This window comes from Molossus molossus, unplaced genomic scaffold (assembly GCF_014108415.1).
Source record: "Molossus molossus isolate mMolMol1 unplaced genomic scaffold, mMolMol1.p scaffold_m16_p_5, whole genome shotgun sequence".
Classification (NCBI taxonomy): domain Eukaryota; kingdom Metazoa; phylum Chordata; class Mammalia; order Chiroptera; family Molossidae; genus Molossus; species Molossus molossus.
In genome coordinates this window covers 256371-378266 of record NW_023425388.1, presented here as the reverse complement: position 1 = coordinate 378266, position 121896 = coordinate 256371, and the positions used below count along the sequence as shown (strand labels likewise).

The following is a 121896-nucleotide window of genomic DNA, read 5'->3' as shown; positions in this document are numbered from 1 at the left end:
GTTCCGCTGGCTCCCTGCTCTCAGGGAGTATCGGGCAGATCCACTGGAGTCACGGCCGTCGCGTACACTCAATGACATTAAGTTATAAGGTTTAACTCTCTTTCTTCAAGGTGTTATGAAAAAAAGAAACTAGAGATGCTGACTAGATATTTGCAGGAAGATGACAACAGCTATGGGGCTCCCTGGGAGCCAGGGCCCTGCCTTGAATTTCCGGCCTCTTACTAGACAAATTGACAAAGTCTTCTTTAGCTCCTGGATGTAAGTTCTACTGTGTGACTGAAACATGTGCATTTACATACACCACCTTGTAAGTGTAAAGTTGCAGAAGTTTCTCCCACTGTTGTCTAAGTTCCTCCTTCTGGGCGTGTACCGAGAAGTCATTGAAAGGGTGTGTACAGGGCATCAGGGCTACACTCCTCCTCTTTCAGGGAACTCCTGCCGGTGCCCCGGGAGCAAGGGTCGCTGTTTCGGAGGATAAACTGTACCACATCTACGCCCTCAGCATTAAAGACGTTACACTTGCAGTAACTGAGCCAGGCCACCACCGAGCCTTCACTGAACTGGTCTGAAGCCTCCAGTTCTGAAGGAGGGAGAACAGGTCAACCACTCACCTGCCGCTGATGAACAGGGAGCTGTCCACACGGAGGTGCTGAGAGCCAGATGGTTGGGACACCAAGACTCCCCGTAGGTAGAGCTCACACACTTATCAGACCTCAGGATGATGAGCCTACAACAGAAAATAAGACCAAATCTACAAGTAATATACAAAGAGAGATAACATAAAAATGAATGAGATCAGATCTATAAGTAACATATGAACAATACAGATAACATAAGAAGGAGATTTGATCCACACAACACTTAGAGCTTCTCGTAGTTCTAAAACTATGTGATATATTACATTTCATTAGTGTTTTAATAGACTTAATTGCCCTGCGATTCCTTTACTTATTGCTGTTTTCTCTTTCTTCTTAAATAAAGGCATTAGAGAAAAAATGACTCAACAGAATACTTCTCATTGGTGGTTGGCAACAGACTTTATTATTCGTTCTGTTAGGAGCCACCACCTGGTGTTAGAACTTCGAGAGCAGCTTGAGCTGACTGATTCCTGGGTTTACATTTAAAACAGATGATTGAGTGACTGGTTGATGCGTAGATGGATGAATATATGGAAACATGTATTTTTGAAACATAAACTATTAATTTATGTTTATGGTTATTAAGTGACCTTCAAATAGAGTGACATACATTATTTCACCTATTTCTTCATAGATATGAGCTCCCTTTAAAATAGCGTCCTGCACTTTAAAGGGACTTTAGCCATTATCCAGAGCACAGGGGCTGGTCTACATGGTTATAACCTTGTCTTTGCTGTTTGATCTCCAGGAAAATATTTAACCTTTTTATGTCTCTGTTTCTCACCTGTGAAATGAGAAGAACAGTCCCTACTGCATAAGGGTCCTGTGAAGAGTAGATGAGTTCATTGTTGTCCAGCAGGTAGAGCAATACCTGGGACACAGCCAGTGCTTGGTAAAGGCTGGTTTCTATCACCATCATTATCATCAACATTACCATCACCATCACCACCACCATCACCACCATCACCACCATCACCACCATCACCACCATCACCACCATCACCAACACCATCACCACCATCACCAACACCATCACCACCACTACCACCATCACTATCACCACCATCATCACCACCATCACCATCATCATCATCATTTTACAGATGAAGACAGCAATGTCCAGGTAGGTAACATGATTTGTCCAAATCATTAAGCACAAGGAGAACCTGAGTCACTTGGCTCCTAGCCCTGTCTTGTTCCCCTGCATGCTGCCTGTCCTGTTCCAGCTGTATTGTTCTATACTATACTTTCTTCTGCATAAACTCCTTATCAGGCATATAATGTAAGAAGGAAAGAAAGCAGAGGGGATTCTAGAGGTCAAGGAAGGCCGTACAGGCCCAGGTGGCTGACGGAACCAGTCGTCAGAGCCTCTACTGAAGACGCCTGCACCCAGTGTCTCTCTCACCTCCAGCCCCAAACTCCTGATGACAAACAGCTTTCATTACCAAATGAAACTAACTCACTAGTAATATTGTTGTAGTTATAAAAACCATGCACTGACACATTTATATGACTCATACCAAAATGTTACTTTTAATAAGACCATAAGGAAAAATATGCTAGTACATAAAAATAACATTCACATAATGAATAGGAGCGTACGAGGATTAGGCACGGAGCAAGGTTGTTGAAGTGTGGATGAAAAGGAATGAATTGGACGTCAGGTACCAAAATCAAGCTTCACTTTTCTCACTATTTTCCAGGGAACCGAGAGGACGCCACCTGGGACGGGACGGCTGGGATGGGACAGAACTCCGCCACCAGTCCCGCCACGCGCAAACACGGACACACATGCGCAAACACGGACACACGCGCAAACACAGACACACGCGAGGCAAGACCTGCTCCTCCCACGGAACACAAGTGCCACTCCACATCCACTCTAGCGGGGTCCGTCACCATGAAGGACGTGACCGCCAAGGGGAACCCCCAAAAGGTGATGGCGTCACATCTCCTGATGTTCAGGGGCAATGTTATAGATATGTTTTATAATTCAGATTTCACATAGCACAAGAAGAAAGGGAAGGGACCGCCTACACTGTTTCTGTATTCCACAGGAACAAGGCTTTGCTTCTGCCCGAAGTACCTGAAACGTAACTCCTCTTTGTCCCAGACGTCTGAAGCATGAGGCTCCTGGACCATAACAGCCTCATGAAAACCCACACAGTTGCGCTCAGATGGCTTTATTCCCGTGCACTGTTTGCAAACCACACTGACGCGTTTTATCAGGAGTCACACGGGCTCAAGGAGCCGTGGTGAAAGCCAGTGTAACATAAAACCTCACTCTGTAAGCGCCTGGCTCCCGGCGGGCATCCCCAGGACCTGAACCGCCTTGTGCCACGTGGGAAGCTCGTGGCCCCCGAGGAGGGGCGTGGCCACCGTCACTCCGTGTCGGTCACAGCAAAGCTTGCTCTCGGCTTGAACAGCGTCATCTGCCACTTCTCTGCCGCTGTGCAGAACGCTCTGATCAACGGGGGCCACGTGTTCACGAGGAGGACTGCGGTGGTCATGTTGACAGTATCGTCTCTGTTGCTGACCTCGTCTGCCTGAGAACCAGAGCTCTGGGTTGCTATGGAGACTCGCCGCCACTGGGAACGTCCACCTACCCAACTGCCTCATGGAAATACTGCTGTCTACTTTGTCCCACGTAGTCACACACACAAACGGGGTGTCTCAGGGCGTTTGGGCAGCTATAACAGGATACCACAGACTGGTAGTTTCTCAACGAAAGAAATTAATTCCTCACAGTGCTGGAGGCCGGGAGTCTGAGATCTGGGTGCCCGCGTGGCCGGCGGGAGCCACTGTCCAGGCTGCAGACTTTCACTGTGTCCTCACGTGGCAGAGGACGGGACTTCTCCTGGTCCCCACCAATGGGAGGACTCGTCCTGCTCATGAGACTCCACCTCGCGGCTCAAGCACCTCCCACAGGCCCCACTGCTTAACACCACCACTGTGGGGGTCGGATTCCAACATAGGAATTTTGAGAAAACACACCCAGACCGGTAGCGAGGCCCGTCGCAAGCACAGGATGGCGAGGTGCTCTGCTGCAATGCACCCCTTCTTTCCTGCCTTCCTCGCAGCCCGCGGAGCACTGCTGCCCCGATGACAGGCCTTTTCTCCCGGGAGGAACGACCCTGCAGACTGACCAAGCACCATCGCGTCCGTCCACTGATCACAGGTATCAGCCTATGTGTGAGGAGCCGCAGCTGAAACACGGACCAGGGTGAACCCAGGGAAGTGTGACCTCGGCCCGAGAGCACAGAGCTGGGCACACAGCAGGTCGTCCCTGAGCGGGACTGCTTAGCTAACTGATGTTTTCATGTACCCAGAGGCGTCCGAGTCCTAAAAGGGCACCAAATAGCACATTCCTACTGTAGAATTGAAGGTATCATGGGAGACAGTCAGAGGTACTTTCGTGCCCATCAAATTGGATCATGTAGCGACCCTTAACCTTGACTAAATGCAAATTTGACCTTCAGGGGGTCTATATGAATCATCTAATTTAAAAAATGTTGGGCTTCAATGAGGCGGGTTCTGGGGTGCGGTCCAGGATTTAGCATTGGTCTGGGTGGGGGTGCAGCGTGGAAACATCTCACTTTCTCATCTGTGGGACCTCGACAGGGATGGAGAGTGGGCGACGCCCACTTTGCCGCTGATCACGGCTCATCAGGAAGACAAACCTACTAGTGGGCCGACGGCAGCCAGATTCCTTTACAAGTCTTAGCTTCCCTAACCTTCCTCAACGGAAGGAAACAGCACTGAGGTTAAAAATGTAAAGAATAAAAAAGATTAACAAACAAGAAAAAATAGGGTCTTTGGCGGAAGTGGCCTTTTACAAAGATGTTCAGAAAGAGCATAAATGTGTGTCACACACACACACGTGCATGTTTCCATAAACAGCAGATGCATTAGCCTTTGGAAACTATTGACTCGAGTGAAAGTCAGTACATATTGATCATCACAGCAAATCAACAATTCTTAATAATTTACCAGGACGCAGGATTGAATGTCTCTAATGTCTGTGACATCGAGTAAAACCACGACGCTCTTCCGGGAATCCCCGAGAGAGGGTATGACACCCCCACAAACACTAGGGACCAGGCTGGAACCCTCCCCCCCAGTGAAGCACCCCCTTTCCCAGAACGGCCGACTCTGAAACACGAGCAGAGACCCCCGAGAAGAGAGCCCTCGTCAGGAAACCATCCAGCGTTGCAGACCCAGTGGGCACCGCGTCTGCAACAGCAGCCCCTCCTGATGATGCAAGGCCGCCCACTGAGACCCTCACCCTGCTTTGTGTTGAGTGTACCTTCGTCTCCTCCACGTTCCCCACTCGGATCCCGAAAGTCCTGGGGGCAGGGAACTCAGGCGCCTTGCCACCTTCACCCCGATCCAAAGAGCCTGGCTGACGAACTTAGAAGCAGTTCCAGCTCATTCCACGTCCTGTTTACAATCACCTTCATTTTTCCCCCTTGTGAAGTGGACATAAAAACGCGGCCAGCAGGCTATAGCGCGAACACACGTGAAGCCAGGCCAACGCGGCCAGTCCGTGCGGCCACTCGGGGCAAGTCTGCAGCAGAGCTGTGCTGGGCTGTGCGGCTGTGAGGTGTGAACACCTGATGACCACGCAGAACGCCTCTCGGTGGTGGTGACACATCAAGCTCTGGAGACGGGAGGAGGGCAAAGCAGCCGGCGGAGGGAGCAGAACACAGGCTTCCCTGCAGAGTGAATTTCTAGTGATGAATTTCTCTAGGAAATCACCAAACTGCCTTTAGCTGAAGCCGCAGAAAAGAGCCCTCCTTCTGCACGGCCCACACAGGGGAGCGACGCACGAATGTGGGGTCCAGAGAAAGACGGCTGGTCACGCTCCCCCGGAGAGAGCAGAGGTGGGAGCTGTTCTGCGCAGACATGGCCACCACATGAGACAGGACGTGTGAGAAAAGGGGTGCGACGCCCATGCAGCTACAAGATTAAAGACACCACATTCGATGACCCTGCGCGCCCCGGTCACCACTGAAATGGTTCTCGAAGCAAACGCTGCTGACGGCTGAACTCTCACATGTACTACAGTGTGCTTTTCAGAGACCGTGCCCACAACTGTTATAATTGAGCCTTACACACACACACACACACACACACACACATACACACACACATACAAACACTTACACACACATACAAACACTTACACGCACACATACACACATACACTTACACACACATACACACAAACACACACATACAAACACACACACACACATACACACACACATACAAACACACACACATACAAACACTTACACACACATACACTTACACACACATACACACAAACACACACATACAAACACACACACATACACACACATACAAACACACACACATACACAAACACACACACACACAGAGCACCTTTTAAATGGCCTAGAAAGACATCAGTATCCCTTCTTAACAAACAAGAAAACCTACACGTAGAAACATGCACCTAGTCCCAGATCACACAATTACAAGGGCAGAGCTCAATTTGGGGCCATGTCTTCTCATCCCAAACCCAAGCACCTCTTTAGATGTCAGCAGAAGCTTTTATAGAACAAAAACAAAGTGGAGAGTGTGTTTTAGTGGAGGTTCTCCGGAGGAACAGAAGCAACGGGGACTGTATTTATATCAATGAGAAAGAGACTGTAAATCGGCAGGGCAACTCGGTGGGCTCGAAACTCAGGCTGAATCCGTAAGGTGCAGCCTTAAGGCAGCCTTTCATCTTATTCCAGAAACGCAGTCTTTGCTCTCAAGATCTCAACTGGTTGGGTGAGGCCCCCCACGCTATGGAGGGGCACTTGCTTTCATTAAAGTCCGTTGATTGCAAATGTCAATCACATCTCAGAAGTACCTACACGCAACATGACTGAATGGCGGGCACACAGCCCAGCCCAGTGTGACCCAGAAAGTAACCATCCACCACTTTCAGAAGAAAAAGGAAAACCGTTTCTTCAGTTAGATTCTAATGTCTCCATTTGCACATCACCTAGAACCATATGGCGAAGGAACGAGCTAATCAGATAAAATGGCTCCTGTCAACGCCGACCTCTAACATCCTGTCTTCAAGCCCACGTCACCCTTCCGTGTGACTTCGAACACACTTCACGGTGCGTTTTCTGTCCCTGGGAGCTTTCGGGAAACTGGAGAAGGCACTGCTCTGACCCCAGATGGGGGAGCACCCCTACCTGAGCCGGTTCCCGCTGAACCCACCTAACAGGGTGTTTTTGCACGTGGATGGTGGACACCTTCCTGAGCACCTCGAGGGGCCGTGCTAGGAGGGGGACTGGTGTCCTGCCTGGTGCTTTTCTTTTATATCTTTTTCTCTTGTTGATTTTTAGAAAGGGAGGAAGGGAGAGAGAAAGAAAAAGAGAAACACTGATGTGAGAGAGAAACATCGATCAGCTGCCTCCTGCACGCCCCCCACTGGGGATCAAGCCTGCAACCCGGGCATGAGCCCTGACCGGGAATTGAACCCGAAACCTTTTGGTGCAGGGGATGACACCCAAACAACTGAGCCACAGCACCAGAGGAATCAATTTCTCAGGCTGGGGCCACACTGCGTGTTAACAAGCATCCTAGACAATGTGTCTGTGTAATCGAGTATGAGAACCAAAGCATTGAGTGCAAGTAAGACCCAGGCACCAACACGGGACCTCTGCCCCGTACACTCGGGAACAGCAAGCGGAGATAAGAGAAGAAATAAAAACAAACTTCCTAGCTTGGCAAAAATAAACACATCAGCTCCTATCTCATTCTCACAAACGGATGCCCCCTGCCCAGTAAAAGTGGCAAAAAAACACATAAAAGACAGAAAACGAACGCACCAATAACAACTAAGGAAGTGGAAGCTGTAATTGATAAACTCCCAGCAAACTAAAGCCCAGGCCCGGATGGCTTCACGTGGAGTTTTGCCAAATATTCAAAGAAGAACTAACACCCATTCTCCTCGATCTATTTCAAAACGTTCAGGAGGAAGGAAGACTTCTAAGCTCTTTTTATGAGGCCAGCATAATTCTAATTCCAAAACCCGATAAAGACACAATAAAGAAAGAAAACTACAGGCCAATATTCCTGATAAACATAGATGCCAAAATCCTCAACAAAACATTAGCAAATCAGATCAGCAATATATTAAAAAAATTATTCACTATGACCAAGTTCATCCCAAGGATGCAAGGTTGGTACAATATTCGCAAATCAATAAATGTGATACACCACATAAACAAAATGAAAGATTAAAACCATATGATCATATCAATAGATACTGAAAAAGCATTTGACAAAATCCAGCATCCATTTCTGATAAAAGCGCTCAGCAATCTAGGAATAGAGGGATCATATCTTGACATAATAAAGGCCATATATGGAAGACCTACAGCCAACATCATACTCAATGGGTAAAAACTAAAAGCATTTCCCTTTATAACAGGAATAAGACAGGGATGCCCATTTTCGTCACTCTTATTTAACATAGTACTGGAAGTCTTAACCACAGTAATCAGACAAGAAGAAGAAATAAAAGGGATCTAAACTGTAAAGGAGGAAGTGAAACTATCATTATTCGCAAATGACATGATATTATACATAGAAAACCCTAAAGACTCCATAAAAAAAATCTACTGGATTTAATAAATGAATTTGGCAAAGTAGCAGAATACAAAATTAACATCCAGAAATTGATGGCACTCTTATACACCAATAATGAACACTCAGAAAGAGAAACAAACAAACAAATCCCATTTACTGTAGCAACAACGACAAAAATAAAATACCTAGGAATAAACTTAACCAAAGAAGTAAAGGACCTGTTCACAGAAAACTATAGGACATTGAACAAAGAAATAGAGGAAGATATAAAAAAGTGGAAGCACATACCTTGTTCATGGGTCAGAAAAATCAACATCATTGAAATGTCCATACTACCCAAAGCAATCTATAGATTCAACAAAATCCCTATTAAAGTACCAAGGGCATATTTCACAGATCCAGAAAAAAATACTCAAAAAGTTTATATGGAACCAAAAAAGACCCTGAATAGCCACAGCAATCATGAAAAAAAAGAACAAAGTTGGAGGGATCACAATACCGGATATCAGCTTATACTACAAAGCCCTTATAATCAAAACAGCCTGGTACTGGCACAAGAACAGGCATATAGATCATTGGAACAGAACAGAGAACGCAGAAATGGACCCAAGACATTATGCATAATTAATATTCAACAAAGGAGGTAAGAGCATACAAAGAAGAAAAACAACCTCTTCAATAAATGGTGTCGGAAAAATTGGACAGCTAGCCCTGGCCGGTTTGGCTCAGCTGTTAGAGCGTCGTCCTGCGGTCCAGAGAGACCCGGGTTCGGTTCCCGCTAAGGGCACATATGTCGGTTGCAGTTTGTCCCCAGCCCTGGTCGGTCGTGCGGGTGGCAGCCACTTGATGTGTCCCTTTCACATCGATGTTTCTCTCTCTCTCTCTGTTCCTCTCTCTCCCTCCCACTCTACCTAAACAAAAAATGGAAAAATGTCCTCAGGTGAGGATAAAAAAATTAAAAAAAAATTGGACAGCTACATGAAAGAAAATGAAACTAGAAAGGCAACTTACACCATATACAAGATTAACTCAAAATAGATAAAAGACTTAAATGTAACTCATGGAACCATAAAAATCCTAAAAATATAGGCAGAAAAATCTTAGACATCATACATAGAGGAATTTTCACTGATACAACGCCTAGGGCAAGAGAAACAAAGGAAAAGTTTAATAAATAGCACCACATCAAACTAAAAAGCTTCTGCATGGCATTAGAAACCAGCATCAAAATGGAAAGGGAACCCACTCTTCTGAAGAACATATTTGCAGTAAAACACTAGAAAAGGGGTTAATAGCCAAAATATATAGAATACTCATACAACTCAACGAAAGGAAGACAAATAATACAATTAAAATGGGCAAAGGACCTAAACAGATACTTCTCGAAACAGGACGTACAAAGGGCCAGGAGACGCCCAGCTGGTGTGGCTCAGTGGTTGAGCATCAACCCTGCACCAAGAGGTCGCTGGTTTGACCCCTGGTCAGGGCACATGCCCAGGTTGTGGGCCCGATCCCCAGTGGGGGGCATGCAGGAGGTGGTCAACCAATGTTCTTTCTCATCGATGTTTCTAGCTCTCTCTTCTCCCTTTCTCTCTCTCTAAAATCAATAAAGGAAAAACAAGTTTTTTAAACCAAAAAACAAATGGCCAGGGGACATATGAAAAATGCTCAATGTCACTAATCATCAGAGAGATGCAAATTAAAATGACTATGAGGTATCGCCTCACACCTGTCAGAATGGCCGCCCTCAACAAATCATCAAACAACAAGTGTTGGCGAGGGTGTGGAGAAAAGGGGACTCTAGTACACTGCTGGTGGGAATGCAGACTGGTGCAGCCACTATGGAAAACAATATGGTGTTACCTCAAAAAATTTAAAACTGAACTGCCATTTGACCTAGTGATCCCACTTCTAGGAATATACCCTAAGAAGCCTGAAACACCAATCAGGTCTGACAGTCTGCTCCCTACTTCCATGTCTCTGGATCTATTTTGATCATCAGCTTATTTTGTTCATTATATTCCATAAATAAGTGAGATCATGTGGTATTTGTCTTTCTCTGCTTGGCTTATTTCTCTTAGGATAATACTCCCCAGGTCCCTCCATGTCGTCTCAAAGGATAAAAGACCTTTCTTTCTTACAGCTGCATAGTACTCCATTGTGTACATGTACCACAGCCTTCTTATCCACTCGTCTACTGATGGACACTTGGGCTGTTTCCAGATCTGAGCCATTGTAAACAGCGCTGCTGTGAACACAGGGGTGAGCGGGTTACGGACGCAGCGTCAGTGCAGATGAGTGTGATGGAAACAGAGGCTCCAGACTCACCCTGAAGAACGGCAGGAAGTCTGTGTGGGGCCCTCTCCCGTGGAAATGCTGGGGGCACTGAGCCTGCATATTTAATAACATCTTGCAGTCGGAACAGATCCTCTGCTGACCTCCTCCCTTCCCTATGTTCTCCTCACTCTACTTAAAAATGTGTAGAAGACAAAAAAACAAACAAACCTGGCTCTCAAACAGTAGCGTGGCGAGGAAAGCAAACCGCTCAGACAGGACACGGACGGGACGAGGAAGCCGCCGGCTCCATACCAGTCAGATACGCTGTTGGCCCCGACGAGGTGAGGACACAGCCAGGTCTCTGCAAACACCTGTACACAGGACGGCGGGGGGTGAAGGGGGCAGAACTTCGGAAGGACGAGGAACAAGCCTGGCCGGAGATGATCACACGAGGAACAGAGGGAAGGTCCTGTGATGCACGAGACGACGTATTCTCTCCTGCTCTTTACTTCCAGACGCCCCTCACCTCTCTGACAGCTCAGAGCACCAGAGTCTGCAGAGCCCTGGGCCCTCCGGCATGAGGGGCTCTCTGCTCACAGAGCCTTCGGAACATGTGCAGCAAACCCGGCTGAGGTTTCTCCAGCCTCCAGCTCCTCCGTCTCCTAATCCCACTGGTTTCTTCCTCCTGTTTAAAGCGCTATTTCCCACGACTGTTGGAATGATTTCCAACTGCCAACTTCACTCTTTCAAATATTTCGGGGGGAGGGGATCCTCTTCAGAATAACCAACCTCAAAGCCATTTGTGTTATCGTCCAGGCCTTTGACAATGAAAAGGCCTTTTCATTTAGTTTTTTTTTCTTTATTGGTTTTAGAGAGAGAGGAAGAGAAACATCGATGAGAGAGAACACTGACTGGCCGCCTCCTGCATGCCCCCCACTGGGGATGGGCCCACAACCTGGGCCTGTGCCCTGACCGGGAATCGAACCAGCAACCGCTTGGTGCAGGGTCGACACTCAACCACTGAGCACACCGGCTGGGCCAGGCCTTTTCGCTGGATTCGTGAATCTGAACGGATTCAGCCGTATCGTCCACATGCTCAGCTCAGGGCTGCAGTCTCCCAGGGGTGTTTTAGGGCTGGGCAGAGGCTGTACTGGGACTGTTCTTCCTTGAGAACAAGCGTCAGCACTGACCCCTCTTTCAACGTTCAGGGCTGCGGAGCTCAAGGAACAGGGTCGCGTTGAAGGTGGAAGGGTCGTCAGCAGCCGCCTGAGTGACAAGCAGTGTCACCGTGGGTTCGGGGCTCGCGGATCCCTGCGTAAGGAAGTCACACGTTCAGGGAGACCAGTCCTGAGAAAGCAGAAGTGCCCCCTGTTCACACGCCCTTGTTTTGGCCCCTCGAAGTGATCTGTGCTCGTTACGGAAAATAACAAAACAGGGGACCAAAAAAATCAACCTCACTCCCCCTGGACAAAACAACTGCTCGCGTTTGGGGAGTTGCTTTTCTTTGTTGTTGTTTATCTAAGTAGAACTGGGGGGTCTGTTTTATCCTTTCTTACCTTTTGGCTTTACATAATTGTGTTTATTCTACATGTGGAACTAATAAATACAGACTCACATTTATACAAACACGTCGCTCTCTTTGCGTTGTACACGTACAGTATAGACCTTGCTGCCGTTAGTGTGGCATGAACATTTCTCCTGTTCTAAATTTTTTGAAAAGTATCTTAGGACATTTACATAAGATCCCCTTGACTGGGAAGACCTGACCTTATTTAACTACACATTATGTGGCATGTTGGAACGGTTCCCAATTTTAACTACTACGCAAAGCATGAAAAGAACGTCTCTAAACAGAAAAGCGTTCTCGTTAGTTGGACTTGGTTTCTTAGGATTCATTCCCAGAAATGAAATTATTAGTTCAAAGGGAGGAAGTGTGTGCAGGTATAACAGTTCTCACCCGTCTTACCGAGTCCGGACGTGTCCACGCCTCTGCCCCCCTTACTAACGTGAGTGTGCTCGTTGGAAACACGTGTTCATTCTCTGGGCAGGAAGGACACGCCGGGTACCTTCATGTGCAAGTCTGGCCCCTGGATGTTGGAAACGTTTCCAACATGCTGGTTCATTAGTTGGTATTGTCTTGTGATTTTCTGATACTGATTTTTGCATATTTAGCTATTATGGTTGTAAGGTTTCTATTATTGATTTTTGTGATATTTTACAGTACAGGAAATGAACCTGATTCATAGTTGATTCCAAAATCCCCCAAAGCCAGCCAGTGTAGCGCAGTTGGATGAACGTCATCCTATGCAACTAGAGGTCACCAGTTCAATTCCTGGTCAGGGCACATGCCCGGGTTGTGGGTTCGATCCCCAATAGGGGGTGTGCAGGAGGCAGCTGATCGATGTTTCTATCTCTCCCTCTCCCTTCCTCTCCAAAATCAATAAAAACATATTTTTTAAAAATTCCCCAAAGTACTTGCCTCTCAACTCTGAATTTTTTTTTTTTATAGGCATAAGGTTTTATTTTGCAGTATAAAATCGATCTTTGCACTTATGGTTTGTTTGGTGGTTTTTGTTTTTTTTTTTCATTATTTTTAAGTTTAGTGAGTATTCCTTCACCTACAGATGTGATAGTTTCTTCTAAACTTTTTAAATTATAAGACTTCTACACTAATTTCTTTCAGCTTTGTGGAATGTATTGTTGGTTGATGATACGAGGTAAAACACAAGATTTCGCTTGCTGTACACAGACCACCGCGGTCCCAGCGCCGTGGTTGACAGCGACTCCCTTCACCTGCCACTCGGGAATATTCTTCTCGAAAGACTTTATTCTATGTTACAGCTTCACTACTTTTACAGTTTCTCACAGAAGAATCCCATCAGAACTTTGAATAGGTACATTAAAACAAGTCCGCTTGGGACAGTGAACAAGGTTATAATACTTAACCAGCAAATAAAATACGTGTGTTTTATCTGTGAAAACCTTGTTAGGTCATTTGGTCATCTTCCGGTTTGGGGGTTTCTCATGTAAACCGCTCACTCCCTCACTGTCCTATTAATTTCTCCACGGATGGTCTTTTCCACGTTCCCCCCTCAGTGGCTCTGGCCAAACGGGCAGCTGGTCCAGCTTTTGTCCCCCCCTCGCCTCCCCCACAGTGGCTCCTCCGCGTCCTCCTGCCCTCACCTGGGCCCTCGATCCCCGCCTCCTCCCTGTCCCCCCCCAGCCCCATCCGTCACAGCCCCTCGCTGACCCCCAGAGAAGGGCAGTGACGGGGTGTCTGGGTCTCTGTCCCGGCCAGTACCAGAGGCAGGTGTGCAGCTAAGAGCTGGTGGGTAAATCACTCATAAAACCGAGCAAACTACAACAAAAAAGAATTTTTTAAATAAAATGAAGAGACTGAAGGGAGAACCCAGTGCCCAGGTGGCTTGGCCGCGTCCAGGCGGCGTTGACCACAGAGGCAAGACAGCCACCGGGCAGCTCGGCCATGTGGCAGCAGGGTTCTAGGCCCCACATCGGATGCCCAAGTTCTGGGTGCTGTTCAGGCCACTGCTCCGCCCAGACTCCTGGGCCCGGCAAACACGGGGTTCTTCAGACGCCCATCTCATCCCCACCCTCACCGCCCGCCCCGCCTCGCCACCTCCCTGCCGAAATCCCTCCAGCACCCTGACGGGTGGTTGCCCAGCTCTGCGGGGGTTCACCCCCGAACGCCAATGCCGCCGCCCTTCCAGGGCCACACAGAAGTTGTTTCTCTGCGTCGTCGTCGCCACCCCGTTACTGCTCCTGTTTCGTGGGCCTCTGTGCACATACCGGACGCTCTGCTCAGAACGGTCCAGGTGCTGCCCCGTTCGACACCTCGACAGCCCCGGCCACCGGCATGGACGTGTGTTCTCTCTCACAGGAGGGGGACCGAAGTCAGAGCAGTTACATGCGGAGGCCGCAACCCCAGAGCTCGGGAGTGCGGTGCGGGGACATGGACGCTCGTCTCTACCCTGAACCACCCCCACATCAGGCAATGCCGGGCGCAGTCCCTGGGACGGTGCTCATGCCAGCGACACAGTCTGGTCTGCAAAGCAGTCACCACAGTCCGCCTGGCAGACGCAGCGGCTGCAGGACACAGCCTCAGGCCCCGGGCCACACGCACACGGCTCGGAGGACGGCCCCTCAGATTCGCACGTGGAGAAAGACTGACGCTTGGAAGCGGGCGGCTGCTTGAAGCATCCGAACTGCAGTGGATTGAATACCAACCACCTCCCGCTCGGGACACCCCCCCCCCAGCCCTCCTGCCTCCTCCCCTGGCCCTCGGAGGGCAAACCCTGCAGTGACCCCGACCCACACTTGCCGGGTTGCCAACGGGTCCATGGTGAAGGCTGATCACAGGGCCAGCATCTGACTCAGCTTTGCCGCAGGGACACATCGGTGTTGGAGGAGATGAAGGGAAAATCGTTAGGCGACAATCACACAGGGAACCAGGACACACGCCGACGCAAACGTGCGTCAGCCTCACAGCAACGGGGAGTCCAGACCAGCGGCCCTGTCTTCGCGGGGGCCCCATTATTCCGGAATTGATCCCCCCAGACTGAAGCAGGGTGCGGAAGGGAGACGGCCAGCATCCCACAGTGCCGAGGAGCTGGACGACGCGGGGCAGCCGAGCCTCGGCCACTGGACGCTCTGGGCAGCGGTGCTGAGGGTGTCGCCCACCTGAGTAACCTCTGACGGTGCCGACCCCTGGAGGTTCTGGGCCTCCTGGGCTGCGCACCTCCTGTCCCAGCGAAGGGCATCCCCGTGACCCCTGGTGGACCCACTTTGTCTTCACACCCGACACTTCCCACGGGTGAGCCTGTCCAGGCTCGGGCGATCCCGCGTCCTCGCCCACGTGTACGGACCTTAGGTGGACCCCTGACCATCTCCACATTCCTCTTAGGCCAGAAAAGGAAGACACGTAGGCCTTTCTAAGTGACCTGAACCCTCAAACCCACGGCCCCAGCCACAGAGGAAAGGGAACCCTGACTGAGCCCATCAATCGCCTCCGCCGGAGAGGCCGGGAGCCGGCGGGCACACAGAGCTTCCCGGACGGTTCCATTTTCTCGCAGCAACGGCACATCTAAGGGGGAAGGCGTCGCGTGCTTCATCGAGGAGGCATCTGTAGGCTCCGGAGCCCAGTCTAGAATTCAGGTCGACATTTTTCTCTTTGGTCCTTTGATTTGTTTCTTTAAAACTGTGTTATCCTCACCGGCAAGCTTGTGCCTTTGATGCAACCGTGAGCTTCTCGGTGCCTCGGCCACAGGCCCCTTCGCTGAGTTAGAATTCGCGTCCTGCTCACAGCCTTCTCGGGCTCCGGGGGCCGTCAGGGGCTCTCGGAGGGAGCCGTGCTCGCGGCCGAGGGTGGGGGCAGAAGTACAGGAGATTAAGGTGTTTCCTAGCAGACTGGGGTGCTGCGCTCTGACACGTTTCGTGACGATGCGTAAGACAGGCTGACGGGACAGACAGACTTCGCGGGGAAGCAGGTCTGATTGTGCTGAGAGAGCTGTGTGTGAAGGGGAAGCCGGCAGGAGGGGGCAGAGACCTGGGCGTGGCGTCCCCGACAGCGGGCTCTGACCCCACATCGAGAGGGCGCCTGGCGGGGACGCCGATGGACTCCGAGATTGGAGCTACGCGGTCTCCCACTGGACTCGCTGAGGCTCCATCCTGCACCGGTGCGTCCGCCGTCGGAGTCAGGATCTTCCATCTCGTACGTAAACCGAAGGTGGTGGCACTTCCTGCTGCTTCCTCCCTTCCTGGTCCCCAGGCTCCTCCTCTGCCCTTCCTGTCTCCCGGGTCCTCGTCAGGGACGTGGTCTCCTGGGAGGAGTGGTGGGCGGACCCTGAGGAGCACAGCCAAACGGCCACGCCCCACCTGTCACCTGCTCACTGGACGCCCTTTCCCTCCGTGGTGAACGGGCACGGACACCGTTTGACACGGCAGCTCACAGCATGGACAGAGCCGTCCAGCTGGGACCTCACCTTCTGTGCTGAGCCAGCAGAGGCGGGCGGCCCGGGGCACCGCGTGGAGGGACGGAACGGCACCGCAGGAGAGTCCTCCACTCAGCGGTACGCGGTGCAGGCCGCTTCCTGAGAAAGGGCAGACATACGTCGGAGGACGTCAGAGGACGTCAGGCGCTGTCGGGGACTCGCAAGCAGATGAGACCCATCCACCAGCATCACAGGTGGGAACATCCAGGCCAGCCCTTTAGATGGTGCTGGGGCATTTTTACGCACGTCACACGGGGCTCCCCAGGCACGTCCCCTCACCATGTCCCCTGCACCCACTGTGACGGAGGGGTGTCCCCCAACCATGGACAGGAAGGATCTGCGGCTCTTCCTGCCGCCCCGCTGCCCACGTCACACACACGACCCCTTCAGAAGAGCCACGCGTCTTGTTGCTGCTTTAATCCCCACCGAGGATATTTTTCCCTTTGTTTTTAGAGTGGAAGGGCGGGGAGAGAAACATCGGTGTGACAGAGACACGTGGAGTGGCTGCTCCCACAGGCCCTGACCGGCAGCCCAGGTACGTGCCCTTGACGGGAACCGAACCTGTGGGCTGTGGTTCAGTCCGTGGGCCAGCACTCACCACGGAGCCGCACCGGCTGGACTCCTCTCCGCTGTTGCTCAGGGCAGGCGACACGTCAAGATGGGCGCGGTAGCTGCAGGTGCCGAACAAGGAGGCCCGCAGGGGCCGCTCGCGTGTGGGGCAGAGGAGCCCTGGAGGGACCCGCGCTCCCGAAACCCTGCTCTGGGCTGGGCACCTGCGTACCTGACCGGCCAGTCCGACCTCGCAGCCAGGGGACTGACAGATGTTCAGCGTTGGGAGGAATCTCAGGTCACCGGGGTTCCTATGTGGTGAATTCACCCACCTTGGGTCCATCTAACCTACCGCGCTCAGTGTCCCCCACCCCTGCCTCTCAGCCTAACAACCAATACGTCTGTGTCAGTCCCGCCGAGAGCGACTGCCCTCCCGAGAGTGAGCCCGCGTCACCAAGACGACGGTGGGCTTGGGCTGACCGCCACACACAGGACTCCTGCACGCCCCCCGCCTGCCCGTGGCCCCGCCCCCCAAGCAGGCTTCTCTGCGGCAGGGGTGAGCCTGTGGGCACTGTCCGCGACCGAGGGATCCTGTCTGCGGCCACGAAGACCACCTGCTTTACGTCCATGAGCTCGAATCCAGTGTCCTTGGATGGCAGGCATTCCTTCGAACGTATGACGTCGTCCTTTTCGTAGGTCAAGTGGTTGGATCTCAGCAATCTCAGGTGGTTCAGTTCCTGCCGATGTGATCTCACAGATGAGGCGCAGCCGTGGGAGGGGCGGACCTGCACCCCATCCCGGAGGCCCCGGGGCCATGTGCGTCCGAGGGGAAGGCGGAGGCCACGTGATGGGAAGCCGGATCCCGGGTATCGGTCTGTCTGTCAAGAAAGCCTCCCCCCACCACTTCCTGCGGGCGACCTGGAGAGCCTGCCGGACCCGAGCCCAGGAGCCCGGGACTGGTGCGGACGGGCTGCCTCGCGAGGATCGAGCGGATGCCCGCCCAGCGCTCCCCGCGGCCTGGCCGCCTGCAGACCACGCAGCCCGTCGCCACCTCCTCCTCCGTGGCCGGCCCACATTCTCCTCGGAGGCCGAGCGTAAACACTCAGGGTGGCCCAGAGGTTAGAGCGTCGGCCCGCAGACCGAAGGGTCTTGAGTTCAATTCCTGGGTCAAGGGCACGTACCTGGGTTGCAGGTTCGACCGCCAGCACCGGTCAGGCGCGTGCGGGCAGCAGGCCCTCGATGCCCCCCCCCCCCCCCAGCAGCAGGCTCACTGTGAGCCGCTCTGGCCTCATGGCCCTCGGCCGTGCAGAGCTAACTGTTGCCCCCGACCCCGCCCCAGCAGCAGGCTCACTGTGAGCCGCTCTGGCCTCATGGCCCTCGGCCGTGCAGAGCTAACTGCTGCCCCTCCCCCGCCCCAGCAGCCCGGAGCTGCCCCAGAGGTTCCTGTCTGTGGCCGGGCGGGGTGACTGGCTGCTGTCAGACAGAAGTGGTACCTTTCTCCTCAGCAACATGCCCTCATATTTTTTAAGATTCAAACTTAAGATGGTCCCGTTGTCCATCTTTTAAAGCGCACGTAAACAAGCCAGCTCTATGGTGAATAACAGCACTGCATGTCCTCCTACCTCCGTGGTGGCCGAACAGGAAGGAGAAAGGAGGAACAAGCTCCAAGCAGCAGCAACATTTCTTCAGATTAAAACATTAACAAGTGCATTTGCTATTAAACATGTTTTAAAAATCTAAGTAAGAAAGATTTTTTTTTATCCTCACCCGAGGACATTTTTCCATTCTTTGTTCAGGTAAAGTGGGAGGGAGAGAGAGAAACAGAGAGAGAGAGAGAGAAACATCGACGTGAAGGGACACATCGAGTGGCCGCCACCCACACGACCAACCAGGGCCAGGGACAAACTGCAACCGAGGTACATGCCCTTAGCGGGAACCGAACCCGGGTCTCTCGGGACCGCAGGCCGACGCTCCAACCGCTGAGCCAAACCGGCCAGGACAAGAAGTAGATTTTTAAAAATACTATCTTACCCCAACAGAGAAGAGCAAGACCACCCCCCGGCGTCCTTCCGCGCCACAGGGAGAAACCCGCCCTTAACCCTGGCTGCTGCCTGGCCACCAAGTCGGCTCCGGGCAAGGGGCTGGGATGAACTGTTCGGTGCGGAATGTAAAGAGGTCAGGCAAACTGTGCTCATGGAGGAAACAGAGAAAAAGTAGCTAGAAAAGCAAGGCAACCTGGCCAGTGTGGCTCAGTGGTTGAGCGTCAATCCTGCACCAAGAGGTCGCCGGTTCAACTCCCCATCAGGGCACAGGCCCAGGTTGTGGGCCCGATCCCCAGTGGGGGGCGTGCAGGAGGCGGCCCATCAATGTTCTTTCTCATCGATGTTTCCATCTCTCTCTCTCCTCCTCTCTAAAATTAATTTAAAAAAATTTTTAAAGAGAAAGGCAAGGCAAAGGAGTAAGAAACCATGAGCTCCAGAGAAACAGGCCAGTGGGAGGTGTGTGTACACGTGTGCACGCGTGTGCATGTGTGTGTACACGTGCATGCTCGTGGAGGTGGGCTGGGACCAGGTCACAGGTCACATGTTTACAGACGGGGGGGCAGTGAGCAGGCACGTTATGTGCTGGACAGTGGCTGACAGCGGCTCCTCCTGCCACAGGCCCCGCGGTGGTCCCTTCACTCACTTCCTTCTCTGACGTGAGGACCCAGATGCTCAGAAGAAATCAAAGTAATTTGGGGAACACTGTCCCGTCTTTGAGAGCTTCCCCGTACGATCCACAGAGACGCCCCCTGAGCCTTATCGGCGGCCCCTCCACACCGTCATCCACGGCTTCCAGGCTCCTCCCGGGGCAGCACGTGACCTGACAGCAGCAACCCCCAGGGACAGTCGCAGGGGCCATGTCACCAGGTCAGAGCCCTGGAGCGAGCAGGCATCTCGGCTCAGCGAGCCCCTCCTGCGGCTGCCTGGGGAGCCCTGCTCTGAGCACCCAGAGGAGGTGAAGGAACAGTCCTGAGGGCAGAGGCACAGAGGGCCCAGCTGCAGCGTGGAACAGTGACCACCACCGACAGGGCCCACGCGGGTCCCAGATGCCCGACCACGACGGGGCCCACGCCGGTCCCCGGCCGCCCGACCACGACGGGGCCCACGCCGGTCCCCGGCCACCCGACCACGACAGGGCCCACGCCGGTCCTGGATGCCCGACCACGACGGGGCCCACGCCGGTCCCCGGCCACCCGACCACGACAGGGCCCACGCCGGTCCTGGATGCCCGACCACGACGGGGCCACGCCAGTCCCGGATGCCCGACCACGACGGGGCCACGCCAGTCCCGGATGCCCGACCACGACGGGGCCCACGCCGGTCCCCGGCCGCCCGACCACGACGGGGCCCACGCCAGTCCCGGCCGCCCGACCACGACGGGGCCCACGCCGGTCCCTAGATGCCTGACCTTGCACGCTGGGCGCAGAAGCTGCAGAAACGACCATCGCATCCCGGGGGCTGGGGCCTGAGGCCGTGGTGCTGCCGAGTGGGTTCCTTCACAGGCTGTGGAGGGGCCCCTCTTCCAGGCCTCTCCCCAGCATCTGGCTGCTGATCTGTGGGTCCCCGGCTTGCCCCCATCTCTGTCTCATCTTCACATAGGGTCCTGCCTGTGTGTAAGTCTGTCTCCAAATGTCCCCATTTTGTGAAGACACCAGTCATATGGGATTGGGGTGCTTCCTGGTGACCTCATTGACCTTCATTATCTTATAAAGGCCACAGTAAGGCCACATGGTGAGCGCTGGGGTCAGGTCTTCAACACAAGAATCTGAGGAAACACGTCAACTTATAACAGGAGCAGGTGCTCGGGGCCGAGCTGCACACCACAGTGAGCACCCGGGCCTCGTGGGAGCCGGGCTCCTGACGCTTTGTCTGCACTGGGATGAGCCCGTGTGAGGAAAACACAGCAGATTCCAAAAGGATGTTGAACACCTCAGAGATTGTTATATCATTTACCTGCTACAATTTTTGCTAGACCACGTTCAATAAAATGTGAAAACAGCTGAGAGTCCTTGCACCTCTCTCGCTTACCTTTTTCGGTGTGGCTTGTGGACATTCAAATGCTCGTGCGACTCACATTCACGCCCACTCTCCACTCTATGGGACAGCAACGCCTCCCACCACGAACTCACCCGGCCCGATGCCTGGTCCCCCCGGAGTTCCTGAGCCTTCCCCATAGTTCCGGGCAGTGATGGTGAAATCAGGCACTGGATCCCCTTACTCGTGACAGGGAGCAAACGGTCAACCTCAGCCCACATCCCTGTCCAACCCAGTGCCGCGTCCGTCTAACCCGAGCGGCTGACACATTCGGCTGATACGCATCTCACTGCACGTCGTCAGACAGGACTCAATTTGGAACCAGCCACGTTGTAGGAGGGGCTTCTATGTAGGTCACCACTTTCTCGGTGACCTTGTGTAGACCCAGACTGCGAGGCCAGGTACCGCGTGGAGGACCTCATCCGAACGGCAGCAGCCCTGAGTGGGGATGGCTCCGGGCGCGATGCTCCTGAGATGCTCCGTTCGCGCCCACCGTGAAGTCACACCATACGACACCCTGGATCATCGACACACGGCCTTGTTCACGAAGGAAGTCACTTCGTTCCCGTGTGAAGACACGAACTTGCCATCCAGCCTGGTCTACAGCTCGTGGCACCGGCACCAGCTCCCACGCTCAGCCCGACTCTCTGACTGTAGGTGGTGGTAGGCTGCCACCTACGGGAAGAAGGGAAACACTACCGTGCAGTGAGGCTCACAAAGCCACAGACACCTGGGAAGAGTCACAGGAACTGAAATACAAGGACAAAACGCACCCCAAAGCCCACCCGTGGCCCTCCCCAGGCTGCAGTCGCTGCAGGACCCCGACTGACCTACAGCAAACTGACACCTGGCCGAGGTCCCTGGAGCCTCCCAGCAGCTAAGCCGCAAGCAGGGGCTCGTGGTGGGCAGATGTCTTGGTGCCGCCGGAGCCAATGGTGTGAGAGCCGCTGGGACCCTCCCTCCGTCGGCCGCTGTTTCGCCGCCCAGAGGCCACTTTGCAAATCGCGTCCCCTCTCCAGCCCTTCCTTACCCCAGGATGTGACCTCAGCAACATGTGACGGACAGCTTGGCGATGCTCCTCCGTTCTGGGCGGCGTCCTGAGGGCCTGAGCCTCAGCGTGGGCCACACGAACGTCCTGCCCTCGGGATGCTCCCTTCTAGTGGAGACAGAAGATAAACAAGAAATAGGCCACACCTGCAGGTCGTCATAAGGACACAGGTGTCACAGAAACAGGAAATGAAGAGCAGGATCGGGGGTGGGAGGGGCGAGAGGAAGGGTCGTTCATGCGGTCCCACCTGGGGAAGCCTCACCGAGAAGGTGGCATTGGGTGAACGTCACCTGGAAGGGTCACAGGTCCTGCGAGAAGGGTGTCCCAGGAGGAGGGGCCACCTGGCCGAGGCCCGTGCGGTGGCAGTGCCCGGTGTGATGAGAAAGGGCTGGGGACGCAGGCGAGGACGAGGGCTGGGGCACGAGCCCCGAGGCAGCGGGAGCCCCTCCGAAGGCCTTGGCTTTGTTCTGAGTGAGACAGACTTGCTGCCACTAGGCTTCTGGCCGCCACACCCACAGCTTGTCCCTAAAGCCACGTCTGGCAGTTTTCTGTCGTGGTGGCCGTCGCGAGCTCCACGTGGACTGGGAAGCACACGTGAACTAAGAACCGTTCGCCTTGAACAGGCTGGTTTTCCCTGCTTTCTTCCTCACAGGGCGCGAAACGCACAGGCGTCACCGTCCCAGACACGCGAGTGTCCCGATTCCAGGGTGAGCCTCTGCCACGAGCGTGTCTCCTGTTCCGCGATGTTTGTCACACAGTCCGTTACCTGAACTCCTAAATGGGGATGACAACAGCACCTACCTTCTGAGGTTACTGTAAAAAGTAAGTGAAAAGTTCAGGGATGAGCTGAGCATGCGTCTGGCAAGCCCTCGCTTTGAGCTCAGGGCAGGAAGGCGTATCCGAACTATTCACGACGCTGAATGATGCTGAGGAGCTCCGGGTAACCGTGAGACGTGCAGGGTCATCCTTCAGGATGAGGGTTCCTCCGCATGGGCCAGGCCGTCCCCAAACAGTACGGGGGTGCCCTGCGCTGTCAGTCGTGTGCAGGGGGCCGGCCATCTGGTTGACGGGAGCTGCTGAGCAGAGAATGTCTCGTGGAAACCAGGAGCCGGGACAACAGCACACAGACGAACGGACGGAGCAAAGCCGCCTCCCTCTGGATCCCCGCGGGGCCAGCGCTGGGTCAGCATTGGTTTTTCTTGGGGTTTCCATTGCACATTTCACTCTACTTTTTTAAATTTTTCAATGACAGTTACATTCAATATTATTTTTATTAGTTTCAGGTGTACAGCTTAGTGGTTCAGGTGGGTCTATCAGGGAAACACTTTGTAAAGTATATTCTGACCATTTTATTTTTCTAATTCTGCATAACTCAGGAAGGTATAAGAAATACTTTTATTGTTTTCTTTATTGGTTTTAGAGAGTGAGGAAGGGAGAGGGAGAGAGAGAAACATCGATGAGAGAGAACATCGATTGGCCACCTCCTGCACGCCCCCCAATGGGGATCGGGCCCACAGCCTGGGCATGTGCCCTGACTGGGAATCAAACCGGCGACCTCCTAGTGCAGGGTTGACGCTCAACCAGGGAGCCACACCGGCCGGGCAGGAAATGCTCTCTGGAAACCCAGCATTCTGGGGGCGGGGAACAGTGTTGAGACATTAAGAAGTCAGTCGGGCCCTGGCCAGTTTGGCTCAGCGGTTAGAGCGTCGGCTTGCGGTCCGGAGAGACCCGGGTTCGGTTCCCGCTAAGGGCACGTACTTTGGTTGCAGTTTGTCCCTGGCCCTGGTTGGTCGTGCAGGTGGCAGCCACTCGATGTGTCCCTTCACGTTGATGTTTCTCTCTCTCTCTCCCCCTTCCTCTCTCTCCCTCCCACTCTATCTGTACAAAAAATGGAAAAATATCCTCGGGTGAGGATAAAAAAAAAAAAAGAAGTCAGTCGGAGGAACAGAACTTGGGTAGCAGAGCAGACACGGGTCTGGGGTGTCGGGGAGCCAGGGTGCGAGGCACCGGCCAGGGACACGCTGCCGCGGGGCCAGGTCAGGCCGGTGGGTGTCGGCCAGGGCGAGAGGTTCCAGACCCGCCTGCAGGCCTCTCGAATCAGGAGGCTCACCGCAGCGTTGACTGTACTCGGAGAGGCCTGTCTGCGGAGAGCCGCCCGGCCTCTGGAAGCGGAGCAGCAGCAGACGGGCCCCTCCCAGGAGGGCGTCCTTCAGGGCCCAGCGCTGTGCTGGGGCCGTGCAGTGTGGTGACGGCCGACAGTGACCGTGCAGGATTCTCTCAGCATTCTGCCACCTGCAAGGACAAAGCCGGAGTCCAGCCGTGACGACGTCGTCCCACGAAGTGATTCCCATGACCCGGGAGCTCTCGTGCCCAAGCCTGTGGACACTGCTGAGGGCTGGGAGTCGACGCAGATCCTCAGGCCAGTGACGCTTGATGCCCAGCGGTCAGTGCCCACTTTCTTGAAGCTACTTTCTGGGAACTTACATTCAATTGGCAGAACTGTCCCCAGAAGGCCCCCCGGGGAGACAAGAGGCCTTGGAAAGTGGGCGCCATGTGGCAGGAACTGACCGGCAGGCGGCTGGCAGGGGCGACGGCCTCCGGCCCCGGGAAGGTGCCTCAGGCAGGGCTGGAGACAGCCAGGGTGACAGGCTGCAGCTTCCAGTGCTGAACTGGGGCCAGAGCCGCCAGCACCCGGCCCCGGCCCAGGTTCCACCTGGGGTTCAGGCTGAGGAGAAAGGCGGGGACAGACCTGGGTCCCGGTGCCTTGTCTGTGCTCATCTCTGGGGGCTCAAGCCCCTGTGAAGGAGAACCGCCCCGGGAAGCAGCTCGCTTCAGCCTGAACCGCCCGCAGGGGCGGCAGGAAGCCCCGGAGCCTGCGTCCCTGCGTGGTCCTGGGAACACGCAGTGAAGGGCTTGGGCCCCGGAGCAAAGCCGTGGGTGGTTTCTCCCAGCTGATGCTCGCGCGCCAGGTGGTGAGTCAGCGCACCGGCGTCTCGGGGAAGCGGAAACCAAGATATTCTCATCTTTTGACCAGACAGGGGCTGAGGCCGGGGGACCGAGTGTGTCCGGGATGGGCTGTGTTAGTGCCTGGGAACAGCTCGTTGGGAAGCAGGCTGGCTGTGGGGTCCAGGCTGTGCTCACTGTCCAAGTCTCCAGACCCAGACCCGAGCGCACCAGACGGCCTGGGCCAGTTCGTCTGGGCCGTGGGCTGCGGCCGTGAGGCTCCCACAGGGAGCAGCGCTCTGGCCGAGGTGGGTCTGAAGGAGGAGTTTGGGAGGGTAATTTCTGAGTTTATTCTTCCTACAGTGTGAGTACTTCCAACTCACAAGGGCAAAATCATTTCCGTTGTTTAATTCTTGCACTTTGTGGAGTTTACTATCCGAAGAAGGGATTTAACCTTCACGTTTAACGGGAAGGGTGGACCGTCAAGTCTGGGCTCTCGTGTTGCCAGCGTTTTCTTATCCAACGGTCTTTCGTGAATTTTCCTGTGGGGGGCTTTCTACGTGGGAATTTGGACTCACGGCAGAACCCCTGGCGTGCTCCATCGGACACTGAGGCAGAGAGAATCGGGGATGGAACCAGGAGGGGTTCGTGTCCAATCTTTGGTACCAAGTACCTTTGAGTTAATTACTGTCGGACCCACTGCAGAACCTCTGGGAGAACCACGGTCAGCCACCCACCGAGGGGCCCAGGGAGCTCCCCAGAAAGAAGAGGTCGGTGCTGGGGAAGCGGCCTCAGGCAGGTGGGAACGGGCCTGCTCTCTCTCCAGGTGACGGCCACAGCCTGGCTGAGCCGTGGAGCAAGGCCAAGCCCAGGTGCCAAGAACTGAAGCAGGAACACAAACAGGGACCTTCCCCCTGTCCCGGTGTCCAGGACCCTCCCGAGCACCCTCCGGCCCCACCCCCTTTTCTCCCCCTGGCCCTGGGAAGGATCCTGGACTCTCGTCGGCACGTTGGAACGGATGGTGGGCTGCCCCCTAGCCTTGGGATCTGCCCTCCCAGGGACACCCCGCCTGCTCCTCCGCGGGCTCTGCCCTGGTGAGTGTGAGCAGAGCGAATGGCGGGGTCCAGCCACGTCCCGGACACTCAGTGGGCCAGACAGCCGCGCGGCCGTGTCCTCCAACCGGGCCTCCACCAGCAGGGTGGACGTCACTCACCACCTATTTCTCAAATGGTCCAGAACTTCGGAAGCAGGTGGGGGTGCTCCTTACCGGTCCCCAACAGAGACGACAATATTCACTATGTACACTTCTGTTCTCGAGCCCGTCTGACCTCAGGCTCCCATGACATGGTCAGTGTCCGCAGGGTGCTCTGGAAGATGCTGGGGACACTGTGGTGACCACACCCGGGGTCCTCATGGAGCTGACAGTCCACGGGGTCCCCTCCCCTGCGATGCTGCCTCCTCGAACCATCTACACATCAGCTTGTCGGTACCTCACTGCACCTTCTCCCAGAGGATGCCTTGCTCCGAGGCCTCACAGGGCCCGTGATCCCTTCTGCTCCTTCCCGCGACTCTGCAGCCACCACCCTCTCACACGGCTCACGACTCTGCAGCCACCACCGTCTCACACGGCTCACGACTCTGCAGCCACGACCGTCTCACACAGCTCACGACTCTGCAGCCACCACGGTCTCACACGGCTCACGACTCTGCAGCCACCACGGTCTCACACGGCTCACGACTCTGCAGCCACCACGGTCTCACACGGCTCACGACTCTGCAGCCACCACCGTCTCACACGGCTCACGACTCTGCAGCCACCACCGTCTCACACGGCTCACGACTCTGCAGCCACCACCGTCTCACATGGCCGCTTCCTCACGGGCAGCCTCTTCCTCACGGGCAGCCTCACCCAGGCTGGTGTGCTGAGGGTTCTCAGCCTCAGCCTGGCCGACATCAGCGGTTAATCCTCTGCCGTGAGGGTCAGTCACCCTGTGCCTCAGACGTTGGGCAGTGGTGCCTGCCTCTGCCCACTGGCGGCCGTGTCCACATCCTGCCCCTCCCTGCCTCTGCCCACTGGAGGCAGTGCCCACATCCTGCCCACTCCCTGTCTCAAACACGCAGGAGGTAAAATCGCCCGGCTGAGAGCCCTGACTGCCAGAGAGCACATGCATCACCGGCAGCTCTGAGCAGCTGCGCTGGTCCCAGCGCCGGGCTGGAAGTTGGCTGCCACATGGGAGAGTTAGCGCGGCAGGTGAATCTGGAAAACTCAGGGACTGGAGACAGTCATTCAGGAGCACTGTAAACGCTGCGCTCCCTTAAACACTCGATGGCTAGGATTTTTTTTTCTGGCATAAGCAGCAAATAATGAAAGATTCCCTCAGACAAATGCCACCGTCACACTGATTACTGATCAAAAGGCCAAGATCGGTGAATCCACAGGAGAGGTGCAGAGTGGAGCGGAACACGCTCTGCTCGACCGCAGGGTCAGGGCACCCCGCATGTGCCGTCTGCTGCAGCTGGATGCGCATTTGGGAGAAGACAGGCACCAGACGCCGCACAAGTTCACTTTTAATGAAACACGACCTCAACAGGATGTGGGTATATAAACTTAGTGGTTTTATTGCATTGTTAGAAAATTATATTATAATTAAGAAAGATACAAAAAAATCAATAGACGTTTATTTACAATTAGTATGCCATTATGGCTTTAAATTTCCATTTACCCAACAGGTCTCAAAGAACAGTTTATTACATGCCTTAATAGAACACTTACAATATTTACAAATTCAAAATAGATGTTTTGTAACTGAGAAAAGTTCACCTGAGAAGTCATGGTAATGTTGCCATTTGTCTGGTGTTCCACGCTGCCAAGGGGCGGGGCCCACGCAGCCATCATCTGCCACATCACACGCTGAGCTCCTGTCTGAAGGGGTTACACGCTAAGCTGCAGTAAATACTGTTCTAAAAGTTGGAGAACCAACAATCTAACAACAAATCATTTGCTACAGGCCTACTGAAATAATAACAAAATTTAAGGTAATGGTATTTTGCTGAGTTAGACAGAACAGCTCTTCAGAAACATCAGAAGCACTGAGAAGGCGGATCCGCACACCGGGACAGCGACATGTAGACACATCGCACACACGGAGACAGCCCCCACCTCTGCGAGGGAGCGATAGCCACTGTGTGCTCATAACCCTGTTGTGTGTCTTCGACACTCAAAAAATCAACTTAAAACAACTCTTTAGAAAAAAGCTTCTTTAGAAGTTAACTTGATGACAGGCATAAATGTCTAATCCTATGCAACACAGAGAACATTTCCCCACCTTAGAGGCAAAAGACAAAGATAAAATCTATTTTCTCTTTCTGTTCCTCTGTTACAACTTGAAAGTCATGGAGGTATGAGGTAGTGTAGTTTCATATCACATGCTGGCTGTTAAAACAATGCTGTTTTATGAAATGTTACATTTGGCCAATAATCAGAATATCATTAAAATAAACCCTTAATGCTAAACTGTTTATAGGTAGAGATAAATTTAAATCAAGTGCCTTAAAAATCATGTTTAAACTCTGGAGACAACAAGGCTTTATCACAGAGGAGGAAGCAGCGTCCAGGCCATATGTACAGGGGGTCGGGCAGAGGTCGCGTGCACACACTGGTGACAGCTGTGTCCACTGAGGTAGGGAGTCAAGGACTCCATTGGCTTGTATAAGGTTCTACATGGTGTAAACCAGAAACGCATTCATATTATTTTATATTCTGAAGTTGAAACTTAAAATCACAAGTATCAAAGCAGCAGCCACACGGGGACGTGTGTCCACACAACTGCTTTATAGGACAGTGGTCACCACAGCACTCACCCTCCTCCCTGCACATTCTTGAGTTATCTATAAAAGCCTCTAGAATATTAACAAGCCCAACTAGTTTCCTCTTATCACAACTAAGCCAATAGCAGGGCGAGCACACAGACCACTGGAACTATACTAGGAATATCTCCCCACCCTCCACCCCCCCAGAAAGGGAGGCATTTAACAAATGACTGAAATATTCTATGTGGTCTCCACAGACTCACAACAAAGGTCTCCTTGCTTCAGATGTGCTGCCACGGGACGATGGTCGTCTCCCATGTGAGCCATACGGCCTGCGTGAGACTCAGGGTGCCATCTGTGAAACCTCTTTGGCATCTGATCTTTCTAACCCAAACACCCTAAATTGCTCCTTTGTACCCTTTAAAACTGGGCTTTGCAAATGTTTCTGCGACTGAGAACACATGCAATGTTTTTAACTGCAGGAGGCCAATGGTCTATAGCTTCTATTTCCAAACAAACCTGTGCCCCAGGCTGGCCAAGCACCACAGGGGAGCACTGGGCTCACACAAACTGTGCTGAGAAACGGGGCTGCAGCAACACAAAGGGACTGTGAAATGCTGTCAAGAGGGCCTGTGTGCCTTACACACCAGGTCTGGGAAGAGAGCAGATTCGAACTGGCTTCCAAACCCAAATGCACAAGAAACAAGATCGAGTTTCCTCCTGTTTCACAAACTTGCACGTTGTTCTAGAGCCGTTTTTATCTACAATAATGCTTTCTGCAAGTAAACCACAGGATTTCAGAAACAGAATGAAAGTGTCTGCCCCTCAGAATAATGCAGGTGGCCTCTGCCGGGACATCTGGGCAGGCAGGCCCTGGGGTCTGGGGAGCGAAGGGACACTGCAGCGCTCTCGGGTCCTCCACTGGACAGTGTGTGTGGAAACAGACCGTGAGGGACAGAGATGTGGTGCCGACCGTAGAGGAAAAGAAGAAACATGACACTCACCCCGTTTATGCACCAGAACTTCTGAGTCCACCACAATGAGCAGGGCCTCTGCCTCCGCCACCTGCCTGCCCAGTTTCCCAAAGTCCCAACAGAGCTGAGGGGTCACAGTGCAGCCCCATCTCCTGGACTTGGCAGGAGCTGCGGAGCTGAGACCGCAGGCAGCTCTGCAACACCCTGGGGCGTCTGCAGACACGCGCGGACTGTGCGGATCTGCTCCAGTCCTCATTCTCGCAGTTTGTTTGAGTGAGAGGAAGAGTGCTGTTAACAGTTAATATTCTTTATAAAGAGTTGTCACAGCCTCACTACACGTTCACATGTGATTGCTGTGTCGGAGGCAGGCCATTTCTGCATCTCTTGTGGAGTCGAGGAGAAGCCAGGGCTGACCTCGGAGGTGCTCCTTAGCAGACGACAAGGGAAGACAGTATTGTTCAGGGACAGGTGCTAGATGAGGCTTTCAAGACCTATGTCAGAACTTCAGCAGGAACCTGACGGCTCGAAGGAAGCGTGAGGCTCACTCGTCAGTAGTACACTTATCTGTCATCTGCTGACAGAAGTCTGAGATGCCTGTGCTCTGTCGACAGGTCTCCACAAGCCCAGTGTGCTCCGGGGCCGCCCTGGAACTTGGGCTCGACTCTGGGCCCTGAACACAACCCGACGCACCGCCTTTCCCACTGGGGTAGCAGGGACTTCGCTCCCCGGCCAGCGGCGCAGCTGGGAGCCCCTCCGGTAAACTCACAATTGGTGGAAACACAACAGCACCATCAGAAGTACTTTTTTCTTTTTCAGAAATTAAAAACGAAAGTGGACAGTCTGAGGCCGAGTACTTGGCGAGTATCTGTATCTGTTCCTGACTCAGAGCCGCCTCTTTACAGACTTGCTGGCAGAGTCCAGTCAGATTCTGCTTCGTCTCGCCCAGCGTGGACAGAATGTGGTCTCGCTCCTTCAGCAAGCTCTCCTTCTCACTCTGCTGTGGAGCATGGAAGAGATGAAGGACTCATGTTACCAGCTCAGCCAACATTTCTAAGGCAATCAAACACTTACACTGCCATGTCTTCTCACTGAACAAGATCACATGGAATCTTTCCTTTCAATTCAATAGAGAAATATATTCAGTCCCTCAGGTTTGTAATCCCTCACCCAGAACTCTCAGGCCTCAGTGCATGCTGGGATTCGGGATCGCTTAGATTAGAGAGAATGTGGATGCACCATCTTCCTTCTGGCAAGGTCTGGACAGCACCCACTATCAAACATCTCTACACTTCTCAGCAAGACACCTCACATTTCAAGTCATGCACAACACAGGGAAAAGGACTCCACACGGCCTGATGTCACTGCATCAGTTTTGGCCACAGTAGCCGTGTGGTGCCCAGAGCTCCCCACAAGCTCCACACCTGCTCGGACTCACACCCTGGAGCCTGACCTGACCAAGCATTTCCTCTGCGCCAAACGTCTCCAAAGTCACCCTCTCTGCCGTGTGAATCACACGACTGCTGATTTAAGTAACATTAAACCCATTTTATAGGTGGGACTCAGCGTCTAACATGCCCAGAGTCAGAAGGCTAACGTGTGAGATGCCAAAGTGTGAAGAACTAGTGTTGGGGGTATTTTCTGTTTGTTTTCTGTTGCTGTTATTATTATTCAAAACCTCTGTCTCCACAGGACTCTTGGGAAGTCTTGCTGACTCCTGCAGCCCCGCCCACCGCTGCTCTGCTGGCAGCCTGGCCCCTCCCTCCCTGTGCAGCACCTCCTCGCACCCGCACCCGCACCCGGCTCCTGATCTGGCAGAGCAGGACCAGGCGAGCAGCTGGTGGGGGGAGGAAACAGAGGCTGGCGCAGGTCAAAGGCTTCTCCTGGGAGCGGCAGCAGCGCCCCTGGTTTTCTGTGACTGGCAGGTTCTGAGGAGCAGAAGCTGCAGGTTAAGTCACAGAGACGGTGACTTTATAGTGATGATTCTCTAAGCAGACTCTTTTCTGGAACAAAAATGGCTACAAGGGTAAAAAAATGTGCTTTATATAAAAGTACTATTACAGTTTTACATAAGTTTTCCTTAAAAAACTGTGTGTAAATCCCACTATGGTAGCTTTTAAATATTTCATGGCATCTAATATTTTGAGAAAATGTACAATGACTATAAAATACTAAAATTTTACATTGCAAAAAATTCTGCAATGTCGAGATTTTTACACAACTGTTCTGTTTTGAAAAACATAGGTAAAGTCATATTTATATATACATGTATCTATAAGTTAACAAATAAAACCAAAATCAGGGTTCGACAGGTAGATTTTTCTCAGAGTTTGCCAGCTGTAATTTCCCGATACCATGTGCAGGTGCCTGGAGGTGGGAACAGAGCCCAGGTGCCCTGTCCAGAAAGGACACAGTTCATGCAGTCAGCACCCCCTTAACCCACAGATATCATGAAGACACAAGTACTACACAACTTCTGCATCTTCAGATAAACATCAGCACGATCTTAAATATCCAGGTGTGCCCCGTACAAGGCGGCTTGCTTTTCCACAAGTAAAGCTGACAGGTGCAACCCTGTGAGCCTACCGTGGCTGTGTCTGAGGTTGCATGCTCCACCCTGTCCCTCTGTAACTAACTCCGGCTCAGCTGTTTCTAGGCAGTCAGCTGACTTTCCATCACACACTAGTTTCAACACACATTTACTTCAGCAGCACTGAGTTCAATAACTGATGGTTAAATGAGTAAAACTGATTCAGCTTAATCACTTCGTGATCAGTATTAGAGACACCTCTCAAACATGCTCAATTCCTGCTACCTATTTCTACAACATAGTTTAACTTCCTTACAATGCAACTATATAAATAGTAAGTTTGAAATGCTGTGGCTTTAATCATAGATCTATTTTTTTAAAATGAATAAAACCGGTGTTCTGGAACCATTTTGCACCCATTATGCATTTTATGACAACAAAACAAATTTACATTCCAATCTACATTTTCAATGGCTAATATACAATATTCATTTAAATGTAAGAAGTTAAAAATATTTTAATTGTAACTCACCCAATAAAGATAAGAAGTGGAAGAATTAGTCACCATGGGCAGATGGCTGTGACAACTTATTTTAGGTTAAAGAGTGTTCACTACTAGGAAGAGATGAGTAACAGTTCCCTGTGATGTCAAACCTCTGAAGAGACAGCTTGGAGAAATACACAAATGGCCTTTAGAATATGAATAAAAATGCTCAAATTCACTCAGAAGAGAGAGAAAAATAAAAGCTATCAAGAGACAGCCATTCTCAACATCAGGCAGAAACAAACAAGAGCTGGCATGAAGTCTCACTGAGGCTGTGGAGACAGCCCACTGCCGGGGGGGAGGATGCGCCCACCCTTCAAGCCGAACGCACCCTCTCTGACATGACATATGCATCTACCCAATCCAATGAGAGACACGCTCAAGCGTGAAGAGCCAGTGGACATGGGCACCCACGCAGCACTGACGCCTGTGAGACCCTGGCGTGGGTGCCCGGCGTTGCAGCTCCGAGGAGGATGGCAGCCCCTCTAAACTAAGTGGAACCACCCTTAAGTGACAGGAGCAAATACAGCACAGTCCACATAGAACACTTCTATGGAGCAAAAAAGGGTTACGAAAACACTCACAAAATATGAACTTTTTTTTTTTTTTTTTTTTTAAGAAAAAGAAACACAAAAGTTAAAAATACACACACTAAAAACCTGGTCACCTAAGGAAATAGCCATGAACAGAAGACAGGTGCGGATGGGACCAAGACCTGGGATTTAACTTCTGACCCACACAAATGTCTTATACACAGGTGGGCAAAAGCCAGGTCTACAGATGTTCGTATGGAAAATAATATAACAATTAATAAATAATAATACAAGAATAAACTCTATGTTTTGCATACTCACAATTATAGACCTACTTTTCCCCACCCTATATTCAAAAATGAAAAAATATGAGCAGCAAATCCTAGTAATAACTATAAACAGAAATTAATTTTATTTCAAATACTTTTAAACTTTAAACTTCAATATATGGTATGGCCTGGCTGGTGTGGCTCAGCTGGCTGAGTGTCATCCCCTGGACTGAGAGGTCCTGGTTCAATTCCTGGTCAGAACACATGCCCGGGTTGTGGGCTCCATCCCCAGCAGGGGGCATGCAGGAGGCAGCCGACTGATGTCTCTCTTATCAATGTTTCTCTCCTTCCTCTCTCTAAAATCAATAAAAACATATTTTTAAAAAATAAATCTCAATACGTGATATATGTAAAGACAAAAAAGGGCAAAGAAATATTAAATTTTACTGTTTACTATTAATAGTAACACTGACATTGTAAGTTTGTAACTATTATAAACATTCGTATAAAGCAAATAGTAAATACATTAATGTAATTGGGAGCCAAGACTTTCTTTGTAATAGAAAGAGATAAGATAAAAACATAAAAGAGAAGCAAAGAGAAAAGCCCCACACTGCTGAATTTTGATTGGAAAAATCTACATAAACTCATGGCTTCTGGTGCACTTTTTACTTTTATTTATCGAAGTGCAATACACATACTGAATGCGCACGTGCACATACACACACACACACACTCTTCCCAGCTCTGCCTACAACATGTTAGCAGCAAGCATGTTTTCTAAAGTCTAATATCTGGCTAAAAGTAACAGGAAACCTTAAGAATGGGGAGATCACAAATCTTGGGACTGAGAGCTCCAGGTGAGCCTATGACAAGTAGTTCTAGACCGAACAAAACCACTAATGGGGTCATATCAAAAGGACACCAGAGCTGGCTTGGGGGCTCTCCCTGGTCAAGTTTGAAACTATGTCAACATAAAAAAGAGTAATGACTACTACAGACTCTAAGAAATTAAATGAGAAAGAAACGAACCCAAGAGTGTGTAGTGATATAGAAAAGGGACACACACTGAGGGCAGAGAGGGAAGGAAGGTTCTTTTTAAAGAGGGACACCAATGGCCATGGTTCAAAACCAAAGCTGCAACATCTGGGAGTTGTGCCTCAGACTGTCTCGAGACCCTACTGGCCTTGGTGAAGCTGAGACACTCACGTGGCGACCAACCGCGAGCAGTCCTGGACAACAGCCAGTGCCGAGTGGGGGCCTCAGTCCAACATCCTGCAAGAAACTGATCCTGTCAACAAGCTGTGAGCTAAGGCTTAGAAGGAGACGTTTCTCAGGTTAACCCTTCAATGAGACCTCAGCTGGGCTGACACCCTGCCTGCAGTCTGGGGAGACAGAGGCAGAGCCCTGCTAAGCCATGTCAAATCCCTGTCCCACAGAAACTGAGATCATAAATTGTTTTTAAGTTGTAAAAAATAAATAAAGAGGAATACCAATAAGGATAAGTGGATTAACCATATTTGAACTCCACAGGTTACTGAACAATTACAAACGCAACGAATGCCATTCTGACAAGAACCTGCACTGCCCAGGTGCCCTGGCACTGCCCGGAGACGTGAGGTGGAGCACACCTCACCCACCACGTCCACTCTCGGACCAACAGCTCCAACATTCGCAGTTGACGTGAAACACGAGAGCTGGAGGAGTGAGGTAAATACAACCACGTGTAACTGTCAGTAGATATTAAAAGTGGGATATTCTATGAGAAATATGGCCTGGACTTTTCAGAAAGTTACTGTCATAAAAAAAGAGGACTTGTTCTAGATCGAGGAGCTAAAAAACAACCAAATGAGTTATATGATGATTGAATTCTAGTTTGGACAGAAAAAAAGCATATATAAAACATATATTTGAGGAACAAGGAAGGTAATTTGAATAGGGACTAAGATATGTGAGAATGTCTATTTTTAGGAGATGCATGTTTAAGCATTTAAGGGTGAAATGTCATAATGTGGTGGCTTTCTAATGATTCAGAATAAAAGGAGAGTGGCAGAGGCAGGGAAGACAGAGACATCAAGAACGACCAGCTACATACGAGAGACCAAGACGGACTGACAGAGCAGTCAGCCAGAGGGGGAGAGACCTGGTCAGAAAGACAAGGACCCACAGACAGAAAGGTGAAGCCGATGTGGTAGGAACGTCAACAATGCTGGATCTATGTAAGGTTGTTTATTTTACTATTCATTTAACTTTTCTGAAAGCTTGACATTTTTAGAATGTGAAGGGAAAAGGTGAATCTTAAGGAAAAATCAAAACACATAAGCCTGGCTCCCTGGGAAGCTGTAGGCATGTACTGCAAGGACGTGTCTCATCATCACTGCCACTGCCACTGTGCAGCGCTCGGCAGCTGCTTTGGGAGAAGACAGGACTCTCTTATTTCAATGCCCTGATATTTACAGGCCTGAGCACGTGCTGAGCAAGTGCAAGACACTCTGTCCCTGGGTATCTGAGCCTCGCACCAATCCAAGGGAGGCATTGCTCTTACCCTGCGCTATCGATGAGGAAGTGTGTGCAGTGGAGGTGAAATAATTTCCCGAGGCCACAAACCTACTGAATGGCCGGCAGGACTCCCAGCAGTCCGACTGTCTGACACCGAGCTCTGCAGCCTCTACCTGGCCCGTGTGCCGTGCACGATGAGGACCTGCCCTGAGACTCTCAGCACGTGCATGTTCGGGTCCCCAGGCGCTCTGATGGGTGCCCCCAGATCACACTGCGGCCAGTGGCGCACAGACCACCACCTGATGAGAGTGGGGAGGGCAGCACGCACGCGGGCACAGCAGCCAAAAGAACAGACCAGACCAGGTTCTCTTCTAATAAAACAATGCGGCCTTCACCACAGAATGCAAAGCCCTTAGGACAGGTGAGGTGTCGACTCTACACCATCACGAGGACAACGGCAAGGGTGCAAAATGCCATCTGAATACTGAGCTCAAGTGCTGGTATGAGTCAACATTTGATAACGTCTCAAATTACATTTTGGTAATTAAATTTTTTTCTTTAACAAGCAAGATTCCTTCATTACAAGTTTCCTTTGTTTGAGGTTTAAATGGTATTAGAGCCCTTGATGGTTTGGCTCAGAAGTTAGAGTGTTGGCCTGTGGACCAAAGAGTTGTGGGTTTGATTCCAGTCAAGGGCAAGTACCTCGGTTGCAGTTCATCCCCAGGCCTGATTCAGGGTCATGCGGGAGGTAACCAGCCGATGTGTCCCTCTTGTGTCGATGTTTCTCTCTCTCTCTCTCTCCCCTTCTCTCTCCCTCCTTCCCACTCTACCTGAAGATAAGTAGAAAAATATCCTCAGATGAGGATTAAAAATAAATAAATAAATGGTATTAGAGACACTCATGTTCTAACTTCTGAACTAATCTTCCAGACAAAATAAACATGGACCATGTAAAGAATCCTTTAAAGATAAGAGCTTTCTAAGCCAAACACATAACAAAAGTTGAATGATCCTTGAATTCTGTTCAAGGCCCTTGTTTGCATCGTCCATCTCATGATAAATGCAATGCTGAATTAATGTCTACCCTCTAAAATACCATCCAATCCTAAATAAATGCTAAAAGGCATTACCATCAATTTACCCACCAAATCAATACACAACTTCCCCATTCTTCAAAAGTTCTACTCAGACTGACAGAAATTAGTACTGGAAAGTACCACTCACAACCGCACTGAATGCGAACCGCGTCTCCCGTGGGCATCCTCAGCACACTGCGCTGGAAGTGTCCTCCCTACAACCTTGACCCGCCTTGAGGACATTTAAGTCATTATTCTAATTGTAATGAAAATACTTCTGTCTTGTGCTGATCCATCCAGTCTGTTACTGAGGACCAACTGCAGAAAGTTTACAACCAATAGCCAAAGACTAAAGTTTACTAAGATCTGGGGTCTTTTGCTGACTAAGGGGCCAGGGCAATATACACTGTGAATTCATTCATACGTTAATATAATCCATTGCTGGCTATGTAGAAATGGCTGTTCATAAACACGTAACTTCCCTTAAATAGGTTTGCTAAACTCCACCCAGACTATGAAGACTGGGAAACACCATGTGTCTACTGACCACGATTCCCATGACCCTCAGTAAACAGAACGTCCAACCTCCTATTCTCAACTCTCCACACTGCTGCCTGCAAACCTGTGGACCAAGTGTAGCTGTAACTGCTACTTGTTCACTCTTCACCGAAGACAAGATCCATGACATCACCCCACAACCAGGGTCTGAGAAAACTTCATGCAATGAACATCTCGGGACCCAATCCGTCCCCAGGATAGGCAGCTCCCTCAGAGCACGTCCCACTCAGCCCAGCTGCGGAGAGGCTGTAGCAGCAGAGGCTCCTGGCGCCCACACTGCACGTGGGCTGCCTGTGTGTAGTGTGCGGGGCTGCGCAGAGCTCAAGGAAGCTGAACAAGGCAAGTCACACCAACAAACCACCCTAATGTCTGCTCTGGGATATCGTGGAAGAGGAAAGAGACTGAGCGGCTCGACCGGTACACATGCAGGTGAACAGACCCGCCGGGCAGTGAGCACTGCCTGCCAGAGAGGTGGGCTCTAGGCAGCCACATGTCTGCTGCCTGCCCTGCTTTCTAGTCACAGACAAGGACACCTGAGCAAAAGGCCGACTGTATGCTCTTCTCCTTGGGAATTCAGACCTGGATGGACAGGCACTAGTCCACACCTACGTGGACTGATTTGTTGAACTGAACCTGCAGTCTCCTCTGGACCAGTCCCTGGAGGAGGAAAGTCTCCAGGGGTGCACAGCGGCCACTGCGGCCATCAGCACACAGCCATCCTGGGCTGTGCAGGGTGCGCTCAGGGAGAAGATGAGCTGTTGTCCACTCTCCTGTTCTGTCATGTTTATGAGGCCAGGCTCCACTCACTGTTCAGGGTACTGACCAATCTGATTTTTCATTTTATAAAAACTGCTGGGAAACTAAATATTCCTTTGTATTAAAAATTAACCACCAGTCACTCCACTGCCTATTTGAAAGGAACCTTACTGTAATGAGAGGCAATATAAGGGCAGGGTCCAAACCCAAAGTTTATAGTTCAGGCAGAGATATTAGGAAAGAAACTAAGGAAGAGATACTAAACATAGATGAATGATGGCATAGCAATAAGAAGAAAAGGGTACTATTTATTAAGAGCTTACAATGTGCCAGGCAGCTCACTACACTCTCCAGATGTATTAATAATCTCCATGAGACCCACTCCGCAGCGTGAGAACTAGTACTGGCCCATCTGACAGACAGGAAACCTGAAGGACAGAGAAACTAAACAGCCTTTAGTTTGTAACCCAAAGTTACAAAGTGCCACGGGTGGGAGTCAGACTCAGAACCCTCTCTGCTGAAGCAAAGGCAGAGGCGCAGCAAGCCCAGCGACAGGAGCCAGGCCTCGCCATCCGACCACCACCAACTATCCAGCAGGCCAGCATCACACTTCAATAAAAAAGTGTAAGTTGAGACCTGCGAGCCAGGAAATAGAATAGTTCTAAAGGGTAATAACTACTCCCCAACATACTTACTTAGTATCCATTTACAAATAAAATTACTTACAAAACAGACTGGATCAGTCTAAGGTTTGTTTTGTTTTCATTTCTGTCTATTTTTAGGATGGAGAACACTGGACAAATTCTACCTCTGCTATCGCCAGTGGAGGAAGGAAAACAACACGCCGCAGGTCTAAGAAGGGTCACAGCATGACCTCGAGCAGCTCTCCCTGAGCCACAGTCTCAAGTGCAGAGCAAGCTGAAGAAACTGCTCCACTCCCCTACAGGCAGGAAGAGCTCGACGCAGAGCTGTGTACGAGAGCGCACTGCTGCTCCAGGTAAGGACTGATGCACACCCCGAACCGGTAAACAGGGCCAAGCGACTTTCCTTCTTTGCTCCCAGCACACTTGAACCATTCAGCAAAGTCACACAGCACCCTCTCTCTCTTATGCCTTCACTTGTAAAACATCTGGTTTCTCTTCCATCTTTACAGGTACACTTCATCTTCTTATATAGTTACTGTTTGCACAATTAAAGTATATACAAAAGACATAAATTTTTATTTTTCCATTTTTTGAATGGTTGTCTTTTTTATAAATTGTTTCATTGCTATTCATAGCTAGGATGTTTCTGCTTGAAGGTTTGCAACAATCACAATCTTAAACTTGCACCGATAATTAACTGAACACTGAGGGCATGTTTTCCCACAGTGGGCCCTGTTCCCCACCCACCACCCCTGCACTCTCACAGGTGCTTCTCATAGTGTTCCTTCCAGCAGCCACCAGGGGACAGAGAAGCATGGCAAAGTTACCCCATTTTTTAGTTAATTTGTGTTTTGATGCTGGAACAGAAATGATGTACTAAAATAAGCATCCCTCACACTCAGAGTCTCATTAGATCTTTAAACTTACAAATTCATATCAGCATGTGTGTATTTGCCTTAGATAAAAGATCCAAACTGGTTTGTTTTGGTATCAGCCAAAACAAGTTATTCAAGTCTACAGTCTATTTACACTAACAACTGAACTATCAGACTTTATAGATACCAAACACAGCACAAAGACACTGCAGTGCCTTACGTCTATAATCTTTACTCAATCACTAAGAATTAGGTGGATAGTAAAAATATCCTTCATTTGTAAATCATTAAAAAGGCACCCAGAAACAGTTCTCAACTTATATATTACAGCACATTATACTATCATATGTAGAATATTCACATAAGTAAAAGTCTATGAACAGCCTCTTTTTTATTTCCTAAGTTTTCTGAAAATGTCATAAAATTTATTTTCTTAAAACAGTAACTGGTAAGTTTTAAAATTAATGTATAATTTAATATTATAATCTGACTCGGGAATTAAAATAGCTATTTCTTCTACCAAAAAAGACTGGATGGATGTGGTAGAATTTAAGTAAGGAGAAACTTGCACTTACCAGCTTCTCGATTTCTGACTCAAGATTCTGTATACAGTCAAGTTTCCTCTTGCGGCAGCGCTGGGCAGCAATCCTGTTCTTGCTCCTTCGTCGAATATCATGGATACAGTCCAGTTGTTCCGGACTCAGCTTGTGCATTTTCAACAAGGACTGGAAATCATTCCGAGAGAGGGAGATTATTCGCTGTGCGTTGAATGGCAATTTCACCTAGAATGTGAAACACATGTTAGTCCCTGTGCTGGATCTATGACCGCACTTGAACCTGGGGGGAGGACACGCGTCCCTGCTGTCCAGAGGCCCTCCTCACACTGCAAAGACAGATCTTTGTTCCCAGTGTCTGTACAATACCTGGGAATAAACGTAACCAAGGAGGTAACAGATCTGTTCTCAGAAAACTACAGGACATTGAATAAAGAAATAAAGGAAGCCCTGGCCGGTTTGGCTCAGCGGTTGGAGCATCAGCCTGCAGACCATAGGGTCTGGGGTTTGAGTCCCAGACAAGGGCATGTACCCGGCCCCAGAGAGTCCAGTCGGGGTCATGCGGGAGGCAACCAATTGATGTGTCTCTCTCATACTGATGTTTCTCTCTCCCCCCCCCCCCTCCTGCAGTCTATCTAAAACTCAATGGGAAAATATCCTCGGGTGAGGATTAACAACAACAAAAAATGTTAACTATAACTCATGCATACATCTTATTTCTTAAATGAAATCACCAATCACCTCCTTCCACAGCCAAGGGAAAAAACAGCCTCTTACACACTTCCAAACCTGTCATCCAACAACCATAAAGCCAAAGAAAATGATAAAGAACTAATAAGCCTTATTATTGCTGGAGTCACAGGACTGTCTTACAACAGTGGCTGTCACACACGCAGCGCATGAAGCACACAAACGAGCTGCCGGGGTGAGCGCCACACCAACTGCCTGCAGCGCTTGCTGAGTCCCTGAGACACCCATCCGTTCAGTGAGCAGCTGAGCTGGCCACGGGAGAGGGAGACAGGCGATCTGTGCAGGCTGATGCACACCTGCCAGGGACTGTCCCGCCAGAGACCTGGGGGCAGTGCTCCAGGAGCTGCAGGCAGCAGCCAGGACCACTGCCTCTGCTGGGGCGTGGCATCTGATAGAAGCAGTGACACAGCCAATGTGTGACTCTGTGCCACGGTTAACATAAGCACGGCTGCTTGAGATCCGTGAACACAGAAGTCCTAACTTCCTCACAGTTGTTAGATACAGACTCCACAGTTTCATATCCAACTATGTATGGGTTTCCTCCTCCCGGACCCTGCTCTTATCCCTAGTGGTGCAACAGGAGCTCACACAGTAAATCCCAACCAGTGGTGGTGAAACCATGACTTAGCTACACCCACGTGCCCCCCTCACCTCACATTCTTGTTCTCTGGCTGAACAGGGTTCACTGTCTCCTTCCGTGTCCGTCTCAGAGTCGTCTCCCAAGCTGATCACACAAGCATACGGACAAGGTTCCTGCTGGGGTTCTGAGACATAATCGTCAGCTCCAGCTTCCAAACTGCTCGAATGGCCTTCGGTGCTCAGAGTACTTATAAAAGGGCAGTTGACAGAACTTAACGTTGCGAAAGTCCTCTGACCTGGTTCTGGGCTCTCACTAATCCTGATCCCTAACCAGGGACACTCAGACCGTTTCTGTGAGTGGACCTGTTCTGATCCATCCTTTGCCACGGCAGGTGACGACTGCATTTGGCAAGGAGAGTCTGAACTGCAAATGTCACTCCAGAAGCCCTTTGCCAGGTGCTCTGCCACCTCCCGTTCCACACTACTCCGGTCACCAGGAGCCAGGCTGCTCTCTTCCCTGGGGCCGGAGTCAGATTTCAAATGTAAATCTTGACTTTCAGCAAATGTTTTCTCTTCTCCAACATCTGGGCCTGGCAAAGGCTTTTCTGTTAACACTGTTGTGTTTTGCATACCAGCAAGATTCAAGTCACCATATTGGTCATATGTGTGTAGGAGGGACAGAGAGTAGAGCCCCGGGGGGTCTGCAGAAGAGTGGAGGAAAGGGGAGATGTCTGTCTTCCCCAAGGGGCACTGAGGAGCAGGCTCTTTCTTGGTGTCTCCATGTTCCATCGCTATTTTACTTTCTTCACATTTTAACATCTGCACAGCTGCACAGCCCTGGATCCCTCCCGGACATTCATTCTCAGACGGCTCACTTGGCTGAACAGAGGTGGGAACGTCTTTGAACCCGGACTCCACAGTTCGCACTCTGTCCGTTCCAAACGCTTTTTGGAATTTCCTGTATTTGGGGCACAAAGATGGCAAAGCCAGAGCAGCACCCTTTTCTAAGCACATGGACTCGCACGTCTGACTGGCACTGTCTTGCAGAGGAGGTGATAGTTTTGTATTTCCTTGATAACCACGAAGTTTACACTGAGGAGACTGAACATCTTTATTTTCCAAAAATTCCTCTACCTCACTAATTTCTAAATCTCTCTGGTCCAAAAGTGGAAATTTGAGGTCTGTTTTCTGACAGTGTGATGGGAAGCATTTTTTTCTTGGGCATTCTTGCTGGTTTGCAGTGGAGTCCGAAGACTTGAATTTGAGAAACTGAAAGCAGGATTCCTCAATGTCATGTACACCTAAAAACTCCACACACTTGCACACTTCGTCCACATTGTCCTTACGTAAGCACAGTTTGGCAGTGTAGGCAAACTGGATCACAGGGTCAAATCCTTTCACTGTCACCTGTCAACACACAAAGTAAAGACAAATGTGTCACTCGAAAGCTGTCTAGCAGATATATACAAGAGGAGGCGGGAATATAGATGAGTAACTCGGCACTGTTATTAAACAGGTGTTTAATCTGGTGCGACAACTATTCCTCCAGGAACTGTGAATTTGAGGGAATCTGAAAAAGCTATCACACCCTAGTCATTGGGACCACACCCTTCTCTTTACACAGTCCACTCTTACTGGCACATGAATTATGATTTACTCCATGAGGTACATACAGAAAGAGAAACAGCACCATAATATCTCCACATTAGCTGCAATAAAGAACCAGTGCGATAAATCAGGACGAACTCCAACACACAGTCAAGTCCCAGGTGTCTGCTGTCAGCCCAGTTCCTGGCAATCAGTGCTCCAAATACTGTACTCTCAAAGATAAAAACAATACATCTAAAGCACTTACAGTAGTTCTAATCCATGGCACATGCACAATCAATGGTGACTGTTCCCTTTATCTCATGCCAAACATTTCTAATAGAATTTTTAAAGATTCAGATTTTAAAAATGAACAAAGTGAAGTTCTAACAACCATGCCTCCTACTGTTTCAGCAGAGTCATGGACTCCAGGAAACAAGCCTTCGAGCAGGAGCTTGTACGTCCACAATGACCTGCCTCTGCAAAGTGAGGGCAATGGAACCTACCGAAGTGCACAGAAAAGCCTCATTCTGGGTTAAAGACACAAATCAATTTTACCCCACTGAGTTCCTGTAAGAGTGATCAGGATATTGTTTGCATGATCTTCCTAAAACATTCTAAGCTGTGCGTACTGAACTAGCTTTTACATGGCCTAAAACCAAAAGCAGCAACAACCCAGTGTCAGCGAGGCTGCAGAGGAGCGACACGCTCACCCGTGGCGGGGAAGTGGGAGTGGCACAGCCACTCAGCAAACAGGCCAGGGCTTCTCGTGAGCTAACACACAGCCACCTCTATCCCTGCAACTGTGCGCCTGCCCTCCACCCCCGAGGATGACTGTGCACAGATGTCCACAGCCACTTCATCTGTAATAGCCAGAGCCTGAACTAGCGAATTTCCTTCGGTAGGTGTACAGTTAAATACAAACGGCTACATCCATACTGTGGATTACTACTCGGCAGTAAAAAGGACTACTGATACATGCAATCCAGATGAATCCCAGCGGACTAAATGGAAAAAAGCCAATCCCAAAGGTCACATCCATTGATTCAATTATGTAATCCTTTGAAATGACACAACTTGAGAAGAGGGGGGCAGATGAGTGGTTGTCAGGGGTTAGGGAAGGAGGGTGTGATTATAAATGGGCAACACAAGGGATCCTTGGGTGCTGGAATCATTCAGTACCCCAACTGAGGTGGACACACAGACCTCCACAGGGGATGGAACTGTACCAAACTCCACACACACACTGAGTGCAAAGAAAACCATAAAGTCTGAGTAAGACGACAGACTGTTTCCATGTCAATATCCCGGCTGTGATTACTACAATTTTGCAAAATGTCACCATGGAGGAAACGGGGCAAAGGACACCAGAGATCTCTGCACTTCTGTGAATTTGCAGGTACGGGTAAATTTCAATTAGCAATTTTTAAAAATACATTAAAATAACCAAAAAAGGCTTTTAAGACAGTGATTTATATCATATTTTCAGTCTGTCACTACTGCAAATATTTGAAAATGTAGAGGATGCACACTCAAATTAGAGCGAATAAATGAATACATATGTACACACACATGCACCCACCCAGATAACTTCCCTCTCGTGTCCCCGAATCACACTTTCCTCTACTGGGAAAGCAGAAGGAACTAAAAACACAGACCACATAGGAAAGTGTACCTCCAGCATGAGATGTGCGCTACCCTCAACAGTGATGGCTCACGACAGCAGGCCTTCCTGTCACTTTGTTGGTATTGCCGTCCTCGCTCAGACCTCTACACAGAACTGACCACCTGTTGATCCCCCAAATGGCAGGCACAACTTCACAGACATATGTGTGGCCATACAGGCCTGGTGCACACAAAGAAGTTCTACATACTTTCTTCAATTCCTCTTAACAAATCCTCGTGTGTCCCAAGGCCCTAGGCCCACCGCGCCCCCAGCTGCAGCTAGGACGTAAAGCGCTGTTCTGAGCATCAGCACTCCCAGGCCAGAGCAAAGTCTCTGGGGCAAGGTGTTCACAAGGACCGAAAGCTCAGAACGCCATACCAGGCTGGGAGACCAGGTGTGCGAAACGAGGCTCCATGTAGATGAAGCAAAAACTCTTTTTTCTACCAATGCACAGACACAAGCTCAAGAAACAAGAAAGAAAAGAGAAAGAGCACACTTATGGAGCACCGGCTGCCCATGAGGGCATATCTTAGCAACATGAGCGATTCACAGAACCCTAACCCAGGCCCAGCTCCCACCACAGGGAGAGCAGGGCACAGCATGGCTGCTCCAAGCACCACCTCTCCGAAGGTCTCCAACCCACCTGCTGTGCCCAGCTTTGGTCATTTTATCAACAATAATGTAAGTTACTCATCTGCTCAATAAATATGTTTAACTATCATACAAAATTAATTTTACATGTGAAATGTCATAATTCTATTTAAAAAGTTAAAGAGACGCATTGCTGCAGAGCACCTAGGGCTGCTCCTGAGCTTTCAGTTCTGACTTAGTGAGAGGGAATGAAGTCATATTAAGTTAGAATCAGGTGACTCCCTGAAGGTGCCCTCTCACCTCTTCTGGTAGAGAGATGCTGAGCTCTGTGTCAGCCTGGCCCACGACTCTCGCGTGGAAGTAGCTGCTGCAAGCCGCCAGCACAGCCCGGTGGGCACGGAACGGCTGTCCCTCCACGAGGACGGTGATGTCACACAGCTCGTCCTTCCTCCGCTGGTCGTTGAGGCTGAGCAAGACGTTGGCGCTGTGCACAGAGGACTCGTAGGCAAAGGCCGCGCTCTCCTGCAGAGACATCCTGCGTCACGAAGGGTGTGGGCAGGGCAGTGCGCATTCTCCTCACTGCCATCAAACCTGCAGACACAGGGAGAGCTCACTGAAAGAGGGTCTTGTCACCGTGGTTTAAAGTGACAGTGCCAAATATAAACTACTCATCACTGAAACAAAACTAAAAACAACAAAACCCTCCTGTGAGCCCAGAAGCATTTAATCAATTTCCCTCATTTGCAATAGGGTCTTGAGAGCCCTTTTTCTAGCTAATTTAAGGAAAAGGTTCTCAGGGTGGGGAAAGGAAGACTTTTCTGAACCAAGGATCACGTGTTCTCTGGAAGTGAGACATCCCACACTGAGAAAACGCCCCGAAGAGCAAGCAGGTGAGCCAGTCCCGTCGCTGTGAGACGTGACGGGCGCGTGGTCCCCAGAGGGCATGGCTGGGATAGGACTGACCAGAACGCAGGCCCCGTCCCGACCCTCTGAGAGCTGGCAGAGGACGTGGTGCTTCACAACAAAGGACCCGTCCCACAAAAGGTAAAGTTCCTCCAACACAAAGTAGAAAATGACTTCTTCTGTAACAAGTCTCACTCTGCAAAGTACAGGCGACAAATACAGCTCCTTCGTCACTGAGAATATGGGTGCACACACAGAAGTTCCTGGTTTTTTCAAAATGTTAAAACAAGTTATCAAAAATGTCTACTTTTAGAAACTGTCATTATTCGCAGATGACATATTATACATAAAAAACCCTAAAGACTCCATCAAAAATCTACATTTAATAAATGAATTTGGCAAAGCAACAGAATAAAAAATGAACGTCAAGAAATCGATGGCATTCTTATACACCAATGATGTGCACAGCCAGGACGAACTGTGAAAGCGGCTGTCACTAAGTTAGCAGTGTGCAGCCTCAGGGTCTCCGCTCTCACCAATTCTCTGTCCCTGTCCCTGTCTCTGTCCACAGCAGCCTTGCGGTCATCACCTTTCTCCTCAATGCGCGTTTCTCCCTGTGGACCCTAACTGGGATCTGCTCAGAAAGTATGCCCTCCTACCACCTCCACAGGTTCCCTTCTCCTGCTGAGTCTAATACCTTTTCCTAACACCCTCTCTCCCCAAGTCCAACCTCTCTGCTGGCTCCTTGCCATAGGCTTTGTTCACAAATATGTTTATGTCTCTCCAGAAACTGTCCTAAAACTACCAAGAACTAACAGCATTCCCTAATTCTGCACTAGGCCCTGAACTGAACACTGGACGTGGGAGCACATCTCATTTATTCTCACAACCACCTGGTGACACAGACGCTCTAATAACATCCCAACTTTACAAGAGGAAACGGGCTCACTGAGAAGCACCTTGACCAAGGTCAAAAGAACAATAAGATGAAGAAGGGGAATGTGTACCAAGCCCTCATCTACCCCATGTTCTGTCTCCAGGGAGCATTTGCTGAAGGTAGTTTGGAAACTCACAGTAGTAATGGGGGAGCCAGGTACCCCTAACAGTCATGCCTAAGAATAGACAGGAACAAGGAGCTGCACCTGAACTTCAGGAAGAGGGTGCTGCACCCTCCAACACTGGAACCTCAAGGTCCTCTGGATCCCAAGGGGCTGCAGCAAAACTGTACCCACAGCCGCACCCCAGAGCTATGGAAGGCCCTCTGCCACCAGGCGGCGCACTACTCGCCTTCAACTCCAGGAAGAATTTATTCTTGGCTCAACCCCTGAGTAGGCAGTTTGGGGTGACAGCTCAGCTCACAGTTCAGAGCCAGCTTACAGATATGCTGTAAAATGCAGATGTGGGTGACATGCCAACCCCAAGTCCCCTCAGCAGCAGCTGAGAGAAGCTCGAGAAGCAAGTGGTGAAGCAGCGCGGGAGGACCAGAACCAGAACGTGCACTGAGCACACACCAGGACCCCTCCCACCACAGACCTGGGACGCATCCTGACACCTCTCCACACGGAGACCCACCCCCCTGCACCTGCACTGCCACCACCCAGCTCCTGCACTGCTGGCTCTACACACATGCCCACCTCTGCAAGCCTCACGGGCTCCACACAACAAAGGCAGTTCTATAGAATAAAAAGGGAAACGGTTTACATACCAATATTTTACCTTTACTAGAGTGCCAAGTACTCTAATTCCTGTTCTATAAAAAGAGCTCCAGTTGTGGTCCACTCAACTTCAAGAACCACTGATAGACCATCACAAGCCAAGTGGCTGACCGCACGGAATCTAGAACTGTCTGGGCTCAAATCCCAGCTCTGCCACTTACTAACTGTGACCTGGCACAAGCTGTTTATCCTCGGGGTTTGGTTTCTCACATGTAAAACCGGGACAGCAGCAGCACTCACCGGGCCATCATGAGGTCCACCTGAGACAAGGAGGGCGAGGGCTCAGTGCACTGTCGGGCCCACGGCAGACAGATAATAAATAATAAACAAAGCTGCTACGAAGGGCATCAGCAACAGAACCTTCATTCCCATCAGACCCTCTTGGTCCCTTCTATTTACTCACCCACATCTAAGTGATTCTCTCTTGCTGAAAATCCTATGATGTCTTCCAAATTGCTTACGATCAACTGTCAATCCTCAGCATGTCCTCCGGGCCTCATGGTCAGATTCCCTATGATCCAGGGTCCTCTCAAGCCTTGTCTCCCCTCTTGCTCTTCTCCAGCCTCACTGCCCTTCCTCCTGCCCCACACGCACCAAACTCCTTCCGACCTCAGGATCTTTACCGAGGCCCACTCCCTGGACTTCTGTGGTTCAGCTGGCTACCTCCTCACCTTGTAGGTCTCAGCGTAAATGCTAACACCTTGCCTGACTTGTTTTCTGTCCTCAAGCATATAAGAGAGTACCTGGTCCAATGCAGGTACTTCCTTCTGGATGAATGACTTGGTGTTTTCAATACAAATCCAAAACCTGGGTTATCTACGTCTTCTTCCAAACAGCACAGCCCACGTATGCCCTGAGACAAGCACAGAGACATCTCCTTGGACGGCTTTTCCAGAGTCACAAGGAGTGAATGGGAGCCCAGCTCACCCCTCTGGAAGCTAAATGCACCTGCAAGACAAATGACCAAGAGCAAGGCTTGGCACCTACAAGCACAGCCACCACACTGACTGTATGAATGAGGCCCCTCAACCTTGGCCTCGATGGCATGGAGCACAATAGAATGTTCTTCTGTAAATCAACTTTCTTCATTCTGAAAACCACCCAAGGGTCAGGAGTCCACTTTTACCCAGCAATGTAACAAAGTAATGACTAAATCAGGTAAGAATAGTACACATTCTTCCATCATAGAGTCCCCTTCTAACACTTCTCAAACCTAAAAAGATGTAACACCTCCAAGGAACCTTCCAGATCTAAATTCTGTTAATTGATTAACACCAAATTTAGATTCCTATGTTACACATGATTTTTTCTATATATACTATCGTTCAAGTTCAAAATAAGCACTTGCTGACCTTGGCGAAGTGCTGACTCATTCAGTGATGATGAGCAAGGATGAGCAGACATTTCAACGCTTCCTCAATTTGGAAATAATCTCTGCTCAATATATACAATTTAAGTTTTAATACAGAAAAACTTGACGTTTTTCTTTCAAAATCACAAAGAAAATGAAAAATGACGCTGTGGCTTTATCACACACCAACACAATCAACTTTGAGGATAACTTACTTAAACCTGTAGAGAAGTCAGGCAGCTGCAGGGCCACGGAGCCCGGTAAGAGAACTGCGGGGCACGGCCACGTGTGCCGAGAGCTGCACTCCACTCACCTCGCGTCTCGCAGGCCTGCGCTGTGCTTGACGCTCTGGGCGCGGGAAGGCACAGAACACCATCCACACCCAAGACCCTTTTAGAAGGAAAGACTGTCATCCAAACACCCTTCACCTTCCCTGAACAACAACTGTTTTCTACAAGTGCCGCACAACAGAGTGGGTGCCACGGAAACACGAGACAGTCCCTACATTCAAGAACAGCCTGGCTGGTTCGGCTCAGTGGTTAGAGTGGCAGCATGCGGACCAGAGAGTACAGGTTGGGTTTCCTCTAAGGGCACGCACCTCGGTTGCAATTTGTCCCCAGCCCCGGTTGGGGCTGTGTGGGTGGCAGCCACTCGATGTGTCTCTCTCACATCGATGTTTCTCTCTCTTCCTCCCTCTCTCCCTCCTGCTCTATCTGAAGATAAATGCAAAAAAAATGTCCTTGGGTGAGGATTAAAAAGAAAAGAAGAAGAACATAACCTAGAGATGCTCAAACTAAAAATGATGCCTTGGGGACAAGGATCACTATAATCCATCTATATAGGAAGGTGAACATTTCTAAAGATATTTATTTGCAGTAAGTCTTCAGACAATAACTACTTTCAGGTCAATTCTCATTTAACCATAATATTCAACTAAAGAGAACAGTGAATTTCCAGAAGAGTCCTGTTCGTCAAGGGTTGGGGTGGGGGCATGGTGCGTAAGTGACCAGTGAGTGACCCTGGATATCAGAAACGGTGCAAGAGGTCGCCGCCTTGGCCTGCACACTAAGCAGTGCCTGATGCCGGCCTGGCCGATGCCCTTCTTTCCAGGAGCCAAGTAGAACGTCCCCTCTTCCTCCTCGAGGCCTCTGCCTGCCTCCACCTCCGGCAGCCCCTTTCCCCCTGCCTGGCTCAGCTGCAGGGCAGGTCTCCAGAGCTCAGAGGAGGCACATTCCTCTCTCCACCTCTCCTCCTTGGCTCCCTCCTACACTTCAAGTCCCCTGTGCCAGATCCGACTACAGTACACCTGACACCCCGAGTCCAAGTGCTCTGTGGACATTAGGGGGCCCTGTCTTGTATTTCCACAGGGACAGTAAAGACCCAACAGTGTCATGTGTGTCCATCTTCAGTGCTCTGTCCTTCCTTCAGGGGCTTTATAGAAATGTAGGCCTGACCAGTGTGACTCAGTGGTTGAGCATTGTCCCGGGCACCAAAGTCTCCGGTTCAATTCCCAGGCAGAGCACGTGCCCGGGCTGCGGGCTTGATCCCCATGTTCTGCTTTCACATCGATGTTTCTCTCTCTCCCTTCATTCATCTCTCTCTAAAAATCAATGAACTATATAAAAAAAAAAAATTTTTTTTTTCATTTAAGTGGAAATGTGCACAGGAAAGTATTTATTTAAAGAGGTGGCTTTTCTGGTTACCATTCCCAATTCTGAAAGAACCTTAACATCAAAACTTTGTGGGAATTTAAAGCAGAGACAGGTTAAGTCAGCCTTCTTCCCAATGTCTGTCTCATGGACCTGTAGGAGAGCCAGGAAGAATGACTCAATGACCAAGATTTGCTGTTTTCTGTAACCTTTAGCAGATCTTAAATATCACACTGGCTTAAACATCATATCTAATCATCACATTTTCTAAATCAACTTCTCTCAGTCTCATGAAAACAATCTAAAGCATGACTGAGTAGGCACAAAGGTGGTTATATCAAAAAAGGCTGAATGAAAGTGGAAACCCAAACGCCCTTGTTTTGAAGAACTGTTACCATGTAAGATCACTACAATCTCTGCAGTTCGTGATTATTACATCATGTAAGGTTCCAGTCAGGGAAAGTTAGATTTTTTTTCCCATTTACTCTTCCTCTTATTAAAAATTATATAGTTGGTATAATTCCACATCTAAAATCATAAGAAGTTATACTTAGAGGGGAGCAGTCTGAATGGTTCAAGGAGTCTGAGAAAGTTGTTTTCAGATTCACCTACTAAGAGGTCAGAAACAAAATGTAATTGTTTTGATGCCTTTTGTTTACTTTGATAATTCTGGGTAGTAAGTTTAAAACAGCTTGGAAGGGAAGAGAGAAGAGAAGGAACACAGGAAAGCCAAGCTTTGGAAGTAAAACAGGGATAACTGATTCCACTGTTATACTTTCTTACTACAAAGGACTTAAGAAACAATGAAGTATTTTATTTGTTTAACATATTTAGCAGCTACTTGATCCTAAAAGGATTGTCTGTCTCAATGGAATATGACTATGATAAGAATATATGAATTAGCAAGTGCAACTGGCCCATACTAATAAAGCTAAGTTACCGCATACATATTTTTATCATGTACTTGTCAGTCACTATTTCATTTATCAACTTTGAGGTTATGATCACATAGACCAAACTGCACTATTTAAAGTGTACAATTCAGTGAGTTTTGACACTTGCATACGTGCACAAAACTCCCACCCCAATCAAGACACAGACATTTCCATCACTCCTCAAATTCTACATGCCCCTTAAGGGCTCTCCTTCCCTGTTCCCCTGGCTCCAGGTAACCAATGATTTGCTTTATGCATTTCCTGTAATTTTTATATAAATGAAACCATACATTATGTTCTCTGGTTTCAGGTTTCTTTCACTCAGTTTAATGACAATCATATTGTGTACATCAGTTGTTTCTTTTTACTGCTAAATAATATTCCATTATACACGTATTCCACCATTCGTTTATCCGTCTAACTACTGGTGGACGACTGTAGTAAACATGGACAACTGCAGCATCCAGTTCGGGGTTACTGTAACAAAACTCCAGTGAACACCTGCGTGGACACACTTCGTTTTCTCGGGTGAACAAGCACCTAGGAGTGGAGAGCTGGGTGCTGTGGTGGGGTACGTGTGATTTCTTAGACGTTGCTGACCCGTTTTCCAGGGCACTGCTACCAGCAGCGGTGAAGATCTCAGCTGCCCCTCACCCCACCACCCTGGTGCTGTCAGTCTTTTCCATCTTAGCCACCCTGGGAAGTGCTCAATGAGACCCCGCTGTGGTATTCATCTGTGTTTCCTGATGGCTTATAGTGCTGAGCATCTTTATGTGTGTTTATGACCATTTGTGCATCTTCTTTTGTGCAATGTCTGTTCAATTCTTCTGTGTACTTTTAATTGGGCTGTTTTATTCTTTTCACTGAGTTGTAAGAGCCAGAAAATTTTTGATCAGGATTGCAATGAATCTATATACCCATTTGGGGAGAATAGATATTTAATAAATTGAGTTTTCGGACATACAAACATATCATATCTCCTGATTTACTTAGGTCTCCTTTTAATTTCTGTCAGCATTATTCCAATATTTCTAATAAAAAATATTTTTTGTTAAAATTTATTGCCAAGTATTTTGGTTTTTGTAGTTACTCTAAACAGACTTGTTTAACTTCACTTCCTGGTTTTCTGCTGCTACTCTGTAAACATAAAATTGGCTTTTTAAATGTTAACCTTGAATTTTGCAACTTTACTTACATCACTTATTAGTTCAGATAGCTGCTGCGTAGACTCCTTAGGAGCTCCTATGTCGTCTGCAAAGAAGACAACGGTGCGTCTTTCTCACCTTTGCACTGGTTCCTTTTCCCTATTACAATGACTGACTAGTGAGTGGTGACAGAGGGCAGCCTGGCCTTATTCCTTTTATTTTGAAAGTGTTCAGTAGTTCGCAATTAAATATGATATTAACTGTAGTGTTTCAAGATGAGCAAGATGGGCAGAAAGGGAGGTGCAGCAGTTACTATCCTGGTTAACTTAGGGCTTCTAGAAAAAAAATGAGGGGCCGACAAAGAATAAAAATTCCAAAAAATTCTCCCAAAAGAGCAAACTTCCCAAAATTAACCTCCTCCCCTCATTCCTACACCACTTTCTAAGCATTCACCCCAGCCATCCTTAAGTTCCCACACGGTCGGGGCTAGAGAAGAGGACATGGCAGTTATCAGGGAGCTGGGCTAAGGACCAAACGACTCCATCACAACCTGCAAACACAGGGCAGCTGCTTCAGGGGTCACTGCGTGGACAGCTTGATGACTCCTCTGCCAGGTGAGCAAGTTACTTCACGTCCCCTGACAATTCCTTTCTTTTTTCCTTTTTCTTTTGTAAAGGACAAGGATAGTACTTTTGTTGGAAGGATCAAATGAAGTAATATATACAGTGTTCTTAACACTGGCATGTGATGAGTGCTCAATAAGCATTAGCTAATATTTTAATCTGATGTGGAGCTGTTCTGGGTGGCACAGGAGACAGGGAGCCTGCAGGGAAAGGGGACAACATGAGCTCAGCGGCCGTGCCCAGGACTGCAGACACGGCTCACTTGTTTTCAGAACAGACACATAATGTAAGACTTAAGTATAGTTATAGCACGAAACGTAAATACTATTAACCCTGACAAAATAAAGATAACTGGGAGATGAATCAGAGAGAACGGAAAGGAAAGGAGGTCTATGCAACTTACAATCTCTAAGTCAAGAAAGTACTTCCTTAGATTAATGGGACCAAAGTAAAATAATAGTAATAATGAATAATTTCAAGTTGCAGAGGTGACCAAGAACAGAAATAAAATAATTATAAATACAGGTAGGAAGGAAGGTAGAAGCAAACAAAAATCAACATCCAGGGTAACAGGAAACCAACAGAAAATGTCTTAGGTTCACAAGTAAACTGAGGTACAAACACCTCAGAGACACAGAGATAAGTAAGAATTAAACAGTAAAAATGGATGACGTGAATATTATCCATGAAGCAGAATCAGAGGTGGGATGGGGTACAACAGATGAGGCTGCCCTATGATAAATCTGTGTTTTTTAAAAACAACATGTATTACTTCGACAAAAACACAAATAAAAAAGATGTTTAAATAGATAGTAAACCAAAAAGCAAAACTCGGTTAAGTCTAAATTGTTGATAACTTGGTTGTGAGTCTTAATGCAACTTTTAAAGACTCTACAAACAGAAAAGGAATTTGATAAAGAGAAGAAAAAAAAATCAACCTTTAACTGAAATCTTAGATACTGAATAGAAACTAGGACATGGGGAAGGTAGAAAAAAATACAGTTAAGAGTTCTTCTTTCTTTTTTCTCTCTTTTTTTTTTAATCCTCATCCAAGGACATTTTTCCATTTTTTGTACAGACAGAGTGGGAGGGAGAGAGAGGAAGAGAGAGAGAGGGAAACATCGATGTGAAAGGGACACATCGAGTGGCTGCCACCCACACGAACAACCAGGGCCGGGGACAAACTGCAACTGAGGTACATGCCCTTAGCGGGAACCGAACCCGGGTCTCTCCGGACCGCAGGCCAAACTGGCCAGGGCAAGAGTTCTTCTTGTTTGGGAACAATGTCACACACACTCTTTAATATTTATATTGACAGCACTTGCGGGGTCCTGTGCGGCAGGAGCTGCTGAGCTGCAACCCACAGAGCACGGTGCCCGCCTCCCGAGCCTGAGGACCCTGCTGGCTTGCCCAGAAAGCCCCTCACCTCGAGAACTGTGCTCTCACTTTGGTCAGAGCTGTTCACTAAACCACGAGCTGACTCTTGGAGACCATAAAATGGACAAACTTCTGCAAAGTCTCACTGAAACAAAATGAGAAAAAAAAATGAGTACAAAGCATACTGCAATGACTCTTCTCTTAAAATAAAATGTCTTGACCCTTCCTAGACCCTGCTATCTACAGTGAAATTCTCTGCTCCCCTTTGGTGAACTCCCAGAAAGAGCCATTTATATTCACAGCACCCCCACTCTGTCTTCCCAATGTCAGCTGAGCCCACCACCACCAGGCGTTTCCCTCCGTGCGGTGAAAACCACCCCATGAGGACCAGTGGCCTCCCTCTGCCAGGGAGCGAACTGGCCGTCTTCGCACACAGCCTCCCAGCTCAGTCAACAGGGACCACCCCCCTGGAACCCTTGCTTCACTTGGCTTCCAGGAAACCACAGTCCTGATTCCCATCCTGCTGGCTCCACTGTCACTTTCATTGGTGGATCCTCCTCCTCTTCCAAACCTCTAAATGCTGGAGAACCCAGGGCTTAACCTTTAAATCTCACTTTTTTTTTTTTTATCCTCACCTGAGGATATGTTTATTGATTTGAGAGAGAGAGGAAGGGAGAGAAAGGGAGTGAGAGACACAGAGAAAGAGCAATACGAGAGAGAAACTTCAGTCAGCTGCCTTCCAGGGATCGAACCCACAACATTTGGGTGTATGGGACAATATTCCAACCGACTGAGCCATCTGGCAGGGCTCTCCTCTTTGCACACTTCCTGGGCAAGCTCACCCAGGCCCACAGCAAGGACATGCTCACTCCTGACGGCAGTGCACTCACACCCACACCTGTACCATCGTGACGTGTCCAACTGCTGCTTGCGTGCCCAGAAGGCACCTCACACTGAGCATGTACAAAAACCTTGGTTCCTCTAGAGACATATCAAAACATTAACAATGGTTACACCTCGGTAATTTTTGCTTATGTCTGTATTTAAATTCTTAATCATAAACACCTATTACTTTATAATCAGAAAAATGTAGGCAGTAACTATAAAAGAAAAAAAATGTAAAAATGTGCCTTAATTAAAAATACAGTTCTCATTTATTTCGACTGTCTTGAAGGCTCCCGAGAAAAGTCCATCGCTGTTTCCTCCCATTATCAGTGAATACTGGCTTGTCGCTATGTAGAAAATTCCTGGGCAACTCTGAAACACAGTAGCCTCCACTGATATCTTCACAGTAATCACAAAAGAAAGCTTAAATTGTATAGCAGGCTAAAATAAAATGATGCTGTGATTTGGAAAGAGAGAACCCTGTGGAAGGAAAAGAAAGGAAAGACCTATGAAGTCAGGTGTCCTATGACCAATGGCAAGTTGTGTCCATGAACAAGCAGGTGGCTCCCAGCCTTGTCTCACAAAACCCTCTGGAAAGGACAAAGTGCTAACAAACACACAGATTATGAAATGAACTGAAAACCTATTTTAGGTCATTTTAACACTGCCAACAGGATAGTATGGGAATTAGCAGGAGTCCTGGGATAAAATTAAGGCTTTGCTGATATTTCCAACTGCATGATCATCTGTAAGACACTTCACACTCAAGTCCCCTAAGGAAAGCACCACCATCACTCTAAGGATTGGATGGTTTGGCACCAAGTTCGGCATACAATCAATACTGTATCACTATTATTGCCACTATTATGCAAGTGACCAAAAGACAACGGCATTTTTAAAGGTTTCACAAACTCAAGAATTAAGTTACGAAACACAGAGATTCCTAAACCTTTAAAAATAAAAATTCTGTAAGCCTAATAAAGATCTCACCAAGGTAAAAAGAAAATATTAAAACTGCACAAGTCTGCTCAAGATAATTGCTAATTTCACAAGGCTGAAAATTTTCTAATTAAGAGAGCACATTCAACCAGTATGACCTACTTCCCCACTTCTGTTACAGATGAAGAAACTGAAGCCCTCAAAGGGTCAGTAACTTAAAGGTTGAAAAGGTCTTCTGCCCCAGGTCTAAATATTACATTTTAATTCATGTTCCATGACCCGTGTGTGTGTGTGTGTGTGTGTGTGTGTGTGTGTGTGTGTTGAGGGTGGGGAGGATAAAAGTAAAGAGAGATGGAAGAACAAAGGATAGAGAGAAATGCCTCAAGTGTCCTCTGTTTGGGAGAAAAACAATGTTAAGTAGATTATAAAAGGGCATTTAAGAAGTAGCAAATTTTCCTTTACTATTCAATATTTTGTTAATTAATTTCTTGTTAACACTTCCTTGATTACATAATCTCATACAGTACTAAGAGGAGCCTGACAATGAACTATGAACTTATATCAAATTCTATAGTTATACTCAACTACATATGGAAAATTCGAGGACAGAATGGTAGGAGACTTTTCACTAAAAGTTACTTTCAGCCCTGGTCGGTTTGGCTCAACGGTTAGAGTATAGACCCTCGGACCAAAGAGTCACAGGTTCAATCCCTGGCCCAGGTTGGGGTCATGCGGGAGGCAACCAATTGATGTGACACAGCGATGTCTCTGTCTCTGTCTCTGTCTCTGTCTCTCACCTCCCTCCCTCCCACTCTATCTAGAAAAAAAAAAAAAGGACAAATAGCAGAGTGAGGATTAAAACAAAAGTCACTTTCAGCACAGAGCATTAGTGTCCACGCCCTACATTCCAATTAAAATACAGGGCATCCCAGAAATATGTATACCCAATTTGAATGATTATAAAGTCAGTGCTTATTAACATACAGTTCACTTTCAAATTTTAAAAGAATCTACAGAAATGACTAATTTTTTTCAATGCCTGTTTTCAAATTGAGGACTGTCCTGGCCCAGGTACTGCTGGTAAGGCGAAGCAATAGATCACACACATCAGGATCATTCTTCACAACAGCTGCCCTCACTTCCTCCACTGCTGTCGGTTTTATAATGTAAACTTGATCTTTTATGTGTCCCCATAAAAAAGTCTGGGTGATACATTTTCTGTGTGCAAAGCTTAGTCTGGCTTCACACATTATTTCACATCAGTTAAACCTGAAAAGGAGTGAGAATTAAGTGCAGTATCAGTTGTTAAAGTGTGCGTACGTTTTTTGGGATACCCTATAAAGAGTCTTCAAATATCATTTTGTTTTCAAACTGTAAAAATTATGACCATAATCCAAATTACTTACTCCTGATCACCCAGAGGAAGCAAAAGCCCTATAACAAGATCAAAGTCAGAATGAGCCTCTGTGGACCTCAGAGTGACACATGTAGTATGAAAAGTAACTGAAAAAAGCAAGACAAAAAAAAAATCTCAAAAAGTGCCTGTCAAATTTCCAATCATTCCTTAAGCAACATCTCACTCTGACCCATAATAAACTTGAGTCACAAAAAATTAAGAGAAAAAAAGAGTAGCTATTTTAATTAAACAAAGCAGCAGTTACAGGAGCAATTAGAATATTAGAGTATGAATCATAGAATTGTAACTTTTTAATTTAAGTAGAGTATTAAAATGATTTATTTTAAAAAACCTAACCAACCAATCCCTTAGAGCCACCATATGTTATAGTATCCCAACATACACAATTGAAACTAAAATGCTAAAGTCCAGTTCTTGTTATTTTTGTTTGTTTTTCATAATCCTCACCTGAGGACATTTTTTATTTTGCATTTATCTTCAGATATAGCGGGAGGGAGAAAGGGAGGAAGAGAGAGAAACATCAATGTGAGAGAGACACATTGACTGGTTGCCACCCATACAACCCCAACCAGGGCCAGGGACAAACTGCAACCAAGGTACATGCATTTAACACAGCTGTTCTCAACCTGTGGGTTGCATCCCCTTTGGGAATTGAACGACCCTTTCGCAGGGGTCACCTAAGACCATCGGAAAACAAATATTACCAATGGTGTTTCATAACAGTAGCAAAATTACAGTTATGGAGTAACAACAAAAATAATTTTATGGTTAGGGGTCACCACAATATGAGGAACTGTATTAAAGGGCCGCGGCATCAGAAGGTTGAGAACCACTGCGGCAGGAACTGAACCAGGGACTCTGGTCTACAAGCCGACGCTCTAATCACTGAGCTAAACCGGCCAGGGCCCAGTTCTTGTTATTAATGGTAACTTCTGAAATGGGGGTTTCCAAGCTGTACACTTTCCACCAAAGTCCTCAACAGCTACCTTACAAAAGACAATAATCACAAGATTTAGTCAAAAAATAATCTGAGGCCTGTTAAAAGAAAAAGGTGACATAGTTCTCAGTTCAGATATTATTTTCGGAACAACTGAGTAGGTAAATACTATTGTTTTTATGAGACAAAAATTATTTTGGGCATATTACAAGTCTTTTTTCTAAATTCTATCCAAAAAAGTAATACCATTCCTGAAGTCCACGCTAACCATTTGTCACAGCCTTTACAGTTATTATCACATTAGAAAAAAAAAAAAAAACTATGAGCAATTAATTTCTATCTTGTAAATGTAGAACACTAAGTGTTTACATATTAACATTCTCTGTTTGCCTTTCATACACCACACAAAGCACAAAGTCTGGGTTGAGACGAAAAAGCAGGAACAGCAGGTGCGGGTCCTGTGAGTGGTCAGGAGCCCTACAAGAACGCTGTACGTACTTAAAAGTGGCGTTATTTTGGAAGTCTGAAGAGAATGGCAATAAGCTAACCACAGGTCGGCTTTCCCTCCTAAAAAGAGAATGTGGGTAGAGAGAGAGCGATGTTCCTATCTGTACCCCTGATGTAAGAGTTTGGGTTCCAGAGAATCCTCCCCTTGCAATCCATGGACTGACCACGGTATTCAAGCCAGGCTAGCTTCGTCACCCAGTGCGAGCCACAGACACTGCAGGTGGGATGCCCTGAAGACTGAGAGAGCAGAGTTCTCCTGGTACATTCACAATCAGAAGCGGCGAGATACCATCTATTCTCCTTACTCTAAAAGTATTAAAAGAATGGCAAAGAACTTTAGAACTGTTTAGAATATTGAGCAAAACATATTCCTTCTGTATATCATTTCTTGGATAGAAAGGGCATATTCAATTTTTAAATCATCTTTAAACAAAACATTTATTTGAATAATCTGATTGTAAAAGTAATACTTGGTACCTGTGAAAATGTAACGAGACAGAATAGGGAAATATCACCCAAAGTTCCAAATACAAATTCAAGTATATTTTCTCTCTGTGCTCCACAGCGTGTGTCTGCACGCGGTGTGTCTGTGTGCCATGTACGTCTACGATTGGTGTGTGTCTGTGTGCCGTGTGCGTCTACGACTGGTGTGTGTCTGTGTGCCGTGTGCGTCTACGATTGGTGTGTCTGTGTTGTGTCGTCTGCACACGGTGTCTGTGTGTTGTGTCTGTGCCTTGTGTGTCTGTGTGCCATGTGCGTCTACCATTGGCGTGTGTCTGTGTGCCGTGTGTGTCTACCATTGGCGTGTGTCTGTGTGCGTGCTGGCATTAGCAGCAGCAGGAAGACACTAGGGACCCAGCAGTGCTCACCCTCAGCTCTAACCAATCCCTGACTGTGCTCACAAAGCTCCTCCCCACCTCAGGCCATGTTTCCAGGAAGCAGTCTCCAGTCCCGACTCAAGATGAACTTGATCCATTTCAGGCCGGCCCAGCGGTTGTTTCCCTTGACACTGGCTGATCAGGCACGAGTTTCTGTGCAATGCTGGCCCATGAACCCTGACGAGGAATGAGTCAGGATGGCATCTACTACTACGAGGCTTTGGGAAAAAGTTTTCTCACTGGCAAAAAGACATCCCAGGAAAAAAATAGTCTTCTACCAAGAAACTTAGTCATATTTACTGATGACACTTGAAATTGTGGCAGCCATCCTCCAACCATAAGACAAAATAAAGACACATCTTGCATCTTCAACCTCTCCCACTGAGCTTAACTTTAAATACATACATATACAACCTTTGTGACCCAATCTTCCTCTATTAAAATCTCTCTTCTCAGCCTTGGCCGGTTTGGCTCAGCGGTTAGAATATCGGCCTGCGGTCCAGAGAGATCCGGGTTCGGTTCCCGCTAAGGGCATGTACCTCGGTTGCAGTTTGTCCCCGGCCCTGGTCGGTCGTGCGGGTGGCAGCCACTCGATGTGTCCCTTTCACGTCGATGTCTCTCTCTCTCTCTCTCTCTCTCTCTCTCTCTCTCTCTGTTCCTCTCTCTCCCTCCCACTCTACCTGAACAAAAAATGGAAAAACGTCCTCGGGTGAGGATAAAAAAAAAATATCTCTTCTCTACTCTTTGTCGCTAAGCTTCTCAAGAGTTGTCAAAACAAGCTGTTTCCTCCACTAAACTATTCGTTGATCACTGACATTCCTAACATGTTCCAGGTTTCACAAAACCTTCAGTGGTCCCAAGGCACACTTTACATGTTGCCATCACAGCAGTTAACACAGGCCATAGGATTGGTTTGTCTATCAGACTCTAACTTGTGAAAAGTTCAGTATTGCCAGTATCTATAAAAGTTCCTGGTATATAAAGGGATCAATATTTGTTTCATAAATCAAATGAAAACCAAATAGCAGACATGTAATCATACCACAAATGCTGAAACAAAGTAAGCAACCCCACTACACACACCAAAAGCAGACTTCATGCTTGTGTGTAACTTCAAGACGGGCAGCAGGCACAGGAAGAGAAGAAACGGAAGTGCCTTAAACTTAAAAACAGTGATTCCTCACTTCCCAGAGACTGGAGAGCTGCTCCAAGTCCACTCAGCAGAAGAGAGGAGGACATTTCCACACTGCTGTCTGGGGAGCAACAGCAGGGCGGTGCCAGTGCCTGAGCCCCTCTGCCCTGCTGAGCATGCCTCCCAACCTGTCCACAGAGGAAAAGGTGTCCCAGCCCCACTGAGGTGAGAAACACCACAAATCAGGCCATTGACAACAGGCGTGCCTTCAGAGGCAAACACATTTTAAAAAAAAAAAAAAAAGGTATCTAGAGTTGTAATAGTATTTGTAACAGTCCTTTTTACCGCAAAGAGCCAATTAAGTAGGCAAAACGGTAGTAACTATAGACTCATCCCTAATTGGCATCTTCTTTGAATTCTCTGAGTGACGGATGGGAATGAAGGTTTGTAGCCCTAGCCATCTGGGCAAAATCCTTTTCTACTTCAAAAGTCTTTTACTAATTTGGAAGAAGAGATTAAAAGGGCCAATGGCTTTTTTTCTTACTTCTCTAATTTAAGTGATAAATTCTGTCTTGGGGAGAGCCCTGAGCCATTCTGGGAATACTTCTCCAAAAAACAGAGTAAATAAGGACACGTTGGGTATCCTGAGAATGAAAAGTGTCCTGGGTCAAGATATGATAAGCATTCTACACTTTTAAAAATAATATTGAAGTACAAATTACACACTAATGAAATTACTGATTTTACAACAACAAAAAAAAACACACGTACTACAAAATGACAACCAAAAATTACAACCTAATAGCTACATATTTACAGCAATCTCTGATGGATGAGGAACCTCTTCACTGATTTTCTGACTCCCAGGGGAAGCTGGCGCACATTACAGGAGGAGTGAGCTATCAGGATATGAAGATACAATAACTAGACTTGAGTGGATGGGTCTCCCCATTTCATAAGAGTTCACCTCCTTAAGCCAAAATCATCTATATTGGGAATCCGAAATGAAGGCAAGTCAGTAAAAAGAAGAAATCAGTGAGAAAAGGGAAGGAAATGGGGGCAAGATAATCCCCTCACTATACTCTTCAGTCTGTGACCTGGGAGTAGGATGCTGCCAAAAATGACCGTATACAAAACACTTTTCAGTGTGACTCCACGTTAACAAGGGATGGAAAGTGGAGCGAAACTGTCCCACTGTAACTGATCCGACCTGAGGAAGGACAAGCAAAAACGTGAAAACAACTTTACCAGACAGAAGTTGGGGATAACTATTTTATTACAAAAATACCCTTTTAAATAATGAGTTTTGTAACGCAATTAAGAACACGATTTAGATTTACTTTTCACAGAACACGAGCTGCATAGCTTCAGCAGCACTGAGGTGACACTGTGAACTGTGCCAGCGCCGAGGGACCCAGCAGCCCACCAGCTTGGCTGCATGTCCACGGTGAACCTGCAGAGCCAGTGACAACCAAGATGCTGGCAACCACTATCTCCTTGATCCTGTGTTTGCTTAGGGGCCATTTTTATTATCCTATTAATGTTCTCTAAGCTGTCCCTGATCCTATACAAAACAAAGGACTTGTCTGTTCTAGAGAAGTGATGATATTAAAGGGAAGTTTTAATACATAAAAACTTTAACACCTAGGCATTCCGAATTATATTTTGTTCAATTCAATCTTAAGTCAATTACAGATATAAAAAAAAGGTCACAAGACAAATTTTCTTTCTCTCTCAGGAGATGAACTAAAAGAATGATTTTAATCCAGCTGCTCCCTCAATATTTACACCAGTGATGAAAACAAAAAGAAAAATTCTGAATGATCAAGGGTATCAACTCGGTACACATCTAATACAGCTTAATCTCAGACACATAATGTCCTCTCCTTCAGTTTTAAAAATTCCCAAGTTTCAAGACCACAAAACTAAAATGAATCCACACTGCACAACCAGAGCAGCAACCAATAATTTACTGAACAAACACAGTCAAGGCACACTGAATGTTCCATGGAAGATAAAACAGAAGACATCTTCATGACCAATGAACTAGCACTCTAGTAGAAAGGATGGTCAAGATAGTCGATAACCACCTTTCTCAATTGCGCAGGAAGCCATATGATAAAACTGCACTGTTCATCACAGATGAAGTTTCTGCATCAGCATAGGCATGTCACTGAAAGAAAGCACAATACTTAGAAGTAACTGGCAGGTGAATTTACATTCCAAATGTTTCCAACAAACTGCCCAGGAATGAGAATCAAGAAATGAGTTCTGTCCTGATGCGGATAAGCAGGGAGGGAGCAGACAGCTTACTGAACCTGCCAAACCACAATGTCCTCAACCAGAATGTGAGGAAGAGACCAGATGCAAATGCCAAGTGTCTTTATTTCTTCAAAAGCCAATTCCAATTAACTGGCAATGACTGACCCCCGGAGCATTTTGCTGAGGCTGTTAGACTCTTCTTGGCCCCGAGAAGTTGGGGGTTTCACTCACTAAAATGTTCATATGAGCTTTTTCTCCAGCAGCAGGACCTGTTGCTCACCAACACAGTGGTGAAAGTCTACATTTTATCTGCAGTCCTGAAATATTTACTCTTTCCAAAGGTCTTGGATATGGCAAATAGTATTCAAATGACTGTATCTTGGGCTCCAGAAGATTATCTTATTTGGCATATTTTTAAAATCAAAATAATTTCATAAATCATCGATTCCACCACATGAAATGCACCCTCCATTTAATAGAAAGAACCCTCAGGAAACGCAAGTTTTAGGGTTAAAGTGATTCTCCCACTTGTCAGATGGTAAATGCTGATCATCCCCCAGAAGACCTAGGTTGATTTTCTGAGTAAGTTCCTTCTCCTAAAGAGGGAAATGCCACTTGCCAAGTGACCTGCTAAATACATAGTCTTAGTAATCACTGTTAAAGGGGGTGTGCACGTGACCCCAAAAAAATGCAGACTTACAAGAAGAAACAGGTACAGAGTAATTGTTTTTAAATTTTATATCTAAATTGCACTCGAATGTATAGACTATCTTCAGATGTTCCCACTGGATCCTTTCACATATTATACACCTCAGATCACATACATTAAACAAATCAACCACGTAGCTTGTCTCTAAATTCAAAATACGTGGCGTCAAATATAATAGGCAAATCTTTTTAAATTTCCCTTCCCAGACATCAACAATGTAATAAAAAATGTACACTCAAGCTTCTAATCTTTAAAATATAAAAAGAATGGACCTAGATATACAATAAAAATTAAATTAATATTTAAAACATTTTGAAAGAATCAGGAAATCAGGGTGTTTTTTTAAGTACTCCAGTTGTTGAATGTTATTCGCAGTGGCTAACAAATTCATGTACCCCAAAAGAAAAAGTGGGCCATGCACCCACATTATATGCTTGTACTTCTGCTCATCTGTGTCTTTAAGTTGATGTCTTTCTTATTTTACAAAAAAGTAAAACTTTTAAAGTCAAAGTTTTCATATTTTCTTCCAAATGAATAATTTTGCACCTCTCCTTAGAAACCCTAATGCAAAAAAAAAGAAAAACATCACGATTTCTAATCTCTAGTCCCAAATTTAGAACAAAATTAACTTTTATAAAAAATGTTTTAAATAAACCACCACCAAAAAATGAGTCACTCTGACCACAGGTAAGGGCCGGACCCCTGCACACTTCCGTTCCTGAACCCCGTTAGCGACGGGGCTCGGGGGCTGGGGGGCTCGGGGTTCGGGGGGCTGGGCCCCCGCCAAGCAGCAGGAGACGGTCCGCGCAGACCCCGCCCTGACCCGGCCGAGGCCGCCCCGAGACCCGCGCCCCTGCAGCGGAGCGTGGCCCCAGCCCGCGGCCGGGAGGACGTGCCCCGCGCCCGTCAACAGCCCCCGAACAAGTTCCGCTCACTCTCCGGCCGGCGGCCGCCCCGCGGCAGGGAAACAAAGACGAGCGCCTCGGGGGACAACCCGGCGCCCCCGTCCCGGGCCGGCCCCGCAGCAGACGGGGTGTCGGCGGCCGTCCGGGCCGCCTGGGCGCCGCTGGGCCTCCCGAGGGGCCCCGGCCCCGACGCGGAGGAGCCCGGCCCCGCGGCCCCCGGCCGGAGGCGCCCCCCGGGCGGGCACGTGACGCCGGCACCCACGGCCGCGCTCGCGTCCCCTCCCGGGCTGGTCCATGACTCAGCGGCCCAACCGGTCCAAGGAGCCACCCTACCTGCCGCGGCCGGGGCCCCGGTCCGCCCGGCCCGGCCCGGAGGAGTCGCCGGCCTGGGCTCCCCGCGGCCCCGAAGGCTCCGGCGCCCCCACGCGCGCCAGCCCTCGGGGCGCACGGGCCGGCGGCAGGTCCCGGGGCTGCCAGCGCGGAACCGGCCCCGCAGGACCGCGGCCCCGCCGCCTTTGTCCGCGTCCCCCCGCCCCGCCCCGCCCACCCTCGCGAGCCCGGCCCGCGCGGCTCCGACGTGTCGCCCGCGCCGCACACCGGGCGGCGGGGGGCGGCAGGACCGCGCGGAGCCGGGCGGGCCGGGGGCGGCGCCCGGGGAGAAGGACGGCGCGGCCGGTCAGCGGAGGGCCGGCGGGTCCCCCTTCCGGCGGACGCGGCCACTTCCAGGAACCGGGGCCGCCGCCACCCCGCGGCCGGCCCCGCGCCCCCGCCCAGGCCCGCAGCCGCCACCGCCGGACCCCGGGCAGGGCCACTCACCGGAGCCGAGGCGCGGAGCGGGCCGACTGACGGCAGCGAGCGAGCGGGCAGCGGTCAGGTGACGCGCCGCCTCCCTGCGCGGCCGCCGCTCCCCGCCCTTCTCCTCAGCAGCTCGGGCGCCGGCGCCCCGCCCCTCCCGAGGCCCCGCCCCCACGGCCCTCCTCGCGAGACCCGGCCCGCCCTTCCCGGGATGCCGAGGCCCTGTCCCCAGGCCCTCCTCGCGAGATCTCGCCCCGCCTTTTCGTGGAGGCCCCGCCCCGGGCCCGCCTCGCGAGACCTCGCCCCGCCTTCAGTGGAGGCCCCGGCCCCGCCTCACGATGCTTTGCCCCGCCCTCACGAGAGGCCCCGCCCCCGGCCCGCCTCGGGGAACCTCGCCCCGCCCTCAGAGAGGCCCCGCCCCGCAGCCGGAGTCCCCAGGCTGCGCGCGGCTCTGGCGGTGATCCCGGCCGGAGGCTGCGTCCACGCGGCCTGAGTCCACGCCGGGCTCGCGGGGCACAGGGCTCGGGAGGCGGCGACGGGGTGCGCTCAGCCGGCCGCTGAGAGTTCCCGCCACGCGAGGACGCCTCCTTCCCTGCTGCGGGGAAGCAGGAGGCTGACGGTCCTCGCGCACGTGCTGCCCGGAGGCCCGCACGCGTCTCCCCAGCCCCTCGGGTCGCCGGCGGGAGCCCGGGGCGCGCCCTTCCCGCGCAGTCCCCGTGGGGGGCAGGTTCTCCCGGGACTGCAGCTCGCGGGTGGGAGAGCCTCACGCGCACCCAGGCTCAGGAGGCGCCAGGCAGCCCCGCGCCGTCTCAGAGGCACAGGGACCCCTCGCCCCGCGGCGACACCAGCCGGCCGGCGCCCGCGCAGCTCAAAGCGGCGTCTCCGCGAAGCGATGCGCACGTGGCACAGCCTGTGCTCATCCGTCTGCAGGAGATGAGGCCACGCTGGGACCCGGCGCCACCAACCCGACCCCGCGCATGAGTTTGCGGAGGGATTTTGCCGTGGGCTCTGGCCATCAGGGGAGAGAGACGAGGGACCGGTAGAAATTGGTGGCCGAACCGCACAGCACCAGGGTGTGGGCACCCCTTCCCGAAACAGGTGCTCCCCGGGGGCAGAGGCCACCAGCGTGCTATTGGGTATGGTCACCGAGGGGACTGCGTTTGTGCTCACAGGCTCTGACGCTTGAGGATATTCGAGTTACATCCAAAACGTACAAGAAAACAGCTGCAATTGTGTGGGGGTGCCAGGGGTGGTAAGTCCCTGGGACCTGGATCGGGGCAGCAGGCAATGTCTGCTTTGGGTCTGAAGTGTAAAGGACGGAGTCCAGCCGTCCAGGGAGGGGAGGAGAGCGTGGGCAGAAATCCAGTGGTGAAGGGCACGGGCGCGCAGGCCGGCTGAGGTTACGGGGCCACGAACACTTAGCGAGAAAGGACGAGAGGGCTTTGGGCACAGATGGGAAAGGACCGGCTCACGCACAGGTGAGAGCCCCACCCTCCGCCAGGGCGCTGTTTCTTCAAGAATAGACCCTCCTCTTCGGGAGGAAGTCTTCCTTCCTTACTCTGATGGTGGTGATCTTTTCTATTTTTTGTTTGTTTGGTGGATGGTGGTGATATTTTCCACCTGAAAATTGTGGCATTTACTCTGGTATGTTTCTGTGTTTGAAAAGTCTTACAAAAGTATAGCAAGGTGTTGAGAGTTAGGAGTGACTCTCAAACTTTAGTATACAGGACAGTCCCCGGAGTGCTTGTTAAAATGCAGATTCCCGGACCCTGCCAGAGTCTGATTTCATAGGTCTGCGTGGGGCCCAAGGATCTGCACTTTTAATAGTGACGCAGATGGTCTTCAAACCAGGCTTGAGACGTCCTGAGTTAGAGCTCAAGGTGTGTAGTAAGGCCAGGGAGAAAAATGAAAGGAGAGAATGAAAACCAAGTCCGAATGGGAAGGAGTTTGCGATTCACCCGTGGGCTGAAGGGAGTGGGTCGAGGTTTTTAAGTCCTGTGATTGCTTTGACCAGCTAATTTAGAGAGCCTCACTCCAATTCTAGTTGCCTTAGCTCCTTTTGTCTTTAAATATTCATTCATTTATTCGATCAACAAAATTGTGGGAAGGATCAAAAAATGGGCTTTAAACTATGGGGGTTACCAAGATGAAATAAGCGTTGGTCTCACCAGCTTCAAACACTGCCAACTGACACATCTTCCTTCCAAAGTAACAGAAATGGAAACCACACCCCTCTACCCCCCAGGCTGGAAGATTTTTGTGGGAAAATGAACATTTTTTATTAGAACACAAAGAGGACTTCCTGGAGCAGATAGACAAACGCTGTAGCTGCTCAGATACCACATTTAACAACAAGCAGAGCGTCTCTGCTCAGGGCCCAAGTACGGAAATACTTTAAAAATCAGCTGGAGCCCTGGCCGGTTTGGCTCAGCGGTTGGAGCGTCGGCCTGCGGTACAGAGAGACCCGGGTTCGGTTCCCACTAAGGGCACGTACCTTGGTTGCAGTTTGTCCCTGGCCCTGGTTGGTCGTGCAGGTGGCAGACACTCGTGTCCCTTCACATCGATGTTTCTCTCTCTCTCTCTCTTCCTCTCTCTCCCTCCCGCTCTATCTGAACAAAAAATGGAAAAAATGTCCTCGGGTGAGGATAAAAAAAAAAAATCAGCTGGAGCCTGCAGCAGCCCACGGATGGGTTCAAATGCTGTCCCTGTCCCATCAGAAAGGAGAGTGTTTGCCATGCCGTGGAGTCTGGCTGGCCCCGTAACTACATAGGCAAGAGAACACGCAGAAGTTACAACTGTGGCAGTTCTGCATCTGGTCCTTAAGAAGACGCATCTTCCGCTTTCCCGAAACAGTCTCTCCTGGACTCTCCCTCTCAGAAACAGGCCACCCCACCATGCTGTGAGAAGCCCAGCAAAGGAAGCTGTGTCCCCTCCAGTCAGCAGCCCAGCAGAGCCACCAGCCAATGGTTAGCACCCGAGAGTCCCGTGAGAGCCCTCTCAGCTGGTGTGGTCTAGTCAAGCTCACATGTGACCCCAGTCCAGCCGAACCCAGTCACTCACAGAATCATGAGATGATGAAATGACTGTTGCTTTAAGCCACTAAGTTTTGGGGTGTTTTGGTTAAAGAAAATATCTGATGATGGAATAGAGCTTGAAAACATAGTTAAATTTGTAAGAAGAACTACACCTCCAACAATTGGGGCTAAGAGGAAAGTTCAGATGAATAAAACAAAACACATGTAAAAGAGATGTTTAATTTTAAACCTGTGTCCATCTCCTTGGTCTCAAGTAACACTTGAGACATTCCTCAGTTACAGATTAGTTACCCCAGATTTCCCTCGTGGGACCGTATAGATTTGTATAATGAGGGAGATAAATTGTCCCCTCGGAAGCTAATGCTGAAGATTGCACTTTACATGGATACATGCACATACATGTACATACACATATCTTGTAATAAGTGCTTGGGGGGGATTTGGGGTGTAGCCTGACTGCTCTGCACCCAGCAGGGGAGAAGAGAGGGAAAAAAGTCGGGTTGGAGCCAGAATGATGACAGGCACACAGAGCTTGGTGGAACCAGCCCAGAATCGTGGGAAAGTCGCTCCGTGTTGGTGCCGGGTCAGAAACGCACCATCAGCCTTCAGCCGCAGGCACAGTCTGCAAAGCACAGGGACCCTGCCTGAGGGCTCCGCAACACGTACTGGAAGCTCTCATCAAGGACCTCGTGATCTTCGTCTTCAAGCGTCATGCAAGGGCCAAATTCTACAAATCATGTATTTGCTTTAATACGTGTTCTCGAAATACCTTTTTTAGTAAACTGGCACAATGAATAAAGGTGCCATGTTTTGACTCATTTGCTTCCTGTCCCACACGTATCACCTCGTCTACCTGCAGCAGTGATTCTCAGCAGAGGCTCATCTTCCACCCCCAAGGAGATACTGGTATTGATATTAGGGGTGTTGGGGTGTACTGGTATCTAGTGGGTAGAAGCCGGAGATGATGCTGAACATCCTACAATGCACAGGACGTCCCCACAGACAAAACACTGTGAATAACGGCACCTTGTTCCCCATTCATAACAAAGAATCTTCTGGCCCAAAGTGCCAATAATGCCAAGAGAAACCCTGGCCTAGAGGTACGCATGCTCGGGCATGAGAAATGTGTACATAGATTAAAAGAAGGAATAAAAGAAAATACAGTGGAGCCAGGAAGAAGCTAAAGGTACATGTCACAAAAGACGGATCCAGGTTTGCAGCAGCCCGGTGAAGAGAAACCCGGAAAGTCATCACGAGCTAGCTGGTGGGTGGAACAGGAGTGAGAGGAAGAAGTGCTGAAACCCTAGAGAGGAAGAGGAGAGGGCACGGCTGTGACCCCAGCACACAGCCTGTTCCCTGGACGGGGCCGCCACAGGAAGGACTTTGGAAGTGAAGTGCAATGACCGACCTCAGACTGGAAAGCTGTCAAGTAAGACCTGTTGGGTCAGAGGAGAGATACACATACTACCGTAAAGAGAAAGAATATCCCTCGGGGATGCTTCCTTCTCACCACTGGCCCCTCACAGCCCCTGGCCCGCCCTGTCCCTTGCTCGGTGCCACAGGAGGCAGGTCTCCAGGCAGGTATGGCGGGTTGTATTTGAACAATGGGAAGAGTCCGCAGGACCACAGCTGTACCCCTCCCAGGTCATAGGTTGACTGTGGCTGTATTCCTCTACGAAAGATCCCAGCTCCTGTCCGGTCGGCCACCTTCGCCTAGAGTTACAACCAAAGCAACATCATTGTAGATCCTTCTAGGATAATACTTCACCTTGATCAGCCCCAGGTTAGGTGCCCTCACCCTGGTGAGGGGTCCATATGTTTCTTGCCAGTTCCCTGACTGGCTTGCCAGGTCAACCAGAGTGAATATATGAACACACATGAGGAAACAATGGGACTGTCAAAAAAAACAGGATCAAGATCTGAAGCCTGGAAAGGGTCAGAGGCGACACACCCCTGGCCCTGCCTAGGGGTGAGCACACGTTGGCCAAGGACGTGGGATTTTGTCACCTGCCAGACACAAGGGCAGCAACTACCATGGTTTGGTTCCACTAGATTTGCCGTGAGAGTCCCCGTTGCTCTGGCCTGGTGTGAGCGTGCCGACCAGGGGAGACGGTTCGGGTAGTGCACATCAACGTCAGGCACACTTGCCGGCAGTATTCTCATGGAAAACTAATACATTACCTTTCCATCTTCTTGCCTCCGCAGCTTCAGGTGTGTGCATCCGACACATGGGTCCCCCCTGATGTGTCCACAGCTTGTTCAGAGTCCCGGTGGGTTTGACAAGGTACAGCCCAAGGTGGTTGGTCCAGGTGATACCTACTTCACAGAAACAGTACGTTCATCCTGAGAGCAGGCCTGTGTTCTTCCTGTCACTTCCCTGTCCCTTTTGGTAGACCAGTTGACTGCCCAATGTCCATTCACCCACTTCCTCTCACATAGGATACTTTGCCCTGTGACCTTGACCTGGTCACCGGACATGAGCACACATGCACTGGGTGGAACCCCCAGCAAGCTCTTCCTTTCTGGGTAACAGACCGAATCAGCAGCTCGCACTTGCCCCTGCCCTCCCTGCCTTGAGTGAGCGGACGTGGAGCGCTTCTCTCTCAACCCCGAGGCTGGAAAGCGCAGGCTGAGCTCCTTGCGTCCTTGGCGGCTCCCTCGAGCGGCTGACCAGCCCTGCCTGTGGCTCACCCTTCTTTCATACCAGAGAGAGGAACACCTGTTCATTTCAGCATCTAGAGTGGAGTCTCTAGTACAGAAGCCAAAAACATTCGTAGCTGATACTCCTTCTCAGTCTCAGGCATCGACCCCCCCCCCCAACGTTCTGTTTAAACACTGAGAACCCTGAAGCCAAGCCCCTAGGTTACGTGGGAGTAAACAGGTTGTTATGAAGGATGCGACCTCTGTGTGTGACCCAAAAGCTGCCCAACAACTAGCAGGGAACAGCAGTGTAAGAGTGTTGAGGGTCATAGAAGGGCAAAAAATAGATCTGATTATGGAATCATGGAGAATTGCCATCTCCTCCTAGACGTAACTAGGTCACAAATAAGAAAACAGGGATGCTGATAAGCCCGTAAAAATACTCCAAAAAAAATTCAGGAAATGATTCTTTTGCAACACGGGCCAGTTGCCACAGAGGAGAAAAAGGAAACAATTTCTCAGGTTAGAGCAGTGCAGAATCACTGGGAGAACCTGAGACGTTATATGGAATTAATTTATAATTTAAATTCCCTCTCCTGTATTATGCATTGTATAGCTGATAGTCAAAAATCTGCACGTGACTAACAGATTACATGAGCAGAAAGAGGCAGCGCCTCTAAAAGCAGCCGGAATAAATGTACGTCTGTGCGGGTCTATGCAGTGAAGCTATAGGGGAGGGTGACTCCTAGTCAAAGGGAATATCTCCTTATACTAATAATTCACAAATTTTATCTAAGTAAAAGGAGGCTTTAGAGTTGATGTTAAGCTTAAAGTTCTAATAGCATCAATTTAAATGGATTATAACACTAGAAGATTGCCTTCTGGCTTAAAAAACACACACATATCTACCTTTATCTATCTGTCTATCTATATATATATAGTTGGAAATACCCTTGAAACCCCTCAGGATAAACACGGCAGGACGCTGAGGATGAGTCTCCAATCAACTACGCGTGGCCCTCGGGCTCCCCAGAACAAGCTCCGACATAACTCGAGTCCTTGGCATGAGAAGTCAGGCGGCACAGGGCGGGCCCTGGAAAGAAGCAGAAGTAATTGTAGACACTCCTGTCATTCTGAGTGACAAAAATCCATTTTAGAAGTTTCTGTTGCCACATCCAGAAAGGTCCGAGTTTGCCTTCCTTCCGTCTTTGGTGCCTGAAATCCCTTGGAGGCTGATTTTTGGGGTAAGAAGGTTTTGCGTGTTCTGAAGTTCTGTTACGATAAACATAGTTTCAAAGGGCAAACACGTTACCGCATCCATGGACAAGCACAATCACCGTGATGAGAATAAGCCTAGAAAACACTCACTGCAAGCTGTGTTCAGAGGTGTTTGGGGAGGACGGTGGGAGGAAGCGTCTGGAATAGGAAGCTGCCCGGGAGCCAGACCCTCTGCAGGGTCTTCGGGGGGTGTGAGGCTCTGAGCAGCGGTGGGAAAGCACCGGGAATAGGTAGTAGGGTCCCCACAGGGTCTCGTGCAGAATGGTTGCCAGGAGCCGGCACGATTTTTAAAAACAACTATCTATTCAGTAAGATTTTTATTAAAAATCGATTTTTAAGCATGATGTTAAACATTATATTCTAAGACGTTATAAATTCACCATGATTAGTAGAAAAATAACAGCCAGCAAATGTCATAAACGTACAAAGGAAGGATTCAAACCCACCTGTGCCTTGTTCAGCACACAGCGTGTATCTAACACCTGATAGTTCACAAACCAATTCCATGGCTTCTGTTTCGTTTCGTACACCACCCCTCTAAAGTCGATGAAGTAGCAATAACCCCATCTTTTAAACGGAAGCTGAACCCAGCGGTATGGCTCCGTGGATGGAGCGTCATCCCAGGGACTGAGAGGTCCCAGTTCAACCCCTGAGTTTTCGGGCCACAGCCCCTTCACTACGAGCCCTTTCTTCTACCTGAAAGTTGCCCTGAAGATCCTGTAAACAAATACAGGTAATTAAACTTGAATCCGTGGATTTCAATATTGTTCTCTTACATTGATTTATGGGTGTGTTGAAAAGGTTCATACTGCAAAATGTGCAGTTATATCCCTTTTTAAGTATGATCTGTGATCATTTCTATGAAAATCATCTGTCGACTCTATGGTATGATCTGTAGGAGACGCTTTGACGTCGGTATTCCCTATGTTGGCCAAAAGGGCAGAACCCTGGCCTCTGGGGGCCCCGCTGGGAGGGGTATGGAGCCGCCGGATGGGAGCTGGAAGAGGCTTGGGGGCCAGTCTCGTAGCTCAGGTGTGCTGCCTCCGATCTAGTTGCTGCAAAACAAGCACTATGTTTGGATTTCGCCCTTTTTTCATAAAAGCAAAACCCTCTCCGGACGTCCCCTGGCTGGTGAAAGCAGGTATTGACATAGGTCTTTTGTAAAAGTCAAGTGTCGTAACACAAACTTGTGAAAAGTGGGGCCGGGTGTGCATGTCCATTCCTGTGTCGTGATAGGGAATTTGAGGGTCAAAGAAGTAATTTATTTGTCCAGTATTACACCGAGTATTTAAATTCAAGGAAGCTACCATAAAATGTAGAATTATAAGAAGAAATCACAGAAAACAGGCGAAATGGCCTGCTGGGTAATGTGGTTGTGTGGTACCGAACACAAGTTCGCAACAGCAGACCGCCGTGAAGGCCGAGAGTGCTGGGGTCTGAAGCAGCCCCCCCAGCCCTCTGCTGAAGGGAGCAGCGGGGTTTCCAGAGGAGGAGAGAAAAGGGGCAGGAAGGGAAATCATGGAAGAGGGAGGAGGGCTCCCAACGTTCAAAATGTGGGAAGTAAATGAAGGCAGTCGGAAGGAACCACTGGCGGAGTGGAGAGAGAGACTGCGAGAGGACACCAGTGATCACCATCGCCTTGAGGGGGGGCAGGAGACACTCTGCAGTGTGGGGTTCGCATGATCTCCGGAGTCCACCAACCAGGAGCTCACGTGTGTCACTCCGGGTCCAGACACCAAGACAGGACTGCACGCGCGAGCGTTGCCGTGAGAGGGACGCCTGTTGAAAGGAAGTGGGCACCAGAGCCGGAAAGACTGGCAGAGGCACAGGCTCCAGTGTGAGCTCCAGCCAAGGAGCGAGAGGATTTGAGACGCGGGGTAGAGGCCAGTGTGGGTGGCAAGGCCATCAGGACATCCAGCCGCGGTACGAGCCCATGGTCCGCGACCAGGCCTGCCCACGGGAGCTCTGACCTTTGACAAAGACGCCCTGGCCTTTCAACTTGCCAGCCGGGGCCGTCGATCCATTACAACTGCCCCAGCAGACGGTGTGGTAGGTACGTTCTCATGGTCACGTTTTACATTCCCAAAGTGTCTCTGAATGTCATAAAGCAACATCCCTTTTATTCTCCATGTTTCACATAAAAATAATGCAACTAGCCTCCTTTTCTTATCACTGATGTGCACCAATCACCAGGCTAAGCACCGCCGTGTTTTTTTCTCTTACCGTCCTCATGGCAACCCTATGAGAATGACATTATGATTCTCACGTCACAGATGAAGAATCTAAGGCCTTCCTCGCCGGTGTGGCTCAGTGGTTGAGCATCAACCCTGCACTTAGAGGTCGCCAGTTCGATTCCTGGTCAGGGCACAGGCCCAGGTTGTGGGCCCATCCCCAGTGCGGGGCGTGCTGGAGGCAGCCAATCGATGTTCTCTCTCACCGATGTTTCTCTCTCTCTCTACCTCTAAAATCAATAAAAAAATAAAAACATTCTAAGGCCTGAGAAGGTTAAAGAACTTCCCTGATAATACACAGTTAGGAAGGGGTGATGTCAGGATCCAGCTCAGGTGTCCTGACCTCCAGGGCTGACCTCCACATTGCAGCTCGTAGTAGTGACCCCGACTGTCATGAGAACTAAGTGAAATGGTCCATGCAAGAGCCTGGCCAGGTCGCAGGAGCTCCCGGAAGGCTCTTGTGATCTGGTAGCTGAGTTAGGGCTCAGGTCCAGCTCTGACTGGCCCCTGATGCTGAACAGTCAGCAGACCCAATTCCGTGTTCTGAGCAGAGGAGATGGTATCGGGAGCAGCTGAAAAGGCATTAAAAAGAAAAAGGGCTGAAACTAAACCTTCTTTCAAGAAACGGTATCAGTCACCGAGATGGAATTCAGTGATAGGAGACACCAGAAACGTGCGGAATGCTCCTCTTGGTTCCCCGGGGAAGAACATACACAGGTGCGGCCTGTTTACTGCTTATTCACAAATAGAGCGATGTGAGATTTATGATTCTGCCGGTGGGGAAGGGTGAGACAAGAACTCCGCGCACTTTAAAAAGCAAAAAGGAACAAAAGTGTTTGCAGAAGAAGACATCTAGATACAGTAATAGGGACACTGTTCACCTTCCCACCACAAACAAACCCCAAATAAGAAAACAATACGAAACAATTGTGTTCGGATATTGGATTCTGACAACATGGGATAGTGCTCCCTGAGAGAGGGAACACCCAGGTGAGTCCTGTGCATGCCCCACACTGCTACCTGGAGCGAGTAAGCCCGGCTGGAGCCCAGTGGTCAGCCTGAGCCGAGCTGGCAGGTGGGGGAAACCGGGCAGGTGGAGTTCTCAGAGAGAATGCTGAGGATACTCCAGAAGTCTGCAGAGTCCCCCTCGAATCCTGAGCTTAGTAGTGGTCAGTATATGCTCTGAGGGACATGCTCAAGGACAGGGGTTTGGGGGAACACCTGAAAGGAGCAAAGGGCAAATACTGGAGCTCGTGCAGGGCTGGGACGAATTCGGGTTTCTACAAACCAGAGTGGGAATCTCTTCACTGATGGGGCATTGCTTCTGTAGGAAGCAAAGTAAGTTCCAAACTAAAGATGTTCTTTTAGCCCTGGCCAGTTTGGCTCAGCGGTTAGAGCGTCGGCCTGCGGTCCGGAGAGACCTGGGTTCGGTTCCCGCTAAGGGCACGTACTTCGGTTGCAGTTTGTCCCCGGCCCTGGTTGGTCGTGCGGGTGGCAGCCACTCGATGTGTCCCTTCACGTCGATGTTTCTCTCTCTCTCTCTCCCTTCCTCTCTCTCCCTCCCACTCTATCTGTACAAAACATGGAAAAATATCCTCGGGTGAAGATAAAAAAAAAAAAAGATGCTCTTTTAAAAGCTTAAAAGCAAGCCTTGAAAGAATCGGACTGTTTTTATAACTTCATCCCAATAAAATTCAAGGATATTTATGAGAATTTAAAAAATATCCAGCACCCCAACAAGGTAAATTCACAATGAATGTCATCCAATCAAATAGTACCAGGTATACAAGGAAGCAGGAGAATATTGCAGTCCATAATAAAGAGAAAACCAATCAATAGAAACAGATCAATAAATGATGGATATACAAATGACAGCACCAGTAGGCAAGGCTATTGAACTGTTATTGTAACTATATCTCATATATCCAAGAAGGTGGAGGAAAAATAAAATATTTTAAGTAGAGATGTGTGTATATTAAAAAGACCTAAATCCAGTTTCTAGGGGGGAAAAAAATAGTATTTTAAATGGAAATCTCATCAGTTGAATGGAATAAACAGAAAACTAGGCAGTGTAAAGGGAAGGATTAGTTCATTTGAAGATACAGTGACAGGAACTATCCAGAATGAAATAGAATAAACAACTGAAAAAGAACAAGAACAGAGCATCAGTAACTGCGACAGCCTCATCAGCCTCACACCCATGCTGTTGGAGTTCCCAAAGAAAGGCAGAGGACAGAGAAAATATATAAAGTTATGATGCCTGAATAATTTTTCAAACTTGATGAAAACCATAGACATACATATCCAAGAAACTCAACAAGCCTCCAGCACATAAAAAGGCATTTCACCCCACAATGCAAACAAATGTAGAATGGACTGATTGGCAGCCATAAAAGTGTCCGAGATAAGGTGATAATGCCTCAAATCACATTCAGAACAAGTCATTAATAGCTCTTATGGGAGAAATCTGGTGAAGTAGAAAACCTTCATCCAATCAATTCAAAGCAGATGAGGTGATGTGAGGTAGGAGCAACTAGAAGGACCAACGAGAAATTGTTTACATACCAGAGGACATTGTGGAACAAAGTTCAAGTGAATTGACTACAAAGGACCACCTGATACCACCTCGTAAAGGTGGTAACACAGTATCTCCATCCCTAACCTCTCTCTCTGCTTTCAGTTGCCCCTGGGCATACTCTAGTCTTGGGTATCTTGGAGGGTGTCTTGGAGTTTCTCACTCAGGACTGTCATCTTACCTTGCTACCCACATCACCCCCTCTCGCACCAGACTCACTACTCACTGTCGATACTTCAGTCTCCAGTAATGGTATCGACCGCTTTCTACCAGGCTACTTGCTCTCACCTCTGATCCCTCTGCTTCCTCAAAACCAGTCACCAAATTCTATAGATCTTACCTCGAATATTATTAATATCAAGTACTTTTCTCCCCTGTTCTCTATCCACACTGCTCGAGGACTTTGTCATTTCTTTTATTTCTATTTAATAGAAACCTTTCCTTGAAATAAAGCATACATACTGAAAAATGCACAAGTCAAGTCTACAACTTAAAACGTGAACACGCCTATGCAGTTTGTCCCCGGCCCTGGTTGGTCGTGCGGGTGGCAGCCACTCGATGTGTCCCTTTCACATTGATGTTTCTCTCTCTCTCTCTCTCTTCCTCTCTCTCCCTCCCACTCTATCTGTACAAAAAATGGAAAAATGTCCTCGGGTGAGGATAAAAAAAAAAAGTGAGCACGCCTATTTAACCACATCTAGATCTATGGATAGAATTTTTTTATTACCCCGGATGACACCCTGGTACATCCCCCAAAAGATAATCACTCTCTGTACTGAAACCTAACACCACGGATTAGTTGTGCCTGTTTTGTGAACTACATTTAAGTGGAATTATATAGTAAAAGAGTCTTCTGTCTGGCTTCTTTAGCTCTGCATTATTTTTGAAGACTTCATTCCTGTTATCACTAGTTGGAATTATAACACTCATCCTAGGGTTATATCTCTTTTAAAAATAGAAGCATTCGATGAGAAAAATACAAATAAATAAAAGGGATAACATAGAACGTTGCATTTCGGGAGGTAGATTTATCTTTTACTATTCTTTTATTCTCCTAATAGAGTTGTTCACTCACTAGCCAATATTAATGACCAAACTTGAAATATACCCTCTAATATGCTAAATTATTTTCAAAACATAAGTGTTCACTTTCTATTAAAAATCATTAATATTTTACAGGTAATTTTTAAAATTTAAACTATGCATCAAGATAAACAATTTATATCACATAAACATGGAAACAACTTATGATTACAGTGTGAGCATCGAGGTTCTTGGTGCAGGAAAACGAGTGACCAGGGAAGCAAGGTTGTCGAACAGCAGCCAGTTCGTGGCCTGTGCGTTGGGTCCGGACTGTGGAGCCGCCGGCCGCCCCGCAGCAGCTCAGGACAACAGTAAACACTGTTTCAAGTGGCCCAAGGCGTTTGGGAGCCGCTGCTTGGGAGGCCCTGGCTGAGGGTCACCCGCGGGCTGTAGCCCGATGCTGGCCAGGCCACCAGAGGCCCAGAGGGGCCGAGGATTCTCCGAGATGCTCACGCACCTGCCGGCTGTGCGCAGAGTCTCCGCGCTGCTCTCTCCGGGCCCCTGGAAACCCTCGCGCGCGGTGAGAGCTTCCACCAAAGGGGGCGCCCGAGAGCGAGGCGGAGCCGCACTGTCCTTCTGACCCAGCCTCAGAGTCCGGGCAGCGCCCCCTCTGCGCGGGCGGGGAGCCGAGGCCGGCAGAGCCCAGGGTCCAGGGACCGCCGTGGGGGCTGCAGCGGCGCTGCCGTGGAAACTAATGCTTAGGAAGTGCTCCGCAGGACATTGTCGGTTTAAAAAATTATATTATATTAAACTAAACATGCATTTTTAAAATATTTTTCATCGGTATGTATTTCTAAAACACACACTTTTCTTTGTTTTTACCTCCATTTTTTTACAAAAGGCAGCATGCCGAAGGTCATCTCTTGGCATTCAGGATTTTCCACTTGATGTTATATTTATACGAGTATCCAGTCCTTACGGTGTTTCCTCAAAAAAATAAACACTGAACTGCCATTTGACCCAGTGACCCCACTTCTAGGAATATGCCCTAAGAAGCCTGAAACACCCATCAGAAAGAATATATGTGCCCCCATGTTCATAGCAGCACTATTTACAATAGCTAAGATCCGGAAACAGCCCAAGTGTCCATCAGGAGATAAGTGGATAAAAAAGCTGTGGTACATGTACACAATGGAGTACTATGCAGCTGTAAGAAAGAAAGATCTCTTATCCTTTGAGACGACCTGGAGGGACCTGGAGAGCATTATGTAAGTGAAATAAGCCAGTCAGAGAAAGACAAATACCACATGATCTCACTTACTCATGGAATATAATGAACAAAATAAGCGGAGGAACAAAATAAACCCAAAGACATAGAAAGGAGTACGGTTCAGACTGACAGACCTCAGAGGAGGGGGCAGGGAGGAGGGAAGAAATAAACCAAAGAACTTATGCATAGAAGCATAACCAATGGACACAGACAACAATGCTGGGGAGGTGGGGGATAGGAGGGTGTCGGGGTGGGGGGGGGAAGAAACATCTATAATAAAAATTGCAAATAAATAAATAAAATAAAACACAGCCCTGAAAGAAATGATGTATCCAGTTGGGGGTGTTGCGGTGCTTGACTAGTTAGCAGTGCTGTGTGACAGTGTGGTGTGGTCACAGGACAGCTCCCCCCACTGCCCCACTGATGGGCTCCTTGGCTCTCCCGTGAGCGGTGCTGCGAGGGGCCCGTTACATTGCCCGTCACACAGCAAGACAGTCACTTGCATAAGTTCCTCAGACAAACTTGCCGGGTTACCTGGTATATGAACATTCAGCTCTCAGAAATAATGCCAGTCTGTCTTCCAACGTGAGGACACCTATCTGTACTCCCGCCAGTAACACACAGAACAGTCAGCAGACATTCACGACTTTTTCATTTTTTAATTAAAAACTGCTACTATCCTAAAAAGTAAATGAGAAATATAGCCCTGACCTGGAAGAAAAACACAATCTACATGAAAAGAAAAATCATGTCACCCTGGCCAGTTTGGCTCAGCAGTTAGAGCGCCGGCCCGTGGACCAGAATCCCACGGTGGGTTCTCACTAAGGGCACGTACCTCAGTTGCAGTTTGTCCCCGGCCCCGGTTGGGGTCGTGTGGGTGGCAGCCAGTCGATGTGTCTCTCTCACATCAATTTCTCTCTCTCTCTCTCTCTCTCTGTCTCTCTCTCTCTCTCTCTCTTTCTTCCTTTCTCCTTCCCACTCTATCTGAAGATAAATGCAAAAAGAAAGAAAAAATCATGTCTATAACAAATAGGCAGCAACTCCAACATATTACACAAGTAGTACCATAGCTGCTCATCGGGCAATAGTAAACCTCACACAAAGCCCCTGTTAATGTACCCTGGTGCCACAGAACCCCTTTCTGACCCTCCTCAGCAAGGCTGGGGGCATGGAACAAATTCAAGATTCATTGAAGTTTCACATTTTATTGTAACTTTTTCAAATTTTTGCTCACTACTCCAAAATATAGCTGTATTGTTTCAATATAAAATATGTTTATTACTGATCTTCAGTAATTGACAACCCGGAGCTATGTGACTTTGCAGTCTGTGTTCATCTGTTCTCCCACTCATGGTCACAGGACGTGTGCCTCCGGCCAAGACGCACAGGCCAGTCGTGGGTATGCCTTGGTCGGCTTGCACGACCTCAACACCCATTTCTGGAATAAATTAATTTCACATTGGAAATATTTTCAAAACACAGGTAGTTTCTTATTGTTGAATTGTCATTTTTACTTTGAAGGGACAGATTGAGTCAGAAATCTGTGCTATGTATCATGATTCTAATTGCCATTTATCTTTACAGAAAAAGTCAGCAAATTGGTATTATTTGTGTTATGTATGCCACCTTTTAATACACCTTTTCAGTACTTTGGCAGAAGTTAAGCTGGGAAGCTCTGTGTTATTAACCTGCCTATTACATATAAGTAAAGCTAAGTTTATATTTTTCAGCTTTAGGAAAATTAAGTAAGTAAAAATAGAATCTCCAATATTCTCTGAATTTGCCTCTGTTTTGGAGCCCGGCGGTCTGGTGAGTAATGAAACAATGTCTGTTTTTCTGCTTTCTTTTCTCCTCTTTCTTTCCAACGGGCCACACCGCAATATTGAGAAAGAGAAGAGGGAACTGGCAGATTTCTAGGTGTCTTTCCCCAAATAACTGTCCAGTTCATTTGATGTTGAATTAAGATTTGCTACTATTAGATACTGTTGAATTTCAACTATCTCGGGAGGTTTTCATGGAAAGTAGCCAAATGAAGTACAATATTGTGCTCACATCTTGTGACAGTTATGTTGAAATTCTTTTTTTTTTTTTTTTTTTAGTTAATCTTCAGTGACCTAGAGTGACCAACTGTTCTTGTTTTGCAGGGACTGAGAGGGTGGCTGGCATTTGAGACTCTCTTTGCCGAACCAGGGAAAGTCCTGGGAGAAATGGATGAGATGGTGGCCCTCGGGGTAACTTTATTGGGCTTTCAAAGGACATGAGTACCTGGCCCTTCCGTTGCCCGGTGACCTCGGAGGACCTGTTCTGCACAAGTCTCGGGAACCGAGATGGGCAGGGAGGGCAAAGTGGAGGGAGGTTGGGCAGCTTCTTCATTTTCTAAATCATTTCGCAAGAAACATGCCACAAGCCTTGACTGAAATGACACCTGCATACTCTGAGTAGCAATTTCTTAAAACCCTAAGGTAACTGGGATGATTATTCCCAGTGTCACTTGTCACAGGGAACTTTCCTCAGAGAAAAGGGTCCTGGAAGTGTAGATAAAATTGGATGGTTTTTAAAAGCGACCTGAGCAATTATGAATCTTTCTTTCAAAATGCAAATATAATCATTTAAATTAAATGTTTAAATAATGCTTATAATTAGCACACTAACTTAGAGCAAACTTGCATTTGAGTCATATATTTATATGCTATGTGTATTTTGTATCAAATTGAAGTTCTTTACATAATTAAGTTTACGATGTATTTGTATTCATTTTAGAGCAGTAAAATACATATGTTACAGGATAGTATAGGAAAAGGGGTAATATAGAAATTTTATGTTCAGCTTTTCTTTTTTACAATGTTTTAGTCAGAGCTATGAATCAGTTCGTGTTGAGTCAGCAATAAAACCCTCAATTATATCATTAGTCCTGCGACAAAAGAATGTTTTTAAATGATGAACTGTCTAAGAATACACCGCAAATAAAAGTAGGAATGTTCTTATATTACAGTACGGTATTTCAAACTGCAAAATCCATCTTTTCCACAGACATGCATGGGCTTAGAGAGTGGAGGGGTGACTCCTGGCCCCGACCACAGACACTGCTCCCTGGTCAGCGCTTTTCAAACTCCTGGGCACACGAGCATCACTTGGGGGCTTGTCAGAGTGTCGATTCTGGTTCTGGGTGGGTCTGGGTGGTTCCTGAGACCCTGCTTTCCTGACAACTCTCGGTGACGATGGTGCTCCTGGGACCCTGAGCAGCCCCGGTGACTGTGAAGGGGACTCACCCTCCCCCCCACCCCAAGGCTTCACTGCCGTCCATTCACAACAGTATCCGTTCCCATCTGCATTGTCTCAGCTCCTTGCTGTCATTGTCTGTGTCTCTCCCAGTCAGTGAGGGCGGGGACCTTGTCTCTTATTCAGCCTGTGGCCAGTGGCTACAACACAATAAACTATGAATTGTAAGGAGTGATTGGTTCAGTGATGTATTTGCACAGAGACATGGTCTAGGGACAGAACCCGGGACTGGGCATCCAGATTGGTGGTAAGAGCAGCTCAGAGATGCAGTCAGCTGTGTGTCACTGTGACTTGTCTCTGTTTCGACATCCTCATCGATAAAATGGGAATAATAACCACATCCACAGTGCTGTCGTAGGACTAAATAAGTTACTACATGTGACATGTTTACCAAGGTGCCTGGCACATAATATACATAATGTATTGTGAACTCATGAATCAGAATGGTTTCATCACTGACCGAACTGCAGGACAAGGTAACCTCCAAATTTTTATTCAGCTTTAAAGTTTGATCATTTCCTAAAAAGTAAGGCATACTGCTTATGACTGGCCCGTGGCAGTCTTCACATACAGTCACATTCGGTACATTACGTATCGATTATACCGCTACTGTGTCATTATCCAGTGTGTTACATATTGATGGTATATTACATGTTAATATATATGAGATGAAGTCCTGATTGAAACTTGGGGAGCTCAGTCTCAGGAGGGGGAGCCTACAGCTGCTGCCCTGAGATGTGTTGAGAAGAAAGGAAACGGAAATGAGCCCCCTCTGCTCGTGCAGACAAGGAGGTCTGGGGGGGCAGGGCACCTCTGACGGGACAGACAAAGCAGGACTCTTTCATGGATGCTGGACAGACGTGAGCACCGTCTTTTGTTTGTTTGGTTTTTGTGGGTTTTGTTTGTTCTTTGAGCCCTGTGTGCTTCATTTCTTTCAGCAAATATTCATTGTCCCGCTCAGTTAGACACCAGCTTCCTGAAGGCCAGGGGGCCTCAGCCCGACCCGAGAGCCCGGCGATTTCACAGTCTCTGCCCCGTTAACCCAGCCCGAAGGGGTCCCAGGCACCACTGTCCCTACGCGCAGTCGGGCTTGAGACTGCTCCGGACTCTCAGCCTTTGCTCCACGTCAGAATACCTAGGATTTACGTCAACGAGCTTTCAACGGGTTCGTCAAAATGTATTAAATTGACCTCTTCACCAGCTGTGTATACTTGTGTTGCTGTGTAAATGTGGTGTGTGTTAAATCTTGTGGTCAGAATATCTAAGGAACAGATTTCCAGTTTTGTAATGAAATTTCAGGAAAGATATGATTGATGTATGGGAATTTCTATGATGAAAGTATAAAATACTTGCCTTTAATTGGGACAAAGATGTATGTATAAATGTTATACACACACACACAAAGTATATATATACATAAGTATACATAACATGAATTCCCGCTTATCCATCAAGTTAGTCAAATCCAAACCCTGGGACCGGCGGACGGTCTCCTCCGGCCTGTGCGCCCATGCGTGGCCTCCTTCCAAGCACAGTCAGGAAGGGTGTGGGGGGCGGCTTCGGCGCAGGCTCTGCCCGCCCTTGAGAGCGAACCCTGACCTCGCCCAGCGCGCTTCTTCATCTGGGAACTGGGGTGCTGTCCCCTGTGCTCACGGCCCCTTGGCAGTGTGGAAGCAACAGTGATCACAAACCAGTGACAATGACAAACACCTGCACCGACAGCAGCTGTCCGGATCGTCTGCTGGTGCAGAGCCACTGCGCGCTGTGCACACAGCTCGTGGGACTGCGATGCAGCTGAGGCCCGCGGGGGGAGCAGAGTGGCCGTGGAGGGAGGCTGCGCCCTGGCAGGCTCCATGGTGCATGAGGTCTGGGGTCCACCACACTGCCTGGTGTAAACCACAGGGTACTTGTCACTCATCACGTGCTGTAGAATGGACCCCACTCCGAAATAGCACAGCGTGTCATTGTGCATTAAATATGAAGAGATCTGTCACAGTGATGACACACATAAGACTGGGTGTGCTCCTGGGCTTGGCTCCATAACACAGCACTGGGGAAGCTGGACCGTCCTCGAAATGATGGCTCTGCGGTAGGGCCCAGACCCGGGCCATCCCATCAGGCATCTCACTGCGGAGACACAGGCCTCAGGGCTGTTCACCCAGGTAACCTGTGTTCCAAAAAGCTGCCTCCTCTAGACAGAAAACTCAGCCCCCCAAAATATAACAGAGTGTAATTTCCACTTAGTTAATGTGTTTTCCCCAAATAAGAAAAATGTACATTTTCAAGAAGAGCACACTCAAACATCCAATATCATCTCTATTATGACCTAGGTATAGTGATCTCAGTTACTGACCCTCAACATTTCCGAATCACTCCTTAATCTAATCCCAGGGTCCCTCTGCCACAAGTACAGTTGACCCTCTGTACCCACAGATTCAACCAACCTGGGATCAATAAGTTACGTTGTGGTTGATGTAGGATGATCACTCATGCTGAGCGTGCAGACAGATCCTAGTAGAATTGTGGTATCCCTCCCGAACAATACAATGTAACCAGTCTGCATACCGCAGCGGCATCGCATTAGGCATCAATGTAGTTAAACACGACAGCCGTTTATATGAGCGCCTTGGGCATCCGAGGACTCCCCGTCCTCTGGTCCTGGAACCAGTCCCCGTGGATACTGAGGGACGATTATAATTCAAAGTCCTGTTCCCTGGTTTGGAGACCGAGGCTCCCAGAGTTTCCGGCTTCTCGGCATCTATGTGTCCTAAGTTCCAGCCACTCTCGGTCTCTTTAAAGAGTGTGAGGGATAGCCAGCCCCCGAGATTATGACGCAGACATTCCTCTTCAGTCTCTCTCCCTTTCTCTGTTTCTATCACACTGATTCCTCTCTCACCGGACCCGGTCAGGTGGGACACAGTCATCACAGCCTCGCTGCCGACTTGAGTGACCGTGACCTTTTCCCAGTGTATGAGCCCTGGCAGCTTTCGTCTAAGTCTTCATCACTGTTTTCTATTTGAAAAATTCTGTACTTTCCTCCAGCCAGTTTCTAATCAGTATCTCAACTATCGTTTTTACAGAAAGATCTCTAATATATATTCCTTGCTGTTGTCCAGGCTGTGTCACTGAAAATTTAGCCTACAATAGCTCCTATTTCCTTAATGCACATTGAGCCAGTTCATACTAAAACTTAAGCAGAGATATCGTCTCCATAATTGTGATATTAAATTATAGTATGGGGCCCTATGTCATCTGTTACAGCTAAAGCCTTTGCAACATTGTTGCAGAAATCTAATGTTTTGTAAATCAATCTTGGATTCCCTTACAGCTGAGTAGACAGTTCCTAGTAGATCAGGCCCGATGTTTTGGCTGCTAAGTTACCTGATGAAGGGTAACAATATTAGTAATAAAAGCTAACCTGGAGCCCAGCAGGTGTGGCTCAGTGGCTCAGCATCAACCCGTGTACCAAGAGGTTGCTGGTTCAATTCTCGGTCAGGGCACATGCCCAGGTTGTGGGCCAAACCCAGTGAGGGGCAATCGATGTTCTCTTTCATCAATGTTTCTATCTCTCCCTCTCCCTTCCTGTCTCTCTAAAATCAATAAAGAGGCCCTGGCCGGTTTGGCTCAGCGGTTAGAGCGTCGGCCTGCGGTCCGGAGAGGCCCGGGTTCGGTTCCCGCTAAGGGCATGTACCTCGGTTGCAGTTTGTCCCCGGCCCTGGTTGGTCGTGCGGGTGGCAGCCACTCGATGTGTCCCTTTCACATCGATGTTTCCCTCTCTCTCTCTTCCTCTCTCTCCCTCCCACTCTGTCTGTACAAAAAAAATGGAAAAATGTCCTCGGATGAGGAAAATAAATAAATAAATAAAATCAATAAAGAGAAATAATGAAAAAAATAAAAAACAAAGCTAACATGGAATAAAACTATATCACGTGCAGTTACCATTGTTTTCATCTATTAACATTTAATTGTTACACAAATCTGACCACGTGTTTATTATTTTTATCTCCATTTGATTGATTAGGAAACTGAAGGGAAATAACTCGCTGGAGACCCCACACGCGGGGTGGAGCCAGGACCCAGAGCCCACAGCCGGTCTGGGGTCACTAGTGGGAGCCCCGGCGAGAAGGTGTCTGAGCTGTGCCCTGCACACCCAGTGGGGATGAAGCAGACAGAAAGCAACCCGCTGCCCAAGGCAGAGAGAATCCAGGCGCAGGGAGAGAGAGGAAGGTCTTCAGGTGACTGTCGAGTCAGCAGGTGACCGGGACTCAGCAGAGGGTGGCAGGCTGGAGTCGTGCTGCCTGACTCCAAGGACATCCTTGAAAGATGCTAAGCAGATGTGACCAGGGTTTCTCTTCAGAAAACGTTTCCTGGGTTTCGGTGGGTTAAAAGACTGCAAAGTGCGAGCCACGGTGAGCAAGCAGGAGGCTGGTCTGTCCTCCGAGTGAGGGTTGCCATGGTCTCCGGTGAGCTGGCCAGGTGGACGTGCAGCAGGCGGCAGGTCACTGTCCAGCGGCGTGAGCACACGGAAGTGATGCAGCCCAAGTACTCTCCTTGGGGTCAGCTGTACACACACGTGTCCTGCAGGTATTTTTCAAAATAATTATTCAAAAGTATCCACGAGCAAAGCAGCCAAAAACGAAGGAACCACATTTAAGAATGAAGAAAAAAAACAAAAACAGGATAAATCAAGACGAAATTCTCAAGAATTCGTTGAACTGTAGTTACTGAGAGCAGTCATGTCCCAGAGGAACGCTCACAGGGTAAGTTCTCCTGCTGGTGATAAAGCAAAGGGAGTCCTGCCACCCTGAGCGGGACCGGGCTGCACAGCGGCTCCCCGCCAGGGGCTGGTTGATTCCAGGCAACAGGCAGCCTCACGCAGGCACAGCCTCCGGACGGCGGAAATGCGGGGCCGACAGGTGCCAGGAGGCTGCGCCCAAATTCCAGCTCCTGTGACATGAGTTCTCTCTGCCTTCCCTTGGCTCATTCCAGCAGGAAACAGGATTCCTGCCATCGGTTACAAGTCCCAGGGTGACTCCATCCTCACCATCCATGTCTCTTCATGCCTCTCAGCTTCTGGAACTGGGTTTTAAATACCTACTGAGTCACGTTGACGGGGATTCCCAGGTGTGTGGAGAGCACGGCGCAGCATCGCTTCATGACTGACATTGCGAGTCCTCCTGGGCACCTGGCTTCCGGCCACACCGTTCTCATTACCACGCCCCAGGACGCAGCTGGGTTCTCATTTATGGTTCAGGGACCTGTTCAGGAACTGTCCCCCAAGTATCAGATCTTTGGTATCGAAGCCAGGCTGAGCACCTCAGTCTGATTCCAAAGTCTACATTTTTCTTCTACATCACATTCCAAAGTCCTTTAGTCTAAAGTCCGTGGGAAAAGAGAGGTGTTTTCTTCCTTCGTACTTCATGGACAGCGTGGGTATCCAAGAGAAATTTTAAAGAAATTAACCCTAAGAAAAGTTCACAGTGGAAAACAGTCTATGAAGTGCACTTCCTTTGGGAAATCCCAGGAACCCTGATTTTTTACTGTGTTGCAATTTAAGTAATAAAGTATTTTAAAACCAACTTTCATTAAGAATTCACTGAGGTATTAAAAAACTATAACTCATAATGAAGAAAGTTGATATTCTCCAGCCGAGGCAGGAGTATGGAGAAATGACATTAGAGTCATGTTCAGACAGAAATCCTGTAGCCCTGACTTCGCAACTTAGGAACTACGTAGCTGTGGGCGAGGTATTTAACTTCCCAGACCACCCGGGTTCTGCTCTGAAAAATGCAGGAAACAGAACAGAATCACAGAAAATGAAACTGTGGATGGGGGGATGACTGTGGATGGGGGGACGACTGTGGATGGGGACGACTGTGGATGGGGGGACTGTGGATGGGGAGACTGTGGATGGGGGTGACGGTGGATGGGGGATGACTGTGGATGGGGCGACTGTGGATGGGGGACGACGGTGGATGGGGGGACGACTGTGGATGGGGGGACGACAGTGGATGGGGACACGACAGTGGATGGGGACGACGATGGATGGGGACGACTGTGGATGGGGGGCGACTGTGGATGGGGGACGACTGTGGATGGGGGACGACTGTGAATGGGGACACGACAGTGGATGGGGACGACGGTGGATGGGGACGACGGTGGAGGTATAAGATGAGTTTTTATTTTTTAAACTGGGGTGATTCAGTAGACATTCAAGTTTAAAAAGTGGTATTTAGGTTACCGGCTCTACACAATTACTGATGTCTGGTGCACTCCTAAGAAATGTTGACAAGGTCTTGGGTGAAAAGCTCCCCCACGTGCCCCGAGGGCACTGAAAAGTCGGGGATCTGACTAGAACGTGAGTGGTCACATGTGGGGGCCTTGGAGGCAGGATGAAGGCCCTGCCCAGCCAGCCAGTAGCTTCAGCGCATCACAGGGAGGGTGACCCATAGCAGTGTTGGCCGTGATGCGGCGGCGAGAAACAGAGGCGTCCACATCCACCCCCTCGTGCAGGCACCCCCATACGCCCTGCTTGCTGTCCTAACCAGTGGGACTCGGGTGGATGGAATGGGGACATATGTAGAGAGAACACGTCCCGAGTCTCCCTCCAAACTGCAGAAAGCAGACGGGTTCATCCAGAGCCACAGCGAAGGTATGAGAACATCTTTGCTTCAAACTTGAAATTTCCAAATGAGTAAGGCAGAGTTTTATATGCTATTCTGATTACCTACTGCTGTGTATCATATACAAAAATACAGTAGCATAAAAGACGACCATTTTACTATGCTGGCCTCTGTGGACCAAGAATTCAGAAAAGCAATTAGGTGCGACTCTGTACCAGTGTTGGGACCAGGGGGGCGAGGCTGGGCCATCGGGAGATGATGGTCCCCCGCACACCTGGGACCTGGCCTGGCCCCGTGCTCACCACAGAGCTTGACTGTGGCCACTCCCCGTGACTCCTCACAGCGTCTGCCAAAGTGAACCGATGATGTGGTCCAGAACCCCAAGGACACATGTCACCTGGCTCGGTGCGACCTCACCTAAGAAGGCACGAAGCACTCCCTCTGTGGTTCTCTGGTGACCAAAGCAGAGCCAAGTTCACCCCGATTCAAGGGAGGTGAACAAAACCCGGAATAAGTCTGGCCTGATCCCTAGAGTGACAGGCATTGGAGACTCTGCCCAGGACGACGGAAGGAGGTGGTTGACACGGTGCAGCTCAGGAGAAAGACGCTATTGAAACTGTGTTATGTTCACACCTCGTCACGCCGGGAAGCCTCGAAGACCCAGATCCAGGAAGCTGTCATTTAAAGATGACAGTGGCACAACCTACAACGAAGATAACTCCATCCTACAAAGCTGTCATTTAGACTCGATGGACATATCAAGAGTTTCCCAGACAAGAAAAGGCTAAAGGAGTTCATCACAACCAAACCAGTATTATATGAAAGGTTGAAGGGTCTGCTTAAAGGAGAACAACAAAAATATGAACAATAAAATGGCAAGTAATACATATCTATCAATTGAATCTACAAACAAAATGAGCAAGCAGAACAGAAACAGGCTCATAGATACAGAGAACTTCTTGTTGCTCGCCAGATGGGTGGGGGCTGGGGGCTGGGTGAGAAAGATGAAGGAATTAAGAAATACCAATTGGGTGTTAGACTGATGAACCTCGAAGGGAAGGGGGGAGGGAGGGCTGAGCTAAACCAAAGAACTTCTGTGCATATCTGCACAACCAACGGACACCGACTACAGTGTAGGGAAGGCAGGAGGGGTGGGATTGGGGAGGAGGGGGGACAATGGGGAAAAATAGGGGGGACATCTGTAATACATTCAACAATAAAGATGAGCCCGGCAAAAGTTAATAAATAAATAAAACATGAAGATGACATTGTCACGTGCTAGCCTCTGTGCTGAAGGTGCCGTTTCTTTCGAAACATTTAATAAGTGAGAATATGTTTGATGGGGCATCTCTTCAAAGGTAAAAAGAAGAAATATATATCGTAAGAATTTTCATTTAAAAATCTCTTTATAAATCTTGTTAGTACATCATTTTGCCAAATAGACTCTGATGGCCAGCATCATCTACCCCCTTCTCAACTTTTAAAACAAGACATTTAGGGAAGGCGGTGTGTCCCTCCAGAGCACGGAAATGACTTGACGGATCCTCACCAGGCAGCGGACGGCCCGAGGCGCCGAAGGCAGATGCTGCTGAGAAGGGGCCCTTCCTGAAATCACACTCTGGATAGAAGTCGCTGTGAATGGTTCCTTCCAGCTGGAACGGGCAGGGAGCTCAGCGTGCCTCCCTCCAGCACAGGCAGGGCCGGCTGCCGCGGCCCCTCCCAAGCAGAGGGCCAGGTGACACACAGCAGATGACAAGCACTTTAACTGCGTTGTTGCTGTGACAGGATCTGTTTGTATAACGTGAAGTTAACAGCTCACCTGAGAAAGATCAGGTGAACATCTAAACACCTGCAGAAAAGGCATGACATAGAATCCACCATCCCTTCCTGATCCAAAGCAAAATACATGCCTTCTCACACTTCATGCCATCAAAAGCCAGGATCAAACTTAATGGCAAATGTCTCAACTCTCCATACAAATCCATAAACAATCGGGAGATTCCAAAATGGCAGCAGAGTGAATGGAAGCTACACAGACCGTCTCCCAGGACCAAACTGGAATTACAAATAAAATAAAGACAAATCGTCAGGAAAAAGCAACAGAAAAGCAGCTTGCAAGGATCATATAACCAGGGACACTGAACTAATCCTGGTAGGACTGTGGAGGCGTGAGAGGGGTGCTGGGAGCCCACAGACAGCAGTGGTCTTAGCTGTGAGCAGTGCCCTCGAGTTAAACTCCCAAGTGGCTCCATAGGCTGAGCCAGGACAGACGCTAAAATAGCCACAGCCACTCACCTTGGGCTCCGGCAGAGGGAGGGTGGACTGGACTGGAGCTGTGTGGGGACACTCGGGACTTGGAGGGCGCTCAGAGCTTTTGCTGAGTTGCAGCCACGCAGGACGGTGGCCATATTGCTCCTTCCCAGGGCTCTGGGGAGAGGCAGCGGCCCCTCCCTCAGAGATTCAACCCCACCCAGGTGGGCCATTGAAATGCAAATTGAGGCTCATTAACAACCAGCATCTGCCCCACCCTCGGGAAGTCCCCTTACACTGAGCACCTGAGGGAGTTTTTCATTCAACTGAGAAGCCAAGGCTTTTCAGGTAACCACTACTGATAGCCTCCAGGCAAAAAGCTAGAGGATAACTGTACCATTCGTGGGCTAGCAACTCTAACCAGGAAAGTAAGACTTGACCGTGGTGTTTAACGTGGGTCCTCCCTGGCTCATCCAAACCCAGGAGAGGGAGCCACAAACAGGAGAACACCAACACCCACAGGGAAAATTTGGCAGGCTCCAAAGCCCACTGTGATAGCCAAAATGGTGAAACAAAAGCCGAATAAAAGAACAAGAGACCTCTACTGAAGATGAGATAAATGAGGAGCAGTTAAGCAAGTTAACAGAACTAGAATTCAGAGCCATGATCTTGAGGAAGCTCAACAGCATGAGTAAGGACATCAACACCATGAATAAAGACAAAGAAATGTTGAAAATCAACCAATTGGAAATTAAAAACCACCAAGAAGAAATCAAGAATGACATATCAGAAATAAAGAACACATTGGAAGGTCTAAACAGCAGAGTAGCTGAGCACCGGATCAGTGAATTAGAAGACAGGATAGAAAAAATCAACCAATCAGAAAAGCAAAAGGGAAAAACAATTAAAAAACAGGAAGACCGCTTAAGAGAACTGTGGGACAACTAGAAACGTAATAATATTTGCATCATAGGAGTCCCTGAAGAAGAAAATGAGCAAGGGTCTGAGAATATATTTGAGGAAATAGTGACAGTAAACTTCCCTAATTTGGTGCAGGAAGAAGGCATTCAAGTTCAAGAAGCACAGAGAGCCCCAAGTAAGAAGAACACAAACAGGCCCACACCAAGACACATAGTAAGGAAAATGCCAAAAATTAAAGACAAAGAGAGAATCCTAAAAGCAGCAAGAAAAAAGCAACAGGTTACCTACAAAGGAACCCCCATAAGGCTCTCAGCTGACTTCTCAACAGAAACACTACAGGCCAGAAGGGAGTGGCATGAAGTAATCAAGGTCATGAAAAACAAGGATCCGAATCCAAGACTACTCTACCCAGCAAGGCTATCATTCAAAATAGAAGATCAAATAAAGAGCTTCCCAGACAAAAAAAAGGGGGGTGGGGGGGCTAAGGGAATATATTAGCACCAAACCAGCACTGCAAGAAATGTTAAAAGGACTGCTATAATTAGTAGAAGAAATAGGAAGAAAAATATAACCAAACTAAACAAAAATGGCAATAAATAAGTACATATCAGTAATCACCTTAAATTTAAATGAACTGAATGCTCTGATAAAAAGACACAGAGTAGTTGATTGGATAAGAAAGCATGATTCATCTATATGTTGGTTACAAGAGACCCACCTCACAACAAAAGACTCACATAGGTTGAAAGTGAAGGGATGGGAAAAAAATCTTCCAAGCAAACGGAAAGGAAAAAAAAAGCTGGGGTAGCAATACTCATATCTGATAAAATAGATTTCAAAATGAAGGCCATAACTAGAGACAAAGAAGGCCACTACATAATATTGAAACAATCTATCCAACAACAAGATATAACCTTGATAAACATGTATGCACCCAATATAGGAGCACCAAAATATATTAAAAATCTTCTGGAGGACATCAAAGGAGAAATCGACAGCAATACAATCATAGCAGGGGACTTCAACACCTCGTTGACAGCACTGGATAGATCCTCTAGGCAAAAAATTAGCAAGGAAATAGAGACTCTAAATGAAGCACTAGACCAAATGGATTTAATAGATATCTACAGAGAATTACACCCCAAAACTACAGAATTCACATTCTTCTCAAGTGCACATGAGACATTCTCAAAGACAGACCACATGATAGGACACAAACTAAATATCTACAAGTACAAGAAGATTGAAATCATATCAAGCATCTTCTCTGATTACAATGGCACGAAACTAGAAATCAATTGCAATAAGAACATGCAAAGACATTTGAACACATAGAGGCTAAATAGCATGCTATTAAACAATGAATGGGTTACTGAGAAGTCAAAGATGAAATTAAAGACTTCCTGGAAACCAATGACAATGAACACACAACAACACAAAATCTATGGGATACAGCAAAAGCAGTTCTGAGAGGGAAGTTCATAGCACTACAGGCCTACCTCAAGAAACAAGAAAAATTTCTAATAGACTATCTAACCTCACAACTTAAAGAATTAGAAAGCAAACAAAAAGAAAACCCCAGAGCAAGTAGAAGGAAGAAAATAGTAAAGATCAGAGCAGAAATAAATGACATAGAGACCAAAAAAAAAACAATTCAAAGGATCAATGAAACAAAGAGCTGGTTTTTATTTGAAAAGATAAACAAGATTGATGGACCCTTACTTAGACTCACCAAGAAACAAAAAGAGAGAACCCAAATACACAAAATCAGAAATGAAAGAGGAAAAGTAACAACTGACACCAGAGAAATACAAACGATGATTAACAACTGCCATGAACAATTACATGACAACAAATTCGACAATCTAAGTGAAATGCACAAATTTCTAGAAGCACATAGTCTCCCAAAACTGGACCGGGAAGAGATAGAAAACTTGAACAGATCAATAACAACTAAGGAAATTGAAGAAGTAATCAAGACTCTCCCAGCAAACAAAAGCCCAGGCCCAGATGGTTTCACGGGGGAGTTTAACCAAACATTCAAAGAAGAACTAACACCCATTCTCCTCAAACTATTTCAAAAAATTCAAGAAGAAGGAAGACTTCCAAACTCGTTTTATGAGGCCAGCATAATTCTAATTCCAAAACCAGAAAAAGACACTACAAAGAAAGAAAACTACAGGCCAATATCCCTGATGAACATAGACGCCAAAATCCTGAACAAAATACTAGCAAATCGAATCCAGCAATACATCAAAAAATTATTCACCATGACCAAGTGGGATTCATCCCAGGGACGCAAATCAATAAGTGTGATACACCACATAAATAAAATGAATAAAAACCACATGATCATATCAATAGATGCTGAAAAATCATTTGACAAAATCCAGCACCTATTTCTGATAAAAACGCTCAGCAATCTGGGAATAGAGGAATCATATCCCGACATAATAAAGGTCATATATGAAAGACCTACAGCCAACATCATACTCAATGGGCAGAAACTAAAAGCATTTCCCTTAAGAACAGGAACAAGACAAGGATGCCCACTTTCACCACTCTTATTTAACATAGTACTGGAAGTCTTAGCCACAGCAATCAGACAGGAAGAAAGAATAAAAGGGATCCAAATTAGAAAGGAGGAAGTGAAACTGTCATTATTTGCAGATGACATGATATTATACATAGAAAACCCTAAAGACTCCATCAGAAATCTACTAGACTTAATAAATAAATTTGGCAAGGCAGCAGGATACAAAATTAACATCAGGAAATCAACGGCATTCTTATACACTAATGATGAACTCAAAGAAAGGGAACTGAAAAAACAATCTCATTTACCATCGTGAAAAAAAAACTAAGATACCTAGGAATATACTTAACCAAAGAAGTAAAGGACCTATTTGCAGAAAACTACAAGACATTGAAAAAAGAAACAGACGAAGATATAAAAAAGTGGAAGCACATCCTTGTTCATGGATTGGAAGAATTAACAGCATTAAAATGTCCATACTACCCAAAGCAATCTATAGATTCAATGCAATCCCCATCAAAATACCAATGACATATTTCATATAAATAGAACAAATCCTTCAAAAGTTCATATGGAACCAAAAAAGACTCCAATTAGCCACAGCAATCTTGAAAAAGAAGGACAAAGTAGGTGGGATCACAATACTGGATATGAGGCTATACTACAAAGCTACTGTAATCAAAACAGCCTGGTACTGGCACAAGAACAGGCATATAGACCAGTGGAACAAAATAGAGAACCCAGAAATGGACCCAAGACATTATGCTCAATTAATATTTGACAAAGGTGGCAAGAGCATACAGTGGAGTAAAGACAGCTTCTTCAATAAATGGTGTTGGGAAAATTGGACAGCTACATGCAAAAAAAAAGAAACTAGACCATCAACTTACACCATACACAAAAATAAACTCAAAATGAATAAAAAAGACTTAAATGTGACCCGTGAATCTATAAAAATCCCAGAAGAAAATGTAGGCAACAAAATTTCAGACATCATACGCAGCAGAATTTTCACTGATACATCACCTAAGGCAACAGAAACAAAGGAGAAAATGAACACATGGCACTACATCAAAATAAAAAGTTTCTGCACAGCAAAAGAAACAACCATCAAAATGGAGAGGCAACCCACTGTATGGGAGAACATCATTGTCAATGATACATTAGATAAGGGGTTAATTTCCAAAATATATAGAGTATTCATACAGCTCAACAAAAGGAAAACAAAGAACCCAATTAAAAAATGGGCAGAGGAGCTAAATAGACACCTCTCCAAACAGGACATACAAATGGCCAAGAGACATATGAAGAAATGCTCAACATCACTAATCATCAGAGAGATGCAAATTAAAACAACATGAGGTATCACCTCACACCTGTCAGAATGGCCGCCATCAACAAATCATCAAACAACAAGTGTTGGCGAGGGTGTGGAGAAAAGGGGACTCCAGTGCACTGCTGATGGGAATGCAGACTGGTGCAGCCACTATGGAAAACACTATGATGTTACCTCAAAAAATTAAAAATTGAATTGCCATTTGACCCTGTGATCCCACTTCTAGGAATATACCCTAAGAAGCCCGAAACACCAATCAGAAAGAATATATGTACCCCTAGGTTCATAGCAGCACTATTTACAATAGCTAAGATCTGGAAACAGCCCAAGTGTCCATCAGTAGATGAGTAGATAAAAAAGCAGTGGTACATCTACACAATGGAGTACTATGCAGCTGTAAGAAAGAAAGATCTCTCATCCTTTGAGACGACACGGAGGGACCTGGAAAGTATTATCCTAAGTGAAACAAGCCAAGCAGAAAAAGACAAATACAGTGATACCTCGGTTCTCGAACGCCTCGGTTTTCGACCAAATGGAGATTCGAGAAACTTTTGTCTCGGAATCCGAACAAATATTTGGAACTCAAACTTCCGAGATGAGCCGAATGGCGTTCATTCGGCCCAGCGCGCCTTGCTTGCATCATCAGTGTGAGTGCAGAGAGAGAGTCACGCTTTGTGGAGTCACGCTTTCCTATTGGGTTTCATTGCTTCGGTTCTCGAACAATTCGGTTCTCGACCGTCCTCCTGGAACGAATTATGTTCGAGAACCGAGGTATCACTGTACCACATGATCTCATTTATATACAGAATATAATGAACCTAACAGTCTGAGGAATAGGGTAGACTCAGAGACGTGGACGTAGGGTACAGACTGACAACCCTCAGAAGAGGGGGTGGTGGGGGGAGGGAAGAGATAAACCACAGAACTTATATGCATGTACACATAACCAATGGACACGGACAACAAAGCCAGGGACGGGGTGGGGGGGATGGGGAGGAGGGTGTCAGTGGGGTAAAAAAGGAGAAACGTCTGTAACTAAAATTAAAAAAAAAAAAAGTGCCAGTGTGCCAGGTCAGAGTGACTCAGTTGGTTGAACATCTTCCTGTTCACCAAAAGGTTGCTGGCTGATTTTCTATCAGGGCACATACTTGGCTAACAAAAACACAAGAAACAAATTCAGAAACAATCAAAAGTGCTATCACCACTACTCTAATGCGATGTTTTGGAAATAAGGTCCAATGCCAGTGAGTAAGAGAAATAAATAAGGAGTCTATATATTGGGAAGGACCAAGAAACATAATTCTCATTATTTCAAGATTATACGATTGCCCTGGCCAGTTTCCTCCACCGTTAGAGCATCGTGGGTTTGATTCCATCAGCGGCATGTACCTCAGTTTCAGGTTCGATCCACAGCCCTGGTTGGGCATGTGGGGGAGAAAACCTATCAATGTGCCTCTCACACTGATCTCTCTCTCTCTCTCTCTCACACACACACACACACACACACACACACACACACACACTCCCCCTCCCTCCCTTCTACTTTCTCTAAAAATCAATGGAAAAAATATTCTCAAGTGAAGATAAATAAAAACAAACAAACAAAAATATATGATTATATAAGAAGATTAAACAAATAGCTGGTTTTAAAATGTTATTTATAAAAATGAATAGTTTTTGTTTTTTGGGGTTTTTTTATCCTCACCTGAGGACATTTTTCCATATTTTTTTCAGGTAGAGTGGGAGGGAGAGAAAGAGAGAAAAAAACATCGATGTGAAAGGGACACATTGGGTGGTTGCCGCCCACATGACCCAACCAGGGCCGGGGACAAACTGCAACCAAGGTACGTGCCCTTAGTGGGAACCGAACCCGGGTCTCTCCAGACCGCAGGCCGACGCTCTAACCGCTAAACTGACCAGGGCAAAAAATGAACAGCTTTTTATATACAAATCATAACATAAAAAAAATAAATAAAATCTTCCAATAACAAAAAAAGGTACAAATAATTAGAAATCATCTTAAGAGTGAACACTCAGAACAAATATGAAGAAAATATTACACTTTACTGAGAAGACATAAAAGAAAGGTTGAGTAAATATTTCTACATAGAAAAACTAAAATGATCAATTCAACCTTGAAAACATGAATTTAAAAAGGAATAAGACTTTGGGAGGTGTTTGCCAAAACAACATTAAGTTTATCTGGAAGATGAAATATACCAGAAGATCCAGGGAAAAAGTCTGGAGAAAATATAGATTAGAAAAGATTTCTTTCATCAAATAGTGAAACATCAAATTACAGGAACTGAAACATTCTGTGGCGGGACCTGTGCCTCAGTCTTCTGTTGTTGCATAACCAACTTCCCCAAAGCATGTGGCCCGAACGCCGGTTTCATCTCATAGTTTTCGTGAGTCAGGAACCTGGACGTGGCTTAGCTGGGCTGTTTCACAACCAACACTTGGCAAAAGCACAGAGAGAATGTAAATTCAGGCCAACACTTCGGATAGCCATCTGGCAAATGCTTTCAAAGTTAAAAAGTATATGTAACCTTTGACGCAGCAACTGCCCTGCTGATACTTCATCCCATGGACTTTACAAAGCACAGTGATCTCACACACACACAGATCACACACACACACTCACACAATGATCACATACACACACAGACACACACACACACAGATCACACACACAGAGACACACGCAATGATCACACACTTACACAAACACTCGCACACACTCACACACTCACACACTCACACCCACACTCACACCCACTTTGGCTGCAACCATGGCTGCCATGCGCCTAGGTGTGCCCTGCGCTGTCCACCCTGACGAGGTTGGTGGGAGGGTGTCGGACTGTCTCTGTCAAGAAAGGCGTTGATTAGCGTCCTCGCAGGAAGTTGACAGGCACGCGAATTGGGTAATAGGAGCAGAATTTAATAAACAGGCTCTTGTCCTGGCCAGTTTGGCTCAGCGGTTGAGCATCGGCCTGTAGACCAGAGAGTCCTGGGTTTGGTTCCCGCTGGGGGCACGTACCACAAAAAATAAAAAATAAACAATAAACAGGCTCTTTGCCAAGGCGCGGCCTGGTGCAGAGAAGCCGCAGAGGGTGACCAGCGTCCCGGGACTCGAAGGGCGAGGAAGGGAGCAGATAGCAGAGGAGGGAGGTGAGAGTCTGAGCGAGGACCAGCCCTCCCGGGCGAGGGGACGAGAGCCTGGGGTTGAGCACATAGCCCGCCTCTCCCAGCGCCTCCCTCCCGTTTCCTGCAGCAGCTCCCAAGGGCTGGACCAGTGAGGGAGGACGTGGTGGAGAGTGGACCCTGCACCAGGAGGTCACTGGTTCGAGTCCTGGTCTGGGCACGTGCCCAGGTTGGGGGTCAGAGTCCCAATGGGGGGGTGTGGGAGGCAGCCGATCGGGGCTCTCTGTCATCGATGTTTCTCTCTCTCTCCCTCTCCCTTCCTCTTTCTCTAAAATCAATGAAGAAAAAAACACGAGAACACCAAATATAATAAGATATTAAAACATCTTCATCTCATTATGTAAAAACTATAGAAAACTGGATATTGTTATCATTAGACATTTTTTTTTTTTATTTAGTCATCATTAGTCTGCTTTCTTAGTCTTGGCCATCCTTGGACGGAGAATCAGATCATAGGAGAAAATCGATAGCTTAGCACTGTTGACGTTCAACTGAAAATAAACAGAAATTCTAGTCCCAGCACAAACGGAATAAGCAGTTTGGTTCTGAAAATCTCCACCTGTGGCCTTTTTGTCTGAGGAGAGACAGATACAAAGTGCGTTGTTTGGAGAGCGTGGCTGGAACCCCAGGTTTCTGGAGTCTGGGACCGGCGATGTTTGTCTTCACGGCGCCCCACCCACAGCGCCGCACCCACAGCGCCCCACGCGGAGGGAAAGCCATGTGGGTGTTTCTGCTTCTCATCGGTGACTAAACAAAACGGCGGAACACTTGCCGAGGGAAGGTTAGCCAACTTTCTTCTTGGAAGAAGAAATGAAATTATCCAAAAAAAGCACTTTGGGAACTATGCTGAAAATGAGGAAATAAGGCCTTCCTCTTGTGAATGGAATGCAGTGCTGCCGTGTCTGGTCGTGAATAAACTGAACACGGAAAACAGTAGTAGCTCACTTGATATCTGTCGATTAAGGAAGGTAAGTCACACAAAATTTGCTGACTACCCAGACTAGAAGTTCCTGTGACCAGAAGAGAAAAATTCGCTTGGGAAAAAAACCAACAACATTTAATAATATGTATTCTACTTTTCTTTTTTAATCCTCACCAGAGGGCACGCTGAGATAGAGAGGGAGCGAGGGAGGGAGAGACATAGATCTGTTGCCATCCACAGGTGTCCCGTCCGGCAGCCTTTCGGTGCAAAGGACGACGCCCCACCCACGGAGCCACTGTATACTATTTTTCACTGATTATTTTCTTTCTATGAACGAGAATCATTATCTAAAAAAGGGTAAATGACTAATTGGGTGCTGCCTAAAATAACACTGGACAGTTTTTATTTCTAATTAACTCAAGAAGTGTAGAGTTAAGAGAAATTGAGGTAGAGGCATAAGCCAACGTTTTCTCTCGGGAACTGGTAGAACCGTTTTCGTCAGAGGTCAAAGCCCAGTTCAGCGCCTACATTTCGTCACTCACACTGATTTTGAAGGATGAGAAATCTTCCCGTGGACTTTCTCAAGGCATGAAAGTGCTTCCCACTTTTTACTTTGTACAATCAATTCAAAATGTGAATTTCAAATGTCAAACGTGAACATCCCTGTAATCTCCAGTGTTTCTTATTTTTTAAAGAACTATTTCAACACACTTTATTTTTAGAGCAATTTTAGGTTTACAGCAGAATCGAGAGGAACGTGAGCATGTCCCGCGTCCCTCCTGCCCGCCTCGCGCAGCCCCCACTGCCGACATCCCTCCACAGACGGTGCTTGTCACAGGTGATCAGCCTGCTCCACACGACCCCCGGGACCCGGAGTCTGCGTCAGCACCGGGGCCGTCTGGGTCTGTGTGCTCCGTGGATGTGAGCAAATGCTGACAGGCGTCACCGTTACTGTGTCCCGCAGAACAGTCTGTCCTAAGATTCCCTCGTGGCCCTTCCCCCGCCCTCCAGCCACTGATCTATTCACCGAGCCTTCTCCCGGTGGTCGTCCAGCGGGGATCACAGGGTAGATTTTTCAGTCGGCTTCTTTCCACTGGCGACAGCATTTATGTGCTCTCCTGGCTGGGTACTTTGTCTTGTTTACCACTGAGGAATATCCCCTCGCCCACGGAGGGGCTGCGTCCAGGTTTGGGTGATTACAAGTAGGGTTGCTGCAAACATCCGAGCCCAGGTTTTCACCGGGGCGTGTTTTCAACTCCTTCGGGTAAACATCAAGGAGCGCAGTGCTGGATCATATGATAAGAGCATGTTCAGGGTTTTTAAACTATATTTCTATTGTTAATACAATTACCTATGTCCCCCATCCCTCCCTTTGCCCACCTGCATCCAGCCTGGGCCCCCCTGGCCTCCACCTCACTATTGTCTGTCCACGGAAGAGCACGCTTAGTTCTGTAAGAAACTGCCCAACTGTCTTCCAAAGTGCCTGTACCGCCTGCACCCCACCCGCCGGGAGGGAGGCCCCTGTTGCTCCCCGTCCTCGCCTGTGTTGCCAGATTTTGGACCCTGATGGGTGTGTGATAATGTCTCCTTGTTTTCCTTTGCCTTTCGTCTTTGTTCTGGTTGTGAATCCTCACCCGAGGATCTTTTCCATTGATTTTTTAGAGAGTGGAAGGGACAGAGACAGAGAAACATCGATGTGAGAGAGACACATTGATTGGTTCCTCCCGCGTGACCCTGATGGGGGCCGGGGATGAACTGCAACCCAGGGCGTGCCCTCGACCAGCACGAACCTGAGACCCTTCCGGTCCCCAGCCCTCCACTCTAACCGCTGAGCAACCCAGCCAGGGCCCATTTGCACGTCTTCGATGACCCTCGAACATTTTCATGGGCTGATTTCCGTTTCGCATCCTGTGATGTGGGCTCCGCGTCACTTCTGGTGGAGAAAGTTCCTCAGAAGCACGTCCCCGTCTGCAGGGCCTCCAGACAGCATTCCTGCCAACATTTCGCAACGCAGCCGGGTGGAGGAATTTTTTTTTTCCTTTGGAAAAGAAGCTGACGTTCCTGGAATCAGCAAGTGACTCGAACTCTGAAAACCTGGGTTTCAGACTCTGCTCGCGCTTAGAAGCCCGAGCGACGCGCACTTCCCTTGGCCTCCGATGCTTCACGTGTAAGACCAGCGGGTCCCTGACGGCCCAGCCCTGGGCTTCCCAGTGCACAGCACCCGAAACCCTCCCTCTAACCCCCCGTGCGAGTGGAACAAGCAGCAGGCGTGAGCGGCCCTGACGAGGTCCTCGGAGCGCGCGTCACAGGACACTCGTTTTTCTTTTCTTTTTATTGTATCCGTGCGAGGGGATGGATGCTGACTAAACCCATTGTGGCGAGCACTTTGCAATATGTCGATCATTATATACAACCGAGGGAAAAGATCATGCCCCTGATAAACCTGCAAAGTAATTCTTTCTCTGAAAACCACACGTTCCAAGAACAGACACACTGTAGCCCCAAGGCAGCCTGCGCCGGTTCGGTCCAGTGAGTTTGCTGATACGCACTGGAGAGCGCAGCCGTGTGTCCTCGTCAGCTTCTCTCTTCGTCCTTCTTAAAAAGTATCCGACAGAACTGCGTGGTACACTTTCTCTTTCTTAAACCATGCCTCACAAACACAGAACCTGAATTAGGTAGAAATAGTACATTTTAGGCATATTCATGAAACATTGCTCAAAATTATTGGCAAGTCACGTCATTACATCTTCCTAACACGCCATCACTCGGATGGAACAGCATGAGATCCACCGTGGCAGTATTCTGATTTCTACCAGAAAAGCTCGAAATCCTAGGTTGAGAGTAAACAGTTTTGGGCTGTGGTTCACGGTTGACGGCCACTGTCCGGCGGGAAAGAGGAGACTTCGGGGCTGTCACTGGGGAAACAGACTTTACCTGGCTTTCTGGGCTATAGACGGCCCTCACTTCACAGGGGGGCTCACAGCCCAGTATCTGGGGAGCGGAAAACACGCGCAACCACCTGAACAACTCAGGGGCCGCCTGGGCAATGGCGTCGAACCGCTGAAATGCTTTTGCTGTGCTGGTGCTGGAGGAGGCTGGTTCCGGAGAGACTGGACCTGCAGGGACACGCGTCTGCTGTGAGGCGAAGGGTGTTGTAGCTGCGACCGGGCTGAGCTGGGCCCGTCTGTGCCGGAAAGGCGGGCCGCCCTCCCGCCTCAGGACCACGGCCCGCGGAGCCGGTCTGAGCGGTTTGCAGGGACCTGGCTCGGGCAAGCTGTTGGGCAAGGCAGCCTGACACGCTCAGGACCCAGCACCAGTCACCAAGGCTGACGGTCCAGTTTCCAGAACCACCCACGATGACGGGGGAGGCACGAGGGGCCGGGCGTGCGGGGCTCAGTCGGCGTTGCTCCCGCGTCTCTGGAAAAGGACCCGGGAAGAAACCACTCCCCTCCCAGCAGGTCAGAAGCAGAACCTCAGCTGCCTGTGTTTCAGGCCAACCCAGCTCCCAGGCAGCCCGGAGGAGCAAACACACCGTCACAACGTTAACCGTCTGACGGTAAAAATCGCCCCCGGGCTTTCCTGCCGGGGGGGGGGGGGGTGCATCACGGGCACCCTGGCCAGGAGCTCGCTCGGGCTGGCAGAAGGGCACAGCCTCCACCTGCGGCTCCCGCTCCGGGTTCGACACCCACATGCAGGTGCCCAGGCCAGTGTGGTAAAACACTGGAGCATCTTCCTGATCTTTAACCCGTCCCCAGAACCGATTTATAGTTTCGACCATGAAAACAGAAAACCCAGGGGCTGTAAGCTCTGAAAAGCGCCCTGCTGGAGCGGACTCACATGCCCTCCGGGAACCTGAGGTTTTCAGTAACAGTCACGAGCCGCAAAATCCTGACAACAAGCCGCGGGGCACCACCCTGTTCACCCCACAACCCCCGCACCTCTCGCTCCCTCAACGACGGCTGTTTACGACAGGAGTCACCCGACCCTCTAACGTTCTGTCAGTAAAGCATGAAACAGTTGTTGCCATGATGATGAACCCAAAGCCCGAAGGGATGATAAATATGGGAGGAAACATCACAGATGTGGGGAGAAAGGGCCCCTTCGTGTTCCCAGCTTCTAAAGGAGCCCATGGTGTTGGAGCGAACTGCTCATTTTGTGGAGGGCACTAAGGGGCCCCTCTGGGACCCACACAGAACCAGAGGTGGGTGTCCCCTCTCTTTCGTTGAGACGCCCACGCCTCCACTCGGTGGGTCCAGAAGAAAGCCTGCATCACCCCCTTTGTGGTCCAACCCTGGCCTCCGCCTCACAGCGTAGAAAGAATAAAGGAGAGAAAACGAGAGAAATATTTGAACCATCGGGAAGTAGGCATAGAAGTAAAATACGGCCTGGCCGGTGTGGCTCAGCAGGTGGAGAGTCCGTCCATGGACCGAAGAGTCGTGTTCGATTCTGGTCAAGGGCACGTACCTCGGTTGCAGTTCGGTCCCCGGCCCGGTTGGGGTCGTGTGGGAGGCAGCCACTCGACGCGTCTCTCACGTCGATGTTTTACCTCTTCCCTGCCCTTCCAGAACGTGGGCAGAGAGCGGCGTTTCGTTCCTTGGAGCACGTGTTCCCGGCCTCGGCCTCACAACGTGGGACGGATAAAGGAGAGAAAACCAAGGACAGGATGAAGCAGGGTTGCAGCTGTTCGCATGGAAAGTGATGCGATGATTGATAAACGATGACGATGCAGGGATGGACTCTGTCTCGCAGACTGACAGCTGGGGACGTACTTTTCCACCCGTGTTTATCACACAGCCTGACACTACGAGGGGGCACCTTGGGCGGGTGGGGGGGGGGCTTGGGGTTCACTATTCACAGAGAAACCATGAGGGGGGAGGGAGCTGCGGGGAGGAGAGATGGGACCTCCACCACCTGCCACTCTCCCGGGAGGAGCGCGTGGAGCCACAGGACACAGGAGGAGGACAGCGCCGTCTCCGAAACAAAGCTCGTGCGACAGGAGGAGGCCTGTTGCTACGGCCGTGGACAGAAACTCAGGCAACCCCACCGTAAAGCCGCGTCCCAAGGGGCTGTGAGGCGGCTGTGGGTCTCCCCCAGGAGACTGGCGATGCTCAGGGAGATGAGCCAGCAAATGGGCGCGTGTCAGTGATGGAGCCCCCCGAGGGGCATTCCAGAAAGCCAAGGTCAAGTGCACCGACCTCCACTGGGAGGGGGGCGAGGGGCCCAGAGGAGGAAGGGGGGGGCAGTGCTGAGCGGAAGCACTGAGTGACCACGAGGAACGGAGAACGTGGGGCTGGGCCGCCACACGGGGTCTGATGTGAGGACGAGAAGACTCCCTGGAGGTGCGGGCAGGTGAGCGGGAGTTAGGGACCCTGGGCTCTCAGGCTCTCGCCAGCCAGACTTCATTTCCTCCCAAATCAGACTCTAAACGCCATTCAGCAAACAGGAACGCATGAGCCCTGGCCGGTTCGGCTCAGCGGTTGGAGCCTCGGCCTGCGGACCAGAGAGTCCCGGGTTCGGTTCCCGCTAGGGGCACGTACCTTGGTAGCAGTTTGTCCCCGGCCCCGTTGGGGTTGGGTGGGTGGCGACCACTCACTGTGTCTCTCATGTTGATGTGTGTGTCTCTCTCCCTTTCTCCTTCCCCTGCATCTAAAAAAATCAATGGAAAAAATATCTTCGGGTGAGGATTTAAAAAAAAATAAAAGAAAGAAATCACCTCCAAATTCGTCTTCCCCTACTGTTTACCCACCAGGTATGTGCTGTGGGCTGACCTGTGTCCCCTCAAAGTCCACACGCTGAAGCCCGAATCCCCACAATCTCACAATGTGACTTTGGGACTGAAGGCCTTTCCACGCCCAGGACAGAGGCCTCGGGAGGAACCGGCCGGTCCACTCCTGGACCCAGACCTCCAGCCCCCAGGCCGTGAGGAGTGAAGTCCGCGCTGCGTGTGGCAACCCCAGCAAACGGACACGGACCCTTTTCCCCCGTTCAAGTGCCTTTGCGTCCACTGGGACATTAAAAAGTCACCACTTGGGAGTCACCTAAAAACTAGATAAAGTCTGTATCTCACCTTTGATGGCAGAAACAGAGAAGATCCGAGATGGGAGCTGGGGTCTGGCTGGAGGGGGGGGGCAGAGGCTGCCCCACAGAAGGTGTGGGAGTCGGTGAAACCTCAAAGCAGAAAATGATAGTGACCCAAACACCTTGACGTTTCATTATGGAGATATTTGGGCCACTACATAATGAATGCCAGCATTTCCAAAAAATAGTAATAATGTTCAGTGTTCACGTAAGTATGGAAAAGTATAAAATACATAGAAACAGAAATATTATTGGTTTTGCAGATGATCACAATAATGTAAACATCAAAGAATGCTACACATCACTCCCTAAAATCAGAAAAAAAAAACAAAAAACAGCCTTAACAACCTAGAGAGCGAGGTACATCGTGACAAGATAACGGATCCTGGTAATGCAAGTATCTACTGATCCCTAACTTGCAACAAGTTGAAAAACTACACTGTCGCCGAACAGCCGCGGAAACCCTGCCTGCTTGGTGAGATCCGTGCAAAGGAAGGTCCGATGGCGAAGTCTTGTCCTTGATGGGAAAATGTCTCCATCCCACACGTTCATTATCATTTTTTAAAACCTAGACTATCCCTGGCTGGTTTGGCTCAGCGGTGAGAGCGTCCGCCTGTGGCCCAATGAGTCGCGGGTTCGATTCCGGTCAAGGGCACCCACCTCTCTTGTGGTTCATCCCCGGCCCTGGTCCGGGTGGTGCGGGGGCAGCCAGTTGATGTGTCTCTCTCACATCAATATTTTTCTCTCTCTCTCTTCCTCCCTTCCTCCCTCCCACTCTATCTGAAGACAAATCGAAAAATATCCTCGGGGAGGATTAAAAAGGTAAATGAAGGGCAGAAACACAGTGTCTGGACCTGGGTCTCAGCCGCACTGCAGGTCTGACAGCTCAGTGCTTGGCGGCCGTGGGCGTTTGCCCTGCGGCAGATTCTCAGCGAACTGACTCGTCCGTGGCTATTTCGTTTCCACAATAACTGCGGCCGCACAGGTTATGGAGGTCATGTCTTCACATACGTGTGCCTAGCTGCTGTTTCACACGTGCTCCACACGTCCTTGAGTGGGTGGAGGAAACTGGCTGGTGCTTGAACTGGAGCGGTCCTGGGCGGCTGGTGATCCCACAACAACCTGGCAGCTCCCAGAGGGGGTGCCCGAGGTGCGAGAAGCCGGTCCCTAAGGCTGGACGCTGCGGGTCCATTCATGAGAGGGAAGCTGTCATCAAGAGCAGGTCAGTGGTGGTGAGGGATCAGCGGCTGTGAGTATGGAGCCCCAGGAAACGTGGGGTAGGGGACTATTCTTTTTTTTTCTTTATTGATTTTAGACAGAAAGGAAGGGAGAGGGAGAGAGAGATGGAAACATCGATGAGAGAACATCGACTGGCCGCCTCCTGCACGCCCCCCACTGGGGATCAGGCCCACAACCTGAGCATGTGTCCTGACCGGGAATCGAACTGGCGACCTCTAGGTGCAGGGTCAACGCTCAGCCCCTGAGCCACACCGGCGGGGCAGTAAGAGACTATTCTGAACCGCTTGGTAGTAGTGGTCACATGAACCTCAGCAGGTACCAGGACTCCCGGAACAACACACAAGAACGGGGGGTGGGGGGGGTTCACGGTCGGTTCCCTGGGACAAGTGTGATGCTAAAGGAAAACACCCTCCAGGCCCATGATCCCTGTTTCCTTGTCTGCAGAATAGGAGCTTTTTTCTGTTTGTTTGTTTGTTTTATCCTCACCCGAGGACATTTTTGCATTTATCTCCAGATAGAGCTGGAGGGAGGGAGGGAGAAGAGAGAGAGAGAGAAGCATCGATGTGAGAGAGACACATCGAGTGGCTGCCACCCACACAACCCCAACTGGGGCTGGGGACAAACTGCAACTGAGGTACGTGTCCTTAGCGGGAACCGAACCCGGGACGCTCTGGTCTGCAGGCTGATGCTCTAACCGCTGAGCCAAACCAGCCAGGGCTGGAGCAGTTTTTAAACTTCCTTCGCAGGAGTTGATGAAATAACAGGCCAGAGTGACCGATGCGGTTCTGCACGGAGCAGCCAGCTTCCTCCGGCATCAAGTATGGGACGGAGGTCGGTGTGTGTTCCAGTTTTACAAGGTAGTAACTCAAGACGCAGGCCCCGCAGAAGAACCGGCGCTGTGAGCACCCTTCTTTGGAAGGCGCTGTGGTCCCAGACGACACGAGACTCGGCTGCGTCTGCCCGGCGGTCCCCTCGCCGGTCTGGGTTCTGCGTTCGCCTCTGACACTTCAGCGTCTGTGCGAACTGGTCAGCGCGCACAGGTTTACACCATTCAGAGATTTTTCAGTCTTTATTTGAAAATAGCCCAAAGTTGAGTTCTTACAACAGAGAGGCCCTGTGTCCGTTGTCCGTTTCTGCCAGTGTTTCTGGCTCAGAGGGGCGAGGCCCCAGGCTCTGGGAGGAGCCCTGTCCCCAGGGTGCAGCTGTGCCCCGAGGGACTTCCCAGTTCTGGAGAAGAACAGTCAGGAGGCTTCCGGAGGCTTCCAGGAAGGAGCTGGGAGCACCCACAACACAGATGTCTTCAGACGGAGACTCATTCCCGAAACGGCCAACCCTTCACCTGAGACCCGTCCCAGCGTGAACGCAAACCACGGACCCGCGTCAGCTGCCCGGGGCCGTTCCCTCCTGACGCTGGAATCTTCCGGCAGCTCTGCGCACGGCTAGGACGCTGCCAGCAAGGGCGCCACGGATTCATTGACTGCCGACCACTGAAAATGTCGTACTCTTAGTAACGTGTACACATACGTGAACGTTAATCTGTACACAGTATTGCAGGCCCACAAAGGAGAGAAACACTGTTTTACCTGAATTATCCACATCGCATCACTAGTGCTTCCATCGCAATAAACCGCTATTTTCTGGAAACCGTGGTCGCTGTGACGAGCCAGTTTACTGGGGGACAAGGACGTGACAGCACGTCGTTAGATACCGTTTATGATCAGATGCATTTCACCGAAGGGCCATTCAGCTCTTTAAAAATAGTTTTCTCTTGAAGAGAAGAATCTGCCCTGGACTTCGGACAGGCAGGTGTCCCCGCCCCCCTTTCTCGTGAGGTGCGCCATCCAACCCTCAGGGTTCCTACAGAGAGTCGTCTGCCTGTCTGGTCGCCCCAGCTCCACACGTCTGGGCCCCACGCTTGCGTGGTAGGGTTAGGAAGCGCTCAAGTGGCTTACGTTTCTTTAGCATCTTCTTTAACAACCTACCAAGACATTCCGCTGCCCTGAAGGTTCATCCCCGTTTTGCTTCGAGTCTGTGGGTCTTGCCGTTTGAGATCCCTTCACCCGCACTGGGACTCAGGAGAGCTCACCCTTCTCCCCAACACGCCATCAAAGGCGCGACGATATGAGAGGAGACCGCATCAGCAGGGCCGGAATCTGCACCCTAGGAGTGAGCCTGGTTGGGGTGACCCGCACGTGGGGTGGCTGGGCCACAGCTTTGGGACAGGGTCTCGATTCTCCCGTCGCTTAGTGAGAAGGAGAGTGACGAAGGCCGGGGTGACTCTGTAGCAGGGGCGTCCCGATGCCAAAGAAGGGGGTGAACCGCTGAACACTTCCTGATGGAGCTGCGTGGGCTCCCAGGGGACCGGGGAGCTGCTGGCCCTGAATAGGGAAGAAAAGCAGAAAGGAAGGCGTAAACAGAAGCAGCCGAGCTTTAGATCCCACTGCGGGGGACTTTGAGGCCAGTCAGTGAAACAGTGACTCACTGGTTGGGGTCGCACACTTCCCACAGAACAGGGTTTTAAGAGGGTCCTGACAGTCATTAGAAAACCACTGTGTACATTGGACTTAGAAACACAGTTGGAGGTCAGCCTGTGGTGACTCAGTTTCCTTCTCTGTAAAGGTATCTCAGAAGGTGGCTGCAGACACGAAGGTGCCCATTCGTGCACCTGGCAGAGGTGAGCACACCTGTAACTCTGCTGTGACTTTCAGAGCGTGTCTCTTACTCCACTTCCTACCTGGATGAAATGCTCTGTTTATACTTGGTTTTCTTCATGTCTTTAGCGATGCAGCCCACTGCGGCAACCTGGTATAAAGGCAAAGGCAGATGGATCATCAAACGCTGTTATTCCTGATGTGTTCACGCACCATGTGCGTCCCTGCATTTGTTCATCAGGGGTCGGCCGAGGGGGTTGGCAGAGGCGGCACTGAGAAGGGCACGTTGACTCCTGGAGGAGGAATTGGAACGTCTGGTGCAGAAGGGACCTTGCAGCTCGTCTCCAGGACGTGTGTGTGTCAGGCAGAACCCCGAGGACAACAGGCAAAGAGAATGTGATCTTCAGGGAAGACGAGAGTCGTGTCGTTTAAGCCCATCGACGACACAGGCCTTCCATGGGGTCTGACTAAGGGAACGGTGAGTGGTCCCCCTGAGAAGAACTAGGAAACCTCCGGCGAGGAAGGGACGCATGAGCCGGGTGCTGAGAGACACGCACGGCTCTGGGGTCTGGGTGCGAGGACAGGGCACCGTACACGGAGGAGGACCCGGGCCACCGGCACAGCCGGCAGAGGTCCTCCGGCGACCGAGTGGACAGAATGACCAGCTTCACGCACACACTGGACGAGACAGCACAGGAAAGGGCAGGAGACGCCCTCAGGCCTGGGACGGAGCGGGAGCCCCAGGGGCTGCGACCTCTGTGTGGTGAAGAGAGCTTGGAGTCCGGGCAGCGATGGGAGCAGGACCCAGCCCAGGTGAGGCGGACACTGAGCCCAGGCCTGTCGCCCGGCCCGGCCCATCCACCATCAGGGGACGATGAACTGTCCACCCCGAAGCCTCGAGGAGTAGCCAGGACGTCTGCCTTCTGCCTGCACTGTGGGGTGCGGGAGAATCGAAATCCCCAGACCTAAGGAGGCACCTGAGGGTCCAGTTTACGTTTTCCCCGTGTGGCAACATCCCGAGCAAAGACCTGAACTCAGAGCGGGTCCCGGACCCACGAAACCACTAGGAACTGGCAAAGCTGGCATGTCCGCCGCCCCGGGGGAATCAACCCCGTCTGAAGATGACCCCATAACAAAACAGGCCAATAAAAAGGAAGCAGAAGCGCGCTGGGAGCTACCACGAGAGTCAGCAGGCGTAACACGTGGAGACGCCGCAGCACAGTTAGACATCCGTGCTGTTCAAGTAACAAGGAGACGAAACGGGGGAATGGAAACGACCGGAAGGTGGAGAGCGAGGTGGGCGCGGCCGGCCCTGGGGCGGGTGCTTGTGTGCAGGGGCGGGGGGGCAGAATGGGAAGAGTCCCGGAGGCCACCCTGAAAAGCTCAGCGGCACCCCCTAACTTCGCACTCATGCCCCAGCCAACTTCCAAGGCCTGAGGAAGGGGGCCCTTGAAAACCTTTGATCAGCAACACGTCGATCTGATCTCAAATGTCCCCTTGGGCAGTGCTGGCAGAACTCTCGGCGGAGAAGCAGAACCACTGGGCGGATCTGCGCAGTGACCGGGTGTTTTTGCTCCTCCCGCGTCTCCACCCGGGAACAGCTGCACACGCTCACCGGGGCCCCTCACCTCAGCAGGGACCCTGAGGCTGCAGGCGGCTCCTGGCTCTGACCTGCATCCGCGCCTGTGCTGTTGGGGGGGGGGGCGGCCTGTGCCTCTCCCTCGGGGATTCGTGAACCTGCAGGAGAAGCGTGTGTACCCCAGCCGCCGCGTGCAGACGCGGGCCGATGTGGGAAGCGGGGGCGAGTCGTGCTGACAGAGGCTGACAGGAAAGGGGGAGCTGGGTTGACTCCTGAAGAGGAAGAACATTCAACGTAGGGGGGACTGGCAACTGCAAAGACTCACAGATGTGACATTGATATGATGTAATTTTGGGAAAGACTTCCCATAAACCTCACCTCTCGACAATATTCTGGCACATGATCCTCCGGGAGCTTTTAATGTAATACAAAGGAGTAGGAATTTGACTAGAGTCCGGGTGCCCTGGGTTCAAGTGAAGGAAGACACAGAGGGAGGGGGCTGCACAGAAATCACGTTCTCGTCAGAGGGGCGGCTGAGTCACCCCTGGGAAGCGCGTGGAGGTGCAGCTGGGCTGGGCAGAAGGGGGCCTTTTGAGAGGGGACTGGAGCTTATACACCTGAGGACTGGATGGGACCTGAGACGTGTTGGCGTCTGTTCTCCACGCCCCCACCCCCACCCCGAGAGATGAGCTGGACCAGCGAAGATCCAGCTTGGACCACACGGAGCCTTGCAGGACGCGGGCCAACAGGGTGCCGTTCGTGGCGAGAAATGGGGAGCGAACAGGACGACGCAGAGAAACATACACCTGTGGGGGGCGAGCACTTGCTTTGACAAGCGGTGGGACTTCAGGAAGTACATCGTCTTATTCATTAACCTGCCTGTCCCCAGCCACCCGGGGCCCTCGGGACAGGCCACTCGTGAGCACGACTGTCCAGGGACAGGAGCTCGAGATGTGGAGTCGGTCAGGTCGTAACCACCCCGAGCGCAGGGCGGGAGCGGACCCCGAGCCACGGCCCGTCCTCCGCTGTCCTCCGTCACCTCCCTGCCACGGCTCAGCGGCGTTGTGAAACAGACCGGATGGCCTGAGAAGCATAAACTATTTACAATCTGGCCGTTCACCAAGAGAGTTTGCCAACCCCTGGTTACTCTGTTTCGCTGCCCTCAAACTGTGGTTAGGAATACTTCCCAATTCTGCCTACTTCCTCTACCCAACAAACGCTGGGGGCACCACTGTTGATGCACTCAAGTCCTCCCGGGGGGGGGGGGGTAAAGATGAGGCTCCTGCCAAGAGCCTTCTCAGGGTGGGAAAGAGGTACAGGGTCATTTCGAGGTACATTAAATACCAGAAGAATTGTGCTCTGACATCATGAGGGCAAAATAGGAGAACTTACTGGAAACAAGAAGGATCTGGGAACTTCAGACCCGGCCAAGCGACAGGAGGGGGCGGAAGTCACCCAGCGAGGGGCTGAAGAAACCAGGAGGCTTCCCGGACAACTTTGGCCGTCAAAAGCCAAAGCTGGACTCTCTGCATTTCTGCTGTGACAGACTTCACCGAGACAGGCAGTCTTGACGGAGACAGGCAGACTTCACCGAGACTGGCGGACTTCACTGAGACAGGCGGTCTTCGCCGAGACAGGCGGACTTCACTGAGACAGGCAGGCGGACTTTGCTAAGACAGGCGGACTTCGCCGAGACAGGCAGGCTGGGAGAGGGGCTCTCGTGCACCATGGAGCATGCAGGGTTTTCTTCATGATGCTAATGAAGAGGAAGAAAAGAATGAAAAGCTTTCATATCCAACTTGTGTCAAATGAAGCTTCTCTTTCCATGAAACCCTAGTCACACCTCTACAGCCAATTAGAACGCTTAGAAAAATAATTCCACTTGCAAAAAACCTAAACCTCGTTTTTAATGTGCAGACATCTGAACACTCTCCATTATGTAACAGGGTATGAAATTAAACTTTTCCTTTCTCATTTTTGGCTGAGCTCCCAAAACTAATTCAACAGGTGACAGATGACCCCTAAGGACGGAGAAGGTCTCACGCTCCGGAAGCACCTCTTCCGCCAGCCGCTGGGATGGCTCAGTCCCGGTCCCTAGGGACCCCTGTGGTCAGCCCACTAACTCTCCCAAGGCCATTCACCTTCAGGTGTACGCAGCTGGTGCCTGAGAGATATCACACATTCGTGCCTTTGTTTCCACCAAGAACACTGGTGGGTTTTTTTTTCCCGATTAGCAAGTGAAAAGTAAAACCCCAAGGCCCATCCATGACCAAGGATCCGAAACGAGGTCAGGGTTAGGAGACAGGAAAGACCCGAAGCGCGAGACCCTATGGATTTGAGGGGTCACACCCTGCAGGAAAGGCTGGAGAACAGACAGAACGAGCCTGGAGCTCACCCACCCTGGGCCCGTTTCTGCAGATGGAGAGTCTGTGACTGGCTGGGAGTCTGTGCATCTGTATCTGTGTTGGTAACTGTTTGATGGGTGTTAACGAAATGCACTGTGGCAATCATTTCACAATATAAACATATCAAATCATGGTTACACACCTAACACTAATACCATCTTATATGTCAATTATATTTCCATTTAAAAAATAAATATTAGGTTTCCGTATCACACGGGTGGAGGTTCCAGTGTTCCGTGTCCAGCGTGATGGCCCCACACGGACTGGGACACGTCCACTATTACAGAAATTCTGTCGGAAGCTCTGTTCTAGGGTTTCAGGGCCAATCAGTTTTGATCCTGGGAAAACAATTCCTGTCTGCTTGGCATGACTGGATTCTTATTATTTCAATCCTCAGTGAATCTGTGCTTTTGTGAAGTATAAAGGCATCTAATACAGAAGCTTGTAAGAGCTGAATATTATCCCTCATTCTAGAGACAGGCCGCGTTCTCTTGATGATCTTATTTTTAAACAGTCGTGTTTGGGCCAGGAGACGGGCAGAAACGCGTTGCAAAACCTTTTCCTAGAACCCGGGACGCCGGTCAGACAGCTTGAGAACCAGTTGAACTGGGAGTTTCCAGCGTTGGGTCAGTGAGCTCGGGCACTTACCCTTTTCTCAGAGTTTTCACGACTTGTCTGCTGAGCACAGAACACACTTCTTCGTGTCATTCGTCACGTCCACCTCCCCGTACGTGACACACAGTTTAATGTATTAAGGCCACATCGGGTGCTGACAAGGACAGACCCTGTGAGGACAGGGGCGCATGTTTGACGTTCTGTCATCTTAGAGGCAAAGAAACCTAGAGACTTGTTCTTTGCTGGGAACAAAAATGATACGTTTGGAGTATCTTAGATTTCACTAGACAGCTCTTCTCCCCGACCAAAGAACAGCTGAGTAAATCTTTGCCAGAATTTAAACTTTCCTCTCACTGTTCCTTATGGAGAGTTGGACGACGGAGGCATCAGAAACCACATCCCTCCCTGGCCAGTGCGGCTCAGTGGCTGAGCGGTGACCCTGCACCAACAGGTCGCTGGTTCGATTCCCGGTCGGGGCTCCTGCCCAGGTTGCAGGCTCGATCCCCAGTGGTGGGCGTGCAGGAGGCGGCCAGTGGATGTTTCTCTCTCTCCCTCTCCCTTCCTCTCTCTCTCAAACCAGTAAAAACATGTTGCTAAAAACAAACAAAAAAACCCACTTCATCCATTGTCAAGGGAAGACATGTTCAAATCTCAGAAATTTTATCTAAAGTCTAATCAGAATATGTTCTTTAATTTTCCTGGAGTAGAAAAAACTATGTTTAAACTATAGGTTGTCATTACGACTTTCCTTTAACTTTCAGCGGATTACAGGGAGCCTGAACGGCATCGCCCCCCGACACGGACGTGGGCACCGCAGGCGACGCCCGCCCAGCACAGAGAGGCCGTGGCCCCAAGCTGGCCGGAGGGCTGTCCCCCCCGCACTGTGCGGCTCGCGCGCTCGGGCCTGGCCGCCAGACTTCTGGGAATGAGTCACTGCGGTCAAGATGCTATTTTTCACATATGCAGAATTTATACTTCCACTTTTAGGAAACTTTTAAAAATGGAAATGGATCATTAATACACCCCACCCCTCCCTACATTTAAAGACATCCTCACAGACTTTGGAAAACGGATCGACAGGGCCCACAGTTCAGGAAAGGTTGTTCCTCTTCTAAGGCCCGCCGAGCCCTCTGCGTCCCCGAGTCCCGGGGTGAACTGCCCGCCCAGGCGCCGTGTTCCCAGCGGACCGGCCGGCACCTCCCCGTGAGCAGGGAGCTCTCCACGGCCTCGGGGTCCCCGTGGCTCTTCAGCTCCCGGCCAGCGTGACTGGTGACCGCTCTTCAGTGTCCGACCCTCATCGCAGTTTCCAGAGACGGCCAAGCATCAGGTCAGAAACAGGGACCTTCAGCCAGCCGGACGGGCGCAGAGGAGAGTTGTAGGAAACACCGGAACAGTTACTGGACAGACTGTCCTCCGCGCAGTGAGCGTCTTGGCTCCTTGTCAGACCCCAGCTGCTTGTCGGCTCATTTCCGTCTGCTCATCGATCTCCGTCCGTGTCGGCTGCCGCGCGGGCGCCACGCCTCTGGGTTCCTGGGGCTCAGAGCTGTGCCCCAGCTTCCTTCTCGCCTTTGCTTCAATTATTCAAGGTCCCCTTTGGTTCCATACAAATTTGGGGGTATTTTTTCTATTTCCGTGAAGAAAAATGCCATTGGAACTTAGATTGGGGTTTCGTTGAATCTATAGGTGGTTTGGGGTACTATGAACATCTCAGCACATTAATTCTTCCAGGTCGTGCACCTAGATCTCAGTCAGGTGGCAGAGTGACCACAAGAGCCGTCCCCTCTCCCTTCGGGGTCCTGTCTCTGTGGCGAACATCCTATGACCTACGCCCACCGCCCGGCCCACTGTCAAGGAGGGAGAACACGTCCCTGGTCAGTGAACCAAAAAGCAGATGTGTTTTCCCCACAGAGACCACACTACCCCCACTTTAGCCACGTGGGGGAGGACACACCTGGGGACAGTCCTGGAGGCCCCCCAACATCCCCGGAGCCCATGCGACTGCCTCCCACGCCAACACCCAGCTCAGAAACACATGATTAGCTCAGACCCTGCTTCTGCTCTCCCGACCAGTGTGTTCTTTTTCTAGTGTTGCTTCCAGTCACATCGGTGCTTCACCCTGCAGATGGCTCCTGAGTGTGCGTCCTGAGCACCTGCTCCTGTGACCCAGGCCCCGGTGGGGAGGGCAGAGGAGGAAGCCCCGCGGGGTTCGCCCGAGGCTGTGGCCATGGTGACCCCCCTGGGACTCCCCTGGGACCCTCCCCATCGCAAGGTGGAGACAGCTCACAGCCAGGCACCAGCAGCCGTCTTGGTCAGAGGCTGCCCTCGCTCTGTGATCGATTTTCTTTTTTGTGTGTTTTTGTGGTTTATATTGGGGGGGTTGTTTTTGTTTGCTTGCTTGTTTTCGCCATGGTACAAAGCAAGAGAATGAGACACCGAGCAAGACGGGGTTAGAACTGTAGCTACAGGTCATCCAGGGAGCGTCGCCTGGGCGATAGTGTGACAACCGAACCCGTCCCTGGTGCACACAAAGCACGTCCAGCTCGGCCCATCTCTCCTCCCTCGCGCTCAGGTCCGGAACGAGTCCCGGCCACCAAGCCACTGGAGAGCGAGGAAGGCGGAGGCGTGGACACACCTCGCTGCCCAGTGGGTCTGCAGTCTCGGCTCCCGACCAGGCTCGGTCTGCAATTTCTCTGCATTCCTCCTTCAGATGGCTGGACACACAGCTCTAGACTCTAATCTGTCAGCGTGAAATACTCCAGTCCTTTCCAGGTCTCTCCACACATAAAAGGAACAGCCGAGGTCTTCATGCCTGGAGAACTCTCTCAAAGCATTCCACCGAGACCGACGGCAGCCACGCCGGGAGCTCGGCGGGCCCGGACCCGAGGGGAAAGAAGCGGCGAGGAGCAAACCAGTCGCTGGAAGGGTCGCAGTCCCGTCCCTGGACCGCACTGCCTTTGAAATACCACAATTCAGGTCCTTCCTTGACATGCGCTTGCTTAAATTTTATTCTTCTGTATTAAAAAGAGGGACTTCGAGCAGAGAAGTCTGTTATTCCGTAAAACAGGCATAATTACATTCATTGGATGCCATGTCGTAAAAATTACACGTAAAACATTACGGTAAAACACAGTGCCGGGCATGCGTTAAGGGACTGGTACCGTCATTGTCCTGATCAGCTGGTTAACAACAGGAAGAGCTTGAGGGGGGGGCCAGACAAGCATGGTCGTCGGGGCAACTTCACCAGGAAGCTGCAGCCTCACTGTCCGCTGCCTGCAGACCCCGGGGGGAAGGGACTGACCACAGGGGGGAGGGGCGTGTGCTCGGTGGGGTCAGCAGTGAGCCGGAAAGTGCTAGCCTGTCAGTCTGGCCTGGGGAACAGTGGACCGGTCAGGGGTGGGCCCCATCGGAAACACGTGAAATCTTGGGAAGCTAAAATCCTGGACAGAGTTTGTCCTCTCTCTTGCTGGGTCTCATTCACCTTTCACTCACCTACTCTCTCTCCGGGGCCTTGTGGCCTTAAGCAAATCCTGGCCCCACTAAAGACAAGATTGGACTTTATTTTAAATATTTTTTCTTTATTTATTTTTAGAGAGAGAGGAAGGGAAAGGGAGAGATAGAAACATCAATGAGAGAGAATATTGACCAGCTGCCTCTTGCACACCCCCCTGGGGATGAGCCCACACCCTGGGCATGTGCCCTGACTGGGAATTGAACCGGCGACCTCTTGAGGCAGGGTCCACGCTCAGCCACTGAGCCACACCGGCCGAGCAAGAGTGAACTTCTTCCAGGGCAAGACGAAGAGAGATGAGACCTTGGAAGGGAACCCCATTAATTTTACATCATCAGCAAAGCTTTCCATGAAACTCCATCCTCCCGTGGGGGCCTCAAGAGATTCTTTCCCTCCCAACACCCCAAGAACTCCACTTCCACCCGTGACGGTAAGACTGCCCGTCACAGTTCTTACTGTTACTGCTCGTACCATCGTCATCATCACAGCGGTGGGTCTGCGCGTTACGAGGAGGTGGCGGCAGTCGGAGAGCTGATCCAGATCATCCAGAACGCTTCATGGACCACGTACAGAAAATAAATAATATTTCAGTTTTGTTTCAAAGTATAACTAGTTCATGCCACACCCTCAAGAGAATCCTCAATTTTTATGTTAGTATCCAAAATGAATTCCGGTACCATAGTCCTGTATGTGATGCTTTAATCCCCGCCAACTAATTTTATTTACTCGCTACTTTCTGCATCTTGAATTATTTATCGACACAACGATGTCAGGAGCGCCAAGAGCACCTTTAGGAAAAGAAATGCTGAGAAAAACTGTGAAAGACTCGAATCCGCGTGTCCTGACCGGCCCTCTGGCTCCCTGCCTCCGTCTGCCTCCCAGCCCTTCCCAACCTCCGGACACAGAAATCAGCTGACAGAAAACCGATCGGTGTGAATCGCTCCTGTCCACAAAATGCAAAGTGTGTTCCTTGAATACTGACCCGTTTCACCAGTTTCACCAGTTTTGCATCTATTCGTAAACTCAACTCATCTATTCGTTTGACCATAAACGTGTGGTTCTCGCTTGAACTGGTGGTAACACCTCTGAGACCCTCGTTAATCCACTGAGTTAAGTAAAATCTTTTATACACGTTGATCCTATCTTGTATGAAAATCATAATTGTATCCTCATTGAAAGTTCATCCTTTAATAAGTATAAGCGTCAAATGTGCGTGAGTCCCTAAGAAACACTTCTGAAATTCAAACACGTTTCCTTCCTTGTAAATGTTCCAGCCCCGGCAGATCACAGCCTCTTCCCGTGGCTTCTGAACATCGGTCCATCGGAGGTGACTGAGCTCCCTGAGTGAACAGTGTCTGGGGCGTCTCGAACAGGTTTTCCTGTACTAGAAAAGCTTGCACACCTTCGAAGGCAACAGGTAGGTTAACCAGAAGGAGTCGAGATCTCTCTGGACCCCGGAGGATTTGGAAGCCAGATTTAAGTTATTAGAGGCTACAGCACAAGTGCACCTCACAAGAGTATATTCGAGAGCAACGTGCTTTGATGTTTTAAAATAAAATTTGGTTCATGTTTTTTGAGGAAGTAAAACATTTTGTTTTCATATTTTATCATCCTTTTTTTTTTTTTAATCCTCACCCGAGGACATTTTTCCATTCTTGGTCAGATAGAGTGGGAGGGAGAAAG

At 49.3% G+C, this 121896-nt stretch overlaps 1 protein-coding gene across 12 annotated transcripts; it reads right to left on the bottom strand.

The window, feature by feature from the left end:
• Positions 1-691: 691 nt before the first annotated feature.
• Positions 692-65329, bottom strand: BACH1 (BTB domain and CNC homolog 1). 12 transcript variants are annotated; one of them, XM_036243960.1, is made up of 6 exons: positions 55699-55794; positions 46252-46542; positions 42180-43514; positions 40800-41006; positions 30710-30940; positions 27842-28082 (listed from the first exon to the last, which is right to left on the bottom strand). In XM_036243960.1, exons 2-6 carry the CDS (start codon positions 46483-46485, stop codon positions 27879-27881), a joined length of 2211 nt encoding a protein of 736 aa, XP_036099853.1. In that variant the 5' UTR covers positions 46486-46542; positions 55699-55794; the 3' UTR covers positions 27842-27878. The 12 variants fall into 12 exon arrangements, with proteins under 12 accessions (XP_036099856.1, XP_036099853.1, XP_036099854.1 ...); XM_036243964.1 differs by lacking the exon at positions 27842-28082 and having other exon boundaries at positions 28089-30940; positions 42180-42292; positions 43454-43514; XM_036243963.1 differs by lacking the exons at positions 27842-28082; positions 30710-30940 and adding an exon at positions 692-727.
• Between the last annotated feature and the right edge of the window lie 56567 nt (positions 65330-121896).

Excerpts from the sequence above, each read along its gene's own strand:
- BACH1 (XM_036243958.1), bottom strand. The coding sequence starts at position 46,485 with ATGTCTCTGCAGGAGAGCGCGGCCTTTGCCTACGAGTCCTCTGTGCAC. Across the intron at positions 43,515-46,251 it reads GCATCTCTCTACCAGAAGAG|GTGACAGTGAAAGGATTTGA; the intron begins GTGAGAGGGCAC and ends GTGTGTTGACAG. Across the intron at positions 41,007-42,179 it reads CCAGAGAACAAGAATGTGAG|GTGAAATTGCCATTCAACGC; the intron begins GTGAGGGGGGCA and ends TTCACATTCTAG.